The following is a 136,403-nucleotide window of genomic DNA, read 5'->3' as shown; positions in this document are numbered from 1 at the left end:
CATTTATCAAGTATAATTTGACAAAAAATTGTGAATCAATTTCACAGCCACCAAAACGCGATGGTGAAGTTTCATCGCAATTAAGACGCTCAGAACCTACGCGTAGGAATTCTAATCTACGCATACAAATTCATACGTCGTAGAATTTCTCACCTATCGAAGAAGAGGTGAGAAAAAGTATCTAATAATCGAACCGGCGCTCGTTTCCTCGATCGGCGGGCCGATCAATACCGCGGATCCCAAAGTCGCCACTCTTGGCGAACTGGACGATCCTATCAACGGTGTCTTGGAACCTGGCGAATAGCTGCTGTGCCTCCGGAGCCGTCGTAGATTGAAATATGGCCGCAGCGTAGGCGGCGGTAACCTGGGACACAGCTTCCTGTGCAAGACTGGCGGCCGCCTCGATTCCGTCCGACGGATGACCGTCAGCCTGAGCGGCGACGACGCGTCGCACGTATTCCTGTATAAGTTCGACGAGACGATCGTCACTGAGGGGCAGTTTTCCGCCGGAAATGGCCGCGAGGGCGGCTCGGATGGCGGCGTCTGCGTAAAACCGGGTTAAAAAAATTTTGCAAGGTAAAATGTAAGATCCTCTCCTCTTCGCTCACCTCTCAAGACCCCGCGCGCTTGGGCGTCGGTCCGCAGGATCAGGACGGCCGTCAGGAGCGCGAGGATGCCGAGGTTGCAGCGAAGCCCTCGAGGAGTCTGCATCCTTGCGACAAATGTTCGTTACAAACTGCGCGAATCAGCCGATCAACGCTCTCCTTTTATAGCCGACATTGTACGCGCATATGTGCGCGGATGCAGTTCAGAGGCGGGAGAGACTCGTTATGCGTTGCGCAAATAGAATCGCTGCGACGATATATTTATTTTTTTTATTATATCACAGCGCTGGTTGCCGTACCTTCAGCGTAATCACCTCCGTGATGCAGACGGCCGATCCCGTGCGTTTTCGGAGGAACGCGACGGCCGAGTTCTCCGATCCGTGACCAACCGCCCGCACTTCCGGTTCACCGAATCGTCCGCCCCCCCCCCCCCCCCCCCCCCGCATTGCCACGAGCTCGAAATTCAGGCCTCCGGACACTCGAGGATCGTCTTTCGACCAACGTTCCGTTGCACGTCACACCTTCCATTTCCTCCGACGAAGTCGAAAGACGTTGGATCAAGCCCTCGACGAGGGAACGAAACGGCGCGAGGAAAACTAGGAAAATACGGCCGCGGTTCCGCTGATGGAAAGCGCAACGTGCATGCGTCGTGGTAGGCTGGACGATAAGCGGGGGAGGCGGCTTCTTCCGGCTAGAGTTGCAGGCCAGTGTATGTAATGACAGTCCGGTAATGTGTATCATTCCAACATCCTGGGGACGACCGACGTCCTTTCTTCGAAACGCTGCCAATCCGCCTTTCCCCCACGTGCCACGGAACGCCGCGGCTTTCTACAACGCCGCGGTGAATCGTACCTGAGGACACTTTGCGTCACGTTTGTAGAACGGAGCAAAGGCGTCGATGATGTCTCAAATCGAGGCGCGAGTATCAAACGGCTCCGGGCCTCACCGCGGACGTAATCGGGGTTCTCGATCTCGGAGACATGCTGGATAAGTCGCGATGTTGAGCAGCTCTTCGGCATTCGCGGGGTGCCCCGCGAACAAGAGGATCCATCCGTCTTGACGTCGGGGGTCGCCGGCATTGTGCGTTTGTCTTTTGGCTCCGATAGGAGAAGAATGAGATGCAGGGACAACGCGGGCTGCGCGCGCCCTCCGTCACTCCCTGCGGGCCCAGGGATTCCGACGACTCTCATTGTCCGCCGGGCCCGCACTCACACCTAGTACAGTCCGATTCACAAGTCGACCCGGTGCCCCCGAGGTCCCCCGGAGTTGATCCAAGATCTTATCGAGTCCGTGCACCGACGTGCCTAGACCATCGAGTCTACCATTATCGCCTCGTCACCCGTATCCTAGCCTCTAGCCTCCACGCCTCGGTTATCGAACCAAATGATCCATCGCCCGACCCCGCGATCGATCGGTACCTCGACGATTTTCCAAAGCGTCAAACTCGTCCCATCGACGTTCAATTCGCACCACTTTCGAGTTTCGTGGCTTGTCTCCGAACGATACTGTAACGGCAACGGAGTTTCGGCGTGTCGTGGTCCGATCACTCGACTCCTCGACCAAACTTCATCCCAAGCGGGTTGCTCTCGAGCTCTCGATTTTCGGCTGAGAATCCTCGTGATTTCGCCGATTCGGGAAAGTCGCGTCGCAGTTGGACGTCGCAGGCGACTGGCGAGGATCGGAGCTTGAGGACGTGGCCTGGTACCGCATCGGGGCAGGAAGCCGTGATTCGGTACGGCTCGATGCAGGGGGTTCCGCCTGAACAAGCTACGTCACCGCCGGCCGCCGGTTATGGAGTGATTCGAGTGGCGAGGAGAGGCTCGACTCATCCCCGAGAGAGCCGGGCCACCCCCTTCGAAAAATAAGGGAACCCGTGAAATTAATAAATTTATATTACCAGCATGCCCACCTAGGTTGCGGAGAACCTCGCTCCCGATCGCCTTTTGTTAGGCTTAGATGGGACCGCATGTACGGATGATATTACACCCAGAAGCAAGCGGCTGTAACGCGGATACACCGAAACGAGCCCTCATTTCACATTTGACACACAACGGGACTCGCGCTGCCGCCGGGAAATGGGAATCGGATTCACAGTTGGCTCTGAATTAACCTCCCGACCCGGTATTCTTTCCTCGAAGATTATTATTCCTCAAAATTACCATGCTTCGCGCAAGAACTCCATTCGCCTATAAAAAAAGTCCAGGACCGCAATCGCTCGTAGCGCGGTCGGAACGATTCTTGCCTTCGCTGCGCGTCTTCGCGTTTTAATGAGCGGAAGAAAACGTGACGGATTATTCCACTCAATTTTCATAATTCAATCAAGCTACTTGCAACATTGCCCAACGTTCTTACGAGTCACCAGTCGCTGATTACTGAGTCGATTTCGCGAATAGAAATAGTATAATCAATTACCTCGTTGTACTTTATTGTGAAATGATCGAACGTTCGGTATAGAATCAACCATAACGACAGTCCAATTAATTGGGCGGATTTGAATGAAATGAATATCGTAATTTCTTTGTGCACTTTCGCTGATTTTCAAGAATCACCTTCCCAACCGCAGGTACGATGCAGTTTCAGGTTTTACAGTTCTGCGACGAGACTGACGACGAGCCGAGGACAGTTTGCGAGGGTGATGGTAGACGTACCACGTGTCTCTGACAAGTAACGACCTCACGGGGATTCGCCTTCCGATAAAATTCGATGTAAACTCGGTCGTGATCGAGATCCCTGGGTCATCGGAGACGGGTAGAAGAGGCGCCCGTTGTCGGAGAGACTGGGATTACGGGCAGAGGTGGAAGTAGCTCTTCTACCTATATAAGACAAGTCAAACAAGTGTAACACGAACAAGGCCGGGTACAAAAAGCGAAACCATTGTTACTCCGAGCACAATGCAGTCACTCTTCCTTTGACGGGATGAAAAATAATCCTACGCTTTGTCTATGATACTGGCGTGCAGAGGCCTTACCCGCACAATGGTTCGCCATTCGCTCGGTTCAGAGTTAAACTCGAGTAGGTGCCTCGACAGGGCGGAATTACACGTTGCTCGTCCACTGGTTTTCAAAATCAAGCGTGCTTTCGATCCGTTTTCACCCGAGTCCAAACTTAGAGTCTACTGAGCTCCTACGTACGGTTTCAAGATAGTGAAGCATGTTCTATTTCAATGCAATATCAGAAGCTACTTTGACGCTAAAAATGTCCAAAATTTCCCAATTTCCCAAGCTTACGCTGAAACTAGAGGCCGTTTAGAACCTCCTTCAACCCTCCAGAGATGGGGTTAAACCTGCTTGTTTGAAACCCTCCTTTAACGCTCAAAATCTTGACCCGCTGATAAAGGTCCATCGATTCGGATTGGTCATGATTGAAGTACAAAAAACCCGACTAAACCGTATAAAATTAAATTAAAATCCCAACGCATAGGAATTGGTTTACACATGCGTTTAATCGTATTTTCTGTATATTCAATCAGTTGAAAGGGTTTTTATTTTCTCAAGAATGTTGATTAAATACGGTTGAAAAGCAATTGGATCATTCATCCAATACCATCAAAATAGGTTCAATCGTCTACTGAGAGCGTCAAAGTAGGGTTTGGTACTTCAAGTTTTAGGAGTTGGAGGGTCAATGTAGGATTTCTAAGTTTCGTTTCCTTCAAAGTAGGTTCACGCGAACCTTGGAGGGTCAAACGCAGTCGCTAAATTTCGACTCGCGCAAGTGCCAAAAGTCTCTTTCTGCACCTTGCTCAATTATACGACTACGCAGTCTGACGGCAAAGAGTCGTTCAGCCGCTGCATATTCGATCGAACCGCCTGTTGCACCGGCAAAAACGAAGCCGTATCTAGTGGCTCAATGCCGCGAAGAGAAATCGAACGACAAATTGAAGGTATAGGTATAGGTATGGTTATAAGTACGGCATAAGGAAACCTCGCGGCGGAAGTGAGGCGAAAAAATTCTTAGCCCCATTGTGTGCCACCTGATTTTTCCTGCATTTACAATCCGCATGGTCTGAGGTCTGCCTATCCTCTGTTTCTCGTTTCTTGCTCACTGCTTACCGTTAACTCGTTATTTAAACCGAACGAACGCAAGCTCGTTCTCCAGATTGCTCCGCGGCCATTTTGAATCGAAAAATAAAGTTTACCGCGATCTTCTTTCTTGTAAAAAACAAATATCAATCGCAGGTTCTTCGAAAATACCGAATACCGCCTACACTGTCGGAAACGCCGAGGTGACTTTGTTCCGAGAACCTCGATCAGTCAGTTGACTAAATCTGCGGGTGAAAAAATAATCGGCAAACAAACAATGAGCGGATGTTTCAGACAATTTCATAGCAGTTGGTATTTCCCTAAAAAACTTGAGTGACGGTCTTTCTATACGTAACCTTCACTTCATCGTCACCGTGGTGCGTGTCGCTAATTATCACCAAATTAAAAAAATTCTAACTGTCGCTGTCCGATTTAAGGATAGGTACAACTTGACGAACTACGTTGGAAATCGATGAAAACCGAGCGAAGCTCGATCGATGTCGTTAACCCCTGTGCGGCGTTATTATCATCGATCACGAGCGAATCCCCCACGCCGACGGCGATAAGTCTGTACTGCTGTCGCCGTTCCAGCGGCGCAACGTTTCGCATAGATGACCCAATTCTGCAATTTGTCACGCCTCTTATTCCACACCTAGCTTTCACTCGGACTTCTATCGTAGTAGACAGACAACGCGGTTCTACTCCACGTACGATTCCACCAGCCGGATCGACTCGTTTGCATCGGTGTGGGTGACCAGCTATGACTGCTGTTCCACGGAGGGCGGACTTGGACTTGCACCGAGTGAGCTATCACGCTCCTGCAGTCACCCGGACAACCCGCGACACAAGCCAACAATACCTTCGCACAACCTCGAAGCCTCCTGGTCCAGTATCGCTTGAATCAGGCCGCAGAGATTCGTCCCCTGACCCTCGATGCTTGGCGAAAAATTTCGGGCCGTAGACCGTGAAAATTTTCTCACGGGAGTTTGTGATTTTTCTCAGACACGTGCAAAATATTTTCGTGTCGCGGTTCGATTTAAATTTTTTTATTCAAACTTGACTGGGAAACTGAGGACATTCTTTGCGGGATGTAAAACTTGAAGACTTGGTGAGAAGAGACGAGAATTTTGAATTCTTTTGGTGAAAGAGTCGAGAGAACGCTAATCTCGTGGAATATTCAATCTGCATGCCAAGTAGGGCTCTCTAGCACTGATAGAGACGATAGTTCAGCTCTGATTCACGAATTACGTGCACGCGGCTCTTCTCGACGCTCTCGTTTCGCACACAGGCGTAATGTCGTGGCTCTGGCTTTGATGCGTACTTTCTTCGAAATGACCAAAGGAAGCAACCGGAAAAAGTCGAGCAGTCGGTTGTAATTTGAATAACAATTTTCGTCCATCGTTCTTCGGGACGCGACGTTTTCGGTCGCGTCTGCGTTATCCTGATATCTAAAATTCGAAATTCAAAGGTAAATGGTGCAAAACGTCAGCAGTGCCTGTACTCGGCACCAGACTTATAGTTACCCGATAAACTCGATGCAAGCTTGAGACTCGGGGGATCCTGGAGATTCGGAATGCGCGTAAGAAAGTGTTCAGACCTCGAGATTGCCGAGATCAGACTGCAGGAAGGCGTTCAGCCGCGTTGCTACGTGGGCCGCCTTTCCATCGGCTAAAAACTTGACTCGTTCAACGTTCGCTACTGTTGCACTCGGGATCTTGAACGGGCGAATTTTCGATCGGCGTCGTTAGTCCCGCAGCCAAAAAAGTTCCAAAATCGAAAGATAGCGCGTCGTGGATTTGTCGCTGCGACGGGAGGTTGGATCAAAAACCGGTTTAAATCACCCAGGGGTCATTTTTCGAAACGAATTCAAGTCCGCCGTGTCGTTGGGTCAAACCATCTCGATCGCACTTAGTCTTTAGTTGTCTTTATGCGGCATGTTTCCGGTCCCACTGAGGTCGCACGTGACTCCGATCCTCTTGACTTCACCTCGCAGGAGTCTTTCACAATTTAATCCATCTCTGGAGCGATCCCATGCCAGGCCCCAGTTATCGTTTACATGTGTGAATGAACGCCGTTCGCTGGGTATGGGTGAACCGCGAGCTTTACCCACAGCCAGAGATCCGGACGAAAGACGGTGGCCACAGACGATCGGCCGCAGGCCGCGATCGGAAGCCCCGCCTCATTATTTTTTCGAAACCGCAAATCTCGCGGTGCGCGTGTGCGTCGGACAATATAATCCTCCGAAACTGCCGCTCCGAGTGTCGGTCTTTGCCCGAAAACGCGCCTCAGTCCATCCACACCGTCCGCAGGTGTGGGTATAGGAAATCGGTATCGACAGCCACCGTTCGGCAGCTGATCAATGTAATAAGGTCTGATGATCGCGGTCGAAAAATTCACACGTCAAACAGCCCGGCTGGGTTCTCCCTTTTTTTTCCTTTGCTGGAATGGGTTTATTACATTGTGCAGCGCGTAATATTCGTGTTCAATATCACCCTGGACCTTTAATACAGATATTTATTTATTCTCAGATCCTCCGTCGGCACCACCGACTCTAAATGACCACTGCCAAACATGTTCGGTGTGTATCGAAGGTAATTGTTTCTTCCAGTCATCTCGTTCAGGATTTTCCATTCCCGTATTGATCACATCACTTTTCCAATATCGATAATCATTCGCTACCTCAGTCAGTATCGGAAACTTGCTAATTATTATTGCACAACGAATGAAAAGATCTCTTTGGATCGTGATACTGCAGAGTCTGAAACTCGACAGTGAGACTTTCAGCGGGGCGGCGAAAAAGGGGTTGCAGGAAAGTTCGTGGATATTGAAATACGGAGCTAGGAGCTAAGTGAAACCGAAATCGAGAAGAGAGGCTGGAGTACCGGGTGTTTTGGGCTACCGGAGTTACGTCCTGAACCGGTTTACCTAGCGGCCGAATCGATGAATGAACCCAAACACCTAAAAAAGTAGACCAACGGAGCTCAAGCTCGACGCCGTAGCGCCGAAACTCGAAGTCAATCGGACGGCCAGTGACTTTTCCGAAAAACGGATCAGTCTGCTTGAGGGGATCGATTTTCCGCGTGCGGAAATTGATTAATCGAGCGGTTAACGGCAACCGCGTGATCTACGAGGCACCCGCTGCCCGTCACGCGAGGTCCGCAGCCTCCGGCTCGCTGCACGGATAGCCTTGCATCCTTGTCGCGAATTGTGTCTCGGAGGCTAAACATTAGCATAAGCTCGTCCCGGCGCGGCTGCGGTGCCGTTATTCCCACTGCCTTGCCCCCGGCAGGCAGACCGGTAAACAACGCGGCCGATTTTTTTGCCCTCATTTTTTCCGCTCTTGTGCAAAATGCGTTTCACCCATTTTGCTCTCGTTATTTTCTTCCTCGGTGTCGGGCTCCGAACAGATATTGGTCGTAATGGTTCTCGACTCGAGATCGTAATTTTACCCAAGTCAAGTGAATTCGTGCTCCCCGCTTCGGGGGATTCAGAAAATGCAGGTATACACCGTCAGTTTCGTAACTGAACGTGAAGAAGAGCCTCAACTTTTTATTTCTAACCTGGTGCCAGTTTTTGCCCTGCCATTACACTGCCCCGCGGACTATTCTGTTACGAATCGCTTCCGGCTGTTGAATCGACGCTTAAAAGCCGGTCCACGGGCGATTAGGTGCTCAAATACAGATACCTACCGTAACTGCCCCCTAGAAAGTCATGGAATCGTGAAAATAATACATTACTCCAGTCATAAACAGTATTCATCTTATTCGAGGACGTTTTCAGCGACGTAGAGATCAAGAACGAGAAGAATAGAAAGAAAAAATCTTTCGGTCTGATCAATTCGCGTCAAGCTCCAGAACGAATCACCATGTGATCGTTGGATGATTGTTGGTTTTGCGCGGCTGCGAGGCAAAAGAAGACCGTGCGTTACGTTTCTCAGGCAAAAACACGCTTCTGACACAGTGTCCCAAGCATTGGAGACATCGAGTTGCGGATAGCTCTGTTCCCTCCCTGAATCCTGCGAGAAGAACATTCGTCAGTGGTGTTCATCGGGATGACAATGTCGACGGTTGATCAGAGTCTCGTGTAGAGGCGACAAGAAAAGCGTAACGGCCATTCGGCGGGATGAGCCAAGACTCTCGGCGTTCTCCGCTGCAGGCCGTATCTGTCGTTGCAGCGTCTCTTCGACTCTTGGCTGTGTGTCGTTTACCTGGAAGTGGAGTGCCGCGTCATGGTTGAGCGACCTGGCAGCGACGGCGGCTCGAGCTGACTGCCAGAGTCGAAGAGACAGGTGCATCCAGGTGTTCTCCAACGCCCCCGGACCGACTGCTCCTCGAGTACTCGCGTAATTATATCCACGACGCGTATGAACGATGTTCAGTCTTCGAGCAAGCAACTTGGTTCCTCCTCTTCGATCGCAGCTGTGCCAGCTTATCGGCGACCATTGACTCTCTGCACTCGAGGCAGTTTCCGCAGGCGACGCTTTTCTCACGGCTGTGGACGTTCGCTGTCTTTCGATGAGAAATTGTGAGAATTATCGGACGGCCGGTCTAAACCGTAATCCGAATAGTCTATCACGACAGCGAATGGCCAATGGACCATAGACCGTTGCTGCGCAAATCTGTAATTGAGACAAGCCGCTAATAGCTCTCCGTCAATATCCCATTTGTATCACCACCTGCGGATAATCACTGTTTACCTCGAGGATTGTGGTCACTGGCCAGTGATCACTGACCAATACTGCAGTGTCCAGTGCGTATTTAGCCTATTTCTGGTCGGATTCAGGTCCAGCCGTGCTCACTGAGGGGCGAAAATCGGTTGATTCGAAATTTAAAAACCCGTTTATATTAGGCATATCCTACTAGGTTTATCAATTCGGTTTCAACCCACCGAGCCCAGTCATACCGGGATGATGAAAAAAGTACTTTACCCTGCAACAGCTGTCGAGGTTTAGTATAGATTTTTCTCTTTTCTTCGTTTTACTTTTGCCTTTGTCTCTTATTTTCTTGTATTTGCTTCTTTATTTTCCGTTGAGAAATTGGTGAAAATAGTTTCGCAATCTGCGGGAGTAACTCCGCGCGGGTGAGTCATTGACACTTTACGTAACTATCGAGGTTTCCCTAATAAGAGAAGTATGTATATATATAAATATCGTCGGGTTTGCGGCCGCAATAATTCGGTCCTTCGAATCCCAACATTGCATACATTCACGTTATGCACACAGACAGTTGCGGCTTGTTCAACTGTTTGATACGTAGGTACGATGATATTGAGAAACTCCCACCCACCTTACGAATGAAGGATTATGTAAATGATCGAGCTGTAACACACCAATCGCCTGTCACCGAACCTCCACCATTCTTAATTCTGAAACCAATCGCTTCTCCTGATATATGTATATGTTGAATGGGTGAGGCTGTGTTCGTTAATTTGACAGTTGAACGTGTACCCATACAGATATTGATATTAATTCTTTGCAGAGGAATAAAAAATTAATGTGTCGTGATCGTTTACAATATTTTGATTACTCGCAGGTGTTTTTTTAGCACTAATGTGATTGGATATATTTGAAATACAAAGAAAAGCGAAAAGCTCTGATATCGACTGGATCATTCGAGTGCCAAATATGAAATGAACGTGTATGTTCGGAAAAAAGATAAATCTCGAACAGACGATTCGAATCGCGATTGAATTTGGTTGGGTTGACCATCCGGCCGGTATAAAAAGGTGATGTATTCAAGTCCAACTGGCTTTGATACCCAAAATTGTGAGTATTGGCTTATGCTGTGGGCACAATGATCGATAATGCGCACGGATACTAAGAGTACTAGATGGAAAGAGAGAGAGAAAGATTAATAAAAAATGTTAGCTACATCTAAACCGAAAAACGAACAATCGGCATCGATCATGGGAACGTCCTCAACCCAATTTTATGGTTGATTCAACCTCAAAAATATGGTTTACCTATTCTTTATTAATTTTATGGTCTAGATGTGTTTGCACTGTCGGATTGTCGTACAGTGAGTAAATCAAGGTTGACGAGAGGGTCTTTTCCTCGTTGTTAAAAGCAAAGATCGAAGAAGGAAAGAAAGCAATCAAACAAGGATCCTTGCTGCATCCCCGAATGGCGCAAACTTCGTTCGTAAAGTCCGCGGGGGTTGAAGAAGCCGGGGTTAATCGGCCCGAGGAGAGATCGGCGGCCCCCCGTGAGTGTGACGGACGTTGGGCCCGCGGCCGCGGGGCCTCGGGTTTCTTTGCCTTGGCTTGTCTCTCGTTGCCTCACCTTGTCTCTCCTCGCCTCTCCTTGCTCGCCTCGCCTCACCTCGCCTCACCTCGCCTCCTCGCAGCCCAGGAGGATAGCCAATGGGAAGTCGGTGGGCGACGCGCCTGGGAGGAGACTGTTCCGCGCCGACAGGCGACGTAATCACCCGGCTCTGGCTGCTAGATGCTACTCTCTGCTGCCCTCTCGCCCTCTCTGCCCTCTCTCGGCTCAGGCCAACGGCGGCCCGCCGGCCGGGCCCAAACCTCACGACCCCGAGAAACTGCCACGCGCCACAAAGCCTATACTGCGGGAGATCCTTGGCTCACCAATCCTCTCCACGCGACCAGCTTCTCATCCTAATTCCAGTGCGTCGGATTTTTATACCGTCGTCAATGGTCGCCTGTGCCGCGACGCGTTTCTGGGGGATGTCCGTGGTCGTCGACTTTGACGCTTATGCTCTTGAAATTCAATTTTTCAAGTGATCGGAAAAACAGACGTTGACTAAAGGAGTGAAATACCGAACGGATTTCATTCATCGCTGATTCTGGGACGGTCTTCATCTTCCCGATATTCGGTCTCACGGTCCGTGGGATTTAAAATTAACCACCGACTGACCAGCGGGCCCTTTTCCAATTTCAATCGTTCGGCTTGCCATCTCCGGATCATGATTTTGTTGGGGTATCCGATACTGAATTGAGTGGTGTGATTTCCTGACTTGGTGGAAAACGAAGACCTGCACTGGTATTTTACATCGAAGACGCGACATAAGCCTTGGTGGTGGTTTTTCTACACCCAAGGTAGGTACAGGCCGGTCCTGACGAGCAACAGGCATCGAACATGCGTCGAGTCAAGCGGTAGACAGCCACGCTCTGGCGGGGTGTGTAATCTCCTATTATTTTCTCATTACTTTCAGGGAGAAAGATAGAGAATATATACAGCCGGGGCAGGCGAGCCGCCTCTGGGCAGATCGGGGGACGCACCGTGGAGTGCAGGTTGAGTCGTTTTAACGCGCCGTGGCCTTTACGAACCGAGTTGCCGACGCCGGCAGGGCCGATGAAGGCGTCCAAACAATAACCAGCCAAGGGTCCACCTCGGGCGCCGCATCGACCGATGATCTACCTCCTACGACGTCCTCGTCGAAAGGGTTTACCCTAGGCCTGTTTCCATACTTTTTTACACTCCTCTCCGACGAAGAAGAAAAAGCAGAAGAAGTCGAAGATGAAGACGAAGAAGCAGCGATTAAAGTCGGTGTAGCTGTTGCAGCTATACAACAAAATAAATGAGTCAGCAAGACGGTCAAGTTTCTGCCGCGTGAGAGATGTCTTCGCGAAAGGTTCGTTTGGAACCGCGGTAGCGCCCTGCGTGCATATCCGAGTACGCGCGCATGGTCGTGGAGCGCGAGGAATCGGGTATACCGGAGGCTAGTGCAAGACTCGGCGTTGCTGCAGCCTTGCCGGAGGCTAGGACACCGGGTGCCGCCTCGTCTGTCTCGATTAGCGAACGCGCGCCGCGACGTTTTCGCCGTCACGACGTGGCCCCGCAGGATCCGCTCTGTTCCCCTACCGCGTCGCGGCTAATCGCGAGGTAAACGACGCCCGTTGCTCCGGGCGCTTAGCTCGCCACGCTCCGCGCCTCGGCTCCCTGCCTCCTGGACCACACTCGGCGGTCGAACGAACGCCCGAGGCTTCGCTGAAGCGAAGAACACCTCGGGGAACCAAAGCGCGTCGCCCCCGCCCCACGGGGACACTGGAAACGCAATCGAGAGCCGAGCTCGTCACTCCGATACCGGCTAATCGTTGCCCCGCGGTCACCGCGAACCACTTTGTACTTAAACGACGCGGCTTCGAGTTGACTTTGCCGTAATGGATATCGGCTCCGTTGCCTTCGGTCTTCGACTTCCACAAACGTACCGCTCGCCGCTCCTGGCCCTGCAATTAAAACGTAACGACCGTTATTAGCGCGCGGAAGAAGCTCTGGAAGAAGAGTTCATCACCGCGAAATACCCCGACGGTATGGATATCGACATCTCTAATGTTCGACAGGAAGCTGGGCGAATCGGATTTGGTATCGGCTTTCGAATTCGGACAAAGTGCCGGTACCGGCTGGTGGCTGTCTTCGTCTACCGGTTCATTCCCTGGTCCGTCTTCTGCGACATATAGAATCATGAACGATGTGAGATTGATTCGTCCTCCTCCGAGTTGAGCCAAAAAGAGAGTCAAATTTGAAAGACACATTGCACATGGTATCTGCAATGTTCGGCAAAGGTCGTAAAAAGCACATAAGTAAGTAAGTCCTCACCAGACAGACTCGAGGGGAAGAAGGAGGACGCGGATGGCGTCAGGTGCCAAAGCCGTTGACTCCTGGTGTCCGTTGGTATCACCCATTAGGCGAACCCTCCACTCACGAAGCGCGTGCGTGTCTTGGAAAAACGGCTGATCGTCCCCTCGTCCTCGAGTCTTCGGAAGTCGAAGAACTAGCCCTGGAGTTTAAGGGCCATGTGCTAGCCGAGGGGAACCGGCGGGGCCCTCGATCCAACGGCGAGTTTCTTTCCCGCCAACGAAGACCAGCTGATGGCATCAGACACGCGGTGTTTCCCGCACTTTTCAATCCACCGATGAAATTGGCTGTCGGAATGATAAGGCGATGGCCATACTTTACACTTTTTGGAACACCTCGTCAATTCACTACGTGAAATCCTAGTGAATATAGTCCATGGAATCCATATGGTTCGTTTCGATTCCCGATGGGACTCTATAAGAATCTGGCAGATCTATAGGAATTGGGAATGGATTCTATGGACTTACTGTAGAAATTTTGAGTACTCAATATAACGGTAGCTTCGAAAATTTCAATCTTGAGGTTCAAACCCTGTTTCGTGAGCGTTTCCTTGTCAGGAAAGACTCGTGACTGTAAAATCTGCGAGCATTCCCTTCCATCGAAGGTTCCTCTCCCTCGTTTCCTGGTTTTCAGAGACGCGTGGCTCGAGCCGTTGGACTCGGCTACCGGTCAACGGCTCGAGGAGGGCGCGACGCCTTCTCGTTTCGTTTCAGTTAAATAGCCCCGCGTTTGGCGCTGCCCATGTGTCTGCTGATATTCGAATGCAACCGATGCACTTGTTGTACAGCTGTAGCACCTGTTTCCCACTCGGCCTGTCAGCAGTCGTCGTCGTTCCTCGCCCCTCGAGTAAAGTGCGAGGTAGGAACAACCGCCCCTCGACATCCGTTCGCCTCGTTCGTTGTCCCCGCAGTTCTGCCTACGTGGTAATCGCTCTTCGTCAAGGATTAATGACTGGCCAGCCCATGCAACAAGGGTGGCCAACCCCCGCTAGGATTTAATAAAGTAATCAGCCACCATCGAATCTCTGCATTTAAGATTAAAGAACCATTGAAGCACCAATGCTCCGATATTTTGTCTTACATTAGTTTAACGTCGCGTTCGTATGTAAAGTTTCATGCGGTCATCAAGCTTCTTCGATTCTTGCAACTGATGAGCACGCCAAAAATTAAACCAAGTAACGAGGAAGAAGAAAAGAGACGTTTGTTTGCTTAAAACGATATGACCGGGCGTAACGTCAGCTCTCGGCGTTGCGACATGTCCGCTCGTTCTACATGTAGACATTTTCATGTATCCACGTCAGGCGTTTTTCGTGGTGACAACTTTCTGCCGCATGTGGCGAAACTGCGTTTTGTTATCTCGTGACCACGAGTCGTGGTGACGCATAGAAAGTTTGGCGTTTGTGTATAACGAATACTGCTCCTTCGAGGTTGTAAATTCACCTCACAATATTTTGCATAACTTTGTGTCACTTGCAGAATTACAAGATTGCGGATGGAATGGGAATCGAATTTCCGCATCGAAATCGGCGAGAGACAGTTTTGTTGCAACTCAAAAATCGTGAACATATTCGGTAAAACGGAAAAACGGTATTGTGTCTGAGAGCTTGAAAAGCTCAGCACGGGACCAACTGAGCGTGGGAAATGAATGGATAAGGATATAAAATTGTCGGTAATAAGCAAACAAACGGTATAACAGTGTCACGGTATTCGAGCCGGAGCGATGAATTAATTAGTAGATAATCGTCGACCGCGGACGAGGCAACGATGGAACAATTTCAATTTCGAAAAGCTGAACGATAAAAGTGCGATTCGAGTCCCCGAACTAAAGCTCACCGGAACGATAAAAGTTGGCGGAACGATCGAGCTTTGTGCACACCCATAAAGTTTATGCAAAGAGTCGAATTTAAATGACGTCGATTACGTCGGGGGGAGAGAAGCGGACCATCGCACCGCCATAACGTGACGGCGTACAGGCGGTAGGGGAAAAGCCACGGGGTGTTTCTTGATCAAGAACCGTGCTTCCGCTCGTCGTTCCACCTGTAACGGTATTGGCGCGAACGTTTAAGCGGTTCACAAGGGATTTGTGAACGACTAATGACTGCCGATTCGTTATTTCTCACTTCGCTCTTCGTTCCCCTCACCGCCTCCGATATAGTTTCCAGATCCATTCTCTACACCCACCCGTCGTAACACCTCTTGTGGAAAATTGTACTTCATTTCAATTCGTTCCCTTTTTTTTCGGGTACCTGGTTCTATTTGTTGTTCGACTGTTTTTTTCTTTTTTTTTTCTTTCTTTCCTCTCGCCGGTTTCTTTTATTTCCTCAACGCGGCAAGGAAACTCGCTTCCGAAACTCGTGTACACACAGCGATTAGAAACGTTTCACGACCGATCATTCTATCATCATATTCTCCATACTCATCGTCAGTATCTTCCCTCCAAAAATGAAGTTGACTCTTCGTCCACGGTGACGTTTCAAAATCGACAAATAGGATAAAATAAATCGGCACACAAACGGGCATCGACGGCAAATCGGCAGCTCCTAAGCCCCGTTCATAACATCAGGGACTCTCTAAATCCGAGGTCATCGACCCTCGGAGGCTGGTCTCGAAGAAAAAGCCGATTTGTCCCCCGTGAAAGGGTCGGGCACCTGTCCCTCCGGGGTTGTAGACAGCTCGGATGATCGGGACTCCGATCTCGATTCGGTGTTAGCTCGTTCGTTCCGGTCGCGGGGGCGGAAGGAGTAGCCGACCGGACGGACGAAGAGGGGGAGGGGGGCCGGGGACCCATTCCCCCCTCCCGCCCCCACCGCGCCGATCTATCCCTCTCCCCCCCCCCTCCCCCCCGTTGCCACAGCCCCTCACCCCTCATTCCTGGGGCCCAGGAGCGCGAAGCGCGAGCAGCAAAGACAGCTCTGGGACGAAGGTACAAGCGTCAGGAACCTGAGGAGGGGGACCGAGGCGAGACCGAGCACTCCCTCCGCGGGCCCCAACGTCCGCCGTCCGCCGACTAGTCCAGTCCAGGACAGCACGCCTCCCGCTGCACGCTTCAAGAGGTACGCAAGCCTAGGTGATACTCTCACGGACTCTCGCCGACTACGGTCTCGTTACGCTACGCGTTTTACTACGCCCGCGTTTCGTTGCGTTGCTACGTCGCACCGCGATCTACAGCCGACAGATCGATTCCTTTCGTTCGATTTTTACCTCGTCCTTCGGGAGGCTGCGACGAAAGTGCGCGAAAGATAGAAGAGGAAGAGGAAGAGAGAGAGAGAGAGGGAGGGAGAAAGAGAGGGAGGATCTGACTCTTCGACTGTGACACACATCCAACTGAGGGAAAACTCCAGTGATCATCGATCCGGAAGGATTCACTCGGTGATCAACGACCGGTTCGGAACACACGCGCACCTCGCTTCCTTACTCACCCCCTTGTTGCGGAGAAGTGACGTCGCGGTGAAGTTTTACAGGTGGTTATTTTCCCGCTAACTTTCGAGTATTCCGTTCTCAGTTTCGTTACCGATCGTTCGCCGATCGGCGGATGAAACCACGGACCGGCGTATTTAAGTGGAAAAAATGTATCCTACCGCGGATATGGGGAATAATTAGTGCGCGAGAATTACAAGCGGATCAGTGTGAACTTCGGTAGAATTCGGACAAGCCCGGTCACCGCCAGTGAACAAAACGTAAACCTCCCGAAGCAAACGGATATGAGATAACGGTGTTTGAGAAGTGTCGAGGAATACGCGACAGCGCGGGAGTGCCGATCGCGGGGGAGGATCGATCGATCGATCCGTCGATCCGTCGGTCCGGGCGGCCTGCAGCGATCCCTGGAGATTTGAACGCTTGGGAAACCTGGGCCGCGACGCTTCCAGCGGAAGTTGGACCTCCGGGGAATTGCGGATCTCGACTCGGGCGTCCGCGCGACGGTGAATCGCCGGGCACACATCCTAGGTAAGTAACCGCGGTTTTGCATGCCTGAGTATTGCGACGATCGCGTGTCTCGCGTTGCCGCCTCTCTCAGCCCTGCCTACCCGTCTATCTCTCTATACCCGCTGCATATACCTCCGCCTGAACCCGGGCCAGCCTGGCTCGCCGATTATATGGGTTAGGCGCACTAGGTGCATGGTTACAGGTGGGTTACACAGCTCGGATACCCGGGCACGGGGCCCGCACGCCACTACTGTGTTTACATTCGCCAATTACAGCCGCGATGCAGTAACGCTCCGTAAATATATCTCCCTTGCGATCGCGTTCCTCGGTGTGTGCACGTATCAACTCTATCCGGAAAATAATGAACGGGCAAATATCGACTTCGAGCCGTCCGCGTGTATGTGTGCGTGCGCGTGTGTGTGCGAGCGTCTCGTAGGCACACCTATGCCCATGTTTCTTCTAGCCTGCATCGCCTCTCTGCGTGCAGCCTGCCTGATTCTACATTATACTGCAACTCTGCATCGCCTTCTCTCCACTCCCCCCGTCCCTCGATCACTACTCGGTCGAGAATTGATTATTATTCCCCATTTTTTTTTCTGTTCTTCCTCGTTAGAAATATATTCTGACAACGTCTTTTTGCACTTTGTTAAAACATTCTTTCACAATTATTTTACACGATGACTGATATTTTACCCACGATTTTTCACACTCTGTTTTATCGCCCAAAGAGTGACGAGAATATCAACGTTATTGACACCAAGAATTCAATGGGCAGTACCGATCATCGATTTGGAACGATTGCATGGATCGATTTGCACGCTGCCGATTTATGTCCTGAGAATTATTATTATTAACAGTCTTCTCGCGGTTGTTAAAATTTGAGATTTGTTTCATTCACGATTGCATTATTTACAATACTTCAAGATCGGACATAATTACTCACGTCCCGATAGACACGGTTAGAGATATGCATATTGGATTACCTACGGTACGTTACAGTTACTGCAGGCGAATCGATCTGCGAAGAAGAAATTAAAATCGACGAACACCGTTAAATAGGGTATGATCTACACGTAGCTTAAGCGATGACAGAGGGAAAAAGGCCAGAGAACAACAATTAACTGAATCCGACTGAAAGACCGTTACTTACGTTCTCGAATCTCTAAAAATCCGTCTCTCAAAGCGCAGTAATCCGCTGATATTCTCCGCGTCCCTTTGTAAGCTGTCATTTATTGCTCTTTTGAGATTCGAACTTTTTCGCAATTCTGCGAGTTCTGGCATTGAAAAATACGAAAAATAGCAAAGAATTGTGAAAACGGGGAAAGGAACAAAGTATCTTCCCTTCCGGCGTCGCGGCCGATGGGGGTAGTCGGCGTCGAGCCCCCAAAAGAAGTTCGTTCGTTTCTCCTAATAGTCGAACGTTACACGGTAGCATCTGCCCTTGGCGGGTGCCGCGAGGCGAAGGGCGAGTCACCCTTTTCGAAACGGGACGTGCAACGCAACTACGCGTTTAAGACAACTGCTACTTCCGAGGCAGTTGCTTGAGCGTCAGGTGGTAGTCGGCCCTAGAGAAATTTCAGCAGGCCTGCGTCGGCCCTGCGAGTGTATCCTCCGAGTGTATTCAACCGACGATTATTGAGCCAAGATAAAACCGCGATGCCCCTGCGATTGTACGTAGGCACAAGCGAAGATAACGAACTCCAAATTGGACGGGTTCATGGTACGAAAGCGGATTGGACCCCAAGAAAGAACCCCGCAGAATCCTTATGGAAACTGGCTTCCCTTCGAATTGGCTGGATCTACAGTATGTTACAAAACATATCCTCTCGATCAAAAGTTTTCATGGACACAAGTCCCGCAAACTAGTTGTTTCCGAGATATAGACTTCGGAAGGGGGGTCGATGGATTTTTTAATATATATGGATGACGCGATTTTTATGAATTACAAAGCTTCAAGGGGGACACGAAATCAAATATAACACTCAAAGACAGCAAAGCCGATTTACAGAGACTCCGCAGACGTGTGGAAAACAGGACAAGTCCATTATTGAAAGAGTCATAGAGTCTCGTTCTCCAGGCAAAATCTGACGTCGCACCTCCTTCCGGTAAACCAGCGAGTTCATGAATGGAATCAATCACAGCTCTCCGCCTATCTTCGAGAATCGACTGCACAGTTATTTGAGTGATTTATCTGATTTCAAATCCCTCTAAAGTTTCCATGAGGGTTCTGCGGGGTCCTTTCGAAAAAGAGTTGGAAAAAGACGCGAGGCGCGGGTGCGGTCGTCCCGTTTAGTTTGTTGGTATCCAGAGCGGAGACTGCGGAGCTCGTTCGACGGTTAATTGCATAGTGGCATTGCACCGAGTTATACAGTTAGACGTGCGGACGCGCGAACCGGCCGCGTGCACTCGGCTGCATGGACCCGAAGATTAGCGCTAGAGCCGTGCTCCCGGATTCTATTTATAGGACGCGTTATCCTGACACATTAGCTCCTGCGCAGCTGCGCAACTTTCCCGCTCAAATTTTAATCCCGTCGCGGGAATTTTTGCGCGCGAATTAGCAGCGCAGCGCCCGGCAGGACTGCGTCGACACGTTTTCTGCATGCGAAGTGAAAGAACTCGTTTCGCCTGAGCGTATCAATCAGGACTCCGTCTTCCGGATTCGAATAACAGATGTGCGCAATCAGTGCAAAGGAATTCTTGAACGCGTATTTCCCTTCAGTAGTGTCGTCGATAAATACGTTAGAATATCGTTTTTATTTGTGTACATAATTTCTGGGCTTTGGTTACCTGTGGAAAAACGGATTGTTGAAACTGACGCGAATGCAACCGTAAGAGCGTTGCTACGTTGAAGTAGCGACGAATACATACCGCATATTTACGACTGGCACAATATTCACGTGGGTGGGGATAACGGCCGTGGGTTTCGTCCGTGAGTATTAATTGAAAATTATTCGCGATACCCGGGGGCTCCGGAGTGATCGCAGCTCGAGTGAGGCCTGAGTCAGTTGATCGGGATAGTTGTTAGGCCATTAAAGCCCATTGTAATTACTCGGCGCAGTGGCAGCTCGGTTGGAAATTTTCACTAAGTCATAAATCGAGTTATAGTCCGCTTATAAGTCGTAAACTTAGCTATTAGTATGTATATAGATCTAGGATATATAGATATTGTACGTAATAAAGTCAAAGTGCGTGGAACAGGTGCAACCGTCGACTATGCATGAGGATTCCTCCTCTGCCCACTCTCGGGCAAGGTGAAGGCAAAGCCAACCGATAAGAGCGCACGAACTTGAGCTCGAGAAACCGGCCAGAATATCGTTACCTCGGAGTTTATTATTATTCCTCCTCCTCCCAACAACTTGTGCTCGTTGTGAATCGACAATTTTCGTCGAATCGAAGGACGAGGGTAACTCGAGTAGTCCGAATCCAAGCTCCCATTGACGCAGTTTATCGAAGCTCAGTTATCAGCTGCGCGAATAACCGCTTACAGAGCGAGCGATTTATTCCTGGCGAGGAATCTTCGACGTTTTCATTAAAATGCCAAGGAACGAGGGAATCAAATTATCGACCAATAAACCTGGGATGCTTCTGAAACAGTTCGCCTGGCATCGAGAGCACCTCACGCCTCCTCCGCGAAGCCAGACGCGGATAAGTGCAGCATGGCAGTTGCCGCCCGCTCGCCCGGAGTTGATGGTGATTTTGCAATAATTGAACGACGGTAAATCGGCGATTGCTCGTACAGGTGCGTTTATAATTTCATTGCACACGGAGGCTGGATGAAGCGCGGCAACGAGCCGCAGCCGCGTTCATCTTCTCATCTCCGGGATTGAAGCGCGGTTCGCTTCGGAATCGGAGGCAGATACCGACCGATTGCTGACGCACACCCTGCAGACCCGATTCGTGTCTAATCTCTGTACATATACCGCAATTACACGGCAGAGGCGTAGGATGCGCCGCATCGCCTTCCCTCTCGCCGTATCAAACCTAACTAATTGGAATTGCAGGTTGTAATAATGCGAGCAACTAATAGCCGCACCGCACCGCGTTGCTCCCACCGCACCGGCCCGGCTTCGGCTTGCTGCTGGGCATTACGAAGAAGAGCAACACCCGTCCGCCTCTTCGTGACTGGCAGGATTTCAACGAGAGATCCCTGCCGATGGTCCTACGCAAGGCGAATTGACCGCGTGTGTGCATTAATCGAGTTTCTTTGTTACCGCGAATGCAGCCAAGGATTTCGCGCTTTTTCACAATATTTACCATGCCCTTTTCTTCTGAAATCCAATATATTCAGATGCGGATATACAAAAAGCCGTCATCCATCCAGCATCTCGGATATATGTCTGAGGTAAGTGTATCGGTTCTTGACCCTGTCCCAATTATTTACCATTTTTGGCTGTATCTGTTTGATCCTTAGTTCTGAAATTACCAAAAAATAAATCGGTAGTGTGTATAACCCTCTAGCAATTGGTTTTGGTCATCGAGAAATTCACAATTTGTGTTGTCAATTTATAATTTTGAAAAATAAGATGGTTAATAATTGGGTCTAAACGTGTCGATAACTGGTACGCTTACCTTACCTACGATACTTGTTGCGTATCGAGAATGTTTTTTGCCAGTTTTCGACTATTCTTCGCTTCTGCGGATACACCGTGGCCAGGAATTTTAGCGATTTTGACAGAAGGTTGGGGACTCGGTGGGATTTGATAGTTTGAAAACCAGAGTAGATACCCATAACGTGAGGTTTTGAAACATAAATTTCGGCAACGATTTCGCTGAAAGAGACGCACAATTTGGTATTATTTCACGGTGGCAGTCTTGCAGGTAACGAAACGGAAAAATGTTTCGTATTAAAATTTGCACGTTCATAAAATTGAATTGAGCAAGAGAAGTGAAAAAATGTAGAAAAGATGGTAAGACGTTATCTGGCGTCCTTGGGGTGGTCGAGCTGCGGCCTCGTAAAACGGGCTTCGCGGGTGTGTAATAAATAGTTAAGACAAGGCGGATTCTCTCGGACGTTGGTGAGTTGAAAAGTTCGTTTCGCTTGTCGCGCCTCGACTTTAACGAGGTGAGACCGGGCGTTGTTTAGCACGCACGATCGGTCCCCTTGTTTAACAATCATTATTTGCGAGCTTCGGGTGATATCGGTAGATCGAATCGAATCGAATCGAATCAGATCGAATCTTCAGCGTCGAGTCAGGAAGGCGAGCGGGCGCATTGTGAGCGTAACACGTTCTCCATACCGCATTTTACACGTTCGCTCATATTTACAACGGAAACCGGCCACAAAACAGAGCCACCGTACAGTTTGTCGTCGAGGTATAAGTCGCTGAGTGCCGGAGAGGGTCCGATTACGGGTAATTGCAGTCGCTTCGAGCCTGATCGAGGACCCTGGGAGACCCTAAGTTTCGAGACTCGAATCGTCCCTCAGTTTTACGTCTTCGATTATTCGCAGTCCGGTATCGCACGGAAAGTCCTGCATGTGCTACAGAGAAACAGCCTAATTTTCTTTCGAACAAAACGGCAACCGCGACAACGGAAACGAGTCAAATGGAATAGAGAGAGAGAGAGAGAGCGAGAGACGGAGAGTGAGAGCGAGAGCTAGAATAAAAGAAATAGTAAAAAACGGAGGTATAAAAACCTGAAAGGAATTTGACGTCCGCTGGGAGCATCCGGCCTGAGGGGAACCCGCAGCTCCGCGTATATCTGTTCAAGTGTACAAACCATGCCTACCAGGCACCTAAACGCGTTAGACAAACGCTCGAGTTTGGCGAGAGTGAAACTATGACTCTCATCGTGTCTTTCGCAATATTACGCTGACGTTACTATATTATTTCGGTTCTTTTTTTTTTTTGAGAAAATGTTTCTTTGGTCCCGAATATTTTCCAAAATCATCGAATGTTGTTCGCAGAAGATCGATGTATTTTGTATTTAATGCAACCATTTATCATACCCCAATGGTCAATTTCCATCGCTTGTCTTTCAATTCCTGCCACTGTACAAGAGATGAGTCTCAAGAACTGCAAGGACCTGAAGTTAGACCGTTATTTTATCGCGTTTCTATGGCCATAACTTTTATTTCTAGTTACCGATATTACAATTAGATCGCAACAACCGCGGTTACTAACTCCAGTTGGGCATAATTGTGGTTCTCGACTCGTTTCAATCCCTGAAAATTGACGACAAGACTGACCAGACTGATACCGATTCTCATTCTTACTAGACAGTATTTTTTTCACGTATACCGCGAAACAATCGTAGCAAAGGTAACGCGTAAAGCAGTTCGTCCGAACGAGTAGGCCTAAGCAGTTGGGTTGAAAAGCGTGGTAACGGAGTAGTCAGCCGCGATAAAAACCTTGTCGACTTCCCGTACCACCCACCATCGGCCAAGGTCATCACCGTTACGTGCCGAAGCACAGGGCAACTTTATTCCGTCGTCCGGCATGGCACCTGGTATCTCTGCCGAGCGCGTAGCCGTCAACCTGCCCGTCAAGGTTATCAACGAAAACGTGGGTGAACTTGGATATGAGGAACAAAATTGGCGCATTGGCATTAAGTGCCGTTTGCTCCAGTTCGCCGCCGCCAGGCGGGCAACACCGATTCAATGAATGAGGCAGTTTTGGTTCGGCAGTCTTATTTCGTCGGAGAAAGATACCGAGATGAAGAATGGAGAGAGTGAGACAGAGAGAACTCGCGGCCCTTGGTTTAGAGTCACCGGCAAAAAGTCTCACTCGACTTTCCCATAGATGCGGGGCAGGATGTTCCAGGACCAATCAATTGAACACGCCGGTCCTTCTCTGTCTCTCTGTTCCTGATCCGTTCCTCCCTCGCCTCCCGTCTTCCTCCTCCCTTTCCCCAGTCTCGCTATCTCGTCTTTCGATTCTTTCCACTTTGCTACCTGGCCTGGCTCTCCCCGATTGATTGCTTGACCAGTGACCGAGCCACGCGTCGGTCGCAAGACTGCGACCGTGTCGAATATTAACCTCATGTAAGACTCTTCCCTCTTCCCTCTTAACTCCGGTGTCGAGCGTCTCGACTTGGGGGTGAGAAAGGGGATCGTTGACTGCCGTTCGCTTGGAAAATTTTCGTCGCAACACTCTTCGTAAGCATTGTAAGCCAGGTGGTAATTTTCTCTTGACGCGTTCTTGATCGGCAGCGTGCCTCGGTCCTGGTACTACATGCACTGGGTGGGTACGGAGTAAAAGAAATTCTTGTTCGTCGTTGGGCATCGAGTGTGTTACGGTGTTACACCAATACCGAGGAAACGTCGATTATACACCTGATCGTGCCCGATCAAGCCGCATTGTTATCGTTGCCGCGAGTCGGGAGGCTTTGTAAATCGAATGATAAAAAGCTCGCCGCGAGACGAGAGTTGGCTAGCTCGCATCATCGGACAGATTTATCAACGACCATTCCGAGGCGGTGCACACTCATACTCGTACCTGTACCGTTACAATATTATGTATAACCCATGAAAGAGAATATAGTCGAAAAATTTGGAATGCGAGCAAAGTGTGTCACTACTCCAGATTTATTGTTTAGGTATCACAATAATATGCCAAGCGGTAACCTGCAGGCGTATAAATCGATCCATATTTTCGATCGAGCCAGTCGGACTTTCCCCTCTTCCGCATTTTCGACGTTCTTATTCACGATCCTCACTTGCCAGATCACGTCGCGAACGGCTCGTGATTGCCGACACAGGCGCGCATAATCATCATCGTCGTCGTCATCGTCTCTATATATTTACCTGTACATCGCATCTAGGTTGATGCTACCAGCTTCCAGCTTAAAGAGGGGCATCGTCGTCACGATGTAGAGAACAAAACTCGATCACCCGTTGATCGATCGAGCCGTACGAAAAACGTCTCGTTCCACCCGTAATCGGTCCGACAGCCGCGTTCCGATAGCCGAGCCAAGAATATACGGCACAGCTACCGCGATCCTCGAACCGGGCCAAGGTTGGAAAATGTGGCACCTAGGTCCTATTTCGAGTTCATTCAGGATCGCGTTGGATCGAATCCTACGTACAGCGTCAGGCGATGGAAATCCGTGCCGTGGCTTCGTCGAATCAATTTATTATACGGGTAGGCACTGTCACCGAAGAATATTTCGAGAATCACGTCGATTCCCTGAGTGTGGGTATTGTAAGCGCGTAACTGTACTTGTTGATGATGCTACACGCTCGGGTCCGATTGATCACAGCACCGAATCAATCCGACCTACCGTTAGCCGGAATAATTTAATCCGTGGAAGCTGAATCGAGTGGCTGCAGAAGCGCAATATTCCCTCAACTTCTGGGACGATCCGTTCGGCCGATCCATGGCCGATCGTATCAACAATCCTAGAGCCGATCTTCCGGTTCGGGTAAAATCTGCGCAGTGCCGTTCCGTGTGAATAATTGTTTTTTGCAACATGGCTGCTCCGCAGTCGTAATTCATCGGGTATATACACGTTACAGGTATACCTCTGCATCTGGAGCATAATATCCGTGGCGTCTAGACGACCATGCCGATCGTTTGTTCCGATCCTCACACCACTTTAATGGCCAGTTGAGACTGCCCTGTGCCGATTACGAGCACAGAATGAACAGCGCAAATCACTAGAACCTCTTTCTTTTACCTCTCCTTCCAAACAGTTGCAAAAAAGAGTCTCTATAACAGCTGTTAATCACATAGGACGATCTGAATAAAGCGCGTTTTCGAAAACTCTCACGGTCTTAGGCACGAATTAAGCTGTAAAAGTTAGGAAGAAAAACTTTCAACTGCGATTTGTCTTTATCGCACCGAATGGATGCGAATTCAAGCAGAGTCCGTGCAATCGCCAATCATACCTACGTACCCGTCTCGCACATGCGAAGCTGTCACTCGGCTCGCGGACCTCGTGCATGGTTCAACGTACGTGTTCTACCGACGAGGGCTGCGGGAAGCGAACGTCTTTCGGTCCCGGTGAAGAATTTTAGCCATGATTAGCCAGCGAGATGTGTTTGATACCGTGCAACGAAAATGGGCGAACGAGAGACGAGAAGTGGATGCAGAAATACTGCCGGATTGACAGGTAGAAAGCCCGACAAGTCGCAGAGCCATGCGTGCGGTACCTTGAGAGTCGAGACTTGGGATCGTACGTAGGCCGCGTCGTCCTGTCCCGTCGCCATGCTCTACTAGGTACCGTGCGGATTTTTCTTCATTAATCCATAGATTATACCGGGGCCGGTATCATACGCACATTGAATACGTAACGCGTGTGTCACGCGTTTGAGTAATAGCGCGGTTTCGCCTTCCCGTGCAGATATCATACCTACCTTGCACCGTGACACATGCGTCCACCACTCCGTGTTCACCACGCCGACAACGAAGGCTGGGATATTCGTTTGCGCCTGGCTCAGGACGCGATCCAGTACCAGTCTGAAAAAGAACGTACAAACATTGTGTAATTAAGTGGCACGGTAAGTGGATAAGTGCGCAAGCAGCGAATAAGAATGAAGGGAGAGAGGAGGGTATCGTGTTGCCATGAAAAATAATTGTTCCGCGGGATGCGGAGAATCGATGAATAAAAAATGGGCGGATAATAAGACGCGGAAATGAAAATGGGAAAATTTCGCAAACAACGAACGCACCAGCCAGCCGGCAACACTCGAGTCCGTTGCGCAAATTGCTAATTGCCGCTGCGTTCCTTTTCTCGCGGCATTGAGTAGATCGGCAGATAGCCGCGCGTGGAATTAGCGAGGTGCGTGTCAACGGACGAGACGAGCATGGAGTCTGCCCGAAGAAGAAAAGTAACGAAGTATAAAACCGCGAACAAAGAAGCCTCGGCGTCGAACCGCGAAATATACGAACGAATTACGTGTTGCTGTGCAGTTTCACAGGTTCCTGCGTAAGGATCAGGAGGCAAGAGGTGCAGGAAGCGAGGAATAGGTTAATAGCCAAGTGTAAATATACATGTATACCACTCCTCTTCCTTTTTCCTCGGGGGTAATTGGGGAGGGGGTGGGTGCCGTTCGAATGCTTCTTCGAATTCCTCGCATAGGTCTTCGTTTACGAACCAAGAAGTTGCATAATGTATGGCAGAACCTGCCATCCTCGCCCTGAACCTGCTATTGCAGCCTCTTCCGTGTTACGCTTCTACTTCCATCTCCGGCTGTTCCGTCAATTTGAATATATTGTCACGCATTGTTGAACCCCTCCTCGAACCATTGCATTAAAGGTACAATTCCGTTGTACAAATCCCACGGATCATCCGCCACCATTACTCTGCTCGACTTCTCTGAATCCCAACGTCTACTTCTCCCCGTGAACGTTTGCGATTTTCGACTCCGAAGAGCCGAAGGTGCAGCTCTCGCCTTTGATCGTTGCCACTGCGACGAGGAGCCGGATGAGGATATGTTTTCTGCACGACGGACACTGAGCATGTCGCGAATCATTCAAACCATCCAGGCGTCGAACTGACAAGATGCTGCCTGAGTGTCTCATCTCTGAACCACAACCCGAGTCGAAATTTAGCGCCCACTTCAAACCCTGCGTAGGGTTAAAGATGGAAAGTAGGTTCTATTTTAATGCAATATCAGACCCTACTTCGAGGCTAAAAATGTCCGAAATTTACCGATTTACCAAGTTTACGCTCAAAGTAGGGTCTGATATTGCACTGAAATAGAACCCACTTTTCCATCTTTAACCCTACGCAGGGTTTAAAGTAAGCGCTAAATTTCGTCTCAGGTAGACGTCCGTCGAATAAAGAGGCCTCCTTTTGGCGGAGTATCTTCTTCTAGTGTCGAGTGGCCGTAGAAAGACGAAGGTCGCGAAGGGTGGGTGACGAGGTAGGCAGGAGGAGAAGAAGAAGGTAGTTAGCGAAGTACAAAGTGGTTGACGGCCCGTAAACAACGGTTAAGCGATGCCTGGCACCCCGGTGCAAACAAACTCCCACGGCAATCTTTCGCTCGCTTGGTCGAGTTAGACGGCAAGGGCCGAGGCAGGTACATCGGTCGGAGGTAATACCTTCGCGTAATACGTGCAATGTTCGACGCACGCGGGGTTATGACGCGAGTAGGCACGGAACATCGGCGGGTGCGGGACTGCTCGAACTTTGCTTAAAACTTACGAGCCAATCTCTCCGGCGTTTACGCAGCGCCGGTCTGCGTTGCGCGTTGCGTTCTCCACCCGGCCGAGGTCCATTAGGATACGGAGCCGTCGTATAAACCCAGAATTGCCGAGTCTGCTGCTAGACTCCGCTGATCTACACTCCTACTTCACTCGCCAAGGCGCTCTGAGTGAAATTCCAGCGAGAGTAGGCGCATCTACGCCGGTTACGACCCACTCAATACTATAGCCAATTTTCTAAACAATTCCCGGCCCATTTTGCTCTTTGCTTATGATCCTCGGACTAGCGCAAATTGAATATTTTGAACGGGCTCGATTCGTGGTATAAGAGAGAGAGAGAGAGAGAGAGAGAGGAGTGAAATGAAAATACGGGAACGCAGGCGGGTTTCGCTAGTCGCGTGTAATTGGCCCCGGTCTCTTACCAGGAAATAAAAGTTGTGTAAAAGATACCCTGGACGCAAGATGGACTTGCAGGTAGTGGGTACGGCAGAAGAAAGAGCAGAAGAAAGGCAACGCAGGAATTTACCAGCGAAATATAGCACTTTGACTGGATCTATTATACTCGTAGGCTGCACGTATAGGTACTCGTACTAGATTACCGCGCGCGGAATATAATGGCGTTGAAACTAGGCGGGGGCGACGACGGCGGGCTAGCCCAAAGAAAAAGTGAAACAGTTACTTTCCACCTGATTTATATAGCCGCTCCGTCCGTCCGCTTGAGACCTCTCGTTTCTTTGTTATTATCACCGTCTCTCTCCCCCCGTCGATTTCCCTCTCTCTCTCTCTTACTCTCTGCGGCTCTCAGGCCCGAGATGAAAATATCAACTCCGTACCAATATCGTCCGGTTTTACCCTCTCCCGGACAAGAAGAAAACGTCTCGAAAATAATTCCATCGTCCCTCTCTCCTCTCGTTCGACGAAGAACGAGACGTGTACAAGAGAAGGAAGGTGAAAAAGAAGAGGAGAGCATCGAGCCGACACCAGAAGCCTAGGCCTTTCATTCGTTGGGCCGCAGGTCTCTGGTACCTACCAAGCTCGACTTTTCTTGCATGTACTTCCAACACCGCACACGCTACACCGGGTGCGATCCGGCGGGATGGGACGGCGGCCCTGCAGCACGGTAGGAACGCAATTACACTTCATTCATCCGTTCATTCATCGGCGGTAGCCGGAGGAGCCGAAGGCGGAATATGAGGTGGTACGGCAGTGAAAAAGGAAAATAAAAACAAAGAAAAAAACAAAAAAAAAATAAATAAAAAACCGGTAGGTCGAAGGAAGAGAAGAAGCAAGAAGAGTGGGGAAGAAAAAAGAAACGGTGAGCCTGCACGGTAAACCATTACGTAGAAAGGGGCTAAGAAATCATCTACTTTTGACCACAAAAAGCGTAGCACAGGCAATTCCGGAACGTGGACCACCAGGTTTTATTTTTAGAGCTCCGAGCGGGGTTTGGCCATGCCATCGCATCCACCGCACCACACTGGGTCGTTCGAAATGTGTTGGTAACAACGATGCCCAGTCGCTCCGTGCACACTCTATCAGCGTAAGAAGACGTGACCACCGCCGCGGGACGGCGAGGGACACGAGAACCAATTCTTAAAACCCGGAGCAACTCCTCGATCCTTCGTTCATCTCCCCCCGCCGCCGCCACCTCACACGCTCCACTTTTTATTATGCTTTTATTCTAGTCACTCGATGTGGCTATCCATTCCTCAACTACACCAAAACCCGCGCGTGTGTAGATCCGATCTCGATCTGCGTAGGTACTGCACACGTGCACTGGCAGACAGCCTTGTTTGGACTCTCTCTCTCTCTCTATCCTCATAACATCCTCGATACTGACAGATAAGGTAATTGACTCGCAGGTTCTTCAACTCGATACATACGGGCACGCAGTTTCGTGATCGGATTGTGGAATGTTATAACGATCGCCGTGCCGGGTGGGGCAGAAATTCATTCATTCCGTTGCAAATTAGCCGCTACGGATACCGTCTTTATTAGCATCGAATCACGTTACATTCCTCGAAAGATCGCTCTCGAGCAAGTTTTAACCTTCGTTGCTCCTTCGCCGGATCGTATTGGCCTCCCGAATCTCTAGAAGTCGTCAAGATCTCCCGATTTCCCAAAACCCAGCACCCATCTAATTTCGTGATTTCAGGATCCGTTGCGCGTCGGCTTTGGATCGGAGCCTCGGAGGCAGAGGAAGGACGAAGCGGTACCAGGACCTCGGTGCACGGCTATGATCAGCATGGAGCTGCCCTCGCACGCGACGCAGCACGGGGGGCTCCACCTTGGGGACTCGGCGCTGGCGTCGATTCACCCGCACCCTCAGGACTCCCTGGGAATGCACCACCACCATGCCTCAGGCAATGCAACACCCGGAGGTATGAATGAGGACTCCGAGAAAAAACGTATGTTTCTTCTTTCGAATCCATTCTTTTTTTCTAAAAATCACACCGGCTCGCGGTGTAAATGTCTCACGGGTGTGACAAAGTCGGGTGTTGAGATAGGATGCCAATCTCTCAGTCGTGTGCCGGAGCGCCTCTTTTCGCGGTAATTGCTCGCCGAACGCTTCTTGCCAGCATTATTCGCGCGTTTGCGACGGGAGCTGGCATTCCGGTGTAAAAAGACACGAGGCGTCGGAACGCGGCTTTTTCACCGTCGATTAAACCGCCATACACGCCGATACATCGCGCCGATCATCTCGTAATTCAACCGCAGTATTATATACACCCGCCCGTAACCTTATACGATCCATACACGACCAGAAACCGACGATTACCCGGCTACGCTGTAACGCGTTCGTATCGGTACAACCGATTAGCCCGAAGGAGACAGGAAAAGTCGGCAAGACGTGGGCGTAGAAAAATCGAAGGAAACGGGGAGATGAATTCGAAACGGCGCGGGTGAAGCGAAAGCGTTTTACGATGCGGTATTAATTACCGCTTGTCGCTGCTATCGGAGTTTCTCTAATGATCAGCGCGGAGCATGACTGTCCGAGATGCAGGGAGGAGCTGGCGGGAAGATTTCTTTGAACAGAGACACTGCCGTGGTACCGCTGTGGTTCCGATCGCGTTTGTACTATCGAGCGATCGAGTTCGAGCAGGTATATTTTCGATCGGCAGTAACCGACGCTGTTTTCTTGCACTGTACACAAACACTCACGTAATACGGTTCGGGAACAAACGGGCAGCTGTTTCGGCCCGTAGGTGAGCCTCGACTGCCGGGGGCTGATGCGGACGGCGTATTAAGCAAATAACCCAGTAGGTAAGTAAGCGGTAAGTAGGTACGGGGCGAACGAGATGAAAGGAGCCGCGGGGGCCGGGAGCCAGTGACACTGCACGAGTCTGGGTCGTTAAACCTAATGATATCAAGTATTTGACAAAGCGCGTCAGACGGACGATGGACCGGGAAGAGACCGGGGGAATCGAGAGGGTCGAGAGGATCTAGAGGAAGAAGCGTGCGGACCACGCACGAAACGCGCTCCGCCGATCGCCGATGACTCCGGGCCCTGACTTTGCTGTTCCCTCGTTAATACGCTCAATATGTAACTGCCTCCCGGTATCACTGACCCGGGATGAGATGCCGCGCTATCCCGATCGCTCGGACTCGATAAACCTGGCATACAAATGGGACTGTCTCTCCGTAGGATCAATTCGAATGCCTCTATATCACGCCGAATTAACCAGGAGGGTTTTAAGATCGAGGGGCGAGGGGGCGTCGCGTCCTCTTCGTCCTTGTCACGATCGGCTGACGGGAGCGCCGTTTTTCCCCGAACGACAAACCGTCCCATCATCGACGCGTCGGGTTCCACGCGCGATATTTGAATCGTCGAAGCTGCAGGATCGGAGGAATCGTCGGGTGCCGGGAACTCAAACTGGTGCTGGAAAAAATCGAAACTGGAAATATTAGCATACGCGCGGCTGTCAGGGACGTAAACTTAGTTAGGAGGCACGTGCATCGAGGTAAATGATCCGGGTGTTCAGGCTGCGCCGAAGCCGACCGGCAAGATCGCGTGGTAGTGCATGAGTTGATTAATGGCGATGATTGTGGCTCGGGGTACGCTCTGTGTTGTTATTCCCTCTGTTGTGGGTAATTTTTTGACCGGGTGACGTCGCTTAATCCGGCTAATTAAACGGGTTTTAAGACATTTTTTACAACCACGGTTACTTAATCGACTTCCGATCCCAGCTGTACTTTGATCGCGGTGTTATACCTGCGTAAAACCGATTCGTCCTGCTCGACGCTGCGCGGCTAGCGGCGCTTTTTACGTCGTTCAACAGTTTCTAAGCACCTTTTACACACGACTCGGAGTCTCGACAAACGCTCCAAAGTCACTCCGCGCTCAGACTTGAGCCGAAGAATTGTAATAATCGCTCGCTGACTGCAGTGAATCACTCGGTACTCGCGATCGGTTGGCCCACACTGATAGAGGCCAGCCCGGGACGCGAAAACCGCTATTTTACCTTGGATGCTCTTTTTGCACGACTTTTACCCCGCGATATTTTGCGCAACCGTCGCGGCAGGGTTTCGGACATTTTGGTCACGCGATCGGGCGCGTATAATGATCAACTTGTATCAATTTTTCCTACCTCGAGATTGATTTTTTGTTCCCTCCACCCGCGGTGAGACGTCGTGCGCGTGGACGCCGGCGAGTGCGGGGCAACGTTTCACATTCCGACGTGTATATTTTCACCGTGTATTTATATGCGAAGGCACTTCAAGATAGCCTTGCAATTTATGGGGTTAAATAAAGGAAGACTCACGATGCGGCGATAGCAGCTCGCGGTACAAATAGGCTCGGCCGTTCGTGCCTACGGTACACAACCCTGGCAAATAAAGGTATTATCCTGTCCAGCGTCACAATGCACGACGTTGCACCGATTGCGTCGGCCAACCCAGATTCTAATGTACCTCTTTTTTGCTTTACCACAGATGACGGGAGCCACGGGATGAACCAGGACGGTGAGTAAAGCTCGCATCGTTTTTTATTCATATTCTTTCTCCCCAATGTCCAAAAAACTGACCAATCCAGTACCGGGATTTGGACGGACGACGTCCCTCGGACTTGTTGCGACCTCGTATCAGTATAGTGATTTTTTCCGACCCGCCCGAGGCGAGGAGGGAAGACAGTCGACTTAACAAGTGAGGGGTCAAACGATCTCGATCTCTGAAAGTCGGGCGCAGCAGTTCGGACGGTGAAGCGTAATTACCCGGGTTGAAGGGGTGAAGAAGGTGCGGCAGCCCGGGGGGGAGAGCGACGTGGTGCGAGAATGAGCCTCTTTAGAGAGCGAAGGTATCTCGAGCCGGGGTATTTACATTCGGAAATTGTTTACGTCAGGGTCAGAGATGAGAAGTGTCAGGAGCTCGTTCTTCGGTGGTGCGTGCGTGGAGCATCTCCGAAGCGTTATCCTCCCTTGATAATTCTCTGCTGCACGTGGGCCCAGCGTCTGTACGTTTATAAATAAACAGTCAGCCGCGCTGTAAACTGGTTTAACGACAACCCCGGCGATACCGCGCCTCCGGCATCCTCATTTCCGTGATAACTGTCGCGCGTTATCACCGAGATTATCGTTAGCGGACCTGCGTCCTCGTCCTCGTGGTTTTCCCACCCCGGGAAATTCAGCCGCGGATACCAATCGCGATTCGCCCTTCAGGCCCCGATATACCGTTCGCAAAAGGACGCCCGTGACGCCGTACGGATCCGGCGGTACCGCAGGTCCGTTGTGTGGGTGCGGAGTGCGCGCGGACCTACATACTTCCAGTATCGCGCCTCTCCTCGAGGGCATCTCCTATATCCCTGTTCCAATACCTTCCGAACGCCTGATCGTTCGGTAACTGACTCTGGTTCGTCACCCGTTGACCGTCTAGATGATAAAAAATTCACCTCCTCTCCAAGAGTCAACAAGATCGTTGATTTTATTAAAGACATATACCATAATCCGTTAAGATGAAAAACAATCATTTTGTCACAATTTACTCTACTGATCCATGATTCGGTTCACGAAACTTTACTTTCAAATTTAACCATCGCCATAACCAATCATTGAAAATGAATTTATTTTGCGCAGTGCTTTTGATACGTAAAAAAAAACATCCAAAAAAACGGTTCGTTTGACTTTGAGCTTTTCGAGGTCAGTGATATAATTGATCGGGCCGATTTAGCGACTAGGAAACGCGGTCTCAGCTCGCAGGCTGGACTGCACGAGAACAAATTGAACAAGTAAACTACCCATGGAGCCGGAGCAGGTATAGCTGTTATAGGATATGTACAGAGTATAAGTAGCAATATAGTGAGAACACGTATAACTACGCGCATCTGTACGAACGGTTAGGTGTTGGCGTACCAGGTACCTGGGTCCGCTCTTCGCGCTGTCCCAGGGGTGTGGCTCTCTCCTTTGCAACGGTATCATCAACGAACATCGCCTCATGCCTATGTGGATCTAATGCAGAACCGACGCTTTCTGCACGCGGCTGCATCGCAGTCTTTGCACGACTCCCCAGTCTCTGGGCGAAAAGCAAATATCTTCAAATTTGCTCCTCGTACAATACGTCTGTGACGGTTGAAGACGTGTCCGTTGCTTTTTTCCACTCTGGGTCGCAGCGGTTTTTGTCGCTTAAACGCGATGGCGATTAGTCGGAGAAAAGCAGAGACAGGGTACCCCGTTTGCAACTGCCGATTGGCGCTGAGCTGGCGCGTGGGCGTGATTGACGATCGGGTTACGACCGAGCGCCGGTTGTGCCGCGTTATAACATCGGGGAGCGTTAGTTGCCCCACATGGTTCGAGAGAGCCTGTTCTCGAAGCTCGAGGAAAAATGATTCTCGCAAAGCGGGGAAAAATCGACGCTGCGAAAGAACGGAAACCTGATCAGGAGGTGAAAATGACTGAAGGCCGTTGGACGTCGCGAGCGCGTTGACTGGATGTATAGCGGTAAGGTATGCGGGATGACGATAGTAGGTAATACGTGATCATCTACATCGGTATTAACGCGGGATGTCTACCTACCTGTAAAATAATACGCTCGAGTTCTGGTACAACGCACAATTATTATCATACATATTACCGAGAGATGCTTCTTGCGCTCCTCTACCGCAGTTATTCCAGTTATTTCAATTTATTATTTTAATAGATCTCCCGGCTCGCGCCCGTCTCTCAAGATGATCGCATAACGCGCCTTCCTCGGCTTAGATCATCTACACGCGCACGCGGCCTTTGCGGATTAGCAACGATCGAACGCTATTGGCGTTCAAATTGGGCAACAGCCGATTTTCGTCCTTTCGGATCTCGTGGTTCGATCGCCGTCTCGAACATCGCGTCAAAAATAAGCCCATCCATCACTTTCATTCGTTCTTTCTTATTTCAATTTCTTCCCGATGAATCGATTCGGTGGATGATGAGAGAAAAATTTATCACACCTTAATTGCGATCCCTCGCTAACGCCGTCAAATTGAATTTCCACATCGTGCACCGCATGCTCGTATAATGCAGTGAGAGATTGCCGAGGACAGCGTGTATAATCGGTATCCTGTTACGTGTGTATCGTGTACGTGCATGTACGACGGGCGATGGGGGCACGTAAAAAATACCAAAGACTGATAGCAGATCGTAGACAGATAATAATGCAGAGCGGAGCTACTCTAGATGCCGTAGAGAAAGTAGCGGGCAACGAACAGTCGGTGGATGCATAGCAGTGGCCGAGCCAAGGTGCTCGGAACACTGGCGCACAGGACGCGCGCCGTTTGCAGTGCTCGTATTATTCGCCAGGTAAATCGCGAAGCGTCGAGATTGCGGAGAGAAAAGTTGGTTGAAAATCCAGTAACGACCGTCCATCGGTCAACTCAAGCTCTACGGTCATTCGGACGGAGGAGTTTTTAAACTGGACGACCGCTCTACCGCTAGACCGAATAACTGAACAAATTTCTACCGATGGATGAAAATGCGGTTTTTCAGCATCGCGACTCCTTCGATGTAGCGTACAACCAACGACCATAAGTTAATTCCCCGATTGGACACGGTTTCCACTGGCTGACCGGTGCTTGGCCTCCAAGACGACACCTGTTGACAAGGTGTTAATTAAACGGAATCGAACGGCTGCCGAATGGTTAAAATCCTTCATTACAAGGTGGAGGCTTAACGGTCGTTCTTTAGAAACGAAGAATGGGGAAAGGCGGGTGTCGGTAGCTACGCTCCTCGACACGCGCGGCAATTAGCTCGTGAGTAGTGGTTATGGGGACGGCGGCTCGCCGGTCGGCGGGACCGACCCTTGCCCCATAGATTTACCCACCTACGAACTGTAAACCGGCCCACCTCGCCATCTGGAAGCGCGTTCGGAACAGCAGGTTGCGGGACGAATTCCGTTCTCGTGTTCACCTTTTTACACTTCGTCGCGTCATCGTGCAGGGGGGAAAACAAACGTCGGGATGGATGATTTCGAAGATGGCGATAGTCGCGACGCGGGAACTACAAGAAGTCAACGGAGCATGATGTTGAACCCTGTAACAGTGCAGGGATTTCGGAGGGGGGGGGGGGTTTGTTTGCAGTGCAGCCACGTCGACCGAAACAGCAACGGTGCATGACGCCGTTACCGTAACGAGGCTACAAGTTGTAGACCATTCTGCCCCGCAGTGTTCAACCCTTGCACTATGTCGCCATGCATTAAACTGAGCTCAAACGATCGCAGCTACGACCATTCCGTATGCGGTTCCAACGTTACACGCGTTTACGTGGATTAGCCATTCGTGATGTTCGGTTACACTCGAAGATGAAGAGAAATATATTGCAACTTTGGCTATTTGAGTTTTCATGCTCCGTGCAAAGTCATGGTGTCCGGTAAAAAATTGGTAACAAATTCAAGGACATTAAAAATAGAACATTTCCAGGAGACGAGAAAAATTCAAGGACATCTCCAGGACACCGTGAAAGTGCTTTTTCGTTGACTGCAGCTTCGAACATTCTTCGCTGAGTCGTACTTCTCGAACGTATCGCTTCCGATTGAGACAGATATCGGTTTGATGAGAGTTGGGAGAAAGACGAGATGAACGGGAAGAGAGCCCGAGGCAGAAGAGCGGGAGGCGGTCAGAGGGATCAGCTGGGAATAGAAAAAAGGGAAGACCCCCCGGCAGGGGCAAACATAAATTAAGATGGAGGACTGATTACGAGGCGAGGGCAGGCTATCATTACTTATCCAGGGTATCGTGACCGGTCGACCCTGCGCCGGTCCGCAGCAGGCTGCACGGCTTGACGTACGCTGACTCGTGCCCGCGATAATACGATGGTGGGGAAACCGCGAATTACAATTCATCTTCCCTTATTCCTCCACGTATGCATCCGTCGATTCACCCGGCACGATACGCGATCGGCAACGTAACATTGTATCTGGTCGGAAGATCCTTCCGCTAATCTCCAGCCAGACGGGGCAGAAGATCCGATTCTATTCCTGATTTCTTCCCAGTTTTTCTTTCTCCTCGGTACGTGCAATTAGGCGCAATTACGTTCGCCGTTTATAGTGGATATTGCAAACGATATCGTATATTAGATATTATACGTGTGTGTAGGTATGTAACGTGCAACAATCGATCGGCCTGTAACGGCAGGCGGGCGGACGGAGACCATTGCGAAATGAAAGTTGTTGGTTAGTTGGTATCGGTAGCCAGACTGACCTTTTGACCTTCCCTTGCCCGCTCGCAGGGGCGGGATAGGAACCGAGATACAGGCGGGTATTATGCGCCGGTACAATATATGCCTGTATACCCAACCGTAAAGCGGCGATTTAATAACTCGATTTCGAACAATCATATGCCTCGACAATTATTTCAGATCTTATCTGCCATCCACCTGGCCTGCGGGTGAAAGATATAGAAAGGGGAAAAGAGATAGAGCGATGGCATGAGATCTGGCGAAGCGATGAACCTTTCAAATTTTCCTCGAAAAAATATCAAGGGGTCACTAAGGTAAGTGTCCTATTGGCACAGGGTCAATAACTGGGACACTCGACTTACCGGCACTGGTTCCAATGGTTCCAACTGGATCGGTAACGCTCGGTGTACATTCCGCCTACCCTTCGGGGTTGATAGTGTAATGTAATACGCAGTCTTTGGCCCTATTTGCATAACTGCTTTGACTTTTAACGGGGATGACAGCTCGAGTCTGATAGTACGATGTTAGGACTGGTTGTAATCCGGTGCTTCCGCGGTCTGCATGCACGAACCCCGTGCTCATGTACGTCGCTGTTGCACATGCGAGAACTGCGATACGCCCACGCCCTGGATGCTGCGAACTCGAAGACCCCGGACTCGCAGAATCGAGAATCCAGTCCTGCAGCTGTCTCGCTTCTTCGCTACAGAGCGTCATCGTCAAGACCGACGCAAGACACGAACGCCTAATTAACACGTCAAGATGGCGATAGATAACTCGACGATCCGATGGCGAGTCTCTTCTCCCGCTTTAGGGAAAGATTTTTCGATTTCACCTGTTCGCACCGTCGCAAACATTTCGGAACATTTGTAGCTGAGCAGATAAGGAACCGTAGATACAACGCAATATGCGATCACCTTCCTTGATGATGTTGGTACTTCTGGATGACCAGACGATGTCATCCGACGCTTTCCAGTCATTCTAATTTTGCGAAGCTGGCATCTTTCCTCGTCGCAATCCCCATCGCTGATCGTGGTCTGACCAAAAGGGACTCGAGTTCTCTTGTGAGATGAAATATCGACCGATGCATAAAAAAAAAAAAAAAAAAAAACGAAGAAAATCTCAACCAGGCATCGGTTTGAGAGTGTGTACGAAGTCGACAAGGATCGACGGTGGTCATTGTCCTCCTGTGTTTCATGGGTTGGTTAACGGGTTGTATTATAAGCAGAGCTGCCAGTCGCGAGAATTGCCCACCGTCAGACTAGCTGCCTATAAATAATTATAAATAAATTATTATCAAGCTCATGGTGATCAGGAAGTGTAGCCTGCCATCTGAGAGACAACGCGGGCTCGTTGGCTCACTCAAACAAATTACGAAGTAGGCAGTCCTGTGTCGGCCTGGAAGGTGTATGGTGTATGCCCACGTACCTGTATACCTACATAGGTTCAATCCGAGGGCTGCACACGAGTCCGCGCAACTCGGTATGAGACGGTTGTTACTCACTGTAGCACATTATAGTGCAGAGTGTGTATAATATGGTGCGCCAGCGAGGCTCCTGCAGAAATAAAGGAAGGATGAGGATAGCGTAAAAAGGCTGAAGTAAACCGAAGCAATGGAACAAAATGAAGAAGAAGAAGAAGGAGAAGAAGAAGAAGAACAAAAATGACCCAACGAGTCGGAAAAGTTCGAGCACATATGAACACCGGGCAGTGATTGGATCGTGGTGCATTAGTAACCTGTTTGTTGCTCGGCAAAACACCGATCGTTTTATCGTTTTAAGATTTATTCGATTTATAGACCGGTCATAGACGCCTTGCAGCGCTGACTACGCGCTGCACGCCTTTCCACCCAACACCACCTCGTAGAGTGCATTCTCTACAGGGTGTGTCCGGCGAAATTGACTTACCAGGGGATGAGCCGGAGAAAGGAGAAGTGGAACTTTTCGTGAAAAATAAGAATCAGCAGCCACCTGGCAGAACGACCTCGATCGGTAAAGGTCGATCGAGTCCAAAGGGAAACTTCCTGCACTCGGCAAAAAACTCACCAGATACTCATCTTCTCACTCTGGGCGTCAACGTCGGCTCTCGGGTCACTCACACAGACGCCAAAGCGTAGCCGCGGCGTCTTTCCGGGGGGTTCTGGACTCGGGCAGAACACCGGAGCTCATTGTCCACGTTCTACCGGGCCGTTGTTGTCTCCGCACATGCATGGCATGCCGTGCACCTCTACCTGCCGGTAACAATGACGCGTTAGGACCGCCGGCCATTGTCCGGTTGACGTGTTAATCCACGCCCAGTGCCCGGCTAATGCGACCTCCAGCAAAGCCTCGGTTCTACGGCGTAACAGGTGCTCGTCGTGATGAATCGGCCGGGTCAACGATCCTTCAGCCAAATTTTCACCTTCGGCTTGCGTCGATTCACACTGTGGAAAAATTATCGGTACCTGTATTGTTTGTTTCATTATGTACATCGCAGATGAGTTATACGGAACATGCGATCGCATTTTCGTTACAAGGCGCTGACAGATATCATTAGGAACTGCAAATAACGGTCAGCGAACTTCCGGTGATGGACAATTTGAAGGTGATTACGTCAGTCTTGGAAGAAGGAACGAAACCGGTGGAAATATAAAACCTGAGGGACGGAGGTGGGGAATTCTTAGAGCAAAAAAGAAAACCAGATGAAACTAGTAAAGAGTTTGCAAAATAAAACAAAATCTCACTTCCGCCGCAAAATTCCTTCGCGTACGGGGCTTTGTCTTTGCCGTGGATCACGATTTGTTGCAGTGCGGATAGATGATTGTTGCTGTTTGGCAGTGGCTTGAAAATATAATAATTTTATCAAGCGTCGCGTGATCCAGTCGCTTCATACTTGCGGATATAAAGATCATTCGGCATCGCCTGGTGAAAAAATCGAACTCTCGTTAAGAAGCTGAGCGTGCACTGTTTGAAATTAAGGTGGCGGGAAACGAGGGCTAAAGTTGGTACAATGTCTGGATCCGCGGACCTAGGGAGAGGAGAGGAGCCGGTGTGGAGGATCGAAAAGCGATTGACCGGACGTGGATAATGACTGCGGTCTGGTCGCACCGCGGCCGCAACCGCGCTCGCAGTCTGGTGTTCGACGTATGCTGTACAGGTAGCGAACGGCATCGGCATCGGCATCAGCATCAGCATCAGCTACACGTCGCCGACGCCGCTCTCTGCGGGCTGAAATGCCGTTAATACAATACAACCCTGGCGGTGTGCGGTTTTAGGATAACAGGTTGTCACGCAGCAGGCCCCGCAAATAGTTTTCGGAGATAGGTGACAGAGGCTCGAGATGATGCGCAGACTTTGAAATCGCCGTGAAATTTTTAATTTTTTTGGGGTGGGAATTTCAAAAACGGGACGAACGAAACGATTCATATTTGTCTTATATGTGAACTCAAAACTTGGGCATTCGGATTATCGGCGTGATATGAATATAGGCTTAAAAATTTACCTGATTCGTATGAAACTTGGTATCTACTTCGACGTTTTTGAGAACGACGAGATTTTGTATGAAGTCAAAGTTAAAAAAAAAAAAAAATTAAAGCGTCACTGATTCCGAAATTATGAATTCTTACCTCAGATTCGTAGAGAACCAACGATCTCGAACCTCGTGATTTTCAAAGTTGCAGTGAATCGGAATCAGCAAGGAAAAACACATGCTCGAAATGGGTAAATAACTAGCTTCCTTGCGTCAATACGCGCGCTAGAGAAGTTTCACTTTCTTGCACTTTACGATCCAGTGTCACGGTGTTCCTGTTGGTTTTATTTATATCCATGTTCTATCCATTTCAGTCTCTGTATACGTCGTCACATTGATAGGTTTACTTATACCTGCAAATGTTAATTTTTATTTTTATTTCACTTTATCTTCTAGTTTTCAATTTCAGCCTACTCGTACCTTGTTTCTTGAGACAACGGCATGATAAATGAAATTCCATCTGTCGATCCTCGTTTTACGCGCAGCACCTCTGTGCCATTGAGGAAGCTTTCCCGCTTTCCAGCCCAACAAAATTCGTTCCATCCAATCACCGAAATTATAATAAGAACCATCTAATGTCTGATCATCTTTGACGAACCACGCGTTTTTTGCATCGATTATCATTCCGCGACCGCATCACCGCGCTAATTGCAGCACGTATTACGGTATTCCGCGGGCCGGTAGGAAGTGCACAAAGCGGCTCGTGTCGGTCGTCCTGACCGACGGTTAAACGGTTAAAATTGTTCAATTATTATTTAGCTTGAAATAATGATATTACCTGAACCTGCGAGCGGTAGGTAGATACCTGCCCGTGTAAGAGGCGGCATAGCAGCTTGATGCGAACTACTCCCGCCATGCTTCGTTGCGTCCACGCGAACGCTACATTCACAACTTGGAGCTCCCTGAACGCCCGACTGCTACAGTGCAGTTATCTATCCACTCGATTGTCATTATACATTAGCATTACAGGTTATTATCGCCCTTCTTATATACCCCGGTAATAATTCAGATCCAAGGCGTGAAGATTGTAATTGAAACTTGTCGCGCTAAATTTTCACGGATCATTTGCCGATTCTCACCTTATTCTTACAACCAATTGGGGTAAGTTTTTATTTTCGAGTATCGTAGAAAGCCTCGATTTAATCTAACATTCGTAAACCCATCGACTAGCCACCCTGTGAATTATTTATCCTGCAGTTTTAGGCTTATACAAATCTACCTCGAATAGGTTTTCAATTTTTTTCAGCTATTGTCCCGTACTTTAATCGATGAAAATATCAATCCTGCGCAGAAAGATTGTAAACTTCACAGGCAATGTTTGACAAGTACTTGAATGAAATTTTCGGAATTTGTTCATTTTATATGACAATTCCAATGCCGAAAATCTATCCATAGGAATAATTTCGTAAACTGTGTACATTTGACGCATGAAATTGTACGTCTACCGGTTTCAACTAACATCGTCACGACGATGACCGAGGCATACGCGTCTTCCGGTGTCTCGGGATACGACAGACAGCCGAATAGATCGAGAACGTTGTTATTTAGCCGCGTTATAAGCTTATAATTGTTTAGCGAGAAAAGTGACGCCGCTCTGTCCTTGGAGCTCGTACGTTATGTGTAGGTATAGCGGCGTCCGATTTCAAGGTTTGACTTTAGAAAGATCTCAAGGATCGATAACAAGAAACAATGGAAGCTGCGTAGGTATTACACAGCGGCATCGGGCGCTTCAACCGAAGCCCAACATTTATTTACAAACTGGTAGAGAGCTGCGCAGATCCCGCGGTAAACACCCGTAATTACAGCCCTCCTTGTTTCGACTCGTTTCGACGACGACGTTACTCCTATTACTACTCGGAAGAACTCTGCTCGCGGAATTCAGTACCAAATGTAATGTAGAATGTAATAAATAAGCGAATAATCACAGGCACGGAAAAGCTGTATGTTATAGTCGTATATTGCATTCTTCTTGTAGGAATGCTACATTTATTTTTTCATTATTTTCGAGGGAACTGAAAAGAGAGTTGCAATTTTGGTAACAGTACATTATGTAACAAGGGGGTAATCTACTTTTATTTCTGTATGGTTTGTAAAAGATTTTATTTCCGACTCAACTCTGGCCACATTATTCAAGAACATTTTGGAATTTTTTCATTGAAATTAATAAGAAAATAGCCGCGTGGCGCATATCCTGACATCACGGTTCAAAAAATTTCGAGTTATAAACACCTTTTCGAATTGGAGGTCGTATTCCGTGGGGCTGAACTTCAAAAATCTAGCCACATAGATAAACAAGTTTTAAAGACTGTGTCAAAATGTCAAATCAAACGGATAAAAATTGATTTAATTTCGATGAAAAAATTCTAAAGTGTTCTTCAAACTATAAATAATATATCCCTCAAATTCAAATTGCTCCGAGTGTTTTCATTTGATTAAAAAAACAAAAAGTCTTAAAAATAGGTACGATTTTGGACCCTCCAAGCTGTACATACCCCTCCGTCTTAACATCACGGTTGAGCCGGGAATAAAAATTATACCCGATACGTTCATCGTGGTTGAAAGTAGCGACGGGGCGGTGGCAAAAGCTGCCGTAGGCAATGCCGACGGGTAAAAAGGTGGGTGAAGATACCGCAAGGTGAAAAGTGCAGGAAGAAGCTGAACGAGCCGAGATAAGCCGACGACAGTTTTGCTTCCTACACTTAGGCGGGCAGGCGGGAATAATCCGGAGGCGGAGGCGGAGGATCTTGAGATGCGCAAAGGATAGCGGTCCGTATCGAAAATCGAGATCGGTAAAAGTGGTCCGGCGAGGCCGACGCGATTTCTATCTCGGGCTCTCGGTGCCGGTCCGGTCCGGGTCCCGGAGGATGATTCCCGATCGTCCGTATCCCGGTAATCATTTTACAACCTCCGGTGTAATCTTCCCCCCTCGCCCCGCGTCTAATAAGGAGGCCAACTCGAGTCCTACAGGTATATTCACGACTCCTCGCCTATTCACCATCGGCACACGGACGCCTCGACGGACTCCCGATCCTCCTCGGGAATATCAATGCTATTTTACTGCCGGTACTACGGCTTGCTCCTCGGGCAAACGGGCCCAAGTGAATAGCCCATCTTATGCCCCATCGATCCTCGTCTCATGCTAACAGGTGGTCAGCCCCACGCCGGCGAGATCCTCGGAAAAACGTTCCTTGCTAATCAAACAACGGATTCGTTTCTCAATTTTTCTTTTAATTTTCGTACATTCTTTTCACTTGCTTTCGGTTCGCTGAATTTTCTCGAGCGACATTTTTTAATCGAGGTGAAAGTAACGCGCAACGGAGCTTGTTCTTCGCGATTTATAATTCGTAACAACACGGTCGAGTTTTAAATAAATTATTGTACGAAATGTTGAAAAATTATTAGTTGAATATAAGAATTATGTGGTCAGCAGGTACGGGCCGAACGGGTGTTTATTATCAAGACGTTTTCACTGATTTACGTGTTTTATTTTTGACTGATCGGTGAAGCGAATTGTGAAACAAAATTTGCAATACTATTTATCCCATCCCATCGTCATCGTTTATACATTTTTCTGTACTTCAAACTTGTTTCGATTTCCTAAAACTTAAAATCCCACGATTCGTCAATGAATCGAAGTAGGCAAACTGCACAACCATCTGCAAGATGACTCGTAGGCATAAACCGCGTCAGATAGGTAAGGTCAACGTCTTTCGGCGAAAGGGGCGGCCGATCGAAGGCGGTAATTGCGACGCGGAGAACGAGGTGAAAACTGAATGGGAATATTATAACAGCCGTGCTGTACAAACTGCGGAGTGAGTGATTACTGTCAGGCTCGCCTCGGGGCCGCTGTCTTCACTCGTTTAGCGCAAGGGCGATGATCACCCGTCGAAAAAGATCTCACGCTGCGTCGCGACGCCCACAATGAGACGATCATTGCCCCCCCTTCGTACCCCTCGTCTTATTCTTCTTCTACTAGAGCAATCGACCAAGTCCCTGCCCGGTTCTGCGGTTACAGTCTATTGCCTCGTCGTCGCGACCATGGGAACTCCTTCGCGGAACACTTCCGTGTTGATTAGCTGCCCGATATCCTCCTCCTCCTCCTCCTCTTCCTCGTCCTCCTCCTTCTCATCTCGACTCATCTTCGCTCCTCTTCCCTTCTCCTCCCTTCTCTTCCCGCTCCCCCTGGGAGCCGGCATATCCATCCCGCAGGCGGTGGTACTTCGAGCTGTGGTTACGAGTCGACGGAAAAAGTGCGTATTCGATTCCGTGGGACTCTTCCTTCTCGTTCGAAGGCACGGACCGACCTCGGTCCAAGTTTTTGTCGCAAGCTGAAGGGACTAGAACTTTTCAGAAAGAAGATATACTCGCTGGGTGGGTCGAGCGTTATTCCAATTTTTTATAACTCGAGAGTTGACCTTACAGGTTTTTCGAAAATACATTTGTCCGCGGATCTTGACCTTCCGAGATTGTATTCGCATCACAATTATTCCCTCGGTATAGTGTTGGACTAAAAAGTAAATAGAAAAAAAGTGAATTTTTCCACTACCAATTTTTACAATCAGGTAAATAAAACGCAGGCGATATTCCAACCCTCCAAATTTTTAAGACGAAAACTTGTCAAAGGAGAAACGAAGAGGATCAAGATATACGACAAATCGTTTAGTCCGATCTGACGTAGAATTGCAGTGAAAATAATGAAACGATTGCGGGGTATAAGGACTACGACGATCGCTCGGCCATCGTCGTTGGGTTTATAATTTTCCGTTTTGTAAACAATAATTTATCCATAAAATTAGCATAAACGGTCCGCTTAGCACCTTCGACGATGCGAGCAAGCGGAAAGATTTCTTTCGCGGTTGACTGGCTCCGGTTGGATAAATTAACTCGGCGTCCGTCGAGTCCGAGCAGCAGCCCTGATCCTGCAAGTCCCGGTCTTGTCTTCCGCAGCGTCTCGATCTCGTCCTATTCGATCCGTCAGTCAGTCGGTTAGTCGACCGCCAATCCGCACGCTGCGAATTACCGATCTCGACTCGCGATTATATTCTGGGTGTAATCGCACCTTCGGCTGTCGAAAGGTATGAAAGTTCCCGTTGAAAGGGAAAAATCCGGAATCGATTCGGGCGGCCTTCTTGTTCCGCGAAGGATGCATTCCGGGCGCTACTCAGGGCCGAGGATATCATCGGCGTCCTTGCCCCGGGGTAAACGGGGGAACCCGGGAGGACCATTGACCTCCGCAAGCCACTCGGTCGGAGCTCGCCGAGAAAGGTTCCAGCTCTTCTTCCTGGGCGATCGAGCGGCCAACGCCCGCGACAGGTGTCCACGACCGGCGCCACGAACCGCGCTTCGCTCCTCTTCGGGTCTTGACCCAGGTCAGGCGGACGCTTGATCCTTCTCGGCTTTCCCTTTTCAGGAAGGACTTTATATATTTTTTTTCGCTTTTTCCTCACCCCTGGTACAATTTTTGAAGAGTGATTTGGTTTAGGATATGGTCGCGGTACCTAGACATTAGGTTTCAGATTAAATGGTAGATGTTGAAATTATAGGAAAAGCTATACCTGCCTATGCTTGAAAAGTCATGGGAATAACAATCGTTGACTAAAAGTTTGTGGGATGCAGTAATCACGAATTGCCTGCACCGACTTTCGACGGGGGGAAAAAAAGGAGCAGTTAAAACTTCCAACAGCAATGTTTTCACAACCGACTTGGGGAATCAAATTAGATACCGCGGTCACTTATGGAAGCGATATAATAGTATATAATACATTAGCGAGGAGAAAATCCGTAAAGTGAGAAGGACGAAAGAATAAAAGGAAAAAAAAAGAAAAAAATGAAGCGATAGCCTTCGACGGAGAATAATTGCGATGTGTAAGACGCCGCGTTAAACGTTGCACGTATAATACTCGGAGACAAATAGCGTCGGGGAAATCGATTAACGTGCTGGTGATTAGCTGTAGAAACGGTAGGATCTGTGACAAGAAACATCGGCAGGCCGCGGAATAGTGTCCTCGAGGAATGGCGATTAGCAATGAAATACACGCGCGAATATATAGGCGAGATAACCGTAACGCGGTTAGATAGACGATAGAGGAGATCGTGAGGCGGAAAAACAGTAAAACCTTAATGACGGTGTATTCGGTCGGATCTCCAGGCTGCATTGAGTCACTCGCACAAACGCGCTTATTGTGTCTACCGCGATGGTGGGCAGTATTATTATTAGCGATATCGCCCGCGGCGAGTCGAGCTTGCAACGGGAATCGGCCGAACGAAACAAGCCGTGGTTCTGGATCCCCTGCAGTAGATACGCCCGCCCCTGATCCGCCCGGCTAACCTCACGCCGGATCACTTCACTCCGCATCCCTGCGTTCGGTTTGTCCAATCGCACTTCTTCCTTTTACATATAACCTGTTTTTTCAAGGTGTTGCTCGAAAAATTTGTGACAAATGTTGAAAAAAAGATTGTCGCAAAATCTGGATGAGGTAGGAAAATATTCAGAGGTCTCTACCAATTAATGTTACATTTTTTTATTATATTTGTGCGTACACCTTACGGACTTGTATGTATATATAAGTTTATTTTTCTCGCATCGTGGTCCAAGGAGTATCGCATCACCTTAATATGTCCCTGTTTTGTTTTTAGTACTGATTTTTATGAACAATCATTAATTGGATCGCAAATAAGTCCGTACAGTGTAGACATAGAAATAAATGAATAATATTTCAAATTAAAATTGGTAGCGACATTTAAATATTTTCCTATCTCACCCATGTTTTACGACAGTTATTCCTTTCAGTATTTGTCACAAGTTTGTGAAGTGGCACCTTAAAACAAACGAGTTAAAAATGAACTACCCTACGGGACATGCAAATCCGTGAAGATCGAGCTTTTTCTGCCTGAATCTGTTTGTTTTATACACGCCGATCCTTTCGAGCGATTGAAACGCGGCGATAAAAAGCTAAACGATTCGTATAGGAAAGGATTGACAAGTCTTCGCGATAGCTTTTATAAATTCGCAGATCCATCCGATCGCCGTGCAGGATTCCCGGCGCGATTGCTAATGACTTTATATGCATCCGACAGAGAAGATGGATTGCGCAGTAATTTTCCGCCTTATTCCTCGCTCGTTTATATTCGAAGGTAGATAACCGCGACGGCGCGAATGAATTCAGCTGGTTAGCCGAAGACGGCGTTTAGCATGTTTTGTGCGGTCGTAACTCGCGGAAGCTTGACTAGAACGAAGAGGAGGGAATCCAGGATCCCGACTCGTCTCGAAATCGCGAGTCTTTCCCGTCGTCCTCCTTCCGGATGAACTCGAATCGCACTTTTCCGGCACAAGCCAACGTCGTTCGAAAGTTCCGCAGGCAATTATTCAAGGGGTTCGGACTCCGGAGTATACTCAACAAAAAATAGGCGCGCGCAGCCGCGGCTGGAGAAATGAAACGCAACGTCGCGTCGTTCGGTACCGTAAAACGGCATGAAACGTATGTAGATATGTAGCCCGAGTTCTAACAAGCCACCGGACCGCCGCTGCGGCTCCAGGACCGTTGCTCGTTGCGATCCCCTTCCTTCCTCTCGGAATCCGGTGCCTCGCGTTCGCCGTATACTTACCCAGGTAATACCTACACTGCGCCCGTGCACGCGACCCACATTTTACACCCGTATCTCCATGTTACACACGCGGTCGTTCCGTCATTGTGTGTCCGTCCACATAATATTATAAGCCTTCAAGCGCGAGTCGGACTCGCGGTCCGAACAGCGATGCGGAATTCGTAGGATATCCGAAATTAGTCTTCGAATTTGTCTTTTCCTCGATGCCTGTTTGAAAAATTGAAAAAAAAGAAAAAACCCCGCGAACGCTGCACCAAGTTTTCCTTTTTCTAACGATCAAACTGGGGGGAATATATTTGCATGGCGTATCCTTTTAAGGATCGCGGTAATCACGCGCCGCGAAACCGCGCCGCGTGTCGACATGTCGGCTAACGCGAGTGAAACGCAGGCGGTTTTCGAACGGCCGAGGATTTCGTTGGTCTGCGACGATAATGTGCGAGAACCCGAGGCAGGCCTGTCTCGCACGTAGGAACCTCCTGTGCTCTCGCGCACTGCACCACCGGAAGTGTGATCACCCAGTGGAACCTGGAATTCATCCGGCGCAGGGGAAAACGAAACGCGGGCCACTCTTCTGGGCGAGTGCAATTTTTTTTTCCCAAGTATAGAACGTTTTGGTTACACTTACGACCAGAGTTGTGGAAAGTTAATCCTGCTTGGATCATTGAATTATAGCCCGAGTCGAGATTTAGACCCTCGTGTAGACCTGCAAGTCCTACGTTTGGTTGAACCTAGTACGACCTGTGGAAGACTAACTTTGTATCGAAAAGAGAATCCATTGTAGACCCAAGCTTGGCTGATATTTCCATTTGTTCCACATTTAGGTTTAGAGTAGAATATCTTTAAAAGCTCTACAGGTCATCTCTAGACTCAGGACTTCTACGGGTCCTCTGTATCCTCTATATCCTCATGGCCTCTACGAGAGATGAAAAGCGACTAAACGGCGAGTTTTCTAGTTCGAATCGACGGTATAAGCTTCTCCTCGGCTTTACTCCGAGTGCAAGCTCTCTCCAGGTGAATTTGGCGTGAAAATTATTGAACAATAGAGAGAATAAGGGAAAAGGAAGCGAGTAAAGGATTTCCCGGAATGTAACTCAGTACGAATCCCCGACAAGGATCTTCGGAGCAGGTGCAGCACTCGTGAGCCGGTAATTTCCGTAAATACGCTCGGCGAAAACCTCACTCAGAGTAGTCGGCCTCTATTCATCCAATTCCCGGTGAAGAAACTTTAATAGTCTTGCCTATATCGCCGTATTGCTTCGTCAAAGGATTCCGCCGAACAGGCTCAGCTTTCCTTCCGCAGCTATTCCTCGACCAAGGACGAATATCGACCACCCCTGACGAGATTTTCGAAACTGGAATTGGGTAAAGAGCTCCCGAGCTTTCCTGAGCCTTCCGTCTCTCTTGGTTGTTCGACTTGGAGATGATTTAACAGAATTAAAATTAAGGCTAATTTTATGATTTCTGCGGGTTACGAGAGCCTCGAAGTTGTACGAAAGGTACAGTCAGGCCAAATCGAAGCAAACACGATGACAGCGTGCCGTTCCATTATGGAATTCCCTCGTTCGCTCTAGCGATGGCCACTAAGCTAAAAATAATCGAAGACGACTTGATTGAATCGGTAAAAGTCAACCGATTAATCGCTTATTTCGAATTTTTTTTGAAAAGGTGTACAATGAAACCAAAATTTTGTAAATTTCAGAATGCAGTCTCAATAGCGGAAGAGTTGTTGATAATTTAAAGTTTCGTTCAAGATATTTTTCAATACGAGGTGAAAATATTCATTCATCTTTCACTTGTTATATCAAATAGGTACTTAGTAAGTAGGACAATGATAATAATTGAAATTTTTACCCCATAAATTGATATCGTATCGCGTCGTTCATGGGAGTAAAAATGAAAAACCGATTGTGAGGAAAATGAATCGATTGTACTCGATTAATCGGGAAAAGATGATCGATTCAATCGCTTGTTTTTTGTAATTTCCATCTTCCTTCCATTTTCGCCGCAGGCCTCGTCCGATTCTCGAGTCAGCTTTAGCCGCAGGTTGACGCGGTGGGATCGGGAGGAGCGCGACGTGGGAGCGTCCTTGTGTTTGCTCCCGCGGCCCCCATTGTCCGTTGTGTCCCCCTTGACTTACTGGCTGAAACGCGAGCCTCCGCAACGCTCATCGAGGATGCTTTAAACTCCGCGATTCTATAACACACATAGCGCAGGTGCGCGGTGAAAGTGTAGCGCCTCGCCTCGCCTCGGCGAAGTCGAAGTCGAACCTTCGACCCCCGGAGCCCGAGGGTGTCGGATAAAAAACGAAATTAGCCCCGACGCGCCGCGGCCGGCGTGAGAATAGCGAACCGGCTCCGGTACCTAATGGCTCCACGGCTATGGTTTTTCACCGAAGGTGCGAAAACGCGAAGACGACCCGCTCTGGGAACGAAGTCCGCGTCCTTGACCGGCTCTATCGTGCGACCGATCTCCGAGAGCCGCAATGCCATACGGATCGCGGCTCTCTCTCGGATTTCTGGCGGCGAGCCCTGAGTACCTAGGCCCGTTTTTTGCCCTCCGAGTCGCCCCGCAGGACGAGTCCTGGATTCGAGGCAATTACGCCCGCAACCGCGGTCCGCTTTCATGGGTTTCAACTCCACTCAACTCGCGCCTCGTTATTAGATTAGACCAGGGCTCCCGGTAATTCGGATCCCGCGATCGACGCGAGCCAGATCGGCCCGCTCCTTTCATCTACCGTGACAGAAATTTGAATTTTACTCCCTACGCCGTTCCTGGAAACGTTCTCTAGCGGCGTTAATGTTCCTACCGCTTTGCTCGTTTTTTTTTTTTTCTCTATTCTCCCGTCGCAACACAAAGCCGACCGGTTAACCCGTGTGCGCTGAACTCCCTGCACAATGCCATTCTGGAATTGATCCAGATGCGGTCTCGCCTGTGAATCGTTGAACCTCCCTGGAACGAGCAAGAGAGAAGATGAAGGAATGAAAAAATAAAAATTGCCTTGATAAAAAAATGAGAACGACTGGGAACAACGCTCGACTGAGAATCTCTGGCGGCGGCGCGTAGTTAAAATAGTGGGAGTCAAAGGGGGAGGTAGTGCAGCGTTCCTCCTCGGTTTCCTCGGAAGGCTCCGAAGCGGAGGGTGCAAAGGTACGGTGTACGGTGTGCACGGCGGGCGGGAGCGTGCTGAGACAATGGAACATTAAGCCGCAGCGCGGTTCTCTAGACAGGAAATTACAGGGATCACGGGAGATTGACAGAAAAACGGTCGAAGCGCTCGGTCGCCGCAACGAGGACCAAACTTCCAACGGCGGCACCCCGGCGCTCGGTCGCCCGAACTTTCCTCCTCCGCAATCCGAAAATTAGATAACCGATTCTCACGGGGAGAGCCGGCGACTTCCGGCCGACTCGGCATCGCCGCGGGTCGGCGCATCCGCTGCGAGCTTGTAAAATCGCGTCCCAGGGCGAGGCGTGCTGCAGCTTTTTAACCGAGAGCCGTGCAGTCGGGATGATTTATCGGCGTGGATCTCGAGGATCCCGAGCCTCGTGCCTTGGCTTTTTCACTCCCGCGTAGACGAGTTTCGTTTTCATCGCGGGTTACGAGAGCTGCGGGTGAAAACAAACCAGACAGGCGGCCGGAAAGTGCGAAAGAAAGCGACGAGTGTAATATGCATGGCGGGAGGAGTATAATATTCATCGGCGCGTAGCTCGATTGCGTACCCGCAACGTCGATGGCAATTATCATTAAAATCGCGTTAATTAATCCTCGTCCTCGAAACTCTGGGGAAAGTTTATTTTGGCCGCTGTGCCGGCGGACGCGGCCGACGATGACGATGACGATCGAGACACACGACTTCTGTCTGTATTTTGACGAGCCTTGAGGGAGAGGCGCGCCCGGGAGTTTATCATCGGCGTCTGACGACGAGGCCTCGGTCGACCACAAAGGCAGGTTAGGCTCGACCGAAAGCGTGAGTTTGTACGTACAGAACGAGTCGGTGTGAGCGTTAACGCACGCCCGTGATTCACAGACACGCGTATCCTACCTGCGGTAATTGCCTCGATGGCAGAAGCCGGCAGGAAACGATTTGCGAGGCCGGCTGCGAGTCGCTCTGTCCCGGCATCCAGCGGAGCTGCCGCGATGCTATTCCGACCGAATGACTCACCCCGGTGATCCGGTCGTCTCGCTGACATGACGTCAGGCGGTCCGTCCGAAATTAAAATTGTCCGATTTTACCACGCGGCTTATACCTGCGCGCCGATACGCTCGTCCGCAAGGATTTCGACAACGAGTCGCGAGCTTTTGCGGTCGGCGCCGCGCTCTTGCGGTCTGACGGTGAGCTTGCGGATCAACGGAAGCTGCCGAACTCGATTTCAAAGCTGGGGGTGCCGCTCTGCGCGTACCGCACACTCGCCCGACCTCGAGGAACCCAATTATCGGTATCCGCCCAACCGCAAGACTCCGCTAAAGAGTGCCAAAGTGCCCGATGAGGGACGCGCGCTTTTCGCTCCCGGTCACTTATCGCCGCTGGATTCGTGCGGCCGCTTCGCGCGTGCAGTTTTTGATCCTGGTCCTGGTCCCCGCGGCCTCGCTCGGAGTGAAAGAGACACCGCACGAAGCTGATCGGATTCCGTGCTCCCTAAGGACAACGCGCGTATTCGCGGCTTGCGACGAAAGCTCGTGTAATTCAGCGAGGAATGTCTCGACAAAACTCATAACTCGGGTACCTGCCTACCGCACGCTGGGGAGTTGCTCGGTGTTTTGTAACGCCTGTGTGTGTGTCGAGCGCGGGAGTTGCGTAATGCGGCATGCGTTGCCTTAGCGCTCAGGGAGAGGTTTCGACTGATAGTAATGCTAATGCGGCGAACGCTGTACTACACAACGAGATAATCACCGCCTTACCTAATGCACTTTCTGCTGCGCTGCTCTGCGCCAAGAACGGCTTCGACTCGAGCTATGCGTATAAGAGACTGCGATGTTGTGCCCACCGCATGCCGTGCACCATTCAACATTCAACGACTGCATCTCGACGTCGCTTCGACTCCTTATAAAGACACTTCGCCTCGTTCCGTTGCCGCGTTATGATTTTCATTCTCTCATTCTCTACGCTATTCAGCTCTTTTTATCCTACCTCTCTTCCGGTGATCATTCGCTAAATTGTTCCGCGCGTATCTGGGCAAAAAAAATTGAGACCACTTCCAACGTTTACGCACTTCTCCTTTCCGTTAACGCGTCTTGCGCTTCAGTCACGAAAAGTAGAAGCCTGCAGCGGAGTTGGTATTGCGGCGAAACTATTAACTCTGCAGAGTTACCGTAAGCTTCGCGGCTTCCGGCATATTTATAAACTTGGCTTGCATCGGTACTCTTTGAGCCGATTCGAGGCTTCTTGATTATTTTCCGACCGTACAAACTATGACAATTGTTGCCAGAAGCATGATTTCGTTGCTGTTATTTTCTCGTTGAATGCAAAATCCGCAAACCATGTATTGACGAAAATTCAAACTAAGCTTCTATGGTCCAGATTCGTTGCGTGGGCGATAAAATTTGCAGCAATGGCGGCAGGTTCATGATAATCGGGTGAATTTTTGTTGGTACAAGAGTGAGAGTGCCTCGTGACTCGGGTAACGAGAATCTACGTTTCCGACAAAGTCGGACAATATCCACGGTACACGGCTGCTTCTACTTTTGACGAATATCTGCTGCCACCTAACGCCACACGACGGAAGTGCCTCGGGATCTCCCGTCTCTCTCGCTCGCTCTCCCGCTCTCCTTCTCCCTCTTCCTCTCTTCTCTCTTTCTCTCCCGATGCCTCGTTCATTGAGCAAGGATGTCAACCGCTACGTCTTTCGAACTGGTACTGTAATACCGCACACATGACCGTTTAACGCGTTATAGTTCCCTTCGGCTCTCGCACGATATCGCTAACGCAATTTATTGTTATACGAGTTCTCGTTAATTTATTGACCGGACAAATACGACAGAGAGAGAGAGAGAGAGAAGGAAGAAAGAATAACAAAAAAAATAAAACAGAAACAAACATTAATGATAATTAATATAACTTAAGGAAACAGAAATAGAGAAATATTCACACTCGCATAAATCTTCCAGTCGTTTATGACACACGCTTTATTGCTTCTTTATTTGTCTGGCCTCGGGTAATCATTCGCCATCCACCGTCTCTACACACACAGACGACCAGAATGACCGTCTCGGTGTTTCCTGTTATTCATATATTCATGGGGGGAAATTTCAGTGCGGTAAGATTTAAACGAAGAGTCCGGCTCGACGAATTTTTTACGCTACCGCACATAAAAATATTTCTACAAAAAATTTGCCACTCTTTTCTCGCCTGCGATTATAACATGTAACCCGCGCAAACCGATCGGCCGATCAGCGGAACGGGATTCTGCATAATTGCTCGGACGAGATTTTTTTTTGCGGGGGAGAGGGGACTCGAAGGGATCAAATTGGAGAGTCGAAAACGTGCGGAGGGACGCGAGGCGATTAGACTGAATCAAGCGGTTAAGCCAACGGCGGGATTATAACGGCTACCGCCGGGTGCGGTGTAATCAAAAATTTGGGGCAATAAATCTCCACGGAATTGAGAGCGGGGCTCAGAACCAGCCCGCAGTTTCGCCCCCGTGTAATCCGGTGAAAATCGGCGCTCGACGACGCTTAATAATAATTCGACGATATAATAACAGTCCTTGAACGCGTTTACGCGTGCGCCACTTCTGGTCCTTCCTCAGCCTTCGCGATCACTGGCCCGATCTGTATTAACGTATAAAATCGTTGTATACGATCGTTGTTCGCTCGAGTTCGCGCCTGGGTTTCGGCTCAGTTGTCGGCCGTCCTGTAGGGGTGGCTGCCGAGAGTGAGAGGGTGGGAGGGAGGGACAGGGCTTGGTGCGGCCGGGGGTGGCAGATTGATCCGTCACGGAAGGCGAGCACAATCACCCCCATTAGACATTATGTGTTTCCCGGTCACATCGAAATCCAAGAGCACCGTACCCACCCCCCAACCCTCGTGCCGCCGCCCGTTTGGGCTCACCGAAATGCATTTTCGCATCGCCCTGCGGATGGAATCCGTCTATACAACCGCGCTTTGTACGACCTATTCCTGCACTGTGTCATAGAAAACTGTATTGGGGAGATATACGCGAATGTGGTGGGTACCTGGGATGAAATATGAATAGAAAGACAAGAGTGAATCAAAGGTGGTCTCTGATGGTCTTTTTTATTTACTCGAAAGGCATACCGACGATAAGAGGGATCTCACTTTGCTACTCTTGCGAGAGATTATGGCGAAATAGTTTCAAACTGTATCGCGATTACAGTAAAACGTGGCTCAATTAACTTACACAGTATAGAATGACTGTTATTCCTGTCAATACTAAAATTTCTAATACTTACAGCAACGATCTCTCTACGTCAAATTTACTATTGCAAAAGTCGTGTCAAAATATGTCACGAGTGACTGTATCGAAAAATACCTACCTACTAGATTATCTGCTTACAGTCGCAAAACTGAAAATTGTCGATCGTTACTCGCTGAATGAAGAATTTGTTTATATTTTTCGCTGCAGGCAAACCACATGCTGTTATAGAAAAAAAGGTGGCTTAAAATAGTCCGTTTATGAACTTGAGAAGTGCATCGGTTGAGCTGCAGAGCATTTTTTCACACAAGCTGTTTTTGAAAACGCGACATAACGGCATTTGTATCCCGTGATACGTGCAGCAGAGCTATATAAAGCAATGCTGCACCTACGTGCGTTGCAACGCCACTCGCGCGATAATTCATTTTTGATAAATATTGTCCCGCACCGAAACGAGGTGCAATGTGTCACTCTTCGCGGTCCATGAGTCCGGGCTCGTTTAAAAAGCTCCCAGGAAACGAGAAGCACGCATCCGACGCTGAGCATACATGCGTACACATGTACAGGGTGGGCTTGAATAAAAAAAAATAGGTAACGACTCGAAACGTGAATAAAATCCAAACGTATTGAACGATTTTCGAAAACCTATTTTTGTTTTCTCGAAAACTGATACTGACAAAAATTAGCATTAAAGAATGTTCAATTCAATTTCCTTCTGAAATTGTGATTCGAAGATTAATTCCGGCATATTGTAAATTCTCAGAAATTTTATTCACATAACGTGAAACGTTTCTTGTAAAATTAGAATCAAAACCCACGCTTCAAAGTTAAATTTCCGTTTTCAGGACATTCTCCAGAAAGTCGACTGTATGATGTCGAGAAGTTCACCAAAATTGATTCGGTCAACGACCAACCACCAGGCAGTTATAACGAACATTTTAGAATTTTCAAGATGGTGTTGCGACTGACTTTGTTGATATTTGCGAATTACCTAGAGCGTCACATTTTCAGTTGCGGGATAGAATTCTTCACACACTCGTGGAAGTTGAGGTCACATGGCTTGTTCTCTTACCCTTCAATGCACGAGATATTGCATCATGGCGAAGAAGAATTCTGGCAATCGTATTGCAGTTAGTAACATTATCGTAAGGTTCATGCTGAGGAAAAACCGTTAATTCGGTATTTTCGAATTGTTTGAAATTCGGTAAACCGTAAAAAGAGGAAACACGTTGGTAATATGAATTATCGGAAAACTTTGAAATATTAAGAATCAACGAAATAAATAAAAGGCACAGTGTTGTATATATTTTTTTTTTTTTTTGTAATCAATTAAACTAAAATAAATTATTCCTTAAATCGTAATTTAAGATCGACTTTTTACAAAACCGGGTTTCGAAGAGCATCTATCCCAGCAGCGAATAAAGATATTTCGGATATTAAAACGCGACATGAAAGATCCATTCTTCCAGACTTGAGGAAAAGAAAGTTTTCGAAAATCGGGCAACGCGTTCGCTTTTTATTCACGTTTCAAATCGTTCCCGTCCTTTTTCTGGCCACCCTGTATTCACCCACACATCGGGCATACGGGGACGGTGTTGCAACTCAGAGCCGCGTAGGGTGTAGGAGGGGGAGGAACGAGGTTGAAACTACCGAAATGAGTGATCGGAGAGTCACGTGTGCGGGCCGATGCAGCTCTTTGATTTCTCCTCCGGCTCCCGCGAGCCGTCGACACGGGTCTCTGGGTTCGGTTCCTCGACTCGTCCTCCTCCTCGGGACCGCGAGGTGCCCGTCGATCCCGATGCCGCGTAGCGCCGAGCCACCCACGACGCCCGGCGTCGCTCGAGGCTCGTTTGTCACGCGACAAATAGCTCCTCAGCCTCCGCCTCTTCTTGTTCTTCGCCGGCTCTTATTCCAACCGTCACCTCCTTACCCAGAATACATTACCGGCGTCGCGTAGGCCTCGCGATGTTCGATTTCCGCGATTTCTCGCCGCGACGCCGGTCTCCTCGGCCCCCCGACGCACGCAACGACAACGATATGGATAAATAAGGAGGATTTTTCTCGCCCGTCGTCGTCGACGTCGACGGCGGCAGCGGCGGTGGCGGACCACCGGTTATTATACGCCGCGTCACGGCGATGATGTATCCATCCTGGTTCAGATTGTCTCTCTCTCCGCGAGATGAAACCACCGAGCGTGAAATATGTACCGCACCCCGGGCGCGCTGGAATCTCGAAGGACCTTCGCTCCTTCCATCCTTCCTTCCTTCCTTCCTTCCTTCCGTCCGTCCTTCCTTATTTTCGAGATTACATCGCCACCTTCAAGACCGACGCGACATACTAAAACAATGCGACGTTACACGAGTCTATAATTCCCATGTCTTGTCAAGCTTCCGAACCGTCATTACTAAAAAATCGCCAGAATTCTCTTCGCCGTTTTCACGATTGATCGAGGTCGGCCCGAGCGAAAAACCCGCACAAAGAGAGTCCGATCCGTTTTCTCCTTCACCCCGTCACCGCTTCTCTCTCTCTCTCTCTCGGAGGCATTCAGTTCGAGGCGAAGAGTGCAGCTAGTGCGGAGCGGATTTTTAAAAGGCTCCGGCACACACAAGCACACACCGAGCCCCCCTGACTCTTCGGGGAAACTCAATGAAACTTTCACGTCGCCGCAAGACGTTAAAGGGGGTATTTTTGGACGACGAAGCAACTATTTCCATATATATGGGCACGGTGACGGGGCATAGATCATAAGCAGCACCCCCTTCAGCCACGCGCCGGCACGTGCCGCAGCAGCCGCGCGGCGAGTCGCGGCGCGGCGCGGCCAAAACGAGCCGGCGACACCGCAGCGACAATCCACTCGAGCCAGCCAACCCTTAATACCCTAGCATCGCCGGAATACAGGGGTTGTTACTATACTTACGCGTTGTTTTTACGGGGGGAAAAGTCGATAACCTCGAGCCAGCGATCCTTCAATTATTCCGTCATCCATGCCGAAAAGAATATTTTATCCAACCGCAGAGGAAGACTCGTCATTCAAACGGAGAAACGTCGTTGAATCGTAACGTCATCGGCGTTCATTCATTCCGGTTACGCGATTTACCCGCTCACCGACATTTGACTCGGCGATCCGAAGGGCATGGAATCTGAGTGAAATCAAAACAAACTTTGAGCCTCGGGAGTAAGAGGATTTGAGTGAGAGAGAGAGAGAGAGGGGGGGGGGAGAGGGGAGGACACCTGTCCAAGCCTCAGTCATGAGCCAAGTACCGCGACGGGACGAGCGATTTACGAGTACCTGCCAAGCCGTGTTACACGCGCACAGAATCGGGACACTTGTTGGTGGTAAAAAAAATCACTTGCGTGTGCGGTGAGCGAGGGATGTGTACGGAGTTTATTTAGCGGCTCGTTAATCGGTCTCCGCGGTTACGTTAACGACTAAACGAGTGAATTTAGTGGGGTTCTGTATCGGCGGCTGCGATTAAAAGGTGATCCTTAACGATATGTCAGTGGCCATTCGGCACGCGAACAGCTGCTGGGGCGATGATCAGAGCTGGCAGAAACAGTCCCAGGAACCCAATGAATTCTACGTAGGAAACGAGCAAATATTCCTCTTGAGTAAGTGGTTGTGGTTACGGTTTGTACGATAAGTTTATCTTTGCAATTTTATCCACCCCCTCCCCCTCCCGTAGATTTTCGTCGTTGCGATTCTGCGCAGGTAGAGATTTTTTTCTTCCCTCGTAGGAAAAGGTTGTGGGAAAAGATACCGTCCGACCAACGAAACTCTCAGGTCGATTGGTTTACGCGCGAAGTTAAGGAGGGGCGGGGGGGGGGGGGGGATAATATATATCCTCAGAGGAGAGACGACGCGTGTCACGTAAAGCGAGAAACATACGGCGTGTGTACAATGCTTCGATATTACCGAAAGGCCGAACAGTGACAAGAGGCAACGGCGAGTTTACGTTTGCGCTGTGTACTGTTTGCGGGGCGACAAAGCCTCGGGTAAACTTTGACTGTTTACTTTGACTATAATTTGGATGAATAGAGGGAAAATGGAATGAGAAATAATACCACAAGTCGTCACCTTCCGCCGTTCGTTTCGCCAAGGCCCGGAGGTGCAGGTATGCGTGTGTATACGTGTAATATACGTGAGAGCTTATTCGGCATAAATAAGCTCGTGATGGATAGAGCCTAATAATATTACGATCTCGTGCCCTTTACGTCCCCCGGGTAAGAACTCCGGGGGTGTGTTTGACATTTAGCATTTCCCGCGGGGCGCACCGTCAAACCGAAACCCCGATACATCGCATCGTCGAGTTTTTTTTTTTTTTTTTCAATCTCTTCTTTCCCTGGCGCAAATGATCACTCCGCGTTGCTCTGTGCACGAGGGATAATGGACAGCTAATGGCTCATTGTTTCGGACTCCCGTAGAGAATAAATCGCGCGGCATCGTACGGTTTGACGATTGCGTGGGTTAATTAGGGACTCCGAATATCCCCGTGTGTTGATATTCAATATTCAGGTGTAGCAGAGGTATACATATAGCCTACACGTACACGTAACGTCGACAAGCGATAACTTATCGAGATCCCTGATGTAAATAGCGCACTTACTTATCCGCCGCCACCGCCACGTCGGGAGCCGCGAAGTTAAAAATACCGAGTCAAGTAAGGGGAGACTTTTTTTGCGTAATGAAAGCAATCAATTCAAGTCCCTCTCTTTCTCCCCGGGCGAACTCCCAGCCCCCCCTAACCGAACATCCACCCTCTCGTCCCTTCCTCTCTCTCTCAACCGCCGCCACGGGGGAAGTTTCCTTTTCTTGGAACCCCACCCCTGCAGACACCGGCACCAAGACTGCTGTACGTACCGCGATGGTCCGGGTCGAGCGATATCCCGCGACCACTTCTGTAGTCATCATAAAATGCCCTGCTCTCAACTCTCGACGATTGCCGTGCTTCTCTTTTTCCTCCCGCTTCTACTTTTGCTTCTTCTTCTTCTTCTCCTTCTTCTTCTTCTTCTTCTTCTCTTGCGAGGAACGGGGAACTCAGCGGCGGCAGCGGGGGTGTATGAAATAACGAAATAGGGTTTATCCCGCAGAGAGCAACCCGTGCACACAACTTCGCCAACGGTTGTATCCGTGTACAAATATATACGTTTGCACACTGTACAGGTTGTATAGGTGTACATGTATATATGTATGTAAGAGATTCGCGGGACTCGGAAAAGCAGGAAGAAACGAAGAAGGAGAACGAGAAAGAAGGTTGGATGGTGGGAAGGGGGGAGGGGGGAGGGAGGGACTCTGGCCTCTTTAAAACAGCACTAAAGTATCGTTAATCTTGGGAAAAGGCCTCTTATTTCCTCGTGCCCCTGCCGGCCCCCTATCCTCTACGAAACCCAGGATCGCAAACTAGTTAGACACATCCGACTTGATACTGCAAAAATAAATTGCTCGTTCTCTCTCTCTCTCTCTCTCTCTCTCTCTCTCTCCGTCTCTTGATATAATACATTGCACCGATTGTAGATTTTTCTTCCTTCATCTAGCGTGCGCCCTTTTTTACATGGCGTTAAAAAACAATTCTCAGCCCTTTGAATGCGCTTGCAACGATACGCAGCGAGAAGAAAATCTAAATTTGAAAATCGTCGGTAGTACCTACTCCGACGCAAACCCTGGCAAAAAGTAGAATAAAACAAAAAATGACATGATTGATGCTGCGAGGACTCGGCGGAGATCACGAGGAGGACGGGAACCACCCCCGAGACCCGGACGTGCACTGATTACGTGTCCCGGTGCACTCGTGATCGATGCACCCCGCGGCGGGCCGGCTCATCTGCATCTGGCGCTGCCCCCTTTCTGCCCCCCCCCCCCCCCACCCCAACCTCGACCCCCGGCACCCCGATTCGCGTGTTTCTCTACGAGCTGCGGAGATAACCCTGCATGCACCCGAGCGACCTTCTTCAGCCCTGCTGCACCCGCTGCTCCTCGGTGCAATCATGTTACGGACATATTGCACGTCAACGGGGACTGAGCTCCTCGTTCGTTTCCGCAAATTATATGCCAAACTGAGAATCTCGCTCCTTTTATAACCGGATTATAAACGGAATTGTGACAAACGATGCCCCTGCCGATATTCCGCAGCCGCCTGCGGTAGGCTGGAAGTTCTTACCGGATATTTTACTTTCGTTATCAGTTTTCTAGGCTAGTATGGTTGGGCTTGTCGTTGTTACTATCGTCGTTATTCTAGCGATGAGAGATTATTTTTATTTTTTTTTTCAAGGGGAATTGTATTTTTCGTTGCAATTTGCTTGAAATTTTATCATGCTCAAATTACACAATTTGATGAAACTTGGAAATACAAAGAAAGGAGCGACGTTAAACCGTGTACCATACAGTAACAATAATATACACTTTGTAAACTGTAACGAGTATTTCCCATTTGGAAAAGGGATAAGGTGAAAATTTTTATCTTCTTGTTCGAACAGAGATACCTTTAACCTTTCCACTCATCGCTATCACTACGAATTAATTATCTGCACAAATTATTTTTGAAAAAAACTACCATCCCTACGTGTTGTACAATTATCAGGCACCTCCGTTACGATCCTCAAATCTCGATGCTCGCTAAAATCTAGTTGTTGCTTATGATTTTTCGTCCCTTTTGCCTGACGTCACGCTACGGTGCCGGTGACACATTATCTGCGTTCCATACGTGCCCGTACGGAAACACCGGTCAATCCGCACGGCGAAGGTAGAGGGTATGTAACGCGGGACATCAACACGCGAACGTGTCAGCATCGCGCCCTTACATAAAGGTGTCGCGATTCCTTAACGTTGCGGCGGCGCAGGAGGACGGAAAGACGTGTAATATACAAGACGCACAACGAGCACCACGACGACGAATGCAGGCTGCACCTGTCGCCTCGTGGCCGTCGAGTGTCTGGTGACAACGCGAAACTAATTCCGTACACCTACTGGATGCCGAGTAGGTGTTTAAGTATAGAGCGCGGCTGTAAAGAATGAGTGAAAGAGGGCGCCGGGTTGCGGGGGTGTCACACTCGAACGTAAGCCGGTCCGTGTGAGATTCGCGGCTCGGTGGCGATCCCACAGAGGCTGACCGCACCTTCCGGCCGATCGGGGTGATCTCTCCTCTCCTCTCCTCCCCTCTCCTCGTCGACCCCCGAGCGAGCCGATCCACCTTCGGTATTATGCCTCATAGGCTAGGAGACGCGATGTTCAGTATTTCGCAGATTGTCATCAAAAAACATGATCCTGTAGACTGAAAAATATATACTTATATATATTGCGGATTTTGAATACACTGGGAATTTTTTTTTTGTAAAACTCGCTGCTCAATTCTATACGCGTAAGCTTCTAACTGCACGGCGAGTCTCACGGAAAACTCACCGTTCGAACTTTTTGAAAAAATTTGATACTGCGAGACTCTTGGTATATCTGTACTTCGGGGTTTTGGCATATCGTCTTCTTGGAGCTAATTTTATTAGCGCATTTTTTTGCAGTCGTTCGAACGGTCACATCATTTTTTGGCTTACGGGTAGAACGAGAAATATATGTTGGATGAAGTGTATTTTTGAAAATTTTGTCTTGTATGATTTTTATTGTTGGTTCAATATTGAATGTTTTTCATTTTGTAAAAGGTTTCAATTTAATTTGGTATTTTTTCAATACAGAAGCCGATCCTAAAGACCTAGACTCAGGCGAGTCTGGGATTATTTTTACTTTTACTTTGGAAAACTTACGAGTTACTCATTATATTAAATCCATTACTCACAGGATATGTCGGTTACGAATGATAGAATTTTTTCAACTTCTACAGACTTTGAATTCCCAGGTACTCCAACTTCGATACGCAAAGCCTGCAATTTTCCGCTGCGAGTCATTTCTCCAATGTCATTTGAGAAAACAAGGAGAGTGCATGCACGTTCGATCCCCTTTTTTAAAAGCGCGCAAAATCCATAAACATGCGTATCGTCACGTATACGGAACGAAGAGCATTCCCACGTGGGCACGCGGGAATTAGCCAAGGGGAATAATCGATATTGTTTTCGTACGGTAACAACAGCCCGAAGCGCGAACGTGAATCCGAGTTCAAAATCGTCGCGTTTATTTGGCGGAATCTTTGCCCCGCGATCCCGTCGTAATCGAGTCGGATAGTTCGGTGGTGCGGAGAGCGTCGCGGGAGCGTCGTCGTAGCAACCCCGAAGCTCGTCCCGCCCCTTTCGGCCACGTGACGCTGCCACCGAACGAATCGGTGCCCGGCGTCGCGATGCTGGATCCTTGACTAGGGGTTGGGGGCGGAGCGCCGTTCGAGAGCGAGGAGGAGAGCCACCGCGCTCTCTCTCTCGCGGGCTTCTAGAAGTCAAAATCACACGTGCCACGCTGCCCGCGAGCAGCCGCCTCGCAGCTCCGTCCGCGCCCCCGATTTTCGCGATTACGCCAGTGCGGGAGGATTATAAGTTTGTTTGTTTGTTTGTTTGTTTTTTTATTTATTTTCGGGGGAAAGAGTAACCGCGGCCGCGGCAGTGCAGTGCGTGTCGGGAGTTGTGGTGCCGGTTGATTATTCGGACGTGTATAAAGGTATAGGTGGTCAGCGGTGCGAAATGGAAACGTAGTAGCCGAAGTGAAAAGGACGTGAAAGGACGAACGAAATCCGTGCGACTCGTGGAAATCTTGTGCGATATTTGTTTTCGATTTTATTTCTATTCCCTTCCCATCCTCGGGGTCGGAGAATCGTATCCTGGGCCCCGGGATGAAGGGGCCGCCGGGCCGCAGCAGCGGTCTCGAAGAGCCACCCGCGGTCCTCGACAAAGGATTTCTTGACGACGGTTTGTCCCCGTGAAAAATCAACGAGGATTTCGTCTGTAAGCGCCAAACCGAGATCACCGGCCTCGGGCTTTTCAAATTTGACAATTGGTGCGGGGGAGGCGATTCCGAGTGACCGGAGAGGAGAGAAGCCCGGAGTAAGAACGGAGCTCGACCAGGTGCTCGAAACAGGCGCCATGGACCTGAGCACCGCCTATCGATACAATCAGAACATGATGGAATATTATACCTGTAAGGGAGACGGATGTTACCTCGTCTAATGAATCTAATGAATCATGATTTTTTTCACGACGAGTCGGTAAAATGCTCGATCGGTTCCTGATAAAATTTACATCCTTCGCGCGTGATTTTCGAACGTTGTCGTGCTAATTTCGCTTCATAGTGATAAACGTGCGGTTGTTAATTAAATGCGGTAGCAACGGTGAAACAGTTTTCTAGGATAAGTGTGAGCGGTTGTTGGCATTTTATTTTTCTTCTTCGTTCTATCAATTTTGCTCCGTCGTTGACGTTTACTGCTTCCTTTTATTTTAGTTTCAAGGAATCGAGTGACGTGTTTTGATTTTGCGATTTTTTGCACCCTGAGCTCTGTATACCGTCTAAAAAGTTATATAATTTCCATAATTATTCTCAACGATCTGCATGGTATACTATTTGTGTACGTCAGATTCGATTCTAGCCAATCGTTGACCAATTTGTTTGTCTGTGACAATAATCTCCGGCGAAACTTTATTCATACAAGTGTTGCAAATTTTTGATAGAGGAGCGGGAATGCTGTGGAAAAGATTATTATTTTTTCTTTATTTTCTATTGCAGAAGAGTATAATTGAGGAATTACTTAAGCTCATGCGATCTTTAGCGCGTCACTACCGCTGTTAATAATAATACAAATATTGTTCACTCACGCGATTCATATTTTACTGTCGCAAATTCTGACCGCGTCGTCGAGCCGTCGCATCGCCGATCGACGGTCTCTGTACTTGGAAACGTACGACGTAACAATCTGGTACAGAATATTCGCAAACTGTGAAAATTCGAAATTTTATTCTTTGGAGACAAGAGAGTGCAAAACGGAAAAACAAGAAAAAAAAAGAACAGGAATCAAATTACAGTCAAAGTCAGAGATTTCGTTCTCACACTCGTTTTATCCATGATATGATATTATTCTATTTCCATATTTCTCATTTTCTTGTCGTGTCAACAGTGCGGATTAAATTTTTTAATTACAGTAAAAAATTGTTAAATTCGTACACTGAGCTTCAATCTGTAACAGTAAGAAAAATGGCAGCTCTTTCGTAGCGGATATTTTGCACGCGGATGCGATACTCCGACGGATGTGAATTTTGTCCAAGACGTTGTTTGTTGAACACTTCGACCACTCGTTGAAAAGATTTTTTACCGTGTTATCACCGTGAGATGTAATTACATTTACACGCAAACAAGTATTGACGATTAATCTTTTTTTACATCAAAAAGTTGCGCAAGGAAATGTTTCGAGTACGACTGTAAGCCAGATGTGTCAACGAATTTGATTATCGAATTTGGGATTTTTCACGCGTTTCGTAGTTTTAATGTAATAAATATTTTTATTCCATTTCAAATTATTTTCGGCAAGATTTATCATCTCGATGTGAATCGGCGAGCGGAATAACAGAGTTCCAGCTATCTATCTCGACAGGAAACGACGCGGAGTATACAGAATATACGGTTTATACACACACGTCGCGACAAAAGTATCGAATATCACCTCCAGGATATTCCCGCCGTATTCGATACTCCGTCTTCTCTGGTGACACAAGTCGCGGCGCATGAGTATTCCTTTACCCCGGTGATTTGAGATCTGCGTGAACGCGCGTGCCTTCCACTTTTCATTATGCATTCACCTTGCATGCGGATTCATACCCACACACCTACGTATAGATACGATTCGATTTTATACTGCGTGTAAATTATGCGTCTAGTCCTTGAAACCAAAGAAATACTAACTCGTTGAAGCAGAAATCGTTTCGATCTTGAATTTTCACTTCAGGAAGGCTTTTTTTTGATATGACAGAGAAACTTTTTCGGAATAAAAAGAAAAATATCAGGTTGGGGTAAGAAACTAGAATTTTCGATTGACAGAAGGATCAGAATATCGAATTTTCATAGACGCGAAAATCTTGAGCATACAATTTTAAAATTCGAAAAGTCCAAGTATAAAGAATTGTAAATATAGAAAGTCGGAACGTAGAACAGCAAAATCGCAAATCTTTATACGATTCTATATCATCGAGAGAAATTCGGACGATTGTACAGTTCGGTATTCCACGTTCTGTCTTTTCTTTTCTTTTACTTCTCCATACTTTTACTTTAAAATTTATTTTAAATTCTATAAATTGAGCTTTCGCTTCTTTAAAAACTCGATATTCTGCTCCATCAATTTGATGATCTTTCTATATTTTTACCCACGCCCGAAACATCACAATTACATAGCAGCGCATCTATAATCCGTGTATATATAATATATATATGTATACGTATATTGCGTGAGTTCGTTTTGTGCTTCGCGATGAATTGTGAAGAAGAAAAATGAAGTCAACCCTGGAGGGTGAAGTGCGGGGGGGGGGGGGGGGGCAATCGGAAGCGAGGCGATGGTCGCTGACGGTCAGAGAACGATCGGCGTAGGAAATCCCAGAGTGTCCATCTCACAGCGGAGCTTTTTGCGTATAACCGCGATTTCGATGCCCCGATGCCGCGCCGCGGGGCGCAACCATAAACGCGGATAGCAATTGATTTGCGACCGGAAGTCGGGAGCCGTGCAGGCTGCAGTCCGATTTCGATAACGACCGTTCACCGCGCTTAGCCGCAACGCGTATATGTGTCTGCTTTCTCTCCGAATATCCTCATTGTTTCTTTATTCTCTCGGCCGATCGATCGGGGAAAATGAGAGGTGGAAAAAACGCGGAATCTACGCGTGTACGCGCAGACTTCAACTTCCTAGCCATCCATGCCCTGCTCTTATTTCTGCAGCGGGGTGAAAACGTTTTTATCGCTTCTCGGAGACCGACGTCATTTATCACTGCAAGTTGCAGACGTCATTAGTATTCCCTTTACAATATCGCGTTAGTCGAAGCTAGATTCCCAGGTCTGGAAATATTCTCATTCATTTTCACCGTTTCGCTATTGCGGCGAAAAATTTTTCATCTACTTTCGAAATCAACGACGCAGAGTTAACGTTTGTCGCTTTTCATTCCTTTCCACCGTGCTAACCGTCGCAGGAAATTTATCGAGCGTTGCAAAGCTGCGCCGTGACAGGAAACGCTTGAGATTCCGATCACCTCGGGTTCTCTGTTCGCATACCTACTCGATCTTCTTAATTTTGAAAATTAAGACGCTAACCGATTCTTCGACCGAGTTGCGCGGATGAAAAGCAGCCTCTGGTCCTGCGAATTGAGACGACATCTGGCTGCCCCGGGTGGCCAACGGAGAGAGAAAAAATAAGAGAGAAAGATAGAAAGACAGCCTGGCGGTTGGTTATGAGATTATATACCGTTGGTACGGCAATAAATTGACGCATAACCCGGTGCGGCCAGTGGCCTAATATTATAATGGAAGTTTTCGCCTGTCGGGCATGGCAGGGCTGCGAGGCACCTTAACACGCGCGAAAAGGCCTCGACGACATATGTCCCTGCTTTCGGGCCAGCGCACCAATGATCAAATGATCAGCCGCCCCGCGACAACAACCCCTAAGAACCACCCCTCCGGCTAATAGAATTATCTCGTGCCCTGGTCTCTGTCGACGGTGTTATTACGACTCGATGTTTCTTTCCACGTACGTCTCTCTCTCGGAGAGAAGTTTGTTCGAGCTGCTGTTTTCCGACAAGGCAGCCATGAAATTGACGGTTCGCTGAAATTCATTCCGTAGCGAATCGGGACCAAGTTACACTCGGTACGTTACAATCGTTGACGCTGTTTCAAAAATTGCAATTCTGCAGTGAATAAGCGGATTTAGACTGGTCATGAGCCAGCCTTCGAACTTTCCATTCTCGCACTGCAGGTTCCAAGTTCATGGCGAAAGAAAGAGAATGATATACCGAATTCGAACTTTGAACTACAAATTCAAATTCGTGATTAATGATTTTAAAGCCCTCGGATACTGTATTACATGAAAATATGACGATCTTTTTCATTTCGAACCACTATGATAAATTTTGGAAGTTTGAACTTGGATTGGTTATCGGTGACCCAAAAAAGTTCCGATTACTAATTTCTACTGTAATCGGGATATTTGAAGACTTTTTCCCGTCATATTGAATCGCTATTTTAGATTTTGCAATCTGACTTCAGATTCGTGATCAGACAGCCAACGAGCCGGCGACTGCTAATTTTCAGCAAAATACACACTATGTTATTCCATTTTTTCAGCTTATTCATTTAGCAAAATCTCAACGTACCAATTTTCATTCAAATCCATTAATCCATTCTCAAAATACCATAATTTTTATTTGCCTTCTTGGAATTTTGTTATTTAATAAATTAAAAAAGCACGGTACCGATCAAAAACAAAATCTTATCAGTTCTAAGTATGGAAAAGCCGCAACGATTGAGACCAAAATCATTGAAATCCGGTAACTCGTTCGGTAAAAAAATTGACGACACACGTAAATACATGCGTATAAACATACACGCGGACAGACGTCCATCTGAAAATGATTGGAGGTCAATCTCTAAACTTGAAAATATGGAGATATAGTGAAAACCAAACTGTCGATTTTCGCGGCGACTGCAATAACTTCCTTTTTTCTTTGAAAACCGAGAAACGGACAGTTAAGAAATAAATCGGCCGGTTTTACTTTATTCCGCGATCGATTTCAGATCGATTCGTTATTTCGGCACGTACCCACCCATGCGTTATACACTCGTGCACGAGTTGACCCGACAGCGTCGAAGGGTAAAAAAAGACTTTCAAGTCTGATCGTTGTTTTTTCTTTTCTGTTTCCAGGCCACGGTGGAGTAAATCAACTTGGGGGCGTTTTTGTTAACGGAAGACCTTTGCCGGACGTCGTGAGGCAGAGAATCGTCGAGTTGGCCCACAGCGGCGTCAGACCTTGCGACATCAGCAGGCAACTCAGGGTATCTCACGGCTGCGTTTCGAAGATACTGTCGAGGTGAGTAGCTCGAGTTTTCCTTCGAGCATCGATTCGCCTTTCGTCCGTTTCTCGTTCTTCCGCGCCTCGCGAAATTTCCTCCGTTCCTTGGAAGTTCGCCGCTCCGCGATTGCCGCCGGAAAATTCGGGATTCGTGATGCGTCGCGGTCGAGGGGTGCGCAGGCGAAAGTATAAACGACCCCTTGCCCCTTGCGGGAAGGAAGCTGGCGCGACCGGAAGCTTGAGGAATGGAGGAAAGCGATTGAACTACTCGAGGGTCGAGTATAACGGCGAATATTTTTCTGTTCAATACCGAGATGTGCGCGTCGAATGCACTCGTACCCATTCACAGATCCGTCGACGAGACGTTAAACCAACGTGTTTAAGGTGGTTGCCGAGTCGAGAATCAATACTTTTTAGTCATTTCATCGCGAGGTAGTTACACTTTGTGTGTTGGGTGAATTTGGGTATCGGCGAGCCACGGGAAATTTTTTAACGACGCAAGACATGGTAGACTAGTAGTGTAAACAATGGCTTGTAGTGATTTTTATCGATAGAGCCCGGATTAATATGTAGATAAATATTTTTTATTAGAAAACATTTTCAGTCCTTGTTTAGTTTTTTTTACGTAAAGTGTGATGTTGGCAGCAAGAAAATGCAGTTTCAATTTTCGATAATTTATTTTTTTTAGTCTATATTGGATATACACGTTTTGTCATTTTAAATACTATTTAAATATTTGTCCGGGTACCCAGTGATAAACAAAGAGAAATATTGAATCGACTGTTAACAAGAAACTATTCCAATGAATTTGTAAAAAATAGTTGTCCCAGTAGAACAAACGACTCTTATTCTGCAGCGGAATAAAACTAATCTACTAGAAGATCTGTATCTAAAATCTTGAGCACAATTTCAGTGTTCGGCTTCCTGCTTTGCCTTAGGAAAACCATCTTGGCTCCCAGATGCGTCAATAATTTGTGAAATATTCAATGTTCTATACTATATCGTATCCGAATACACAAAATAGTAACAAATACTTTCTTTTACAAATTCGGGATGACTTTCGAAGTACAATGTAGGGATTATTTTTGGTTCAATTTTACTGTCAAATTTGCAAAGAAAAAATGAATAGAATAAAATAAAATATAATAAAATAAATACAATAACTATTATAATATGTATTATTATTTGCATAAATATAATCCAATTTATGAGTGACGAACGTAGCGTTAGAAAATTTGTACGCCTATCTGCTTAGATTTATGCGCTCACTTGGGTAGCAATTCTGGCATGTATGCATTAAGGATCTGTTATTGTGAGAGGCCGCTAGCGTGCGGTCCGGAATCGTCGCCAATTCCGGGGGTCCATCAAACGGGCACGAGGCCGGTTATGCCCGGGACGAAAAAACACGAAAACCGCATCGGGCACCGCCCGGGGCCTTCCTTCCGGTATTTCCCCTCCACCTCTAGCGAGCCCTTCGCCATTTTATCGTCGTCGCGGGTTATTTTTCTTTTTCCTTTTTCTTTTTCTTTGTACTCTGCAATCTGCAATCTTATTTCACACTCGAAGAGTACGAATCGACGCACCTACGTCTCAAATAATACCGTTGTTCAAATGTCAGTTTGTTGGAAAGGGTTGAAATCGCGAAGAGACGATGTAGAAGAAAAAAAATGTGCGATTCATACCTTCACGAACCCGCCTTTTTTCCATCACGCTTTCGAGTTCACCATGCATTTCGGAACGTTATAACACGTTGCAGCACAACACGTGTTCGGATATAAGCGACTTTCGGTAGATTTGTGAAAACGAGAAGAGTAAATCAACTCTGGAAAAGGGTGTGCACGAGGGAGGATATCGCGAATAATAAGAGAGAAGAAAGTATCGTAGGTTGTAAATATATGTATAACAAACACCCACACACTGTATATTATTCACCCGTCGAGAATATAATACGACGCCATGTGTTCGCGGGTGAAATTTTTCCTTTTTTCTACCCTCGACTCGAGCCGGGATGTGGGGAGGGTCATAATCGTATAAACCTAATCGCACATACAGTGCAGAACGATGCCTATACAGGCTATTCCTGGTCTGGACCCGCCTTGAACAACAGGGCTGAATTTTTATGCGATTTTTATGGAAAAAATTCGATCAAAATTTTACCCTTTTGGAGTGCTTCTTTTATGCTAGGTTTTTTTCTTAGTTTACTTTTTATTTCTCCCCCCTCTACCCTGCGAAAGAACGTTGCGAAATTCCATGGGGAAAAGTGGAAAATTTCACGTTCGCACAAGCAGAGAATCTCAGGCGTATCACGCGTAATATACTTACATGGAAAACTGTCCATGGGTGAGAATTAGAGAACGCGGCGGCGGCGGCGGCAACGAGACCGGCATCAATCAGGACCTTAAACCGAGTCCGAGGCCACAACCGAACCATTATTGCGGGCTCTCCGTAATTGAATCAAAGTACGAGCGAAGATATTATTTAACTAATTAGGCACAAAGGGCTCGTTGAGAACACGGCCACCCCGCATTGATAAGATCGGACGCCGCCTAGGCCATGACGGGGGGTCCGAATCCACGTATTCTATATCTACGTAATGGTCGATTCTGTTGTATCCATTTCTCAAACGCGGTTGTTGCGTAACGGTGAAATTTTGGTTCGGGCGTTTGTTTTTCATTGGTTTTTTTTTTTTTTCTTTTTACTTTTTTATTTTTGGTTGCATCATTTATTTTTACGAGGCGTTTCCTTGTGTATATACGCACGCTCGTTCACCCCGCAGGTACTACGAGACCGGAAGCTTCAAGGCCGGCGTGATAGGCGGCTCGAAACCTAAGGTAGCAACGCCGCCGGTCGTCGACGCTATCGCCAACTACAAGAGGGACAACCCGACGATGTTCGCGTGGGAGATCCGGGACAGGCTCCTGGCTGAGGGCATCTGCTCCCAGGACAATGTTCCCTCCGTCTCGTCGATCAACCGGTGAGTCGAATGAAAGAATAAATAAAATCAGTCGGTTGCAAACTTATTAATAGATTCTGCAGAGGAATACGATTACTTTGACTCTCGTCAAGCTTATACGATAGATGTTACGATTTTCGACGAGATCCTTGAAGTTTTATCAACAGTTTTTGGATAGAAAATTTGACTCGATAAAATAAAGATGGATGTAAAGATGTATGCTTGTATTACGAACGTCATTTAATTGGAAATTATTACACTTGACAATCAGCGGTGACGAGTTTGGTTTTGTTTTCTCGTTTTTCCGTCAGACCTTAACGAAATCAAGAAACGCGTAAACTCCTCTCCCTTCTCATGAAATATAGACATATTTTTCCCCCGTCTCGCTCACACATCGAGTTTCGAATCGGGCATAAAATTGCACTGAAAAAAGTTCATACTTATAGAAACCCCTTCGGTCGATACGTACATATATAATAATAACAGCGACGCTCAACTTCCGCGCACATCTAACAAACTAATTTGCGTGAGGCACCATTAACACTAGTTGATCGCGTTAGCGGATTCCACTTGTAGCGAATTCGATACGCGTTACACTCAATTTCATTAGCACCCACGAAGAGCGCAGGGGGAGTAGGTTGAGTGTTGCGGGGCGAAGGGATCCGGGGTTGTAGATAAGCAGGAGATAAAGCCGACTGAAGTACCGGCTGATTAAATCTCGGGACATATGTGAGCAGATCAACGACGAGCTAGGTGACTGACGGGGGCAAGGAAACTCGGGGGTTGAATGTAGGCTGTGTTCGAGCATTCGACTATTCGAATTTCAGGCTCGGGGGCTGCCTATGAAGAGGGGCGCCTCCCCCCCCCCCCCCCCCGCCGCCCTTGCCGCCATATCGCCCCCTCGCCACCTTTCCACCCGATCTCGGGTTTGTGCGGTGCTGATACGCCGTAATGCCCTCCCCTGGGGGCGCCGCATCCACCCCCGAGTTCCCGTTTCTGCGCCGGGAACAGCCGGGAACGTGGCTCCGTCGATCGGCCCGCTTCGCCCCCCCTGCCCCAGCCGCGGACCCCCGGGGGCCAAAAACACTTGAATTAATCCCCCAATTCCCTCGGCGGACCTGCCGCGCTTCTCCAAAAGGTCAACCAGCCCTCGGGACTATACCATGCCGGTAGTCGTTGTACGCTTATGTTCGCCGCCCTGCAGTAGTCGCTGGTTGTACTTTGTACCGATGAATAGCGATAAGAAAGATCGCGGGGTGAAGAAACGCAATCAGGTGCGTAGGTACGCGTGTTCAAAGTGAAGATAAGAGCCTGATAATCGTGTTGGATTGTTGTAAGAGAGTCGAGAACCGAAGATTTGCACCGAAAAACAACATGTTGGTGGTCTGGACTGATCAGTGAATTTAAGATACGGAATGTTTTTTCCTTTTCGACTCATTTTGTACTGCAGATCAACAGGATCAATGATTAACTTTTTTATTTCACGGAAAAATTCTCTGCTAACTTTTTGATGAAGATAATGTTTCGAATGTCGTCAGCCTGACAGTGCAGTCGTCTCGTTGTCAGTGATTAGCGATCTCGAGTGTCTTAACCTCGATCCAAACACTCGAGCGATCGGTGTCGGCATATGCCGAAGCGACGGTGCTATCGGTAATGGCTGTATAATATCGAACAAACGACACGGTTGTGTAAACAAAACGAGTTTTCGCTTCAATCATCTACAGTACCGCTGTAATTTGTCAGAATTGTTATAAAGTCATCAGAAGTCACGTGAAATCGTGACATGAAAATTAATTTGGAATCATGGTATAAGTCCAAGTTCCTGGGCCTTTCGAACTGATATCGGGTCAAGTTTTTTGAATTCATGAAGTCAATTTTAGTCTTGTTGCTTTTCTTCCCGGGGTACATTGAACGGATATTGTGTTTTCATTCGTAGTCAATATTTGATTGAATTTCGGTTACAAAGCGAAATTCCCGATTCGAATTTCGGGTTTGTAAAGAGCGTTGTTACACCAACGGGCATCAAGTTATACCGCCGCGTCGGAAAACGGTGGTTTCGTATTCCTAGGATTGCAGCCAAGGGTGTGCCGCTGTGGCTTGTTGCTCGAGCGAGGCCTCCACCTCCACCTCGCCACCTCATCCTTATCCTCCTCCTCCTCCTCCTCCTACTCCTCCTCCTACTCCTCCTCCTCCTCCTCCTCGTCCTCTTCCTCGCTCCTCGTCCTCTTCCTCGCTCCTTGTCCTCTTCGGCCCCGCGCGATCCGAGAGCCCAGATGTCGGGTATTGATCTGAATCTGGAGAGTAGATCGCTCGGAAAAACTCGCCTCGAGTCCTTCTATAGAGAGGATAAACCTCCGCGGATGGGAATGTACCGGCTTGTATACCAGCCCCCTCAAAGGTTGCGGAGTAGCGGAACAAAAAATTAGGTACAGATCGAGCTCGCGCATAATGCGAACATTCAAACCAATTTATAAATATACCCACACAAGCCTAGGATCCGCTAACGATCTTTCAACACAGACAAATTATACGCGGACGCGGGAACTGAGCGAGAATTTTTCAATCGCCACGACGTCCGGGCAATTCCAGCTATCCTTTTGTTCCACGTTTCAGGATTTATCACCCCAAAACCGACCATCACGCGACATATTTACCTCCGTTCTTCTGTTTAGGGATGAAATATATCCTGGATGTTATTTTCGCAAAGAGCCACTCGACCATTATTTTACTTGTACTAGACGATCGTTTTTCTCGCACGTTTCTTTTTCTCGTTCTCAGTTCGGTTTTTCTTCTTCTCTGTTTCCCCCCTCTACTCTTTGTCCGGAAGTGACGCGCTTGTACTCAAGTGTCTCGGTTAGGTATCCGTTACACAATTACCCGTCGGTTATTTTAAAACGCAAATGCTGCAGTAAGGAAAAATTGAAGCGATCCTTTGACGAAGGGGAATCTGAGACGAGTGTCCTGCGGTAAGAAAAAAAGAAAACATTGGAACAAAACTCGCCGCAATCTAGCATCAAAACTCAATTGGTCCCTTCCGTTTCTGACAAACTATCGCCCTCCGATTAGACCTGCGTTTTGTCGCGCGTAGGTCAGCGAAGGTTTTCGCCGATTGACCGAGAACCACGAGGCTTCGATGGAGCGGAAAAGGATAGAAAAAGATAGGGAGAGAGAGAGTGAAAAACGGGGATAAGGCGAGAGCGAGGAAGGCAATTAGTCGGAGCCCGAGCTCAGTGAGTAGAGGAAAACGATCCTCAGCCATCGGCGGTGAATAAACGAGCAAAAAATCCCGGCCATTTTGTACGAGGCAGAAGACACGAATTTGTTTTTGCGACAGTGCGACGAATCGAGATCGCACGGATCCCTTTCCAATCCTCGCCGATTTCACGGCTGTGAACTGACCGAAGCTGCGAAGCTCCGCTCGAACCGCGGCGTGGTGCTTTGCCAGCGAAAAGCGGCCCGGACCACCGGGATTAAGGCCAAGGACGAGAAAGCCGGCCGCAGGGGTGATAAATACGTATCTGGACCAACAGGAAGCCGGGAAAAAGGCTTTCTGCGATGCTGCCGGGGTTGCGGGTTCCATGGGCTCCGTAAAGTGGTGCGGCTGGATAGGCGCGAGGAGGAGGCGGCTGGACTCTGGATGGCTGGATGGCTGGATATCGGAGCGTGCAGGGGAACCTTGGGCAAGCCTGCTCGGTGCCTATCGATCCGCGCCTAAGAGTCTGCCGTGAGCTCCACTCGCTCCTTCCATGCACGTAGGTGTGCCGCCGTGCGTGCGATCGTGTGCGCAAGTCGTATTCCTTAGGTACCCGGCTTAACCGTGGGGGTGTGAGTGCGAGACACAACGAAACGACTCTCGTCGAGCAAACCGTAAGATATACCTCGGCGGAGAACCGCCTGCTCAACCGTGACTCCGCAGCCAAAGCCGAGCCTATCAATATTTCCTCCTGAAAATTCCCCGTCCTTCTCATCCCCTTACCTATCCAACTCGCTGCCGCATTTTCGTTGCGCTTTATTTTTACCTTTTTTCAAGAGATCGGTTCAATTTCACTACTTTGAAACCTTGGGAAAAGGACCGGCAAACTTTTGGAACGAAGCTGTCGTCGGCGTTGTTCGATTATGAAAACTGGTCACATCTTTGGTAGTTCGGAAATTATCGTCGCGGATTAGGTACTGGAGTCTAAAATTAGCATTCAAACGGTATCTCGTCAGAAATCAATCCTGCGTTTGATTATTTTTTCGAAGTCAGAATGGTCAGGGTCACGGAAACTGCAAATCGATCGTTGATCCCATGCGAACAATTTATTCCCACCGCTTGTTGCGACAAACCTCAATAGCTGGCTGTCCGAACGGAATATCGCCGTACGAGTATCGTGAAACAGAAAGCAGAAAATCGGATAACGTCAGAGCTGACAGAATCGTTGGAAATCTTTCGTCATGAGAGAGCTAAAAGCAACTTGGCGTCTGCGCGAAAATTGCGAGTGTCGAGCTTCCGGTGCTCTTTGTATACCAAGCTTCTTCCAACTTACATGGAAACGTTACCGCACTTGGGGAGTAATCTGTACAGTGCAGGTTAATCGTTTTTCGGTATAGTTTGACAAGGAATTACTCCCTGAACATACTCCAGAGGCCGACAATGGTCGAATCGATACGGTAAAAACCGCTTGTGTGGACGGAACGGATGTCGGAAACCATGCGAAAATGTTGACACCGTGTACCCAGAAGGTGTTTGCGGTACGAAGCTGGAAGGCCAGCGGAGCGGGAGAACGGTCGTCGAAGGCAGAGGTGGCGTCGGGTCGGACCGAAGGAAGTCGAGCGAGAGGCGTAACAGTTGGTAGAAAATCTGTCGAGCGAAATCTCGCTCTCGGGAATTGTATCAATCCGTCATCGCGTAGATTTTTCTCGGTGTGGATACCGGGAGCGGGACTCTCGACTCTATCTGACGGGTCAATCTGCCGGATGCACAATAAGGGCGGGTCCATTACTTCCATGTCATTTCGCACCCCTGCGAAAACTCCCGCGCAGCCATATGGCCCGGCGTAAGCAACGAGGAACGGCCACGCCGACGCTACTTTTGTGCCACTTACTCGACCTCCGCTCTACTCGAACCCACATATTCCTATCTACCCTCCTCATCTCGCGATTATTAAATTACACCTACATAAATAACCCGCGGAAATTCACTCCGCCCAATATCGCGACAGGTGTACCAACCCTGTACGTACATCTTGATCCGTGACGTGCATTGGTCTGTTTCGCGTCGAAGATGATCGCGGTGCCTTAAGGTGGATGAAAATTCACAGGTGTCAAACCCAAAGTACCTTTTTAAACGATCGAAACGGAACGAATCCTTGAGATTGGCACAAGCGTTGACTGTGCAATTGCGGAGTATCCCCGTCGTTCGACTCGTCGAAATGACAAAGAGGGTTTTCGGGAGTAACGAGATTTACGTGAGCCGGGTATTCGGGCAGACCTACGAGACGAGGAGGGTGTAGGTGGAGGTGTAGGTGCAGAGGAGAGGAGAGGGGTGGGGAACGGGGATGGTGGAAGGGTCGCCATTTGCCTCGGGCGGGTAGACACGGCGGCGAGGGACATAATTTTGTTTTACAATATACGGCATAGAGAGACAATATGGTTCCCGGGTGCGGAGGTACGTTAAAGCGGCCATATTTGCGGAGTGTAACCCTCCTCCCTTATTCGCCAAACGCGGTAACGTCGACGGCGGCGGAGGATCCCCGGCCGACGGAGGGTGAGGGCGGTTACCACCGGCGCGTATCCATAACGGCCCTTTGTCTGAATAACGCAATTATTACCGCGTTTCATCATACCCTCCAGCCCGAAATTAGCCTCAAACGAAGTTACAATTACGCGCCGGTGGCGGCGGATCCCTTCGACTCTCTTACACTCGGAGGATCGGAGAGAGTGGGCCTGGGAATCGGGAGGAGGGCAACCGTTGCCCTGGAGACGTCAGAGGACAGACGGAGCCACGACGGGACCGGAAGCTCGCCCTAATATCGGGGATCCTTTTCCACAGCTTCGCGAAAATCCTACCCCGCTAAATTCCATTTTGACTCGACGATGCTGCCGCGGATTCCCGGCCACCTATTCACGCGGGTTTTATTCATTCCGATCAAAGTTTCGGGTAATGATATCGCGATACGCCCACTCGGTGACCCTCGCTTCCGCCGACCTTTTCTACTCGGTGGCCTCTGCGGTTTTCGAGAACCCCGAGACACGGGAACTTCCTCGATTGTCAGCGATGGTTTGAAATCAAGAATCCGAGGTCGGAGGACCGATGCGAGGAAACCAAAGAAACCCTCTCTACGGATACTCAACATTTTCGGATATCCGGTTCGACTGCTGAACCAGCGTACAGCTCCCATATAAATGCGGCCTTCCGACGCGTTTCGATTCAGGCTTTGTAGTTATAGAATTTTAATCAGTGCCTTGGTCAAGAAACCGTAACGACCGATTCTCAAAGTTCCAATCAAATGATAATGCAGCTTTTCTGTAAAGCAGAATGTTGCACGTGTAAAGAGGATCAAATCGGTCCGTTGATTGCTAAATAAAAAAGAATAAAGAAAAATTGACAATCCACCGAACGATCGGACCCTTGCCTCGACTTCGGAGGTGTAAAACTAACTTGCCTCGACTTCGGAGGTGTAAAACTAACTTGCCATGCTTCCCATGAGGAGGGTGCCCCCCATGGAGGGTGAAAGGGGAAGGGAGGGGGCAGCGTGGAATGATACATCGTAAATCGAGCGAGCTGTATGGGACTGCGAGCGGGAAAAGCGTCCTCGTCGCTGTTGACTCGCCGGTGTATTCCGGGGGGCCCCCTGGGCCCTTTGTGCAGTCGGGGACACAACGCAAACAAACACGGCGTCCTCTCGACGGCGGCGTGCACGGCATCCGAGGCGACGGTGCACCGGGACGTCAGGGATACTCGGTTAATATAGTCGTCTCTCACTGTGTACCAGCACCGCTGAACATCGCGGGTAAATGCTGCTCGGGGATCGGGATGCGGCAGCTGCTCCTCTTTGACAATGCGATTCAGGTATATACGCCGAGATAGGTGTACGTATAATATAATGCACTCCACGCTGCTACCGTACACTATACACACGGCAGTTCATCAAAATGACGAAATGGCTCGACCACCAGGGGTGCTCCTCGTCCTCGAATACCGTCCGCCTCGTGCTTTGTTGTCCGCATCCAGCCCAATACTCGCTGGCGTTGCTGCTGCATCGACAAATTATTCACTACTCGATTACCGTGCTGTACGGACTTGTACCGTTCCGGTATAAACCGGTTCATCCTTGCTAATTCCGATCGGATAATTATACCGATGACGTTGATAATCGATTGACGAAGTTTGTCGTCGACTTTCCCAACGGCGCTGAACCAGACCAGTCATCTCGATTCTCTCTCTTATTTCGTAAACGTTAATCGTATCTCGCGTGTCGCGTTGCTTCACTTTTTCTCCTCGTCGAGGGTTTGCACAAAGACATCCGTGCTGATTACAGGAAAATCCGAATTACCGCACGGGGTAAAAAGTTACGCAGTGAGAGACCCGACACGGTGGTTTCTCCGAGTGTGCGCGTCGTCGTAGTGCAGTACCTACAACGATCGCGTCGTACATGGTCATGTACGTACCGCGGAGTGTGTGTAGTACATAAGTAGATGAATTGATACACCGTGGCGTTGCCTGCTCGCCTAGGCATCACACGTACGTGTGTGTGTGAGTATATGTATAACCCAGTCGTGCAGTCAGAGCATTGTGAAGCGCCGGTGCACACAATGCCCGTGTATATCCGTATAGGTAGAGTGACTCCCGAGTATTGTGCGGCTGCTGCACCGGAACGTGACCCTCTTGACTTTGCCGTTTCCCCGTGAACCGGGGCTCGGTCGAACCGAGTGGGGGATACCAAAATCCCTTGTAATCCGTTCTCGAGTGCCGCAGGACGCCGCCTCTTACCGTAATACTCCTAATACCGCTCGTAATAGCTCCATCCCGAAGTGTGAAGCATGAATTTCGCAACAACCTTTTACCCGGGCGTTCCAAATCCGCGGACAATCAAAATTTCAGGCCGTATTTTTTCGCCGGTATAACCTTGCCGGAATTTGCCACACGAGGGGGATGAATGTGTTACGTTTTCACAACTCCCACCGGGAGACACGCTGCGTAATGCGATAAAGTTTTCGCTAGAGTTGAGCTGCAGAGGTAGGCGGGAAATTCGCGTGTATAAAGTTTTATTTGCAATAATTTAGCCCAGTGGATATGGGCGGCCTCCCGTCGGTCGGCACAGCTGGCTACGGGTCTGGATACGCGAATGTACCTGCACACGTATGTACAACATGTAACGAAGGCACGCAGATACTCCTCCACCACTCCTCTCTTTACCCACTCGGAATGTAGAAGACCTGGGTCATATATTTGATGGGATACTTGGCATAAAGTTGCGCATAAAAGTAATGCCGACGTTAAAGTTTGCGGTTCCAGACCGGAGCCGCTGCTTTGCCTCCGCTTCGTCTCCTTTTCCCCCGCCGTATACAAGTTCCGAAACTCAAACGTTATCCACCTCCCTAATACCCATAGGTACCGGTAACGCTGTTCCACTCCGACTCTCGATTTCTCCTCGTTTTATTCATTTCTAACGGTCGCATGAGATCTCCGTATACGTGTAAAACTTGAATTTTAACAACTTTGCGAAGAAGGCGTCTTTTTGGAACAAGACTTGGTCGGAACGACTCGTTTCATCGGTCACGCGTGTGCGCAGGATGCTTTAATTCCTATTTCTACAAACGATATTCCCTGGCTTCGTCATTTGGAACAATTGTAACCATCATTTTTGTCGCATCGATGAACTTTTTTTTCATCACTCCTGCAATGATTCAAAACGACCGCAGACGAGTTTCCGGCTCTTTCACTATATCGCGTACAGTTCGGAGCGAATCGATGGTACGCAATTCTTTGTTTCTACTCAATTTCTCCTTCTTTCATTCTTCGCTCTCATCGAACGAGGAACTCTTTTCACCGGGCTGTACTTACCATAGGTACATACCTAACATCACAATTCTCTGCTCATCTCCCTGTCCTTTATCTTTTTCTGGTTTTTCTCGCTCTTATTCTTCTCCGCGAGAGCCGCGAGACACTCGAGTTAAGACGCGGGAACGACGACCTCGGCAGCGGCGGGGGTGGAGAAGGAGGACTCGGGGTAGTTTAGTCGTCGAGTGGCCGTTAGGGAGCGATCGTCCGGCGCCAAGGGAGGCATAGCTTCCACCCACGTGGCGCCTCGCCTCGCTGCCCCCATAATTCTACCCCACCTTTCCACCCCCCGACCCCCGGCTGCGCCTCCTTCGAATCTCTGCGTCCTACGACCACCGTTCCCGGTTCCAACTTATCCTTAACCTCGCGGTGTTGCGCCGCTTCTCTACAATTTATCCTTTACTCCCTAGTTGGCGTCTATGTGTTCCAGCCGTGAATGGTGGTTTAGTTGTTGGAAAACGTAAGGTCGATATTTTGAGTCGAACCGAATCGGTGCGCGAGATCAAGTAAGCGCTCAGAATTTCTAGATTTTCCGAAAAAGAGGGAAAACTATTTCTAACGATAAATGAAAAGCTGTAAAATTCTATAAAATTTCTTCCGACATTTCGGATCTTCGCAAAGAAAAAACGAATAGATGGAATTGAAATTTGATGTCCTTCGGATGAAATCTGCGGCCAGACTTTGTAAACAGTATCTACCGAAACAATGCGGACTCGTGCGAATTTCATCAAATCTCCCTGATCGATCTCGAAGTGATCTTCATTACCACGTGAGGTAATTAAAAAGCAATTCCGGAGTTCGGAAGCGGCAGAACGGCGTTGTTTGCTCTCCTCTCGAGTCCTCGTGTCCTTGCGTCACGTGCCATCTGTATCCACAGAACCTGGAGCACCCGCAGCGCTCCAATAACGCGATACTCGAGTGGCGCCCGAGCCACGATCACCGAGGGCATCGCAATTTTGTTAAATCGAAGCCAGTCGGGCATGCAGGAGCCGAGATTCGAGCGTAACGCAAAGCGGACACCGCGGTGATTATCGGCCTAGACCGATTTCACAATCGTCTGCACTCGCGGCCCCCGGAGATGCGGGGGTGAGGGACGGACCTAGACGCGAGAATCGGGCCTAATCACCCCGAGTTAGCGGAGGTCGAGGTATCTACCCAACTTCCAGAGCTACGGGGCAACAGGTGTCGCCTGATTGATCACTGCGTCGCCCCCGAGCCGAAACCCCACCCCTGAATTTACTTCACCACGCATAACCATGCAGAACCCACCGCCTGGTCACGAACTCCTGAGATCGGGATCAAGATTAAACTGATCGATATTCGGTAATCGGTGTTAGCCTCGGGCAATTAGTATGTTTCCTGCACGGTCAAGCGATGGTATCAGGACAGGTTATGGTGGTTGGGGATTAAGGAAGAAGATAAGGTTACCTTCCATTCAAACGCGTGTTGTTTCTATCAATCTGATGAATGAAAAAAACTCTGTATCCAAGTTTGTCGCGTCGTTAATTCCACACCCGACGTCTAGATCTGTAGCTCGATGTTTTCAAGGTGTTGAAAGTAGTTTTGGAGTAGCTTCTTCTACCGATTAACTATTCGCGGCAAATGAGACGAGGCGGCAGTCGACAGGAAGTCGAGAAAAAAGCGCCAACGACAGCGAGTGCAATCTCGAGGGGATGAGAAATGATAAATATAATCTGATACCAAGGGCAAACTGGCAAGTAATACCGGCTACAATATTGGCTAGCTAATCGATGCGGACGTCTAGTGGTTGTCACGATGTATGTAAAGGTTCCCCGGTACGGGGTATCGGAGTGTTGTAGGTACATCATGATGCGAGATCGATGCGGATGCACAATACACGTGCGTAAGTAGACGTCGTAGGTATCTTTACGTGTATCGGACGAAGAGAGGAAAGGGGGAGAGGGATGATGTAGCACGGTGAATCGCCGGCACCACGCGGTGTTTCGACGCGTGGCAAAACGCGAGTCATCGTCCTGGGTTCCTCGTCTGCATCCGTGAATGCGTGTATCGGCACAGCCGACGTTAACCCGCCCAGAAGGACCTATAATAACGTATAATATACGTGTTGCATACGTCGGCAGTAACCGGGACCGCCTACGAGCGACCCTCCTAATCGTAATTAATCACTCGATAACCGAGGATCCACTCGACCGGTGAAAACAATGCCGCGTGCGGTGAATAGCCACCGCCATGCCAGTTTCGTTCGACTTTCGGCAGTCGATCGCTGCGACCTTTCTTCTACCTGCGTACATGCGTTCGCCGCGGCAGATCACCGACCGTCGTCTAATCGCAATTCTTCTTCTGGTTATTCTTTTTCATGAACCATCCGTCGCTCCAGGATCGTGAGGAACAAGGCTGCCGAGAAGGCGAAACACGCCCACCAACAGCAGCAGGCCCAGCAGCAAGGACAACCCCAGGGTCAACCTGGGTCTGGCGGTTCCGTATCCGTCATCACCCACGCCCCCGCCAACGCTGCCGGACACCCTGCCGCCACTGCCCCCAACGCCTACAGCATCAGCGGCATCCTCGGTATCCCGGCTCACCATCAGGACCCCAATGGAAATAGCATAAAGCGGAAACGCACCGACGACGGTAAGAGACCAAATTCCGCTATTTCCTACAGGGTAGATTTTTAAGCGTACTTTACGGTATAAGAGCTGACCGAGCTCTGAACGAGTCAAAAAGCTTCACTTTGTTATATACTACTTGAAATATTGCAAGAATCTAGAACGAAATGAGATGTAGACTTTTGAGCTATTCAGCTTTTGTTACAATCGTCGTACAAGAAAACAATGCTTTTCGCAAGAAACAAGACGATTATTATGCAGCCGTACTTTGTTGCAAACTTTCGGAGATAGAGTGGCTCGCGGCAGGAGGAGACGGATGTCAAGGGGTGTGCATGCCGAGGTGCTCGTCGCTCTGATACAAATTAAATCTATAACAACGGGAACAAAGAGAGAGAGAGAGAGAGGGAGAGTGAGGCCTGTAAAAGTGACTTACGCGAGCGCGAAAAGACGAGGAAGCAAAAAGCGACAAAGAGACGCTGAGGAGGGAGCGGCGGGGAGGAGCGGGGGGGATGGAGGGGGGGTCTGAATCGAGAGAGGAAGAGGTTCGACTATATAATTGCAACAATGGCGTATTATTCCGGGTAAAAAGACCGTAGTGCGGTAATAATCGGGTTTTGTTTCGCAACAGCGATGCCGACGATGCCGTCTGTAGCGTTGTAAGGTGCGTGCGATTATCGACACGAATTTCTAATTCGCGCCCGGCTTGCCGGGCTATCGGTCAAATGTCAACGGGCCCGACGCACGTGCCGCCATTCATTTCTACGTCACGCGGCGTGAGTATAACGCGTTTGAAATATTCCCGACACGTGCACGACTACGACGAAGGCGGTGGACTCGGGGCCCCGGGTACCCCGCTCATCCGCCCCTGCGAAACCGTGTCGAATACTCGAGGCAGCCGACCTCCGGTTTCTTCCCTTGGTCCGTTTTGTATTTATTTATTTATTTTTTTTTCTAGTTTTCACAGAGAATTGTATCTCTGTTACATTTCTCTGGGTATGTTGGAAGATCGATAAATGTAAAGGAATAAAATTAAAAATTAACGAGTAAGGTAGGACAAAAATTGCGATAACAACGGCGACGCGTTGTAACGTCGGTGCCTTGTATACGTATACGCAGATCTGAGTCGAGGAGAGACGAACAGGCATCGGGAAGAGGAACTCGATTACACCCAGGCGACTGCAAAGTGGCGCGTAGGTACTGCGGCGAAAGCACTCAATGCCCTGGCGACGAGCGTCGGGGCGAGCGTATCGGATTATAAACTTCAAAGACCGCGGTCGGTTCTAATTCAAACGGACGGCGGGTGCATTAGCGCTCATCAGAGTCGACGCCCGGCGTCGTTTTCATATTTGGCTAAAATCCCCGGCGACGACGCCGAGTCACATATGCTGCACACGGTTATTTTTTAACCTCCCAACGTCGTCGCAGCGATTATTATGCTTATGCATACAGCGCAGAATTTCTTGCGCCTTTTATCGCATGCAAATCAATTAGGTATCTTGCGCTGAAAACTGATTTTGTTCCGAAAAAGTATAACACACCGAGAGAAATTTTTAGTTCCGGTTACCGCTCGGTCATTAATTATTGTCGTTTTTTATCACAATCGAAAAATATAGTTGTAGGTAGAAAATGAAAATTAGTTTCGTAGCTGTTACCGGAGAGTCTAGTATCCGTTACTATTCTTTCTCATTACGATCACTCTTACTACATTTTCTTGCAACTGTTGCGAAAATTTAATGCTTGTGCAACGATAAATTGACGATAAAGCCTTATTTAACTAAAAAAGTAGAGTACACCGAAAAAAACTGATTTTGCGTTGAAATTACCAAAAAAGGATCGACGGTAGCGCAAAATGGTTCACTAAATTTTTCTAATTACTGTAACAAATGAAATTTTTCTCACTGCAGCAAACTCCGGATGAAAAGTATTATCTCTAATTGGTCATAAAAATTACCACAGTTATATAATTTGTACAGATTTACACGGTATCGTTGCAATGTTTCTATTTTGCTGATATAATTCTGCAAATGAGGGAGAATAACAGCTGTGTTAAATTGATTAAATACTGGAGTATAATTGAGTTGATTTGCGGTGCATATTTGAAATTCGAATCAATGTTTTCGGTACATCTGCCCCGTCCCTCCACTACCCCCGGGTGAGATTTTGTCCTGTCAGGGTATTTCGAGAGCGTGTGCGTGTCGGACCAACACGTCGGCGTTGGTATATTACAGAGGTCGAGGGGTGGGTACGTAGACGGGGGCCGGGTTCATCCCAAAGTCCATTATTACCCTTGTATTGTATCGCTCGACATTGACTCAATTGCTTTCGAATAACGCATGGGAAACTACCGGGGTCCTTTCAAACCTATGATCGAATTATTCAATTTACCGCTCCTTTCAAGGAGACGTTAACTTTTCTGCCTACCTCTGGCGTCGCCGGTTTCTTTCCCGGATACCCTAGAATTTTCCTTATTCATGCCCCCCCTCCCCTCCCCGGACGACGGATACCAGAAGCAGGAGAAGAAGCGCTTCGACATCCGCTTCTCAATGTCAAAGGAGCAACGTCGTGACCCCGAAGAGCCAGCTCGACGCTGCGAATTCCCTGTTTTCCTCCATTTCTTTAATCGGTACCCAGTGATCCGTTGACCTTGAATTATACAGATATCTAATTAAACCTCGCGCCGGCAAGTGTACGGGAATCCGCCCCCGTCCAAAGCCACCCCGGCTTCTCGGGAGGAGAGAGAAAACAGAGAGAAAAGTCGGATGCGCGTTCAATTACAACGACAATTAATCCAAACGATTCAATCGTAAAGTCGAAATTCAACGACCGCGGCTCGGTCAGCTGGCGGGCTGGACGCGCGTACCTCCGGCAAGGCGGATTTTATGGCGGTCATCCCGAGCAAGGGGCGAGTCCCATACTGCCGCCATCAGCAGCGGGTTCCGAGTGGTAGTGCCGGAGCGGTGTAAAACACGGGGGTTGTGTCGGCGAACTTTGGCGACGCGACGGTGTAAAATGCGTGCGTGTGAGGACGGCGCACGCACACGCGGACGAAACGCCGGACAATCTGCGATTGGAGCGACTTGACAGGGTGGACGGGATTTAACGAGCCCTCTGCTCGACGCTCGTCCCCGGACCCCAGGCCCCCGACGGACCGGTCATTTAATTATTCGAGATACTCGAGCCCCCCTCCGCCCCTCGGATCCACTGTATTCCCAAACGAACCCCGAGCAGCCAGGAGAGCCGGCGTTGTTCGTCGCCGGATGTAGGCTGCGCCCGCTGATAATAAAGATGTGTGTACGTATAATGGAGTCGAAATTGTTTCTCTATATCCATCAATGCCCGCGGCGATGCTGCACCGGCTCTGCCGCTAACACGTGCACAACTCGTTCGATCCCAACCGACGACTCGACGGATTCAATTTAAATCGCACGTTTCATTTGTGTCTTTGGCCTCTCGCGCAGGTGACGTCGATCTACCTGCCATACAGGCCCTTTCCGGATACCGGAAATTCATATATCCGTACCTTGGTTCGAATCGACGGGGCGAAGTCAGCCGTTTTTATCAATTTCTGCTCTTGCAGCGGCAGATCAACGTTTTCTGAAATTAAACGTCACTCACCGATTCGAACTGGAAACCTTGCCGTCCCTCGAAGTGAAATTTTTCTCGAAATTACACCTGGATCGCCCTGTATCCGCGGTACGAAACCTCGACTCCAGCTTGGCATCATTCCCTCATCTTACGGAACAATATGCGGGGTGAACGCTGCTCTTGGCGAAATCGATAAGTGTCACTGTACTCGATCCAAGACCGTTCCGCGAAACAGTATAACTATACACCCGTGTCTGATGTCAGAACGGGACGTGTGTTTCAGGTATGTGGGCATGTAAGATCGCGCTGAGTAGTAAAAAAGAGAAATACAATGTACATCGATACGGCCGCAGAACAGCTTCGGGCAAATTGCGGATCATTCGATAGCTTTGGTATTACTGACAATGAGTAAAGTAAGAGGGAACATTGAAGGCCTGTTTTACTCTCCTAGAATTTTCGAATATTCGAAGGGAAAAAGGTCTTCCACCGATCGAAACCACGATCGATCTTTCAATGGAACGAAAACGAGTCTTTCAATCGCATCCTGCAAATTCCACAGTCCGTGGATGGGGCGCCATAACAGTTAACGATCCTACTACCTGCGATATAGGCCAGGCGCAAAAAAGCACATTGAAGAAATAAAACAAAAAAACGTATGGACAGTTCCGGCATCGATGAACCGAATAAAATTTATACATTATAACCATTCGTGGCGTGTTTAACGGGGGCTTAGTTAGGTGTAAAACATTTACGAAGCGCCAGGGTGGCGTCATTTTCCCATCGTAAATCCCGATATATAATAAACACGCGATAGATGTGTAGTAAATCTTTTTCCCGGATGCGGAGCGGTGACGGCAAATATGTCCGAGGTATAATAGGCACGTCGTGCATGCCTCCTCTGTACTTGAGATGCTGCACCGCCCGCCTTCGAGCTTTTTTTTACCCATATAATACCCACGCAACGGCCTATTATTTGTATCTCTCCGTACCGTTACACCCCCGCTTTATCTGTCCGCAGACGATAATCGCGACCTGAGCGATCACCCGGAGGACGACTTGAAGAGACAACGAAGTAGCTACAACGGAGATCAGCTCTACTCCAACGTAAGTCGACGTTTCGTTCTATCGTCAGTCGAAATATGAAACGACACCAGTCGGGCCTTCTACGATTCGATTGTACTGGAGAAACTGCATTTTTTCCGTCACGGTCAAGCCACGAGAGACACGTTTGTCCGACGTTGCTTAATCCTCCTTTCTTTGTTCCTCTTTGACGCAGCTGTGGTCGAGTAAATGGAGTATCAAGGACGAGCATAAGCTCCTCAGTGAACTTGGGGGCGGCGGAGGAGGTGGCGGAGGCGGCGGAGGTGGGGGCGGCGGCGGGGGCGGTGGGGCGAACGCCGGTGGCGGCGGTGGTCCGGGGTACTACGAACACGGGGGATTCCCCGGGTCCGCCGTGGCCACCTCCACCGAACTCTACGACTCCCTCGGCTCCATCGGAACGATGACGCAGGCGCAAACACCCCATCTTTATACCCCGCCCATAGGGGGTACCATAGGTGAGCTTCTCCCTCTATTTGCCCTTAGCTTTTTCTTTCCCTCCTGCTACTTTTTTCACATCGTGTTTATCTCCTTCTCTCTCTTCCGCGCTCTGCTCTGCCTCTTGATTATACCTATCATACGTATATCGCACCTTTGCTCCTCGTCACCGCTGGCCGATTTGCGGCTGTGCAATGATTGCGAAAAGTGCACGTCTGTTTGTTTGTATTTTTTTTTTTTTTTTATTTTCTTCTTCACTTTTACTGTATAATTCAAGTAGGTATAGTCTTGTTTTAGTGGCCGTGAGCTTTTTTACCGTTATATCATCTGCAGGTAAATATCTAGATGCAACGGCGTATCGCTGGCTTTGTGTTTTATATGCTTTATAATTTCGCATTTCCAAACGATGCATGATGGCGGTGGCAGGCAGAGGTCAAAGAACGGTATCGCGGTGGTTTGGGACCATGGGAAGCTCGAATTTGGCTGATTATCATTCCTGAAAATGGAAGAGAAAGGCGTAATGTTTCTAGTCGTGAAAAAAAGCCGCGTGATCGACGTCGCCGAACATTTTTTCACCTCGCCTTGCATCGTGTGCGTATTTGGCGCGTACCGAACTGTACAACAATAACCTTCGATAATGGATTGCGTCAAATGTCACTCAGACACATGACTCCTGCACTGTGCCGGAGATCGGAGAATAATAACGTAACGTGGGTTGGGGTGGCCGGATTGAACCCCATTCGAGGGGACCACGGGCAACAACAACCCCCGGCTCTGACCTCGGGAGCTATCAAAAACCCTTTCGGGGTTTTCGCAAATCGGCGAAAGTAACCCCCTCTCCTATTTCGGGTGAAATAAAAAGGACAAAAAGAAAGAACGATTAAAGGCGAGGCGAGGTCGGCCAGCGACGTCGATAATGCGAGCGGATCACTGAACGTTGTCGAGGGATGACTAAATAGGGAAAAACCTTGGGGGATTTTTCGAAAGCAGGTGGTACCTTGACGCCCCTCGCCCCGTTGACGATGCAGGAACTTAAATTAAGCCAAACTCTGGACCCGGCTAACATGTCGCCTTACCATACCACGGGTGAGTTCACGTTCACGTTCACCTTCACCTATGTAGCAAATTTCGCGGTTCCAAGTCGACTCCGCGTGTCGCTGAGAACTCGACGAAATGGTGCATAAGCTTCGATAACACCGCCAGTTGGTCGAAGATCGTCACGAGAATTCGTCGAATATAATTGTCGAAGAGGAAAGCTTGGACCAACCGGGGGTGGAACGCGAACCAGTAGACACCGCCGATCGTTTTTATTTAACTTTCGTTTCGTTATTTCGTTCAATTGGCTTGTGCTTGATTCGAATGTCGTGTTGTGTTGTGCATGGCGTAGGAGAGAACGGTGCCGTCGCAGTGCCGTACGTTGTCGTTGGGGCGGGCGGGGGCGAGCAGAGTCCGCCGATATCGCTCCACAGCGAGGCTAACGCTGCCCCTGCCGCCCCCAACACCCCCGGAGGGGACCCGGGACTGACGGTCCTTCAGCCACCAGTTTCCCAGTCCCAGGTATCGTCGGCTATACCGCCTTACTCCGGCATGCTGCCGAGCTTCGGACACTACGCCACCGGTGAGTACCCACTTCGATAGTCGCGAAACACCGTACTTTCCGCTTCACCGATGCTCCGAACTGACCGACCGGTCACGAGCCTCGAAGAGACTCGCGCTTTCTTTGCAAAAAGTCTTCGAAAAAGTCACTCGAGCTCCTGAATAAGTCCTGGATGCAAAGGTGACTTCAGCCACGCGGGTGACCCCGTTGACCGCAGTTTGATAAACGGAGTTACGACGCCTGCCTTCGCAACGAATAAATCCTTTGCTGACCCGGCTCTTTTTATCTGTCTTATCAACAGGCGGTGGTGACTACGCCTACAGCGCGGCGTACTCTCAGTACTCCAGCGCACCTTACAGCGGTTACGGGTACGGGACGGCGACAAGCGGGTTGCTCAGTAAGTAAACAGTGAGTATGAGTACCGATTAGATCAGGTAGATCCAAGAGTCGTCATTTATTCATCCCAACTTAAGACAGTCTGCTGTAAATTGTCCAGATCCAGGATATTCGCATTTGCCTATAGATTTTCGATGAAAACTCCACCTCAGCTCGATGCTTAAATATAGTCACTCCTGTATCGTACCTAAAGCTGACACCCTGTCTAACGGAGCGAAATGTCGTGAAGATTCGTCACAATATTCCGACGTAGACGTTATTCAGTGTGCCGATATACGAAGGCGCGTATTGACCCGAAGACCTCTTTTTCTCGGACAAGGACCGCTTTTCGAACCTTTACCTTGACGATTAATTTTGTGTTGTTTCAAGCGGTTTGAATAGCGGCAATTCGACGAGAAAGAAGTCTCGATGATCGACCGACCCTTGAGGCTAATTTTTCCCCCCTTGATCTCGCGTTGCTTAGATTCGACGTACTACTACTGCAATGGGGACACGCTGGCGTCTTCCCATAACGCTGGGCAACAGGGAGGCGGAAGTGGGATGGGAATCGGTGTCGGGTGCGGCAATAGCAACAACGGCAACAACGGCAACAACCACAACCACAACCATAACCACAATCACAACGCGGGTTCGGAGAGCAGCGCAGAAGTAGCGAGCCGTTCGCCGTTGGCAGCAACGAGGGCGAGCAGCGGCGCTAGCGCAGCTTCGCCAACCGGAAGCGCCTGCGTAAAACCCGAGCATCCGATCGCAACGCCCACGGATTTGTACCTCGGTTGAATCTCGTCTTTCGTCATCGTTGTTATCGTGACGACGAAAGTGCAGCATTCGATTTGTGAACTGACGCCATATCATAACGGGGAGGGGGAGAGAAAACGCCGACGAGGGGCTTGCCGAAAGTTTGATGAGGGTGCAAAGGGAAGGGGGAAATCATGACCACTGATCTCTTATTCTACGGACGTAGTATGTCTGATGACGAATGACGTTATTGCGACGAGTTTCGCGGTTCAATTACAACGTACGACGATGCAATGTCATCCGATTGTTGCAACACGCGGAGAAATTGTAGATAAATATACCAAACCTTCACCCTGAGTGAAAGTATCGAATCGAGAATAATCGTATAATTGGACCTGAATGATAATCGTGAGCGGACGGTGACGCTTTTAGCGTTCGTTGAAATATTTCCTTTTCTGGTTGCAACGTTGCACGTGGAATACGTCTGTCGTGTACTGTATGTATATAATGTGCGAATCGGGGTGAAAGGCGAGCCGATACCATCATCGTCTCTGAAATTCGATTAGTGAAAGAACAATATTATACACGCAGGTATATTCCGGTGACCCGCGAGCAGCTGCCGCAGCTTTTAGATAGTTTAATTTTTATCCTTAATTAACTGATTAATCATTAATTCCTATAACATAGAGCGTAATTTTTATGCAATCATTTTTCCAATCACACCGAACATACCTATTTATACACACTGAGATACATGCTATCCTTATTATGACTATGATTATGATTATGATTATTATTGTATTAAATTATAACTTGAATAAGTTGCGTTAACGTGCGCAGATGTGATTATAACGTCTCCCCGGTACGTACTAATTAAAACCCACGTAATCTTTTGTTATTTGTATGATATCTATAATTAATTATAATAATCGCGATTTGATTGAGATTTATTTATTTCTATTTTATTTCAATTTTGTTTTCTTTCTTTTTAAATTTTCTTCTCTGTTCAAATTATAACGACACATTTTTATTGTAATTACATCTATTCGTCATTATTATCGTACTTTTAAGAATATATTATATATACATGAATATATATATATATATATACATATATATATATATATATTTTGTAGAAACCAAAGACCACGAAGTCGTGTTCGACAGGCAGAGTTTACAGCGACTTTAATTACGCGATTCTTATTATTAAAACTATATTATTATTTTTATATTATACTTATCTGCGCAGGTTATTATAGGCATATACACACGTATAAATATACGGAGAGTCCTTCTTGAAAGGACCCGCTCGACAATTGCTACTCGTCTAGTTTATAAGCGTGGCCAACTTCGTAAAAATGTTACCAGCATGGTAGGCAGAGTCACCGACGCGTAGTGTCGATTCTAGGGAATTTGTTCTTACCAGCAAAGGTTTGCTTCAGGCTTCGAGCACGGATGTCAGCCAATCAAGATTAAGGAAGTTGGATCGCGCGCGCTACGAACAGATCCTTTCAAGAAGAACTCTCGGTATATGTTATCATCACGATTATATCATACATAATTGTTGTAAATAAAATTTATTATACACGGTGATGCGTGCACGACGTTTTTCAATATTATAGTATACACATAAATGTACCTATATATGCATGCATATAAAAATTGTATGAATAGCTCGAATTGTATGAGAATAAATGGATTATTTTTCTTTCGTAAGGAAGACAGTTTATGTCAAATAACAGCTAAAATAAAGCTGTCGAGGGATATAACACCTGCAGATGACAAAGTCGCAAGTTGATGAGAACAAACAACAATAATAAACAATGAGTGTATTGAAAATCGACTAAATTTCAACTCTTTGACAGCACCTATATGTTATGTACATGTATATAGGTATATATATATATACATACATCTAAAAGCCGGTACGTCACCGTGTTTTTATTATTATTGTCATAGATATACATATATACAAATCCTATGTCTAAACCGACTTTCGTTTAATTTGAAATAAATAAATTTAAAAAAAAAAAAAAAAATAAACACGACTGCGACAGCAAGAAACTAAAGAAAAACGAACAAGACTAAAATTTTCGCCAATCGAAGGTCGCTGTGTGTCTTTCTCGATTAATCTATAGTATATTTGTAACGACTATACCTCGCGCGCGTTACCCTATTTTTCTTTCACGTGGTACATCTCTGAAAGAATTTTGACTACCCCGTTTTGCACGCCCATTTTCGGTTCGCCAGTCGGAAATGGCCGTCGTGTCTCGCCGCGGAATCGCCTTTACAGTTTCCCGATGTCCATACAGGGGCAGAAAAGCTAGCCGGAAATTTTTTTTTTTCCGAAATGAAACTGAAAGAAAGTATAGCACCATACACTCGTAGGTATGCTAAACGACGTACCGTATGCGATGATCGTTCTGATTATCACGTTCTTAATCATAATATTATACAAATGCTTATATATAATATTATATTACTGTACGATAATTACATTTTATTTTCTGTACACTAGTAGGTATATATGATACGATATATCACCACCTATGTAAGATAGATTACATAAATTGTAACTAGTGAAAATCAACCTCTATACAATAGAATGTAAAATAAATTGATATAAGTATATATCAATATATTTGTATAAATATATGTATATACATATACTTTACAGGTATATATATAAAATAATGTAATACTGCACTTGATGATATGTCAAAATGACGATATTCAAAATCCAATTCGTGGTAATTTTAATAATAATTATTATTATTCTTCTAAATTTCCGCGTCGAACATTTTACGAAAATCAGGAAGAAACCAAAAAACTTGAATAATAATAATAAGAGTAATAACGTATTCACCATTAACTCGAAGACAGAATCGCATAACAATGTCGTGTCACGTTTGATTTCCGCGATCCTCGAGAAAACAGAGTCTGATCGCGATCTGTAATAATAATTATTATTATCAAATTAGCGTATTTAATTATGATCTTATACGTGCATATTTCACCCATAATTTAAACACGACCATTATCTATTACTTGCTACGATTTATCCACAAATGTACGTACTTTTCATTGTTGAAGCTACTTTATGAATATTATTAATTTTTTTTTTCATTATTATTATTATCATTATTATTATTATCACTATGACTATTATTACTATTATTATTTAATACTTTTATTATTTATTAATTACATACGATGATGACCTATGTGTAATAAGTTTTGCCAAAGAACACTATGAAAAAAAAAAACGAAAACAAACAAACAAACAACAAAAAAGAAAAAAAAACAGAACAAAGCAATATAACGGTAATACTTTATATATTATATATACAGCCCACTATAATAATGCAATTGAAATAAAAATTTTAATAAATGAATAAAAATTATATAAAAAAGGGAAAATAAAGCGAAGCAAGAAAGAATGAGAAATATAACGATTTAAAGAATTATATAGAGAATTATGAAATGGAAAGTCACCTCTCTAATACACATATATACGTACATGTATATGTATGTATATATATATATATATATATATATATATAAAAATATTGAACAGTTACCGTCAGATCGAAAATACGATTGTGTAAATGTACAACACCGATTCAGAATTCTACCGGTACATTCCTCGTGAAACAGAGCTACGAGAATTTCAACAACAGTGAAAAAGATTGCGAGAAAAACTTTCAAATTAACTATTGCGACCGGCAAGTACGCCACAAGGATTCGTATTTAAATTATTTGAATCTGCATATACACATACTTGCAATATATACGTATAGAGCCAAAATTTAAATCAGTTAAACTTTTATTACACGCGTAAAGTATATAGTATACTTTTGTACAATAAATTTATCGTTGTGTTGTGTTGTTTTCTAGAACTTATAATTGATTAATTGATATCGTCCGACTCTCGGCGTTCGATGTGCGTGCGTTTTTTCCGCGGGTGTGATTACGTGTACATGCGTGTTTGAAATGAATAAGCCCTCAACCTAAACCTCCGAACTCGTCGTTCCGTTTGCACCACTCTTTCTCATGTTTCGCTGTCGACTCATGGAGAATTGGAAAAATTATTAATAGAAAACAGAAGAAATGAAAGAAAAAGAGAAAAAAAAATAAATAAATAAAATACCAAAAGAATGAAAACTCTGTAAATCCTTTTTAAATAAATATGAAGTTTATATATCCTTTCTCTGTGTATTATACTTTCAACTTTGCGTAACGCGATCGTAGCTCAGATTTCTTAATTAAACGTTTGTAAACGATTTTATGATACTTACTCACATTTTCTTTTTTTTTTTTTTTTTTCGCCCCTCGTTTCTTACAACCAACCTGAGTCGCGAAGAAAAAGTATAAAAACGCGTCGCGGACTTGGAATATCTCGCGGTGAAATTTCGGTTCACAGGAATCGGCACACTTAGAGATCTATAACCTGCTTTATCGCGCGATATCTCATTGCCCAGAAGCGAGGAAAATCAATCGATACAGAATTCGAATCAAAGCAGTACTTGACCGAGGACCACTTACAGTTTGGTAAACAAGGCCCATTTCCAATTATGAGAGGCCGATTTTTCGGTCACCGAACCCTTTTGAATTACAAGACAATTAATTCCGGTTCTATTTTTCATTTGGAGCCGGTAATTGGGTCGTCTAGGAAACTCGCAGCGATGATGAGGCTGCAATTGGCTCCCGCCATGCAGTAGCTGAGCTGTACAACCGAACCGGGACGATTTTTCGCCCAGCTGCAGACCTTTTCATCGGATCGAATTATAAGCGACGCGTTTATTCGCGAGAGCGTATCTTCTCACCTTGCGTGTATAATTGCACCGTTCCATTCTGATTAAAAATATACTTGTAGTACAGATGCCTTGTTCTCGCCTGCCGTCAGAATCTGGAGCGATTTCTAATACGCGCTGTCGCGAATGCGCTTTTTTCAATATACATTTCCATTTCATTCCGTGTCGAAGCTGGGGCCTTTTTTCTACATCTCCGTAGAGGAAATGGAAACTTTTCGGCGTTCGCGATTCGAATTACCGATCAATGAATATCGATATGGGAATCCACCAATATGTGGGCAATATTTGTGTACTATTTGTCAGTGTACGGCACGGGTGAATTAAAAATAAGAAATTTGAAGTTCGAGGAATAGAATCGAGGAAACAAACGAGGTGTAATCATTGAATTTGGCTCAACTCGACCGCGGTCGAGAGACTCTTGGTGTTGTAAGACGGTTTCGACTTGCGGTTGACTTGCGGAATTTCCGCTGATCGTGTGGTATTAACAGTTAGTTATTTTCCGCGTCAACTTTTAACGAAACTAGTCCGTTTTATATACGATGGGTGTCAAACCGTCGTCGCCGTTTTATACCCTAGATCGGTATTCGTGTGGGTGTAGCGCTCTCGGTGAGCGAAGCTTGTACACAAATGTGTAAAGTGGACTGCGACGCATCTGGAGCATAACGATGTTCGCTTACTTTTATGCGCTATCTTTACTGGATTATTTATGCGCCTATCGAGATCTCGAATCCCCTTATTCGTATTCTTCGCGCCTATTAAGGCGAGCATTAATAAGCCCATTCACCTGCCCCTCGACTCTGTTTCACAATCGAGATGTTTTTTTTTTTCTTTCATATCGAGTTACAAAGTACCGAATGCGTGAATGAAAAAATTGCAGACATTCTGCAAGAGTGCGTGAAATCAGAATCAGTTCCAAACCGTATACCTAGCGTGGGATCCACGATATTGAAACTTACCGCTGCTAACTTGTCGACTGCTGGTAAGGCAGCTAGATTATCATTCGAAACTGATAAATGGCTGTCTTACCGGTCGAGGATCCATAGCATCTGAGCTTTCCGGCTAATGGAAAGTTGCATTTTATCTTGACCAGTTAAAGCATCGACTCGTTTTACACTGCAAGCTTACTAATTGCGATATTGCTCGAGCTGCTCGTTCGATAAATTCAAAAGATGCAACTGGCAAAACGACTGCGAGTACACGGGATGAATAAACGGACCTGATTGTGAGATAAGACGCAAATGTTGTCCGGTTGTCACGAATGGGTAACGAGGTATCGAGTTATAATCACTTACGAGTCATGACGATATGTTTATTAGTCCGAACGATCATTACATGCGAACTTTGTCATATGATTTTTTTTTCTAATCTTATTCTGTTCCAATAAATGCATTACGCTTGAACTTTGTGCGATAGCTATTGTAACGTTATATGCATGTGTAATTACAAAACAATTGTTATTTTATACGCTTATAGTTGAAGGTACTTTATATCAGCGATGTATAATTAGGTACGTTATGCTTATTACATAGATAATGTAGGGTATATTTATGTGTCGTTAACATATACGGTTATTATACTGGCATTATTGTGGTTGGAACGTTTCTCTTGGAATGTAGGTCGCCACCACCCTCAAGTGTAAAATGCGTTTACTTCTTGTAAACATAACTCTCAGCACCGCCTCGTCCAAAGCCTGTAATTATCATGGAGGGATTTTATGAGTTATCCAACTTTAAGACGTGAGAATTTTTAATGGTAATTAATTTCTACAAGCTAAATGTGAACCAAAATGAAATTGAAAATTGCTAAAGGAGAATAATAAAATGCATAAATCTTGAAGAAATTCTCGTCCGCTTGTGGCGATTATGAATAATTCTGGTTTCGTTTGTTCGCAGGCATCGAATCGGAGAATCAAAAAGTGTCTCACCTCCGGGGCCGAATAACGCGGCGTAACAAGGCTGATTGCAGTATGGTTTACCCTCATGCTCGGCGTGGCTGCCGGGGGTCAAAGTCTTGTTGCACTTTTCGCATCTCAGACATGCGCTGTGCCAGTCCTTTCCCAGGGAGGTTTTTCGTTCCGCTGCACAAAAACAGAGAAGTATGGAGACTTTACACATATACGCGTTGTAGAAAACAGGGACAAAAGGAAAACCAACGGGTTGTAAAAGGGGGAGGAATAAGCATAAAAATGCGAGACGACTCGCAGGCCGCGCTTTGGAACCAAGAGAAATGAATAAATCGATGCAACCGAGCCGACGCATTAGCAATTTTCTAATTAAGAATTTCAAGAAGACACCAGGCGTCCTCTGGGACCCGGAGCTTTCTTTCTCATGAAAAACCCCTTTTCACGCATGGTGTGAACTCGGCGATGTCCGCGGGGAGCGAACACGGAGCCCGCAAAACCGAGCATTGTCGCACCGGGTGTTTTGTTCTTTTCAAAGAATCCGCGGCGCATGCATGCATCCATCATCCCAAATGAGTTTGCGATATCGTATTAAATGGGGATGTTTATTACGCGCCGCTACTCGCCGCTAGGTACTTGAATTACCGCATCGTGGCAATCACGAGTAGATATCGGCAGCCGTAACAGCCAATGCCTTTGTTTCTCAACGGCACCGATTCATCGTTCCACCGAAGAGCGTCGAGTGCACCGCGCCGATATAAAATCGGTGCACGTCAAAATGTATACAGATTCACAGTTGTCACGCGGAATCTCATTGGTCCAAATGATAGCGCGAAATTTCTGAGAACAACGGGGCTGATTCGTGAATCGAGAGTAGAGTCATTAAAATTTGACGTTTAGAAATTGGGATCCGCAATCCGTAAGGTCGTGTAATACTCCTACCCTTACCGAACGAACAAATTCACCCTTTTGCTCCCTATATTAGATAAGCAAACGAACGGAAAAACTTCAAAATTCGACGGTCCATACGTAATTATTATAATTCCTAGTTCTCGTCTAGCGACTTCGATATTGTATGAAAACAGTTTCACAAAGGCTCATTCTACTCCTCATTGTTTCCGTCATTGCCCAAAGTATCTAAACCGTGCACTTTTTGACCCCTGAAATGCGGGAAATTTGGGAATAGTAACACGTGTTAAAAAACCGCACATTTTTTTGACGATTATCGATGGACCGTCGAAATTTGAACCCTATCCATACGTTTATTTATTACAGGATGCAAACGGGTGAGTTTGCCTGGTCGGTAAAGGTAGCAGAACTATACGACCTTAACCAGCATATCCAAAGCCTCGAGGGTTAGTTATTAGCGCGAACAATTCGCAGGCTGCGGTTGTGTAGTGGCTCTCATCTACGGGTCCATCAGCGTAACAAATCCGCGTTATGTAAACCAGAAGCATCCAAGTCGCTCCCTAGGCCGAGAGATGGAAAGAGTGCTGGCCGGAGGGACGAGGAGGAGGATAACGGATGCTGGGCAACCCCACTTTCATTGCCATTTCGCCGCAAACAAACCTGTCGCTCTCATCTCCGGGCGCCCGGTCCGCTCTTCTTGTTATTACCTAGGCAGAGAAGAAGGCCGTCGGAGCGGGCAGAAGAGCTTTGTTGCTGTCCTCGCAGGCGGATGGATGCTTCATTGTTGTACAGTGGGCGACGGCGATGTCGAAACGCCGGGTCCGTATACGCAACCTTCCTCTCTACGGTTTCGCGCCTGTGTGGATTTGCGCACCGCGTACACCTGGCCAACTTCACTCCGCCTCCGAATCCTGACGAGCTTTCGACCGAATCGCTCCAAGCTCATCAACGACTCCGATGCTGCCATCGGCAACCCTCGCGGCTCTTTCGACAAAGACGAAACGTTCGGAGTAGGGTGGTCCTTAAAAAGGTCATTTTTTAATTTCCAGCAGCGCGCCCCCCAAATCGGCCCGACGTAATTTTAAAATAATTCCCTAATTTTCTCAGATTTTTATCTCGACTCTAACCCGTGCATATCAAATCAAATCTACCGAACAGATTTAGACAAAATTTGGTATAAGAGGATTTTTGGGTCGCTGATTACGAATTTCAACTCAGAATTACAAAATTCAAAGTTTAGGGTCCAATATGGTGGATTAAAACCCCAAACGTCACTTGATATTGCCATATTGGATTCACCATTTTGAATTTTGTAATTTCGAGTTCAGATTCGTAATTACCGACCCACGAAACCCCCCTGAACCAAATTTCATCTAGATCCGTTCGGTAAAACTGATTTCCCCTGAAAGGGTGGAACGGGATCCATCCCTTTTGGGACATAGGTTAGAGATGAAAGTCTGAAAAAAATAGGAAATTCTTCTTGAACTATCTCGAGCCGATTTGCCGAGCGAGCCGGTCGAAATTAAAAAATTACATTTTCAAGGATCACCCTAGTGCGCAGCTACTCAAAATTCACCCCTCGTTTCACCCCTCTTCAAGAATCACCCACGCATATTTACCGAGAGAATCAACGCCGTCGAGTGTACATGCATATCGCCGCACCCGGCTGATGAGTCCGGATACTCGGTGGGTAGAATCAGAAGACCGCAATACGGTAATTATTTTTTTACCAACTTTTGATCCTTGACTAATTTCTGCCTACATGCTCCCTTTTCTGCAGAGTCTACTCATTTTTCACGGTTCCAATTACTCGACCGAGGCTACAATTTTTAGCTACATTTCTATATTTCATAGGAAACGTTTCAGGATTGGTTCGGTTTGTGACCGGATGATACCGCGATTGGCTCGTAGATTCTTTTCGGTCACCGCGTAGGTGCGGTTCCACGTATGGATACATTAGTTCGTATACGCTCAAGTATGCAACGCTGGTGCGTGAGACGCACGACGCTTTCAGCGTCACTCGTCAACGACTCCGAAACAGAGCTGGGCTCTATTCACGAGGTAGACGGGTTTTTATCAAAAGACTCCGATGTACAGCATGCGTCGGTATGCACGAGGTACCGAACCGTGTAAAACGGGGTCCAAAAGTGCGCGCCTTGTACGCGGAGCGAGAGTCGTATTATGGGGCCAGAAGTTAGCCGCGTTCGTTGATACTGGTATGATAATAAGTACGTACTTATTGGAGAAGATTTTGAGCTATATCGAGAAAGAATTGTTACAGTTACTCAACGCTGCTACGCTCATGTAATCAGCTGTAGTTTACCAATTTCTTAAAGCTTAAATATCTTATCCGCCGACAATTTCGAGATTATTTCAGTGTGAGGGGTGTGCGAAGGTTTATCGAATACTACGAAATGTTTCGTAAGCTGATAATATAACGCGATACCGATTATATGGGAAAACAAACAATACACCTAGGCGATAAGCCGCCCAATTACGTTTAGTGCCATTTATTACCGTATAACGACATAGTTTCCTGCTTAACCGTGCAACTGACGCCTGATATTTTTCAACGACTAATCGCTACCTGATAATTAATTTTATACGCTCACGCGGATATCCGTCGGCTTCAACGAAGCGTCAGCTCGCGTAACTTTCCTCAATTTTTCACAAGCTTCTTTTTAACTCTGTTTCTGGTATTTCATTCGCGGTGTAAATACTGACACTGCGCATCAAGGAAATACGGAGAACCGTGTGTTTGAGGCGTAGCGTTAAACGCTGTGTATAAAATGTTATCTCAACACTCTCGCCGTGAAACCGATCAACGTGCAGAGCCATTTCCTTCCGCAGGGTCGTAATCGTTGCTTTCACCGTCATCACGGAGGGGGGATCTATCGTTAATCAATCGATTGGAGGAGTCAAATTCGATTACGTTACAAAAGAATAACCTTTCGACGATATGATTATCAAATCGAAGGTTTACCGATGTATAAATCGACGCGATAAATGTACAGCTTTTCGAATTCAAGTCTCGTGATCGATCACTGTCGGATTAAAGAGGAAAATTGAACGACGCGCTCATCGGTAAAGGTGAAAGGTATGAAGTTCTTTTTTCTCAACTCGCATGTACTATATTAACATACGACTTCGAACTGACGTCCATGTTTTCACACCTGTACGTATTAGAGCTCTGTGTACTCAGGTGCAGTTTTAACCTACGCGTAACTCGAAGCGTGGATAGAGAAAGTTCTTGAAGGTTGAGAAGATGAGGTCACGGTTAGGTCCGCGTGATTCATCCGTCCGCATAATTTTAAACAACCTGTGCATAATTTCGCGCTTGGCTCGGATTCGGTAGCAAAAACTCAACGAGAATCGCGTCGATTTTTCAAGTACGCTGCACGAGGAGAGTAAAAGAGAACGTGTGCCTTCTTTCTTACGCATAACTGAGATCATCGCTAATTAAAATACAACTCGAAAGGCGCGTTATCGAGGAATAACAGCGCCGATAACAATGCCTTGACACAGTTCCACCATCCGCTGACACACAACGCGTTTCCGCAAGGACGTTTGTTTCTCTTCGACTTTGTTCGCAGAAATGCGCTCGGTTCGTTGCACCAATTACGCTTCAACGAAATTGTGGACGTTTTCTTTCGTTCTTGTAAAATTGTGTTTGCGAATTTTCTTTCTCTTGTTCGTTCCGGATCGCGTTGCGCTGCAAGCAAACTGCCGACTCTCGCGCTTCCTTCGTTTTTGCAACGTTTGTCAAAAATCGCTGACCAAGAGAGACGCGTAAACGAATCGCCGGTCGTGTTGGCAAGGAATATACCGTTACGTCCAGTCGAGAAAACGTAAATTCGTGTTATAAAATATTCTTAATTTTTACATGGAAGTCTCTCGACATTTTCCGCATCCGGTGGTGCACCGCGATACGGAGCTCAAACATCCGTCACCACATTTGTTTGCGTTTGGCTGATATATTCACGTGTTGACGCTCACACATTCGTAACGATAATTATAATTAATCACAGAGGGACCCACCCACATACACCGAGGCTCGTAGCTTATTACGGCATAGTCGTAAATAAAAGTGACGCGGGAATCTCCGGATCATCAAAACTGAATCCTAGCGAAAATTGTAAGCTCGGTGCTAAGACCCGCGACACTGTTTTACCTAAGGCTTCATTTGTAATTGATTTAACTCAGCAGCGTATCAACCTGCAAACCGATTTCCCTTCAACATCAAAACCAACAATACGAGAGAATGAAACCGGAATAAACAAGGAATACTAAGAGCGTTGTTAAGCGAGCCTGAAATTATCCTTGAGTTATATACATTCGGTAAATGGTTTCGGCCAGTTAACCGCAGCTTCCGCAGCTCTTTATTTTTTGCCCACTTTATCAAACTTCCTTACAATAACTTGAGTTGTACAACTTCTTTTTCCAGGCAGTGCAGATAAAAATCGACACACCTTTGTTCAGCCTCAAAGTGTGGAACAGGGTGCAGAAGAAAAATGGGGAAAATCTAATCTAAGATGGAAAAGCAGTGGAAGCAAAAGACTCACCGAAGTATACCGGCTTTTCGCACTTTGGGCAGTTCGGCATGATGCAGGCTAACTGGGCGTGAGCGTGGCTAGAAGCGAATCGTCTCTGAAGTCTGACAAGCGTTCTTCGGCGTGGTCAACCGCTCACTAGATCGCGTCTGGTCCCGGTCGCCGGGTTTCCCCTCCTCTGGCCTTCCGTCCTGCTTCTTGCGTCCCGCAACGCGTTACGTTCTGCGTTATAATGCATCGCGTTCGATCCGTTCAAGCAGCCACTCGAGCCGATCGCAGCCCGGCTCTGAGAGGTGAGATCACCGCAAACGCTGATGTAATCGGTTCGTATTTTGGCCCTCTTGTCATCCGGCCAATCGCAATGTTTCTGGAATCAATGCAACAAGCATCCCGATTCAAAATGCCTCAACTGGACGCAGAGACCCCGAATTTTTATCACCCTCGTACTCTTTGGCCCAATTTTTTAGGGTCAAGACCGGGTGATTTGTGCTCCGATCTATTGTGACGCTTGGATTGATTGACATAGTACCTTCAAGGAGGATCAATTAGATAGTCCGAGGATTATTTTCTTTCATTCTCTGAGAAATCAATTCATTCGCTCTTCTTTTCACCCGTAGGTCAATACCTTGTATAATTGACTTGCGCCTAAAGCTTATCGCCGCACTTAAATTCGACAATGATCTGTGGTGAATGGAATCTACTGCTTTGGCATAGAAGATTGAAGGAATAAAGGAGCCAAAGGAAAGGAGAGAAAAATAATGGGTAAGAATCTCAGACGCTGGGAGAAGCTCGGCGGGATCTGATATTGATTGATTGAGACAAGGTCGAAGCCATAAGTCATCAGGGCGCAGGCTGGAAAGTTTTGATCAGCCTCTAATACCTACTCCTGTCGTAGTAAAACCTTACCTGCGTCTGCGTAAGCAACCTATGATTTCCTTCGTCCATTCTCATTCTATTGAGTATGAATTTCGTCCCACGCACGTGGAGAAAGCCAGAAAAAATTTATTACGATCTATGCCCTATGATCTCTGATACGATATATATCGAATAATTTTCCAATTACTGCCAGTGACGAAGAGAAATTAAGACTGACTCGAGTGAATTTCGGAACTTTGACCGATGTCGAGAGCTCCATCTCCTTGGGTCAATGTAACAATTCAGAATCAGGGGCTGGGCTCAATCTCAGACGTAAATCTGGCTTAGCCGAAATCTGTGTTTGAACCAAGATTTCGTCGTTACCAGGCCGATATACGGCGGGGCGATAATAAGGTTCACAAGAATTAACCAGGAGTAATAAGCGCACCGAGCAGCGACATTGCAAACAGCTAAATGACTTCCTCTGGTAACCACATCCTCGAATAAATAATGGAAGTGGAAATTGTTAGTGGTGTTCTTTCGTTCGTGGGTGTTGGGGGTTAGTTGCGTTTGATACTCACGAGATTACAGTCGGAGTAAGGATCGCTCTTTTCTTGAACGCCGTTCGTAGATCCCCAGGTTGAAATCTGATCAAGAGATGACGGTCTGCCGGGCCCCGGCGACGAAACTCGAGCTCATGACGCTCGTCGAGAACGGCGACGTGAAACAAGCGGTGCAAATCATCGAGTCCAGCAACACAAACGACCACCGAAGTTTCGTCGAGCCTTGCGGTTCGCTCCGAGTAACCCTCGTCCACCTCGCAGCCTGGCAAGGATACCTCAGCATCCTCCAGCGGCTTGAAATCTCGAATGCGGACCTTGACGCGAGCGACAAGTTAGGAAGGTGTGCGCTTCACCTGGCCGCTCAGCAAAATCACGTCGACGTCGTAAAGTGGCTTTTGGAGCGAGGAGCTGCCGTCGAAAACCGATTCGAAGTCAGATTCTTACCCAAGGATGAACCTTACAGTGCCACCGCTTTAAACTCCTGGCCAAAGTGCGATATCGGACATAGTGTACGTACAAAAATCACAGTGTGTCCAAGGAGTCGAGTCCGTAGACAATTGATTGTTCAGATATTTGCGAAAGGGAAAGCCGGTTGAGGCTTTTATTTTTTTATTTCGGTAGGATTACCAAATTTTGTAAATTCATTCTTATTTTACAAGTATCCTGTTGATATACGTATAAGTATCCGGTCGCATGGTATTTCCGAATAATCTAAATCTTAATCCAAATCCATCCAAATCCTCAGCTGCCACTGCCGGAATGTTGGGGAAGAACGGCGCTTCACCAGGCGGTGAAAGCTGGACACGTCGACATAGTGAACCTCCTCCTGAACGCCGGGGCGAACCCGGATGCCCGGGACCAGCGAGGAGTGACGCCCTTGCATCTGGCCGCCGTTACTGTGGACTCGAATGACCCAAAAGACATGTCGCGGTTCGAGAGGATCGTCGATATCCTCGTGTCCGCCTCGGCGTCCGTCAACATCGTCCACCCGGACACAGGTGAGTGTCGATCCAGTTCCCATCGTCTGCGGTTCAGTCGCAAATGGTTGACCTCTTGCTCTCCACCAAGGCACGACGGCGCTGCACCACGCCGTGACCCTGGGTAGCCGAGAAGCTACGAAGCGACTTCTCGAGGGCGGTGCCTGGCCGTCGGCTCGTTGCATCGGAACAGGAATCACCCCGCTACATATTGCGGCTAGCGCCGGGTTCCACGACATCTTACGGATCCTGCTGTTTTACATGGACTCCTCCTTCGTCGATGTCCAGGACGAGGTTAGTGTGTTTTTGAGTTCCAAGTTGCCGGCACGAGGTGGAATCCCGACTCACATTAAGATGGCTTCGCGCAGGTTGGACGTACACCGCTTCACGCGGCAGCCTACCAAGGTCACCTTGCTTCCATTCGGGTTCTGGTAGACAGCGGGTCTAATTTGGCCTCGGAGACAAAGACGGGAGTGACGGTTATCGACGCCATATTCGAAAACATCGCCCGGCCGATCACCTTCATCACGAACATTCTAGACTCGCTGGTGCGGGGGACGGACAAAAACGTGAACGTAAGCACACCGCCACCCTAGTCCCTCTTCATCGGCGCTGATCTACAACAAGACTGATATTCTCCTTTCAGCAAGTCGTCCTGGACTTCAAGCCGCTGGCACCCCGAGGCGAACTTCAGATGGCCGTGGTTTCTGCCCTGATTGGAGCTGTGCCGAGCATCGAGCAGATGACGATCCTCCAACACCCGCTAATCGAAGCCTTCCTTGGAATTAAGTGGTACCGGCTTCGTCCGTTCTTCTTCCTCCTCGTGCTCATCCACGTGGTCTTCGTCCTCTCCTTGTCGTGCTACGCGATGATCCTCCTTCAGAAAGTGTTCGACATCGCGATACCTGCAGGCAGAGTCCTCATTCTCTGCGCCTGTATTATTCTTGGCCACAATCTACTCCAGCTGCTCATAGTGCCGAGGTGATTCTTAAGTATGGACGTTTCGGTGTCGAGGTCTTAACGAATAAGGTCAAATTTCGACGTTTTGACTCTGAGGGGGGTCCTCCTCGGAAAACTATCATGTGTCATTTACTGTAACTGATAGAAATTACATCACTATTGTTTCACCAGAAGGAAGGAAGAAGAAAAACATTGAGAATCACTTACGTTTAAATACAATAAACCTCACGTGGGAGGTGAAACTTTCAATATAAAAGATCAAACAGCCATCGAGACGGTGAAAATACATAAAAGTGTATAGCGGCGGTAAATTCAATTAAACGTCAGTTAGTCCATGTGGTAGTCCAGTCATCACCTGAGCAATGACATGGAGAGGGATAAGTTTATTCTCACACCGAAATCCACCTTGATCCACCATTCTTAGAATTAAAAAGCTTACCTAGGTTGAGAGAAAAATGACACATTCTTATTCGGTTCCTTTGGAGACATAATTTAATTGAATTTAAGATCAATTAAACGAAAGTCAGGCGTGATAAATTTGACTTTATTTATTGAGACCTTCGAGATCGAGACGTCCATACACATTATCAAGATAACGCCGAGAGAACAGTTCTATTAGCGATTATCAGGCTCCTCGCTAATTTTCGCCGAGTTCATTCGATCGACCGAGTTATTATTTAAGGTTCACTTTTTCAGGCACCACACGAGGCAGTTCGAAACCTGGTTGTCAGCCATCTGTGTGACCATTTCGATCGGAGTGGCGATTGCAGGAGAGTACCGTCCGACCATGATGGAAGCAACGAACCAGGCTGAGAGCGAAAGCTTTCGTCAGTGGATCCTGCAGTCCGTCAGCGTGGCCATACTCATCGCCTGGATCCAGATAATGCTGCTCATCGGGAGATTTCCAACCTTGGGGTACTACACGCTCATGTTCTCGACCGTACTGAAAAACGTCTTCAAGGTGCTCATAGCCTTTGTATGGCTTATCGTTGGTTTCGCTCTGAGCTTCTCGCTTCTGTTCTGCGGCGGCGGACAGTTCACCGACTCCTGGAAGGCCGTGATCAAGACCATGGTCATGATGACCGGGGAGTACAACTTCGACGACCTCGTGAAAACGATGGATATTACGGAGAAAAACGTCGTTCTCCAATTTGTCGGAAGGATCGTTTTCCTCATGTTTGTCATGCTTGCCAGTATTGTGCTGATGAATCTAATGATCGGTTTGGCGGTCAGCGATATCCAGGGAATCTTGAAGGAGGTAATTTAATGACCTTTGAAACTCTACTAGCGTTGGCATGGTCCTGGTGTTATTCGAGAACGACGGACCTACCTGAAAGCAGGTAGTGCAACCAGCAACCCGACCCGGATTGCCCTTGACTATGAGTTATATCTGTGGGAGAGATCGGAAAATGACTCAGCTAATGCATGTAAATTTTGAAATTCCTGCGCGACTAGGGCTACATCCGTCGGTTGCTGAAGCAGGCCGAGTTCGTTGCTCACTTGGAGTGGGTGACGTCCCACCGGATTTTCAAAAGCCGGCTGGTTCCCAGATACCTGAGGATGATGTTCGAATCGAAGAAGATGATCCCGACCCAAATAACGCTCGGCGTGTTGACGGAGTACGGAAAGAAGAACACTGGGATTTCCGAAGAGCTGATCGACGCCCTTTTCGACATCGCCATGAGGAACCGGGAACTTGACAAAGAGTAATTCGGCTTAACGAAACTTTCTACGGCCACAGGCTACACATTGCCTACGGGAACGTTTCAAGTAAGCTTCATTGTTTTGTGTTTCAGGTGCGAAAGTCACTCCCCGTCTTCCAAAGGAAACGAAGACTGTTTCAACGAAACGGTAACTTCCTGCCAGCATGGAGTCAAGGAATTCTTTCGTGAAAATCTGCGCACGCAAAGAATGCAGTCCATAAGACGTAAGCTGGGTAGGCGGCGCAAAAGCGCAATCTGATTGAAAACCATAGGCAACGCGCGTTACGTAGGTACGATGGAATTTTACAAGCTGAATTCTCAGTGCTCGGGCATTTGTTATAGGAAAATTTATGACCGAACTATTCTTGCTGCAATTTTGTTTGCCGTGAACCAACGCTTGACCAATGACAGGTGATGGAAATTATCTTGCAGCCTAAATGAAATTCCAAGCGTGTAATGGTGGCCATATTGAAAATATGTCACAAACATATTTTATTAAGAACTTTAAAACGTAGATTTAAAAATTCAGCCAGTTCCACAGCGACGGATGATTTGAAGCGCGGAAAATTAAAATCTGAATGTGTAGTTAATCGGTAAAACAGGAACACGTAAATCTGAAGAAAAAAAACGTAATACTCATTCAACAAGGTAAGTATACTCGATCAAAAGACGTAGCGAGAATAAATATGCACTGATAAAAAGCATAGCAATACTCGTAGAATTCACCTCAGCCGGTAATGAAGGCAGGCTCGTGTGTAGTCGTGTTCAGTTGCCGAGAGACTTGGTTACCCGCGAAATACGGTCCGTTTGTAGCCCTACAGATGTCAGAGGTAGGTAGAAAGAATGCCGATATAAGGCCGATATAAGGCAAGTGAATTATCTGAATTTCATCCGATTGAAATAATTCACTGGACTAGCAAATTTTAATGATAATATAGTCACAGCAAGATATTAGCTGTCGAAATCAAAATTTTCAACGCAACGGCAAAGGTTTCACAAGCATAGCCAAGCGAAGTTCCAATGTAGCAAACCCGTCAACTAAACTTGCAAATTCCTGGCTGCTGCAACCGAATTTTTTTTGCTACGACAATATTGATACCAAAACTTGCTGGTTTAGCAAGTTATTTTTTCTTTTCGACAAGTACTCCCTGCACCAGCTATCCGGAAATCATTTCCTATACGTTGATTCAAATATACATTTTTGTGTTTGTACCGCATATTGCGATTTACGCACGCCGGTCATGCAGCAACTTCACAATCAGTTCAGTTTTCTCAGTTATCACTTGTGATGCGCAGGTACAAATGATCCGAGAATAAGTGATTTGTTTCAATTGGGTTATACATATAATATACTATTGTAATTTTCACAAGCGAACAGGCACCTCCGATTTTTATAGTACTTTGTAAACCAGACCCCCGAAATCTGCACAGTAGTCGGACAATTGTTCGGTCACGAGAAATTTATGATAATCATTTATAACGTGTCGGTGATTAAGGAGAAAATAATTATAGGTCTATAATTTATCACTCGGTTGTATTCGCAACTTATGATTTTTATTTCGTTTATTCTATACTACTCCATATTTATACATTAATTATAATTATTGGAGTACAATTATATACAGCAATGTCACATTTCCAGTAATTTTGTCTGATTCCACAATGATGTCGCATGCGTCTTCTTACCTGTACGTAAAATAAATTGTGGTTTGTTTTTTTTTATGAATATATGTATATTTCCTTTCTTTTCATGTTCTTCATCTTTCATTACGCGACTTGGTTGCCTTCCAAGGATTCGGTCAGCCGTTAAACGTAAGGACGATGGACAGATCTACAACAAAAAAACTGTACAGGTTTTTTATACTGTTTTTTTATGGATTTTGATTTACTGAAACCGGGTAAAATACTCACAAAGTTCCATCACATCGGGTTTCTTCTTCAACTCGTGTTTGTAGTTTCATTTAGAGTGAAAACTCCGATTTAATTCGAAGCCTGGTATTCTATTTTTGATTCCAAAAAATCCTGTTCAATAGTGATTCTTTACTTTCATTTAATATGCATTAGAGTGAGACTGGAAAATAAATACAAACAGGGAAACAGAAAATGCAAAGCGGAAGCGCGTTCGAAACTGTATTAGAGAGAAAAAGAAAAGGTTTTATAGGGGAAAAGAACGAACAAGGAATGTTAAATACACTTCACAGAGAAATTGTTTCTTTAATTTTTATAAGAAATATTGTTTAGTTCATGTAATAAGATAGTGGCTTTTTCGTTATTGTTACGTTTGTTTTTATGCAAACACCTTGTGTTTTGCAGATATACTGTACGTGATGCAGGGAAATGAAAGTCATTTTTGGATTCAGCACACTCGAAAACATAAAATTTACCAAAAACATCGCTAAATATTTTTTTGCAGACCTGTGCAGTTTGGAGACCTTTGTGGAATGCAAAGATCAAAGTGATACCTGGAGTTTTAGGCGGTACATAATCACGTGTATAATATTCGACGCAATACAAGGTTTCCGCGACAGGTGAATTATACGTATTAATCTTTAACAAACGTCCGACAAGTGACAACGATAGTCGTTATCGGAATTCTCTTATAATGATCATTTGATTATTGTTCAGCCATCAAGCGACATACATAAGTTATGAAATTTTATCGAACGTGTAAGGTACCCATGCATGTTATAACGATGACAGTGATGCCGGCATTAGCAGCGAGCTCGTTTCTACCAGGCATCGCTTTTCAATCTTGACTTCTCCGTACATCGACACACATTTACAAAAATATGTCGGCCTGAATATCTAATCTGAGAATCTAAAAAGCAGAAAAATACTAATCGGAAACACACCAGTCCTAATCCCCAACTCGTAAGCGAAAATTCAAGAGAGCGTTAATTCCATCGCGCAGGTAATTCGCGGAGCTTTTCAACTCGAGCCGTCGATCCGGTTTCCCAGCGACAAACATACAAGGTCTGGTTTGCATTAATTTTATCTATAGATTGAAAATCCGACGAATTTTTATCTCTCCGCGATCTTACAATTAGAGGAATACCTGGGTAATAATTTGAAAGGCCGAAAGCCGTGATCTGTAAATGGTAAAACCCTGCATTCGACGGGACGGGGGATTAACGGATTGAATTCACTGACACACGAGTGTGCATAGTTGTCACCCAACACCGCGAGGAACCCAAAGAAGGTACATACTTACATACATACATACATACTACGATTTATCTCCTCGTCTCCTGGCTTGCGCGCGATACGGCGAGTAGAGTGCGTCAGTGAATGACTGTCAAACTCTGACCATGACCCGCGAGTCTATTATTGTGTCTATGTACATCGAAGGCGTGAAATTACATACGATCGTGCACGGGAAGGATATACATGGAATCATCTACGCGGGGTTGTAATTGATATGACGTTAGACTTACACAAACCTGATGCCCACCGATTATACTTGCGCGTTTAGAAATGCGTTACGAAATTTTTATACCTGCCGTTATACGCTGCGTTTGGCGTCGAAGATATCGGGAGTAAAGATTGAAAGATATGAAAATAAAGAGATATAAAGTTAACGTTTAACTTTTACAGGATGTGCTGCAACGCGCGAGTAGGAAAAACGTTTCACCAGAAGCCATCGTGCCGAATTACGTTTACCTACGAAGCGCTGCCATCATTCTATGCAAATTTCTCCAATCTGACAGCTTCTCTCATTGTTTCATTGATTTTCCATTTCATAAGCGACACGCGATTCTGAATTTTGCATAGTTCAAATTGTTCAGATCACAGCTGAATGTACATATAATTCTGCACTTTCACTGAACGCGTTATAGAATGGGAAAAATTTCGATGCCCAACATTATGCCGTTTCATAATTATATCGATGCGGAGTACATGACGAAACGTACCATATACATGAATATTAGATACACATAGTGCGCATGTATCGCGTATCTATAAATATGGTATATCTATAAATTTCGATAACCAGAGGCACAATATCGTTCGAGGATTAACGACCGAGTTACTAATGGATACTCATCGTCGAGTGTGATGCCTGTTCTCCTTAGATAGTCGATTGCATTGTGTTATCGCGAACACACAACCGTTACGGAGATCGCGAGTCGATAGGACCGAAATTTTAACACCAACTCATTAACGTTATTTATATACTTAGCTTCACCTCCCGCGATCTTCCAAGATCCCCGCAGGTGATATACAATATGTATACATATTTATATACATATATTATATACTTGTGCAAAGGTACACGCATATTGCATGTATAATATTCGCACTGTTAATCTGCGGCCAACGATCCAACGATCAGCCAAATAACGTATACGTATAACGTTTATAATTGGGATCGGTAGAGACGATGATTAAACCGCGTGCCCTGTGTGTAGATTTTGCAAAACGTGGAGTTGGTCGTTATTGTGAAAATCGTTAAATGTGAAAAGGGAAAGGGAATCTGTTTTTCTTGCCGCTGCTGCAACGTGCAGGTGAAAAGAATCGCGTGACGGTCGCAGCGCACCTTCTACCTTCCACCTTAAACCTCAGGTGAGCAGCCGCCAGGACACGAACTCCAAGTTGTCCTGCGGCACTGACCCCGGGACGAATAAATTAACAATCTTGATACATTATTGTCACGCAATGTTTGTTTTCATTTCGACTCGACCGTGCAGGACTATTGTGCGTATATAATGTATAACCCCACTGCAGAACAGACTTGCAAATTCCTTACCTCTACAAGGTGAAGTAAAAAAGATGCAACGTTGTAGGTATAACATGTCTAATAGAAACGATAATCTATGATTAGTGTAGGAAACTAATATTTGGTTAGCCGGTGTATAGCTTCTATCGCTCCGAGAGTGAGTTGGGTTGGGTAGAAAGGTTCGGGTACATGGTACGGATGTATTATGTACGTGGGAGCTGTGGGTAAGTCGAGACCCAGTCAAGAAGGGTTTCCAGGAACGCCGGGCCGGGTCAAAAGATCGTATTGCCAAAGATTTCTCAAAGGCTGGTGGTGGCTCCGTTGTTCTCTGAATCACCGAAATCTCAGTGGTCTCGCATTGTTCCCTGCGAAGCTCCCGTTTCTGTAATCCCGTTTCTTAATTCCGATCGTCGACCAAGGCTGCGCGGATCACGAGGGGGCTGAGGAGGAGGAGGAGGAGGAGGAGAGAGGAGGTTCGCGGATCGACAACCTGCGCATACGTAATTCCTCCCCCTTCCTCGGAAAAGCACGGGCTTATTTTCGCGCCTTTCGGAGATGCGAGAGATCCTCCGGGTACGGTTCGATACGAGGAGGCGGCCCAAAAGACAAAAAAGGAAGCTAATTGAACGGGGCCCGCGCGAGGCCCGAGCCTGCCGGCGCAAACGAGGTAAACTGCATCGTAAAGTACGGCCGGTCTTCGGGGCCTCGGAGGATCTCGTTTACTCCGAAAGGCGCGTATATAAGCTCCGGAGTCCGTGCGTTGTATGCACCTCGGATCGCCGGCCGGCTATAGAATCGCGTACAGGTAGGTGGGTCTCTCGTGTGTATGCACGTCGGGTGTTGCGTACAGGTATATACGAAACTTCGGTCGCGGCGCGGAGCTCGAGGAGGGGGGCGGGCCCGAAACGGCCGAAACGGCCGACGGGTTCTCTCTCCTCGGTTCACGATCTATAGGCAGAGGCACCTATCACGCAGTCATTAGTTTCGTGGCTGAGGAGCCGGGCGTCGGTCCCACCGCCTCATATCTCATCTCGACGTGGAGGGGTGCAGAGGCCCCGGCTCGGGCTACCTATAACACAGGCTCGAAACAAATTTCCCCAAACAGTCCTCTTCTCGGAACATTCCAAGTCAAACATCCCGCTTCCGTACCTTCGATCGTCGGGCCTTGTTGCTTCGCACCGTTGATACGTACGCACGACGATTCGAATTCGGATCGTCGCCGAAACGGGACTTGTGGACTTCGATTGTTCGATGCACGACGATATCGACGGTTGAAAAACCTCCCAATAACGGGTGAGAAGATTTTCAGAGAAACGAACAACAAGCTAGGGATAAAGGTCCGAAAGCTATGTCGAATCTGTCGTTCCATCGAGAGTCGATAAATTCGTTGGCAGAGCCGTAATCCAGCCTGATCCAGGGTCACTCGGGAGGTAGGCGTGTGTCGCAGGATTGTCGCGCGACGAGAGAGATCCGAGAGCGAGCGTAAGAATCCGTGGCGGTGCGTGGTTTCGTTTCGTAGGGTCGAGGCGAGGGCGCAGCGTTCGTGCGTTTCCGGCGTTGTTCGGCCGTCGTCGGTCCGCTGACTGCCATCACTGGTTAGGTCGAGGAAGGGAAGCCGAGGCGTCGAGAGGCTCGCCGCGATTGGCCGAGACTCGGAGCCGCCCGCCGAACCTCGAGCTCCGTTCGCGCCGCCGTCTCGGCAGCCTCGCAGTTAGCACCGAGCAGCCATCAAGCTTACTTGGGGCCGTCTAAACACGTCGGTGTTTACATATACCGCGGTGGTATGATGGCCGTCCGCGTGTTTATTAACCCCGTTATTATTCTACACCACGATCACCCGCTGCTGCTGCTCCTCGATCACTCTACGCGGCCGCCACGCGGTGGTGCAGTTTTTAGGCGCTGCGCGCTCCATGCTCGCGTGTAAAAAAACACACGACACGCACGCACGCACGCACACTCGACACACACGCAAACACGTACATAAATACATACATACATACGCTCACCCACCCACATTTTGTATATATATATATATATCCACACGTATATACCATATATACATACACGAAACGCAACGACATACACCCACCCACGTATCACATGTACATGTATGTATATACAGTTCGACGTGTGTGTATACAAGTCTCCTGTGTATATAATATGTAATAGTATATTGCATGTATACATGCACACGTGTGCAGTGCGCGTACACGCTCGTTGAGTAAACTGGATTTAACGCGGCAGTTGCACTGATAATAATCGTTACAATAACAATAATAATAATAATAACGACAACAACAACAACAACAACAACAATAACAATCAAGTTGACAAGTTTCTTAATGAATTTCTAACGGTCGGTTTTTATTTTCTTTTCTTTCCTCGTTCTTTATTCTTCCCATATCTCTATCTCTCCTCGACGTCGTGGTCGTTGTTGTTGTTGATGACCCCCCCCCCCCATCGTGCATCGTCTGTCTACCGACCTGTTTTAACACTGTGAATAATTAATTATTCTGTGCCCGCGTGTGCCTGTGTGTCATCGTCATCGTTTCACCATCATCATCATCTTCGTCGACGTCTCTTGTACAACGTAGTTTTGTTTTTGACAGAGAAAAATGAATAATTAATAAAAGTAAGAAGGAAATTCGTCGTCGAACGAGTTTTGTGAACGAAAAGAAAAACAAATGCAGAAAGGACGTGGGAGGAGAATAGTTGTGACCAATAAGTTTTTCGTTACTTTTAATTTAAATTCTTTCGTTTTTTCCCGTTAGTCATACCATAAAAATGCGCGTATGTGATTTTACGCTAATAATGTCGTCACGGTGTGAAGTGTGAAGAAGAAGAAGAAAAAGAAGAAGAGGAAGATAACGAGAGGAAGAAGGATATTGATTCGATACATGTACAAGAATTGGCGCATTAATACAAAGTGTGTGGTGATCCTGTTTTGTTTCGTTTTGTTTTGTTTATTTCGGTTTATTATCCCTCGGAGAGCAGTGGTGTCGGTTAATAATCGTGCTCCTGCCGTCGCCTATTCTCTATTCACGGGGAAATAAGGAAGCAGAGGCGGGCATTGAGTTCGGCGAAACGTCGAGACAAAGCCGGACTCTCGCCTCCTGAAGCCGACGCCGCGGACGCCGACGCCGATAACGAGAGGACGGGATAAAAGACAATCGGAGATCGGCCGATCGGAGGCTCGAGCTAATCGTAAGCCGAGCGCAATAATGCCGCACGTCAGCAGCAGCGGCGGTGGCGATGATCTCGGAAGCAAGGACGAGGTCAAAATTTTCAAGGATGAGGGCGAGGACGAGAAACGATCCTCGGAGAACCTCACCGAGGAGAAGAGCTCCCTTATCGACCTCACAGAGTCGGAGGTTAGTCGTTGCTGATGATTATAAAACGAAATATAAATTTAGATAGAAAACGCGGGGCTTCGTTATCGTTGCCAACTTAGGGCGATCCGCCTGATTCGCACGAGGTTCAAGTTGGTTGCGTTTAAACGCAGCGAAACAAACGAATCGCTATCGTGCAACTTCGGAGTGCTCGCTTCTCGTGATAAAACAAAACATAATCTAGGTATAAAACGCGGGCTTTGTTGTTGCCAAGTTCGGACTGTCCGGCCGATTCGCACGAGGCTCGAGTCGGTTGCGTTTCGTAAACGATTCGTGTGGAGGAAAAACCGTTGTTTCGCGATTTTGGAGTTGTCTGAAAACCGTAATAAAACAAAAACACTCATATTTCGAAACGTTAATTCCCTAAAAGTCGTTGTAATATTAAGAAAATAGTGATTTTTTCCCCAATGTTTCGTTACGATATCGTTACTAACATCAGGCTCGTTCAAACGCAACGGAACAAACGAATCTCTTACGCAACTTCATAGTGCTCGCTTTTCGGGGAATACGTTAACTTTATCGAATTTCAAACAATTGGAAGACCTTTTTTGTCTGCATAAGACTCATCGCTTCTGCGAACTTGAACCTCGTTTGTTATGTTTTTTTTTTCTTCATCCACAAGTGAAATGCGTCCAGTTTTATTACATCACTCTTCTCGGTGACAGGGTGTTGCGGGTTTTCAAAATATCGATTCGTTTCTGTACGATTTACCTAATTTGAAAGGTGTTACAAACAGATCCATAATTCCTAGAAATTTTGTCAGATTTTTTTCCACATTGTGATAAATATGTATTTCACCTTATCATGTTTTAATCTAATACCTTGTCTGAAGATTATTTCGAATTGACGCCTGTGAGTTGAAATCGTGACTAGAAAGTTATAATTCTACGCTGCTAATGAGATCGAACGCAAACCCGAATAGCAAACTGACTGTGTGCAGGAGGTATGTATACCCAATAATTTTTGCCCGCGGAGAAAACCTGGGATTATCAGTTTATAAGCCAGACTCGACGGTGAAATAAGTGTCCGTCCCAAGCCTGTGTTCAGACAACGGACGCCCCGAATATCCTCGAATAGCAGGTCCGTGTTAAAATCAAACAAACAAATAAACAAGCACGTGCAGAAACGATTCAAGTATTATAAGAGAAATGAGAAACGAGATAAACTCGCTTGACGACGACGATGAGCAAACATCGTCTTATTATGCCTTATTTTAACGTAAACAAGGACGGGAAGTAGGCAGAACCCGTCGTCGTTGGACACAGGTGTCACAGAAATCACCACACCCCGTATAATCTGTGTTACAGGAAAAAGGATCACTCTCCGGAGGCAGCTACTCGACGGGAAAGACGACGGCCAGGTCGGACCTCAGCCCCGTTTACGGTGAGTCTAGCTTTTTGCTCTCTGTTCATTTATCTCCTTCTCAACCTTCCCGCCAATCGATATAAATTTTCAACGTCGCGTTTTACCCTGTCCGTCTAAATATACCGTACAATATATTTCTCTCGGCGTATTAGTTCCGTCGGTACTAAAATTCTCGCCCATGGGGTGGGTTTCTGCGTGATTTGTTATCAATATCATCGATCTAATTAACGTTGTCTCCATTGACAGGAATAAAAGACGGGTGATAATAAGTGTGCGAGGTATATTGGAATTGGAAATGTGAAAAATAGATTTGAAATCTTGTCACCAGGATTAACCCGGTCGTCTTTAAGAACGAATTACGAAACGCGAGTAAGGCGGATGGATTGACTCCGTTTCACGTTAAACCGAGCGCCTAGACGACGACATAACAATGAGCGGCAATGATATCTCGTTGCGTTGTCGAGTAATTGACGACGGCGAGTCTCTCGCTCTCTCTCTCTCTCTCTCTCTTCGGGTGTAGGAGGCGCGTCGTATTCCCGCTAGATAGCCCCGAGTCATTTAGGCAACCGACTACAGCCTCGCTGGACGCTGCGCCGTTGTCCGTTGGTAGAGAGACACACAATCGACAAACTGCTTTTCAACATCGGCAAAGTTTAGTCCGCGGGATCCCTGCAGCACCGTCCCTTCTCTCCTTATTGTCAGTTCGTTCAGTTTTGTATTAGGCTTTGCCTGTTTTCCACTGCGACGTGTAAATGGAGAGGCAAAAAGCACCAGCAAACAGACAGACTTCTTCTCCTCAGTCGTCTTCTTTTGGTATGCCTAGGTTACACCTACCGCCCGCCATGCCTCCTCTCTTCTCTTCTCGTCTCTTCCTCTCCGCAGGAGACACGGCTTTGCCCCCCTTCCGTGCCGTCGATCCACATGGCACCCAACAGAGCCTGTTTTCTCGCAGTCGGTGCCCGCTCTTCTCACTTTTCTCGACCGCCTTCCTCCTCTTCTTCAACTTTTCAACTCTCCAGAGACAGGATTCGACGGTACCTGCCTTTCTGCTGCCTCCTGTTCGATCCTCCTCGTTCGGTTCAACATTTTGCCGAGTTCTACGGATCTCGATAAAACTCCATTGTACGACGGATATGTTCTTCTGGTAAAATTTCACCCGCTTCGGTTGCCCTGCGAGAGTGCGATAAATGATATATCAAATACGATCACCCGGTATGTCTTGTGGGCCAGAGATGCAGACGGACAGACTCTCCGGGGTCCCGCGCTCTGCTCTGCTGCACTTACTTCTCTTCCACCACTGCAACGTGCAGTCAGTATGGTGTATACACCTACCTTTACCTGCACCCTACCTGCCCGCCTCTCTGCCTACCTGCCCGCTAACGAGGCTACCTGCTGCACTTCTTCTTCTTCTTATATTTGGAGGAGTGCGAGAGAGAAAGGTTACGGGGAGCGAGGCACGAGAGAGAACTTGCCCAAGATCCCTCCTTCATCTTCTTCTTCTCTTCGCCCCCGCAACACACCTTGCCTTTGGGGTGACGACGGTGAAGGTGATGCTGCTGCTGCTGCACCACCTCCCTTTATAACTGGTTAAACAAATTTCTCTTGGTAAGATGCTTTTCCGTGAAAATTTCCGACAGGGCGAGTTTTACCCCCGGTCCTAACGTTTCACCTTCGTTCGGGGTTACCGAGGTGTTATGCCTCGCCTCGCCTCGCCTCTACGTTCCTCATTCCTACATGTTTTTAACTTGATTCATAAACGCGAAACCGTGCAGGTGTGTACAGCGCAGGGCTTAGATGTAGAAATTACGCGCATTTAAACCGGCCGGTCCCTCCATACCTTCTCTTATCCGTTGAGCAATGTCAAATGCTTGCCGGGTTTTTTCGTCTTTTTGAAAAATAATCGGCAAGGCTAATTCGTGATTTACGATTAATTCAATGAAAAAAGTATCGTGAAAATATTGTCGGAAGCTTTTTTGAGAACATTGTACCAATGTAATACTTTTAATTCTTCAAACAGCGTGTATTTTCTTTCTTTCTACTGTCACTCAACACGTGTTTGCTCAGGGTCTTTCGTATACAGAAATTATAAAACATGACGACATTGTACGGTGTGGGTACACCTTGTACTACTGCACTTGCCGTTGCTTTGCATTATTCTTTATATCTTTCTTGCGTTTGTTCGTTCCTTCCTTCGTTCGTACGTTTCATGGTCTGGTCCATTATAAGTTTGTACTTATGAAACGCTTTGTTCAAACAATTTCACACTACGAATACGAATACTATTACTACTTCTACTTCTTGTACGACGACGGCGACTTGTCGCAAGGCCAAATATTTACCATTCCGGCACTATAACGGGTTACCTACGTACGCGCGTCTCATTGCTTGCTCCATGTTGTCCTTTTCTTTTATCATCATTTACTATCGTCGTCTTATTAGGACTCTTCATTTTCGTTTTCTTTGCACAGATTTGGTTTCTCGGTATTGTCGGTTCATTCTCTATTTTTTTTCTCTCCGTTCTTTCGTTTCACGTTTTTTTCATACTTTTAATTTACTTCGTACATTATTATGAATTGAACGTGCTGCAGGCTTACTGCTTGGAGTAAAACTTTTTGTGTTTCTTTTACTAATTTTATTCTTTCATGACTTATGTATGTCAAAGCAGTTTACGAAATTCGTGAACGATGCATAGTATTTTTATCTTCAAATATTGAATATCGTTTATTGAGTGTATAAGTAATTTAAGGCGAAGAGGGAATGAGATATGCAAAGATCGAGTTCAACGCGTGCTCGTTGAACCGAGTGTAGGTACCGAACGAATCAAGTATCTACTTAAAACTATGAGAAAAGATGAATCGAAAATGAGCTTAAACTCTAATTGCGGAATATTACATGCGCTGATATTGTTCCCAAAAGTATAATTTAATACACTCATCGTCAGCAGTAGGTGAAAATACTCTCTGCAGTATCCCGTGATGTGTCCGGAGGAGAAATTTCTCACATGAATTGACTAAATGACGAGCTTTTTTTTTTTCTTCTCATCGTATCATAATTACGCTTCACACGTGGTGACATAGCCTGTAACGATTAGGAATATCAAGGATTGTCGATCGTGCGAAGAGGACAATGAGGATAATCGTGGGGTGAAACGAGATAAAAATTAAGAGATAGAAGACTGAAAAGGTAGGGCGGAGGACCGAGAAGCTAAGAACGGTTTCGGGGGCGCGAGGAATGAGAAAAAGAGCGAAGGAGAGAGGGTGTAGGGAACCACCACCACCACCACCACCATCATCATCACCACTATCACCATGACGGCAGCACTATCGCCACAAGCAGCGTCGTGGTCGGTCGGGATCGTGGAGCCGCGTCCGTTGAGCGAGGTTAGCAATCTGTGTAGTGTTTTACGACAACTATAAATATGGCCATAAAGCTCTTTGTTTAGAGCAGACCCAGTCTGTGCTCTGTGGGGCTTTCGAAACTGCGTGAGCTCTGCCCCCTCGATCCTCTTTTCTCTCTCTCTCTCTCGGTTCGTCTCTCCTTTCCTCCTCCTCCTCCTCTTCCTCCTCCTTCGCTCCTCTCACGTTGGGTTCGTTGCTCAAAGCCGTTTAGGTATGTAGCTTGACGGTTTGGACGGACCGGCGAAACAGCGGGTACAGTTCGTTTCATCCTTCGTTTGGTTATTACACCTCAATTTTTATATTGTTGGTCGAACTTCTTCATCTTCTCTTCTACTCCAGGGTGTCTAACGACCTCGAAAAATCTGAAAATTCTCAAATGTCGTGCAAATTCAATGCAACTCTTGGAAAGTCATGAAATTTTACTAACAAATCTGAAAATTTTATTCCTGTTATTAACAAGTGACTCAGATTTCAGCATTTTTAAAAAAATTTCAGTCTTGTATAGATAGATCGATTTAAAGTAAATGCGATTTGTTTTTTCTTCCTATGTACGGAACATATTGTAATATTTATTGCGCGTATTGCTAAGATGATTTGAAAGCCGAAAAATCGTAATTTGAATGTCAAGTCATGCTTTCTGTACTCTAAATATTTGTCGATAAGGTCATGGGAAAAAAATTCTTATTTCGTTTCTGAGAAAACCTCAAATGCTTATTCGCTACCCATACGCGATTATCGGAGATGGATAAATCGCCGTCCGAAGTCTATTCGCGGAGACAAGGGAGGTCCGGATTTGAAGAATACGAATCGGGAGGATCCTCGGGACCCAAGAGAGAGCCAGAGCTCCGAGCTTGTAACGTTCTCTTCTCACCCACGGCCGGCCACGTCGTATACTTGTCCGGTTTTGTTTGACCACTCGCCGCGTCCCTCGAAGCCGGTAGCCGCGGGTCGCACTCCGCGCGCTTCGTTCCGTAGAGTTTTTAATTAATTAAGTATTTCATTAATTAATTTACCCAAATTAATATTACAACCCTACCTTAACCTAACATAACATATTTACGTAACGCATCCGCTGCTATTCGGCTACCTACCGTATAATCACTTGGGGGGAGATAATTTACTGCCTACAAGGCAGTTCTTTTTGTTGTTTTTATACATTTCGGAAGAGGTTCAGCATTTACGTCGAAAGAAATTATAACAATTTTAGCGAAATTGTGTCTCGGCTACACGTTAACGCACGTAACAATTATAATGAATATGCGAAGTTGGTACTGTAACGATGCATGTTTTGGAGCAATCTGAGAAATTTGATAAATCACAATATATGGAACATACTCACGTGTATTTGGAAAAGCCAACTCCTTGAAAGTCATTCGGAATTTGCACAGTGATCAATTTGCTCTCAATGCTTCGTTACGTTATCGTTACTAACTTCAGGCTCTTTAGTTATTACGAATTGCCATTCCTTTTATTATTGTTGTTATTAGTTCGTTTTGTTATTTTTTGCTGAACAATTTTGATTCTAAAGTTGAAACTGAACTTATGCGCAGAAGAGAGATAATTTTACGTGACGCTACAAGAAAAATTGCCATATGAAAATTCAAGTTGGCCACTGGTCAGAGAATCCTGGAAAACCTGAACATGTCACGGAATTCTGAAATTCTGGAATAGTCGGGGAAATGTCAGGGGTTTTTGCGAAAAGTCAGAGAATCCTTTGTTATATTCTTCTTTCGTACAAATACGTCCTACAATTTTTTTTAAGCTTTAGATAAATTAGATCGAATATAAACTTTGTTTATCATCCCCGGAAGTTTCTCTTCAAACTTTGAAAAACGATTGCGCTCATCGGCTAGATGGGACGGTCTGACCCAAGTAACAGTTCTCACTTCCAATAAAAAAAAAAAAAAATATTACATGGAAAATACGCGTATTCTCATCAATTTGCTGCGAGCAATTCATCCGAATTGATCAGGGAAAATTATAAGATTATTGTCTGGACAACCATCGGAAAGTCAAGGAATTTTCGCGATGGAGATAGTGTCCACCCTGGTAAATGAAGATCTTTCAGGGTATAACAAAAGTTGGCAACTGGCACTGTATAACAATAACAATGACGATGGTAATCGAAAATTACACACGTAATGACGCGTATTAACCTGTGCCCGTGCAGCGGTCTACGGAATTGGGAAAGCGGTAGGGTGGCTCTTATCGACCATGCGGGGATTAACATAACATAACAAGCTGCGATACTATCTCTTTTATACATAGATATATAGGTGTGTGTGTGTGACATATGTATATGTATAACTACATGTACTGAATATGGCGCAGAGAATTCCAGGAACGACAAGTGACACGGATCCATGTCTTCTTCGGCGTGTCGCGCTTCGTTTGTATTTACCTATACGTACGTAGGGTTGTTACATCCGTCTTTGGCGATAACGAAGTGGTTCTTTTTTTTTTTCCTTATCTTTTCTCTGTCTTCACTTCTCTATTAACTGTCATATTTTTTCTTCGCTTGAATTTTCTTGTTCCAAGACACGTTTTTACAACGTACATACTTTAGTTATTACACGTTTAGTTTTTATTTTATTTTTTTTCTTCTTTCACCTTCTCCTTCCGTATCGTTCGAGTGTCTCTTTCGGCCCTCTTCTGCTTACACGGTGTCGCTGAGCACGTGTGTAACACGGTACACCATCGTAAATGCCGACGACGAAGACGAAGACGAAGACGACGAACGGCATCGTCCTTGTTTCTCTCTCGTTTTCCTCTCCTTATTCAACGTTGTCGTTACTCGTCGGTTGGAAACATTCGAGTCCGCGTGGCGGTGTGCATGAATTGAAATTGCTTCGTTAAGTCACCCGCGCGTGGAATCCTCTAACTTCTCTCCTCTCTTTGACGTTCTACGTATCCACGCGGCGTTCGCTTATAATATTACAACATTATATAGAGACGAGAGAACGTTATCGAAAATTTTTGTTTCCATTTCGCACACGCTTCTCGCTTCCTTTGGTATACGTATACACTTAGTTTACATTTTGTCAAACCTGAAAGTCGTCACACTGTTACAAAGGTGGGAAAAGAAGATGGAAATCATCGATGAAGAATCCTCGACGTTTTATTTCTTCTTTTTGTTTTCTATAACATCATATTCATTCTACCATTAATTTTTTCGCTAAATTCGTTTTTTTTTTTTTTTGTTTTTCTTATCTTATCGAATCATGCGTGATAAGCAAACAAATGTTGAGAAGTTACCACCAGTAAATTATTATACATTTTTTTTTCACCCTGTCTTTCTCGTGTAAAAGTAAAGCTGGCAATAATAACTCAGCCTGTACCTAATTAAGCAGCGGCAAATTTTAATCCATTATTTTTGATTCCGCCTCGCAGCAAGATTATTATTATCGTTATTGTTATTATTATACCTCCTCCCGCAGCGTTCGTGTTTGTTTGCATACGAAGGTTATGTACGTATACGTATGTAATATAATGGGCAATATAACGAGAGAGGAGAGAAGAAGAGGGAGTTCAAGCAGTCCAATTGATCTCGTTGAAAAAAAAAAGATGAAAGAAAAAAATACAAAGTGGGAGGAAAAGAAAGAGAAAAGACACCGCGTTGAAGAGGTGCTAAAATACTTCTTCCTTCTTCTTTTTTCCATCTCTTACACTTTCGTCATCGAGGGAGGCTAAAGAAGCTGAGGAACGGCGAGAGACGAGGGGGACGATCCGGTGCTTGCAGGCTTTGCTGCGACGCAGGAGGAATTTGCCGCTAATCTTATCGGTCGAGAGAAAGTGAGAAAATGAGAAAGAGAGAATGAGAATGCACGCTGAACGAGGCGGAATTTGAACTCGCGTGCAGTGAAACTTTGGAGGATTTTTTACGACTAGATAACGATCGTTGCATACACTTTGCCGATCACTTTATATTCTCCCGTTTTGTTTTCTCTTCTTTCAAATGCGTATCCGGTTCAAAATTTTAACGAAACACATGTTGGGATTTTACGTTAAGTATACTGTTGAAAAATTGAAAATCAATACTGTTGATGATTTTTGAACAGGCCGAAGTTTGTAGCGTCATTGTAACGACGCATCTTTGTAAAAAGTCAACAAATTCAGTTTTCGTAACAATCAACCTCTTCGCCTATTCTAAAGATGCAGAATATTGATTTTTGTTTCAACATTTCGATACATTGACATTACTAATACGAGTCTCGTGATTTTTGTGTGTACGTATACGAATCGCCGTAACTTTTTCCACTTCATCAACCACCTTGGCGGAACTGACGACAGTGATGAGCCTTGTGTGTCGTGATAAAGTTGTATACCATGTACGTGTATCACGAATAAAAAATATAAGTAAAAAATAACTCGAAGATGGAAAGAAGATAGATATTTATCGGCCAGTGTTACCGTTTTCGCGACTCACATTACTCACTCTGATTGTGAGTGTAAATCTCACTCACTCACTCGCTTATTCGATCACTCGCGCCGCGTTGACTGGCTGCTTCGCTACTTCGATGACGTCACTTATAACTTACCACCTACCTACCTACCTACCGGGCTTGTACAGTGCAACGCTATGCGTGCGTGGATATATCCATACCGCGTTATAAATGTACGAAAGTTTTTTACGCTTTCAAAAGTGTGTTTGGATCTATACGCGTCATAAATTCTGCTGGTTTTACAGCGTCTGCAGAGAGGTTATGACAAGGCGAGAGAGAGAACGGGAGAAGAAAAAAAAAAAAAACAGAGTGAAAGAGAAAGAGGAACTTGTTCACACTGCGATTAAGTATACACGCGTGGAATGAAAATCAAAAGTATAGGTATAATATAACTATTCATCGGATAGAAATTTCGTGCTATTATACCTAATATCTACCGAAATTCATTCCAAAAAACAAAAAAGAAGAGCAGATTAAAAGACTACAAGAATGCCAAAATATAAAAAATCGTCATGTAAGTGTGAAGTATGATAAGCTCGAACTCGATACTCCACCTAGTCTCTTTATTCGTGTTTTCGCGATTTTGTCAAATCGTTTCTAAATCGGTGCTGGGGGTCCCTGGGACCGCGTGGATTTTCGAACGATGCTGAAGGAGCAATAGAAGACGAAGAAGAAGAAGAAGAAGAAGAAGAAGAAGTCGGGGTATCCGGCGAGCAAGCAAGGCCTCTCCGCGCTTTCTTCCTTCGCAGCGTTGCCGTAACGTCGGGTTCGCTCTCTCTCCTTCTCACCCTCTCTCGCTCTCTCTCTCTCTCTCTCTCTCTCTCTTTAGGCGTCGTGTGTGTCTCGCCAGGAGCGAGCGGAGCGAGCGAAGAGAGAAGGTCGGTCGAACCGGCATCCGCGCCACAACCGTCTAGCCTATAACCAACGACGCCGGCGACGACGACGACGCTGCAGTTACACGCGGCCAGGCAACCACCATGCCATGCCATGCCATGCCATGCCATGCCATGCCATGCCATGCCACGCCATCATCCCATCCCACAAACCGGCGAGATACGAAGCCCAGGAATTGCGCCCATTCCCCCTCCCCCCTTCTTTCATGCTCTCACTTTTCCGTCCGCCTCTCGGACTTGGGCTTGTTGTCGCTGTACCGAAACGACGCTGCTTTTTCTTGTTCTCTTCAGCCTCTTATTCTTGTACTCTCGAGATTCTACTTGCGATCACTCTCACTCGCTGTAATATCGGGATGCGAAATGTGCGATGAAGAGTTATCTTGATTAAGTATGTATGTAACATAATACCGGTCAATGCGAGTTTTGAGTCTGGGCTTTAGATGTCAAATTTTGATTTATTCCACGTAGGTAAGAAAAGAGAAAATGGTTTTATCAGATGAAGTTTACTTTTGTAGAAACCTGACGGATATTTCGGATTTTAAGAAAAATGACCTAGTTTCTTAAACATTTATTGTAAATTACAATTGAAGGAACTTTCATTTGAAATACTTTTATTAAAAATAATAATATTATTTTGGTTTTTTATTACCTGAATAATTTAAATCGTGAATCTTCTTCAATTTTCAAATAGCGCACTTACCTGGCTGCAAAGTACAAAATTAAGAAAAAAATATTCATTTTCATTTCTTTAATATCACTTAACGTATAATAATCACGTGCACACATCTGAAACGCAAAATCTTTGCAGACTTGTGCTAGCGAATATATTAAATTGTTACGATTTCTCCCAAGACTACAAAAGCAAACTTTGAAAGGGGGTGTGCATATTTTACTATTATTTCGATGCGTAACAAAAAAAAAAAAAAAAATGATTAACTTTACTCAGGCACAAAAATAAATTTTTTTTTATCTATTCCGAAGATTGGAAGAATCGAAATGCCCAAAACGTTAATCATGCTGAACTAGTTATTTCATATTCTTCAATTCTTTTTATTTCAATTTTACCCCATTATGAGAAGGGTGTCGAAAAGTATGAATAATTATAATCAATCACGTCGAACGCCCCCTCCCCCTTCAAATGTCTACTTTCAATGGTGCAACGATCATTTTCACAAGTTACACCCATCACCATCATCATCATCATTATCTGCTGGCTGCCTATCCAACATAAGTATGAAGTTAGTAACGTTACTACAACGATTCATATTTGTGAGAACTCGTTACTTCGAACCTTTGATAATGTCTGAAATTTAGTAAACCATGATACAGACAAAACATATTTATATTTTGAAAAACCGACTCCTCGGAAGTCATTCTCTAATATTGCGCAGCAATAATTTTTCCCTCCCGTGACATTTCGTTACGTTAACGTTGCTCGCTAACTTCACAGCATCCTTATTCATTTTCCTATCTGTCCATCCACCTACCCTGTGTACATTATTTACCTCTCCACCTCTCTCTTCGTACACTGTAACGCATCTCTCTTTCTCTCTCTCTCGCTCTCTTTCTCTCTCTCTCTCTCTCTCGCCTCGAGAGTCGCGACGGCAGCAGCACCAGCAGCACCACCAGCAGCAGCAGCAAGGCACCCATTGTCCGTAGTCTTGGGGGCTTCTCTTGTTACGGCATACGAGCGTCGGCCAAGCCTCAGGATCGGCTTCCCCGCCTCCGCCGCCTCCTTTCCCGACTCTCGCCTCTCGGAGAGACGACGTCTGGTTGCCTGCACATGGACTCCCCCCCTCAACCTCAACCTCAACCTCATCCTCATTCTCATTCTCATTCTCATTCCGATTCTCATTCTATGCGAAACTCTCTTTCCAACACTCGTTTGTCCGTTTCGTTTTCTTCTTACCAAGCTGCGACCGGCAGGATCGGATGTGTAGGGATATCCAAAACGCTGATGTATATATATGATAATGTAAAAAATTTGAATCAAATATTCATCTGCGTAATTGTAAAAATAGTATGTACAAGTGCCGATCGAGTTTCAATAATTAAAATTTTTTTTTTTTTTTTTCAAAATCAATTTACAGAACTATACACTTTGGTATGGCTAACCTCGTATATATTGTTGCAGCGGTAGTTTTCAATTCGATGTGCATAATTACTTCAAATTTTACTTGATCGAAAGAGGAAGAGGAAAAAAAAAACGAAAAAAAGTGCAACACAATTATTTTTACTTTCACTGCTTTATACGTACGTATCGATAAAAAAAAATATAAAAATTTCAAGATCCAATACACTCTTGCAACACGTGATTCTTCAAGGATCCTTAATTCTGACTCTCAAATAAATTTTTACCTTCTCAGGGATATCTTGTCGTCTGTTCGGAGTCAGAAATTTATCTTTTCTTGCCCTTTTTTTCTCGGAATAATCTTCCGAAAGACTGAAAGGAGGATAACTTACAGCGAAGATATATTTGTAGGCCTTGAAAAACCCTACACAGAGTTTCAGTTTTTCATACTCATCGGTCTCTCTCCCCCCCCCCTTTTTTTTTGCCCCTTCACAAGAGCAGGGCAATAGCTGTCAAGCACCCTGTGTATGTGTCAGTGAACTTTGAACCGCTGTTCACCTGTTATGCCATGCAAACAGCTCGTATCTATAACCTGATCCGGTAGAAATGTTTTGCACTTGTTACAGATTTTTGAAAAATTTTTTTTTCGACATTACAGGACGCAGGGTGTTAATTGATCTTTGTAGATTCGGTACGGATAATTCGATATTGATATTTGAACTTTGACGATCACTTTTTTAATCTGTAGTTACGTTTCGTATTTATATATCATGAAACGTAGAAAGAATCTCTTGTTTGAATAATTTATTTTACATAGGTACACACTTCCTGGTTAATACTTCGTTGCGTTTTGGATCGTGATCTTTGGGTTGAATATGAATGTCAGGAAAGAAATAATAATTGAAGTGCTACAACGCGATTCATTGCAAATTAAAAAAGTGTGGAAAAACGGGAAAAATCAAATGAGCGCAATTTTTCTTTTAACGTAAACAACCTTTTTATGGGTACCACGGTGGAAAATCGTGAATCATTCTTTTTGAAACATCCCAGTACTTATATATTTTCTCACGGTTAGATTATTTGACTTCACATATTCTGTGATTCTTTCGTCTTAGTCGTTTTCCATTCCTTCAGAATCGTCGAAAGGATTTTTCAACTCATTTCCAAAGGGATTCGGGCTTTGCGGACCTGTCGTGACAAGAAAGACAAGGCGAAAGGACGATACGATCGGATCCATTTCTTCTTACCACGATTTTAAAACCGAGACTAATTTCATTATTACCGTATCAAGCTATATATTGGTTCGCTAGAACGGCTGACGACGAGAAGAAATATCCTTTTGTTATTTTCTTATCGTTACCTATCACAGACACATTTATGACATATAGCTCGAGCAACAGAAGGGAAGCAAGACTCGCAATCAGTATATATGCAATATTGTAGCGGAAGAGATTAATTGAACTGGGGAATCAAAGGAAGAATTAGTAAATCGGTAAAGTTTATAGAATTCATACGAAACGTAATGTTTATTGTAATATTTATACGATCGACAAGTCAGGTGTCAGATCGTGGAAATTTCGATCTTTGTTCACCAGCTTCCCTTGACCCAATTGAAAGAATCGTTACCTCATCTCCTACCTTCAATCCCGTGATCACGTTTTTCTTTTTTTTTTCTTTTTTCTATTCCCTTTTTTCTCTTACGAAGAGTGGATCCTCCTCATTCCTTGGAACGGCCCTGCCGCACCGCTCCAGGGTTCGGATAATACTTATACCCACCACATACATATATTCGTCCAGCATTATACCTGTGAGATGGGCTTGAGAACCTCGGGGTCTTCTCCCTCCCTCCTTCGCGCTGCTAAACCCGGCGTAGGATGCTGCAGGTTGGCCGAAGACGACGACGGTGGTGGTGGTGGTGGTGGGTATGCCGTTGATGGACCAGAGCTAATCTAAAAATCACCGGAACTTCACAATTATAGTAATTTACCAGCCGACAACAAGGTGTACACACTAGCTTGTCCATTATAGCCTTAACGCCCTGCCCTTCTTCTTCTTCTTCTTCTACTTCTTCTTCTTCTTCTTCTTTGTCTTCGTCTTCTTCTTCCTCCGCCCCCTCCTCCTCCTCCTCCTCCTCCTTATTCGACTCGTCGTCAGCTCTCTCTGATTGCACTCCTTTGCCAAAATTTATTACGAGAACCAGATTCCTCCCCCTTGAGCCTATGTCGGTTGCTACACGTAGGCATCGCCGATTTGTATGTGTGTGTGTGTGTTATTTACGGGTACGCACATTTTACTTGCTCTCCTTGTTATACATTTGATGGAATGGCGATTTATATATTTATTTTTAATTTTTTTATCGCAGATGAAGCAAATGCTCTAATAATATATTCGGTCCGTATGTTGGACGAAAATTGAATCTCTAGTCAATATTCGTATGTTAATTACAAAGAAAAGAGTAAGGAAGATTTTTTTTTAATGTAACCGACTTTTTGTGAAAAATTTCATGAAAGATGAAATCGATGGACTGAAACTTTGTAATTCTGACCTAAAAAACTGCGCATTGTAAAATCGTCGTCGACACGATATACTTGACTGGAAAATTCAACCCGTTGTGCGATAGATGAGAAAATAAAGAATATACATGTAAGAATGACACATGGGAAAAAAGAGAGGCGAGAAATAGAGAAATGGAGAGAGAGAGAGAGAGAGAAATATATATAGATAGATCTATTATTACCATCCGAGTATTATTCCAACAAGACGGAGAAGTAAACAAACTCAGAGGAGAGCAAAGCTCAAAGTTTGTGTTTGCAGTTGTGCGCTGCTTGCGCGCAGGTTGGGGGGCTTTCCTTCGAGGGTTGACGCGTATTACAGTCGCTTCGTCGACGACGACGAGGATGCCCAGGAAAGAGGGCCCAGGGAACGTTGACGGCGCGAAGAAGGGGTCTGTTTACACCCACGCGATACACATGCAGGCCGTGCAGGTCGCCATCGCTTATATTATACTCATCGAGGAGGAGGAGGAGGAGGAGGAGGAATTTGGGAGGGTCTTTCAGAGGGACGCGTTATAAGGAGACAGGAAAGTTGAGCCGTTTAGAATCGGGGGATGCGGGACGAAATGAAAAAGACACAGAGAGAGATAGAGAGAGAGAGAGAGAGTAAATTATTAGGAATCTACCATGCAGGGTGTCCAATTGTCAGGGAAATCTCTGGAGAATCGGGAATTGTCACGGAAATCGGGCACGTGTCGCGGAATTTTTGGATTTTCTTTCTCACTTTAAGTGTTGTACGATTCTTTGAAAATATTGAAGGGGTTAGTGAGAAAAGGGTACAAGTGACGAAAAATATGGTTTTATGAAGGAATATTAAGAATTGCTAAATTTATATCGAGTACTATGTACGATTTATGAAAAATGTGAAGATGAAGTACTGAAAAGCGTCAAATACTCTCAGGTCGGTGTTTCTACCGTCACGTCTCGAAAGAATGGCTAATCCTAATCTTCGGTTAGTTTCTTATAATTGGAACGTTTATTGATGTATTGTAATTGTTTTTAAGAAAAATTGGACTATTTTAACTTACGACATCGACATCTGACGTATAATTTTTAACTAATTTACATGGAAAAGTGCATTTATTTAGTCAAATCAGGTTTAAACGAGTCCTGGAAGAACGTTTATTTTCGTCTGGAAAACCGGGAAATGTCAGCGAATTTGATATTTCATTGGCACTGGGCAAACTGCCTACGCTCATTGTACGTTAGATTCCACATGTGCGCATATGTGCGTATTATAGTATACGCAGGGTATTGTTATACATAGATATGCATGTATAAAGCGCTTAAAGATGGCGCGAAAAGAACTATTATAACTATATGGAGATGCGGCGAAGCGACCGGCGAAATTCTCCGCTGAGTTAGCGAGTGAACGGGTTGGTGCGAATGAGAGGTAAAAAGAACGAGAAAAGAGAGAGAGAGAGAAGGAAATTCGCGAGACGATATCCATTCAACGGTCTTACGGGCTTAAACGCGACGACGGCAGAATTATACAAGCCAAGAATCTTGCTGCGAGGGTTGAAATAGATATCTAGGGTAAGTTATATTTGTGCATGCAGGGTAAAACTTGTACAGCCGTGTAATCTGTGGATAATCGCGTGAGTTATACAGCGGCTTGAAAGTATTTCGAGGAATTGAGGGAATGAGATGAGAATGGAAACATATAGATTGAAATTTATAGGAGAGGGATGTCTATCGTACGTTATATAATGGAGAAAATCTAAACAATGTTTACTTTATTTACCGTTCGGTCACGTCTTTCCTGTTTCACAATATATTTTAAGAGTTTGTTTAATTTTAATTTTTTTTTTTTTTTTTTTTTCTGCCTTTTTTCTCTCTTCTTATTCATCTTTTTTAACGACCGACGAATTCCGCGATTCCCGATGATTTTGCATTTGATGTTGGCGCAGCTGAGGAAGCGTTAAGGTTCTTTGCTCGAAAATTGCTCAAGTTATGTTTCGCAGTTTATTAAACTCTGGTGAGATATATAATTGTAATAAAAAACTGACATGTTTCGTTGAAATGCGAAAAGGGGAACCGCGACGATTAAGAAGCTGAACGGGGAGATAAAGTGGTTCTACTAAAGGGTAAGAATGGCGGTGAAGGGGAAGGAGAGGAAACGCCGCGTGCCGGACTCGACATCGCATCGCATCGCATCGTATCGTCGCGTTGAAATCCTAATTGACTGACAATGAGATGATTCTTGGCATGGATAGACGTACGCGCGTATATCTATAATGCGCGTTGCTGTACGATTTTCAATGTATTTAGAACCAAGTGAGGAAAAACGAGAATCGGAGTAAACGACGACGTTCTCGAGACGTTGTTTAGAAGTCCGAAAGTATATTTTTGGTATCGGTGGCGATGGCAAATTGCGAAATGATTCTTTCCTATTTTCTACGGGAATTTGAGTAAAGATGTAATGTGATAAATTGTCAAAACGTCTCGCAATCATCGATGATTGGATCAAATTTTGCAACTCGTGACTGATATAATAATAATAAATTTAGATGTATATATATATTGGTTTTTTGGTTTTTTGGTAGGAATAATTACAGAAGTTCAGAGAAAACTTGGACCTAGCTCGGGGCGAAATATTATTACAGATGTACTTTATGGGCGCTCGGTCTTTCTTCACCTGCTTCGAAACGAATAAAAGGGTTGAGATAATTATCTTTTTCACCGTCATTATACACCTTGCGCTTCGATACCTGCACCTCGTGTTATTATACAACCATGATTGGCACAACCTTGCGGACCGGATGCATTACCCAGTTCAACGAAACACTGGGCTTATAGGTACTAAAACGACTCGCGCAAAAACTGTACGCGGAGATGTTCTCTCTGGTCATTTTATGAAACGTAATGCAGTCTTGCGCTGTTCTTCGCTTCAATTTTTACTCTTCGTAAGAAGAGGAAGAAGGAGAAAAAGAAGAAAAAAAAAAGACCGAGAAACGCGAGGATGATGGAAATTTGAGAGCGGGGTGAAAATTCCTAATTTGAAAAGTTCCGAAAGCGCTAAAGTCCGGATTTTTTGGTGGTGAAACTTGGAGTAAAGAAGTCGAACTTTGACGACACGTCAAAGTTTTGAATAGTCCGAAAGCCGATGCTCAAAGTTCCGCTCGATACGCATCGATACTAAAAATCGATGTCTAATTTTCGATCAACCTTTACAGATCCTCTTGTACTTGTTTTTTCCCCTCACACGTTGCGTATGATCATATGTAAATTCTTTCATTTCAAACCAAGATCGATGACGACTCGTCTAATCCGTTTTCTCTTGTGTCGTTGTGTTTTTTTCGGTGGCGAGCAGGAAAGGTGGACCCTACTCCTCATACCTCATCGTTCAACATGGGCTACCTCGTATCACCGTACTCTTACCCAAACGGCGCTGGAGGACACATCCCCGTCTCTATGGTGAGTCGCTTTTCATTTTTCCTAAAATTCAATTGCAACGAGTCTTCGATTATCGCGCATCGCACCCGCTGCTGTAAATGGTAAATGAAAATCACTGGGTGTCTGCAAACTATATACTCTGAAAGTATTTGGGAAATCTTCAATTCTCAGGGAATATTGAAACGTCGATCGTCGTCTGGGATTTTTTATAAAATA

General features: G+C 46.7%; 5 protein-coding genes across 11 annotated transcripts in view; 3 read left to right on the top strand and 2 right to left on the bottom strand.

Annotated features, from left to right (window-relative positions):
* LOC124305676 (uncharacterized) overlaps positions 1-725 on the bottom strand; it is a 737-nt gene extending 12 nt beyond the window's left edge. The window contains exons 1-2 of the mRNA XM_046765317.1: positions 609-725; positions 1-543 (exon numbers count right to left, since the gene is read on the bottom strand). The exon at positions 1-543 is cut by the window's left edge and continues 12 nt beyond it. Coding sequence (XP_046621273.1) covers positions 182-543; positions 609-711 — 465 coding nt within the window. The 5' untranslated portion in view covers positions 712-725 and the 3' untranslated portion in view covers positions 1-181. The remainder of the gene's footprint in view (positions 544-608) is intronic.
* Positions 726-16,248: 15,523 nt separating this feature from the next.
* Positions 16,249-95,862, top strand: LOC124303406 (paired box protein Pax-8). 3 transcript variants are annotated; one of them, XM_046760562.1, is made up of 12 exons: positions 16,249-17,164; positions 30,386-30,611; positions 33,163-33,192; positions 70,153-70,318; positions 73,077-73,274; positions 84,656-84,909; positions 89,488-89,573; positions 89,746-90,025; positions 90,993-91,091; positions 91,393-91,623; positions 91,904-91,999; positions 92,462-95,862. In XM_046760562.1, exons 2-12 carry the CDS (start codon positions 30,467-30,469, stop codon positions 92,773-92,775), a joined length of 1,899 nt encoding a protein of 632 aa, XP_046616518.1. In that variant the 5' UTR covers positions 16,249-17,164; positions 30,386-30,466; the 3' UTR covers positions 92,776-95,862. The 3 variants fall into 3 exon arrangements, with proteins under 3 accessions (XP_046616518.1, XP_046616526.1, XP_046616536.1); XM_046760570.1 differs by lacking the exons at positions 16,249-17,164; positions 30,386-30,611; positions 33,163-33,192 and adding an exon at positions 59,616-59,953; XM_046760580.1 differs by lacking the exons at positions 16,249-17,164; positions 30,386-30,611; positions 33,163-33,192 and adding an exon at positions 65,066-65,405.
* Positions 95,863-98,835: 2,973 nt separating this feature from the next.
* On the bottom strand, positions 98,836-105,053 carry LOC124301862 (cysteine-rich protein 1-like). Its single transcript, XM_046757391.1, has 3 exons — positions 104,919-105,053; positions 99,472-99,624; positions 98,836-99,237 (listed from the first exon to the last, which is right to left on the bottom strand). The coding sequence occupies exons 1-3, from the start codon at positions 104,956-104,958 to the stop codon at positions 99,194-99,196; spliced, it is 237 nt and encodes a 78-aa protein (XP_046613347.1). The 5' UTR covers positions 104,959-105,053; the 3' UTR covers positions 98,836-99,193.
* Positions 105,054-105,119: 66 nt separating this feature from the next.
* Positions 105,120-111,735, top strand: LOC124301858 (transient receptor potential channel pyrexia-like). The gene is made up of 8 exons (XM_046757377.1): positions 105,120-106,833; positions 107,070-107,322; positions 107,393-107,595; positions 107,670-107,876; positions 107,948-108,282; positions 108,958-109,519; positions 109,717-109,967; positions 110,058-111,735. The coding sequence occupies exons 1-8, from the start codon at positions 106,420-106,422 to the stop codon at positions 110,221-110,223; spliced, it is 2,391 nt and encodes a 796-aa protein (XP_046613333.1). The 5' UTR covers positions 105,120-106,419; the 3' UTR covers positions 110,224-111,735.
* Positions 111,736-116,377: 4,642 nt separating this feature from the next.
* The window catches only part of LOC124299490 (protein pangolin, isoforms A/H/I/S), a 132,132-nt gene continuing 112,106 nt past the window's right edge, over positions 116,378-136,403 (top strand). The window contains exons 1-4 of one of the 5 annotated variants that reach the window (XM_046752737.1): positions 116,378-116,789; positions 117,276-118,052; positions 119,378-119,453; positions 136,105-136,208. In XM_046752737.1, the coding sequence (XP_046608693.1) occupies positions 117,903-118,052; positions 119,378-119,453; positions 136,105-136,208 (330 nt within the window). In that variant the 5' untranslated portion in view covers positions 116,378-116,789; positions 117,276-117,902. Of the gene's footprint in view, positions 118,053-119,377; positions 119,454-136,104; positions 136,209-136,403 lie in introns of all 5 variants that reach the window. The other 4 variants (XM_046752726.1, XM_046752717.1, XM_046752745.1 and 1 more) reach the window with 4 other exon arrangements.

This window comes from Neodiprion virginianus, chromosome 1 (assembly GCF_021901495.1).
Source record: "Neodiprion virginianus isolate iyNeoVirg1 chromosome 1, iyNeoVirg1.1, whole genome shotgun sequence".
In the NCBI taxonomy this organism is placed as follows: domain Eukaryota; kingdom Metazoa; phylum Arthropoda; class Insecta; order Hymenoptera; family Diprionidae; genus Neodiprion; species Neodiprion virginianus.
The sequence above is the reverse complement of the archived record's forward strand: the minus strand, read 5'-3'. Positions and strand labels throughout refer to the sequence as shown.

What these genes read in the sequence shown, in the direction of transcription:
- LOC124301862 (XM_046757391.1), bottom strand. Translation starts at nt 104,958, where the DNA reads ATGCCGAACTGCCCAAAGTGCGAAAAGCCGGTATACTTCG. An exon ending in CGAAAAGCCGGTATACTTCG is followed by an intron (nt 99,625 to 104,918) that starts GTGAGTCTTTTG and finishes GTTTTTGTGCAG; the next exon opens with CGGAACGAAAAACCTCCCTG. An exon ending in CGCGTTATTCGGCCCCGGAG is followed by an intron (nt 99,238 to 99,471) that starts GTGAGACACTTT and finishes TGATAATTACAG; the next exon opens with GCTTTGGACGAGGCGGTGCT.
- LOC124303406 (XM_046760562.1), top strand. Translation starts at nt 30,467, where the DNA reads ATGATCAGCATGGAGCTGCCCTCGCACGCGACGCAGCACGGGGGGCTC. An exon ending in GAGATCAGCTCTACTCCAAC is followed by an intron (nt 89,574 to 89,745) that starts GTAAGTCGACGT and finishes TCTTTGACGCAG; the next exon opens with CTGTGGTCGAGTAAATGGAG. An exon ending in GTCGCCTTACCATACCACGG is followed by an intron (nt 91,092 to 91,392) that starts GTGAGTTCACGT and finishes TGCATGGCGTAG; the next exon opens with GAGAGAACGGTGCCGTCGCA.
- LOC124301858 (XM_046757377.1), top strand. Translation starts at nt 106,420, where the DNA reads ATGACGGTCTGCCGGGCCCCGGCGACGAAACTCGAGCTCATGACGCTC. An exon ending in TCGTCGATGTCCAGGACGAG is followed by an intron (nt 107,596 to 107,669) that starts GTTAGTGTGTTT and finishes GGCTTCGCGCAG; the next exon opens with GTTGGACGTACACCGCTTCA. An exon ending in CAGCTGCTCATAGTGCCGAG is followed by an intron (nt 108,283 to 108,957) that starts GTGATTCTTAAG and finishes TCACTTTTTCAG; the next exon opens with GCACCACACGAGGCAGTTCG.